The 144,179-nt window shown below is 38.4% G+C and overlaps 1 long non-coding RNA gene and 1 pseudogene across 1 annotated transcript; both read left to right on the top strand.

The window, feature by feature from the left end:
* The first annotated feature begins 40,559 nt into the window (after positions 1–40,559).
* On the top strand, positions 40,560–41,247 carry LOC114508822 (annotated as a pseudogene).
* Positions 41,248–49,501: 8,254 nt separating this feature from the next.
* On the top strand, positions 49,502–101,296 carry LOC118497342. Its single transcript, XR_004899869.1, has 4 exons — positions 49,502–49,677; positions 59,430–59,487; positions 96,580–96,668; positions 101,225–101,296. It is a non-coding gene; the product is annotated as an uncharacterized LOC118497342 (long non-coding RNA).
* The last annotated feature ends 42,883 nt before the right edge of the window (positions 101,297–144,179 follow it).

The following is a 144,179-nucleotide window of genomic DNA, read 5'->3' as shown; positions in this document are numbered from 1 at the left end:
TTTATATTTAGCGATTGTTTGTTCACTGGCTGGTGGTTCCTCTCACTCAGATCAAGGCTGGTCTGACTCTCAGGATGGCTGTCATTTGAAGACATGGTAGAGATGGATGATCTTTTTGGATTCTGCAGATGGTATTAAATACGATTATCCACAAATGTATTACTAGGGCTTCCATTTTAGAAGTAAGCATAGAGTATTATGGAAAACTAAAGGTTTTGTCTAGGGACCCATACAAGACCTGAGGTAGAAACCAATCAGAGAACCCTCTTCGATGTTGTTTTGTCTGCTTGGTGACAGTTTCAGCCCCCCTCCTACCAGCCATAGCTATTTATATTCAGAGACACAGACTCCACAGCTGTACAGAGAGTGCCTCTGAGTGATTCAAAAATCAGAATTTCTTTCCCTTGCTTGGGAAAATTTACAAAATTGTTGAAGGTAATAGTCGAGAAAAGGCAGACTTGTCTAGGGGCAAAGGAGATGTTCTATTGTGCTCTTATAGCTTCCTCTTTTCTCTTTAAAATAATATTACTTCCTCATCTCCCATTCCTGATATCCACATCCGTTTTGTAATGAAGCAATGATTTGGTCCTTATCTTGACCCTGCAGAAAAGATGCTTTCCTCTTGTCTGTCGCCACAAAACTCCATGAGTCTACAGATTGGGGCCATTCTATAAGTCAAGCCACTAACTGTGGCTGGAAGTAAGAAGAGACCTGGAGGCAAAACCAGAAATCACTGCATGTTTGGCTAGACAGTGTCAGGAAGAGCAGTGTGACATGATAGAAAATCACTCATCAAGTATGAAGACAATTAGAATCCAGGTCAGGTGCTCAACTTGTTTGTGATAGCCCCAGATTAATTGGTAGTTATAGCAGGTCAGAAAGAACTGGGGATAAACATGATAATCCTGGGTGTTGCAGAGTGTGGAATATTAAAAGCTGTTACTCAGGATTAATGCAATGTTTACAATGTGCTTTGTCACCAGTGAGCTGGAGCATCGTGAGCAAGTCAGTTCATGTTTCTGGACTTGGTCTTCTCCTCTGTGAGAGAGTGTACTGTTTGAGATGACTACTCGGGTCCCTTTCAGCTGTGGAATTCTGTGATTGCTGCAAGGGCCGATCCCCCTAGGTCTGAGAAACAGTAATGGCTCTGGGTTGGAAAATGATCTAACAGCATTACAACATGAATGAAAATGTGTCTTTTTAAGAGTTTTGCTGAGAAAGGCCCAGTTCCCTGCATAGACAAACAAACCACCCCCAAATGGGATGATAGTGCTAGAAATGAAGAATAATACCATGTCTTTGTATTCTTACCTTTCATGATAAAACAGTAATGTTAAAAATCATAAAAATGTGCATTTGACAAATGGCACATTTAAAACCCAATTTAGCAAAGGGTTTTTACCCTTGTAATTTTAAAACTGTCACTTGAACTAAAAATATAGGTGAGCAAGTTGGTCTTTCATATTTAATGTTTACTTTTTTCCCTTTTTATTTGCAATTCATTCTGGTTGGCTTTGATTAAAGAAATATCAGGAATGGAATGGTGAATGACTAGTCCTTGGCTAATTTATGGAGAAGATGGTGGACATGACTCTTCCTACCAGATCAGAGTTGAAATTTTTTAATACCAGCCATGGTTGCTTTGGTACATTAGCTTTATCTTACTCTTAACTATGAACACAGAATCAAATAAAAATATTTGACTCAAATAGGACAAAGATAACTGGGGGATTGTTTTCTCCCCTAATCTTAATCTCAACATGTTACTTGTTTATTAAAGTACATACATAATAGCTCCAGATTAATTGGTAATTATAACAGGTCAGAAAGCACTGGGGACAAACATGATAACCCTGGCTGTTGCAGAGTGTGGAATATTAAAAGCTGCTACTCAGGATTAATGCAATGTTTACAAAGTGCTTTGTCTCCTTAGGCAAGAACTAACTGGTGATTTTTGGCAAGTTGCTACATTTCTTTGAACGTGAGTGATCTGATCTTAAAATGAAAGAGCTGCAATAGGATGCAAGCATAAGCTTATCTATGTTCTGAAATCTCTAATTGTGTCTTTTATTCTTTTGCAAGGTTTTTCTCACTAAAGGTATTTAAACATTTGTTGGATTCAACAGAGTTAATGACTTGTTCAATGGGGCAGTAGAGCACAGGGGAGAGAACTCAGCTCCAGGTTCTGGGATTGGTCCTGGGCCCCACTGGTGTGGAGACCTTGGGCAAAGCACATTGTAGAACAGCTTCTTTGTGAAATGGGAGTTATAAGCTTCACTCCTAGGATCCTTTTAAGGCTCAAGTGAGATAACAGAACTGAAAGCTCTCAAAAGACTGTGTAAGTGGAAAGTATTAGTATAAAAAGATCCTTTCTAAAGGATATTGATGGGAACATCTTTATGCACACATTCACTTCATTATTAAATGGTTTATTGAATTATTAGCTTCTGTTAGCTTCTGATTCCAGGCTGTTGATCTATCATATGAACATGATAGATGTGTTCACGACAATAACAGACCTGAATAATACTGATGCACTCGGGGCTTACACCCTGAAAGTCACTGTCTTCAGGTTCTGCTGACCAGTATGGTATTACAGGATCTCAGGGCCATCAATGCCCTCACCCCGGGGTGAGTGTGGTCTTTGTGACTTCCTTCGTGGGGGTGATTGAAACTCTGCTTGAACATCCTCAGTGAAGAAGAGGTAATTGAGGGGAGGGGAAGGAAACTTGTAATATTGAGCAATCTGCTCCGTGCAGTTTGTGGTAGGTGCTTTATGGCCCTTAGCTCATTTTTATCACCATCCCTACAAGTTATTTTTTATTATTTCCTTTTCAAAGATGAAAAATTGAGTTTAAATAGATTAATTAAATTAAGAAGCTAAATGGTAGAGTTGTGATAAAACTAAAGATTTTAAGCTGTCCACATGCCATATATAACATTTCTTGAGAAATTTATTATTTCCATTGACAGATTTTTCTCCCTGTCTTTTGATAGCCCTGTTGAAAAATAAACAAACAAAAATAAACCATTCCTTATAGCTTATAGCTCAGAGCTAGCTAAGGGTATGGTCCCTGGACCAGCATCATGGGCCTCACCAGCAGCTTGTTTGCATGTAAACACTGGGCTCTACCCCAGACCTGCTGAATCAGAATCTGCATTTCAGCAAGATCCCCAGTGATCTATGTGCACATTAAAGTTTGCAGATTCCTGTCAAGAGCACACAGAACTGGCTATATTCTTTTTATTTTCCATGATGGCTTTCTAACTACCTCTCCTGACTGCATTAGAAACTTTGTTCCAAACAAAAATATATGTCCAGGACACCCTTAACTCTGCACCTTTCAAACAGGTCTCAGAATCTTGAAAGCCTCTATGAAGTTTCCTTTTTTAATGGGAGAGAGGTGATCCCTTCTCTGACCCCCAAAAACATGTTTCATAAACTGTCCTGCCCTCTGCACTATGAAAAATGCCTGGATATTTGTGATTCTGTGAACTCTATGTCTTCCCTATACAATTACCTATCAATCAGTCAATCAAAAGACAGACAGAGGATTTTAGGGTTCGTGGGTGACGTTTGTAAGCAGGAGAGTGGCGTACAGAAAATGGTGAAATAAGCTGAAATTGGGAGATTTATCTTGTGGTGTTCTGCAGTGTGGTTAAAGAGGGTAAAAAATGAAGGCTCTGAAAGTCATTACAAATTATAGAAAATAAAGCTCTTTGAAAGCTTTTATTGGCTGTCACTTGATACATTGACTCATAGGCTTCATGTGACGTAAATTTATTCCCTTGATAAATGAACCAAATTTAGTCAAAATTAGTCAACTCACTTGAGATTTATTATGAAATAAACACATAGACATATGCAATTTATAGAAAAATTAATTTGAAACACAGTCTTAACTTTATCCAGACTATTATTATGGTCTCCATTATATATTTATAACTGAACATTTGTGCCATTATTAATATGCTGCTCATCAACATCAATCTGTCCTTATAAGTGAAAAGTCTAAATCTCTTAATTTGATTTTTTAGAGGCAGCCATAATTGATCAAGGGAAGCTGTTTCCCCTTTTCTGATGTTTACCATGGAATGAAACCCACTCTTTCTCCCAAAAAGTTACCAAGTCCTTTCGCCAGAAAATTCTGTCCAGCTACCAACAGTAATGGATGATGAGAAGGGCACTGGCTCTCCATCCTGGGACCCATACTTCTGCTATCCAACCTGTAATCTTGCATCTTGTTGCTTCTTTTATCTTCTGCTCACTTCTCTCAGCCAATAGGGGAATTATTCTATAATTTCTTCCTCCGCTTTGCTGTCCAACTGCTGATGATGTCCAACAAAAGATGTCAAAAATCTCAGACCTCACAGGACCAATAAAAAGAGAGTTGTGGAAAGAAACTTCCAAACTACTCAGTTTGGGTAATTGCTTTAAATGCCTCTAAACTAACATATACTAACACTGTGTATGGCCATGTTTCTAGAAACATAAATACCGAAGTCTAGGTGGCAAAAAAAAATTTAGTCAAAATAATATCTGAAGAAAACTATTTGACAACTCTTCTAGGGCTCCTGCTGGAACCTCTGATATGTGTAGTTCATAGTACTGAATAACTCTGTTAATTTACTTTTAATCACCATTTCTCTCTTAAATATGAGTTGCAATTGTTAATCTCATTTTTTGGCCGCCAATGGTAAGCTCTCCCATGTAGTGCTAGAGGTAACCTAAAGTAAACACTAGCATGTGGGAAAGGTTAAGAGAATCTCTCTTACTGTTACTTATCCTGGACAGAGACCCCTTCACTTTCCACCCAGTAAGGGAATAGAGTCAATGGTTAGTGATGCAGATGCCGGTCCACAGTGTCCGTGTCATTATGAATGTAATGAGACATTCACATGGACTACTGAGTCTGGTGGAGGAAAAGGGACAGCATGGCTTTTCTCTCAAGGGGAGCAAAAGCTTTGGCCCTTGCCATGACCGGCCTTTATTGGGTTTTCTTGGCACATTACATTGCGGTCCTCATTTACTATGCACAGGTTTGCTTTAGGTGGTTACCTTTTACAGAAAACAAAGGAGCCAATGCTGCTAATCACATCACAGAAGAGGGATATTTGCAAATGAAAAGGCAAAAATGGTTGAACTGATTATACTCATCCTTGGAAGGTTTAACATGAATTTTAGGAAGTTACTTGGCAGTAAATGTCCTCAATTCAGGGTAAGGAGTTTTTTTTAGCAAGAGCAAGACTCAAAGTAGCCTAGGTACATTGCAGGCCTGATTCCCCATGGGAGAACCTATCCATGGGCATGGGTCCTGTGCATCTCTGAGTGGGAGCTGGGCCCACACCACACAGAATGGTCTCCTACAGGTTAGTAGAGAAAAGATTCCAGGGTAATAAATGTTTGGTAATATTATCAATATAGATAATATTCAATATGGTAATATAATTCAGATAATAACAGATCTGAATTCAAAAGAAATAAGGAACTTTAATAATGTCTCTGGTCTTTGTACAACTTGAAATGAAAACTTCTGATTACTTTCTCATCAATTAAATGAATTAATGGCTTTGGAGAAGTCTTGCCTAAAGGAGGACCGTGCTTCTGCCTCTTTGGTATTTCTTAAATCTTTCTTGTGGTGTGGACAAGGGAAAGGGCAAACATCACTTGCATTTTAAGTTTTTTAATGTGACTTATAATCCATCCATCAACTCCTCATGTGCTAAATGGTTGGCATTTACTGATCTAGCAGGAACAGGAAGGTCTGCTGGAGCAGAAGCAGTGCTCAGAGCAGCCGGATTGGAGAGTAAAGCTCCTGATTAGTAGAACTTTGGCTTCTGACCCACACTTGGGCTGTATTTTGGAGGCCTGAGGTGCAACAGCGATGGAAGAAGGTATTTGAAGTTTTGTTCATATTTATGGCTGGGCAGTATATGCACCGTTCCTGTTGAAAAATAGCCATTATTTTACACACAATTAATTCTCTATTGTCTATTCAAAGATTGTGATTTTTTTGCTTTGGAGCCCCCCAAAATAAGGAGAAAAATTAATCTACATGATCTAGAAGTATGGTACATTGGTCTGATACCTTAGTTGAGAACTAGTCATGTAGTGAGTAGGCAGTTAAAAGAAAAGGGTTATAGCATTGTTTAGGGATTTTTCAAATGACTGTGGGTAGAGATAGATAGGATTCTACCAAAGCCTTAATAGCCACTAGGAGGCGGGGATAGGAAGCCTACAAGTAGGGACCATCAAGCCCCACGAATGACTGGTGACTGGGTCATCAGCTCAGAAATAGGTCAGAAAGGTATTAGATGGAGAAGGATATTGGATATCAACTTTGCTTACTTACTTACTTATCAACCTTGAGTGCCCATGGCAGGTCAGGCCCTGCATCAGGTTAAGAAAATGATGCCAGCTGAGCTGTTACATGGACCATGGGGTCCACCAGTCCTGAAAAACCAGCTCTGCTCTGGCACTTCTTAGCACTGCCACCTTGAGTAGCATATGTCCTCATCTTTAGCATCTTTTTTTTGTCCCCTGTAAATTTAGGATCAATTGTTTTGAAGTTCTTGTTAGGTTATGTTATTTATGTTGCTAAGTACACAAAAAACTTTAATAGATGTTAGCTTTTCCCCCTTCCCCTACTTAGGGACCATGAGGATTGTTGCGAGAAGTCAGGTATGTCTGTGGTCATAAAGGGTTTAAGTTCCAATGGGAGAGGGAAGACATGCCACAACTGACTATCATATGGGACTGAAGAAAATTAAGTGTGTTAAAAAGAGAGATATATGAAAAGATACAGAATAAAAGGCATCATTGCCTTTTCCCAGCAGGCATCATCTGCTGGGAATTGGACAAGGCAGGCTGTTAGGGGAAGACAACATCAACACAGGTCCTGAAGGATTTGAAACCATTTTTTTCTGATCCTGCTGATGAGAAATACCTAGGAATACGCAGTCAGAGTGGCAGAGTGTGTAGAAACCAAGGTTATTAAAAAAAAACAACAGATGTGTAGAGGCTCATGAAGAAATGGGAGGAAACTATGTCAGGGTACCTCTCAAGGGTAGGGCAAAGTCTAATTACCCAAATTGAAACCTGGCCTTTGCAGCAGACCTAAGACTTCTCTTGAACCATGAAGACCTGCTGTAGCAGCAGAGGCATGCCTGAAATAATTAGCTTTATATTTCAGCTCTTGTTTGGGAATTCTTGGTTTGCATCAGTCTTTTCCCAGGAAGCACGAATTATATTTTGAGAGTGGTTAGAAAATTGCCTGGACAGTAGTAGGTCAGGAGAGTGTAGAATCAATACATAATCAGGCTGACTTTTAATTGAATATATTACTGAGGCCATGCTGACATGTAAATTTAAAAACTACTCACTAGAGAAAATCAGTGCTTTCTTTTCTGTGGCTTTCCTCGTTTTAGGAGATGGAGCAAAGATCAGATTTTGTGTTCCTCCCTTAAGCAGATCTCTGTGCTGCTATTTGAATATGAGGCCCATGTTAAACAAACCACTTTTCTACATTTCTCTTTTCTGATTAAGGAAATAAGTGTTTACTTTGGAAAAATTAACCTTAAATTCATGTAGAAACAAAGAACTGAAAGAAGAAGGAGGGCTCTTTTGATGTTATACCAGTCCCTTGGGCACAGGCATGTAATTACCCTCCAGAAGGGAATTTGGACTCAAAAAGCTAATCACTGTCACTCTGTTTTGTGAAATATCAAGGCCAATGAGGTAATAACACATGTATCCCAGATATGCATCTGTCTTCATTTTATTTATATTTTCTGTACTCCTGTGTAGTATTTGGCTAAGTTATTTGTTGAATTTTGAGCAAATCTCAGGAGTGAGGAGGAGCCAAGGAGAGCAGCTTTCAATCAAACTGGAGCCCAGGAAGCAACCGCCCTCTTTGTTGCCCGATTCCAAGGACCAGCATGGGAGCAGTGGAAGGAATCAAAGTGAGAATGCCCTGGGACTTTCCTGAACTATTGTTCTTCCAGGCATCTCATCTTGTATTGTGTTTTGTAGCACTGTGTTTGTAAAAGGAAGGCTCATGCCACCTTAACCTCTGCACAGACACTGTTGCTCATTTGAAGAGAAAGGCTGCATCTGAACAAATTTGTTTCTGCATGGATTTAATTAGACACCTACCAGGTGCCCAATTCTGTGCTTGATGCTGCCAGGCACATGGAAGATTTATGAGACACAGCCTTTGACTTCAGAGGGTGCCAGCATGCTATAGAATGCCTGTAAATAAACTTTAGTGTATGTGAGTCTCCTGCAGAGATTGTCAGACAGGAACCCTGCCTGAAGATCTCTCGATGTAGGAGGAGGTGCTTGAATCTACAGTTTAAGAAGCAGGTGAAACTGGGTCAGGAGGTCCATGACTCAGGCTTTGAAAGATACACAACGTGGTATGTTTAACATCTTCATTAGTCAGAATTCTTTTCAAAGACAAACTGTGCTACTTATTAGAGAAAGATGATTACATTTCTCAACATTTATTTTTTTATTGTATTACAAGAGTGATGCTTATCTCGTGGTATTACTATAAGAATTAAATGAGATAAAAATTAGCATGGTTCCTGAAACATTCTGGAAATTCAGTCAACACATTTTCGTACCTCACTCTTCAACAATTTAGTTGGGAAGATAAAGCTACTTTAGCTTTCAAGTTATTTCTTATTTATAAAAATAATAATGATATTTATAATCTATGCCACACACATGGCTCCTTGTATTGTCTAATTGCATTGCCAGTTGTCTGTCTGTTGTTTAATAGAAGGTTCAGGTGGTTGTGTAATTGGCTCACCAAGTCCAGAAACTCTGAGATTCACTTCAGACCACCAGAAATAATTGCATGAGGTGTAATGACAGGGTCTGGATTTGGGATTGAAGAGTCTTACATCAAAAACAGGAGAGAAACAGTGCCTTTCAATTTCTGAAGATCTTCTGGAAAGATGAAGAATGAACCCTGGGTGAAAAGTGAATATAGGAGAGAACTAAGGTCATAAACTTCACTTTGAGGCATAGTTGGGGATGAGGGCCTATTGAAAAAAAAGATGGTAACACAGCTTAGAAGACCTTTTCCTTGGTAACTTTTAGGCCAGCCTCTGAGAGCTTGTTCTAGATCTAGTCCACAGTTTTGCTGAAATTAGAAGTCTTTGTTGGCTATCAAGAAGGAGCTACTGAACTATAGACTCTGGGACCTACAAAAAGCCATAATGCTCCCCCAAAAAGCTAAGGTCACTAGGAGATACAGATAGAGTTGGCTATGGTGATAGGCCTTGGAGGAGGGAAGTTTGAGCAGAACTATTGAGGGTCATGCTAATAACTGTAGATCATCTCAGGACCAGTAGAAATCCAGGCATAGTCAGGCACTGGTAATGCTATCAGGCCAGAGATGTAAGATGGGAGATCCTGATCTGGAGAGGGTTTGAGGGGACTATGGGTAATTCTCTCTGACCAAGACAAATGCTTTAAATCAGGAGGTCCAGCCAAGCTAAATGCCTTTTGGGTTATTACACTAGCTCTTGATTTGAACGACACAATTTCTCCATACCCCAGCCTTCACAGGGGATGAGGAGTGAGGACTGTCTCCATAGGAATGGGGCTCTCAGTCGAGAGCATTACCCATTTGAATGATACTCTATACAGCCTGACTCAGAACATATCTCACAGAGAATCACAGAATGTTAGAAAGGGAAGAGGACTTGGGAATCATCTAGTTCAATCTCCTTATTTTCCTGATAAAGAAGCAGGCTCAAAGAAATTACATGACTTTCTCAAGGTCACATAGCTGCTCAATAATAGAGCTGCATCTAGAACCCAGTTCTCCCACGCTACTTGCATTACTAGTCATGCTTTCTTGTGATGATCTATACTTGTTTGAAATCCATTTATCTCCCTGGAAGTCTGGATGATGTGTCTGTTCAGGCTGGGCACACCATTGCTCAGCACTTAGAGTACAACAGGCTCCCTTTGCTTTTGCTCTTCACATGCTAACCACGAAGTTAGAGACCGAGCTGCCACTCACTGCTCATGCTGATGACAATTTCATTAACTCTGCGTTCTTGGGCTTTGGCAATCCACTCATCTCATAATTGTGCTAAGCTCATTCTGGTGAAAAGTGCATGCAGATTTTTTAAGCAGTTCATAACGAGGAAATCATTGTTAAAGATTCAACAAAGTTAGTATTACATATTCATGAATACTTAAAAAATATCAGTGCCTGAGATGTCAGAGCAGAAATGAGTGCAGTGGCCCTGGCCAGTGGCCTGCTGCATGTACACACTTACCTCTTTGGGCAGTAGCTTGGTGAGAGCAATCTTTAAAGCTGCCTGGCTCTAAAAGATAAACATCCCTTCACTCAGCAAAGTGTCATCATGAAATATGGGATGGAGGAAGTATCTCTGACCATGAAACTATGGAGAATGTACTACCTGTAACAGACAGGGATTGAAGAGATTTTACTTTGGTTATTTTTAGTCCTTTTCTGTGCTCCCCTAATTCCTGTCTCAAGCTCTACCTTGAGACTGGGGTATAAAGGGACCTGAAACTTTATGAAAATGTTTTCATTCTGCCATCAAGTTAGGGAAGTATGTTTTGGCACCATGGCCAGTGGATAGGGGGATAGATTCAGGATTTCTCTATTTAGAGAAACCAAGGGCAATGCAAATCTTCATGTCAACAGTGCTGTCTTGTATGCCACTTAAGGTTTTGCCATTAGAGCTAATCAAGCTATTTTTCTCTGATTTAGTTTTCTTTGGCTCACAGCAGGAGGGAGGTCCAGATAACATCTCATTTTGAACAGATCAAACAGCTCTGATGTGTATGGTATAATTTTGTCCCAACCCTCTACAATGTTCACCCCTGTTGTAGTGCTGTTAATTGATCTGTCAATAGTCAGTCAGGGCTCCCATTTGGAAAAATATGTGAAATAAAGGCTCTCACTTAAGATGAACACTTTTCTTACTTCCAATTTTCTTTTGGGTTTATTTCCTAGCCTTCAATTTTAAGGAAAAGAATAATAATACCTTGCATTCATATGCTTTTTATAACTCATTCCAAGTGTATTTGTACTTGTCAGAGTCTAAGTAACATAAACTAGGAGGGTTTATTTCTGGCCGACATTACATGGATCGGCTGGGATATCTGATCTCTGTCACCCTCACCCTCAGTCTCCCCCCAGAATGTGTCCACTCCCTGTGGAAGAGGGAAAGAGGAAGTGGTGACATTATGCCTTAGCTTTTAGAGCTTCCACTCAGAGGTGATACACACCCCTTCCACTAACATGTTAGTAGCCAAACAAAGCCACATGACCACATAAAATTTTATTTATTTTTTATTTTTATACTTTTAAATTTACTTATTTTTTATTTTTGACAACATTACAGATATCCCCCATTACTGCCGCTTTGTCCTTCTCTACCCAGTTCCCCATCCCGGGCCTTCTGCACATTGTTGTCTGTAATGTTACATGTATGCATATATGTTCTTTGGCTAATCTCTTCCAGTTCATGAGCTATGCATGTATGCATATATGTTCTTTGGCTAATCTCTTCCAGTTTCCCCCACATCCCTCTCCTCTGAGATCTGTCTGTTTGTTCCATGTGTCCATGCCTCTGGTTTTATTTTGTTTTTCAGTTTGTTTTGTTTATTAGATCTCACATATGAGTGATATAAGGTATTTGTCTTTCCCTGACTGATGGAGTATGTCACTCTTAGGCCTGCACTAAAAGCAAAACTAAAAGTAGTTCCTTCAGGCAGAAGGAAAATGATCCAAATAGATACAAAGAAATGCAGGATGGAAAGAAGGACACCAAAAAATTAAATGTGTGGATAAATACATATGAATATTGATGCACAAAATGCAGAAAGACATAAAATTGTACTGAGGTTCTAATACAGGTATTCTAATATTTCTAAATGTTCTAATATTCTAACATTTATCTCTAGCACCATTATCTAAGCCATGCCCACTGTGCTTGTGCTTCTTATCACTGGCCCTGTGACATCAGGCTTTATCCCCTCAGAAGGGAGTCAGGGGCAAAGAAAGTTACTTTGTGCCCTCAAACCCTGCCTCCTTTATGTGGCATTTTTCCTGGATGCTCTGACTTCAAGCTGTACTCACTCTGTAAAACTTATACCATCCAGCCACGCTGGACATTTGCCTAGATTCCTGGTTCATATGAGTGTTGTACTATTTCTAACTTAACAGTGTGTCCTCTGTTCCATCATGAGCTTTCTCTCAACCTAAGGCTAATTTTCCTTTGTCTGTCTAGCTTTTGCCCCTGACACCAAGTTTTGCTTCTAAGGTTTCAACGAGCTGCTCTTCACATAGCCTATATCCTCTTGGCCTAGGTGTGATTGGTTAATTTAGGGTCCAACATTAAAGCTATTATATAGGAATTCCACTTGATCTTAACATCTCAGGAGATCAGGTACATCCTGGGGGGTGAGGTGATAGGGTGTTCCTGAATCAACTACCCCTGAAGGCTAATAAGGAAAGATAAAGTTAGGGTCAGGATACATTATGGAAAGGGAGTGAGTGTAACTGTGGTACATGGATCTCAAATAACTTAATAAAAAGTTATGGGGAATTAGAACATGCAAAGCCCATGGGAACTTTGGTAAAAATCAGGTCTTCATAAAAAACAGGTATTAAAGTGGATTATAGGTAGAAAGATGGACCTTTATTATTTATTGATGGTTGGTCATTGTTGACAAGTTATATTAACAGTGGCATTCTCAATTATATAATTAGAACTTATATTCACCCTTTAAATTAGGAAAACTTGAGACTCTCATCACTTTATATGTAAGAAACAGAGCGTGACCAGAGAACTGCCATTCTAAAGTTACAAGCTGGAAATCAATGCCTAGCTCAGACCAATATATACCATGTATGCAAAATAAATACCTAATAGATAATCTTGGCCTGGTGAACCTGGAGCTCCTGTTTTTCCAGATCATATCTGATAGGACTTGGTTGTAGTTTACATGTTCTAATGAGACTCTGTTTCTTAGGAGACACCACAAGGAGAGGTAGGGGTCTGGAGAAGCGCATCACAGACTAAGGTACAAACAGGTACTACCTGAAATGCTGACAGCTCTGAGGAACAATTAATGACTCTTGGGAGGCATGGCTAAATACCACTAAACAGGAGAGGACATGGACTTCATAGAACCCTAGAGGTAAAGCCCTGGCTCCAGGGAGTCCCCTTGTTTCAACCCCCAGAGAGGAGGCTGAAGTCTTCCATGAGCCCCTGAGGACCTCATCAGGTATGGCAATGTCTGTTTTCACATCCTTTGGGGAGAAGAGCAAAGGTTTGTGAAGATAAAGCCAGGTGCTTGCTTCCCAGCTTCCTCCTTTTCAAACTCTTCCCACTGAAGTTTCTTGAAGCAAAAGGACAGGGCAAAGACTGTGGTCAGAGCTGAGCCAGCAGAAACAGGAAGGAAGTGACACAGGTGTGGTGAGTGGGAGAGGATGGGGCACTCTTAATTGCCTTCCACATCCAGTCCTGGTCTTAGGCATCAGCTCCCTGCCTGATCCCTATCTCATTATTGCCTCAATTTTGGTGCCTCAGTTGAGGGAGCATAAGTTTTGACAGTGCAGCCCAAATGCTTTGTCTACAAACTCCAGACACTCCCTCCACTACAGAGGATCTTTGTTTTCTTTCTATGCCAAACACTGTGGTTCACCTCCCAAAAGTCTTAGCTGATTATTTCAGCTTGGACCCTGTCACTTTTCACATGTCACTTCTCCTCTCACCCCACCAGCATCCCTGTCCCATATAGGAAGCTACTGCACTAGACAGGAGAGAGAAAATGAGGCCTGAACTAGGAAGATGCATGGAGAGGTAAGAAATACATTTATAGGTTATTCTTCCTCAAGCCACATCCTTGAAGGATATTAAGTGAGTGACTACTTTGACCACATATACTTTTAAAGAGGAAGAAGGTACAATCTTACCATATGCTCATAAGAAGAATAGGCAATATATGTACTGAGTAACCATAATGACTACCAATGCTTTCTTAAATGATCTAATTTTATTTCTGAATACTTATAGTAGCTCTGTTCTGGTCACAGCCAGAAGAGAATTATAGATTTATACTATGTCCTCCAACACAATAGTCCCAATTTTCAGATTTCACAGACAGACAATTCTTTTAATTGGGGAGGAGTTTGCTTTACATAGGTTGCCTTTCTTCTATTTTGTTATCTGTTATCAGCATCATTTTATAAAAGAAAATTTAGGAATTATAAAATTGTAAGAATTCATCAAATGTAGTAGACAGTGTCACATAATCTCAAACTAAAGGTTCATATTTTCTTTCTGTACCTTCCTGATAACTTTTGTGATCTAGTATTTGGGATCTTCTGCATTAAGAGGTTACAATGGCAAAGTATCACATGAACCACATATATAACCATGTACACAAGGAGTTGAAATATTAAATGGACCAATGATACTTAAGAGTTGAGGTAAGGTTTTACTAGTTATGCAAGTAGAAAGCAGATTGTTGGGTTGAGGGATAAAAGTGAATTATTGTCTCACATAACTGGTTTGGAGAAGGCTTGACTAAATGGGCCAAACTAGACTAACTAGACTCTAGAAGGAAAGGAGGGGTGAGCAATAACCTGGGCAAAAGGTTTGGAGCCTAGATTAAAGGCCTAGACCTTGGGAGTTTTCAAAGCTATGTTTGAGAAGATGACTGAAGTTGGAGGGATGCATGGTATATGCCTAAAATTGGAAGTTCTTTGAAGTCAAATATTTAGACACAATCTTTAGAAGCCTTTGGCCCCTTGGAGCTTCTACATCTGTACATGTTAACTTTAGACTGTGGTGTATGCATGGGAGAGCAGAGGGGAAGACATTGAAATAATAATGGTCCTCTAGGGTCCTGAATGTTGTACCTAGGAGACTGACTATTTATGCTGTTGATCAGTAGGAGGCTATAGGAAGAGCTACATGAGAGGGATGCTTTACTTTGAGATAAAGCAGCCTTTGGCTACTAATTCATTGTGAAAGTAAAGGAGAAACAGGAGCTGAAGATTAATCTGTGGTTTCTGTCTTCAAATCAGAGTTGCTGACACTCTTGTACATCAGGAGCATAATGATAAGGGTTCCAAGAGAATCTCATCCAAAGAGAAGAAAAAGGAAATCTATTAGAGTGTCTAGTATTATCCAATTTTGTAGTCCTCTCCCCTCTCCCAAGAAACACTCTAAGCATTAAGGAACTAATGCTAAGCATGAGAGCCTCCACTTTGCAGTTAAAGACCTCCATATTTTGCAGAGAACATCATTATGGCTATTGGAAGTGATGGACAAGGCATTACAGTATGCTTATCAAAATTCAACTCAATAGTGGAGTAGTAATTCCAGGAAATGTGGATTGAGTTAGGCAAACTATTCTTTTGAGAGAATAACTCATATCATTCTCACACATGTTAAGGTTTTATAGGAAGGGCTATCACAGATATGCGCAAATTTATAACCATTGATATTAGAACATGTGGAGAAAATATTTATAAAAACATCTTTACCTTAGAAAACACAATAACAATAATTTATTTAGTGTGGATTTTGTTAACCCTTTGGTCAAACTACCAAGATGGCCCAGAATCTCTAATACAAAGGGGTTCTGAATTCTTGCTCAAGGAACTTGCACATCCAGGTAAAATGGAAGCTTGCAAATACTATTGGAATGAGTAGTTGGAAATCCCAGACTTTGGTCTGATTCTCTTCTCTCTGGGTCTTTGGAGCTGTCGCTTTACTTTACTTCTCTAGATCCCCACTTCCTCAGACATACAAGCAGAGAGTTAGATCAGCTGACTCCTAAGGTCTGTTTTGGCTCTCTGATTGTCTTAGTTTGTAATTTAAAAAATGGAAATATAAAATGGCTCTGGCAAAACTAAATTTCCAGGTTGTTCATATAAACAACAGTGGTTGGACTTCATGCCAATCTGAAAGCCTATCAGAATGGCCTGTGTCTTTTCCATTTGACTACCAGGGTATTGGTTTTTTGGTGTAAATAAAAATTCCTTTTTAAAATTAAGCCTTCCCTTTCTGTCTGATTCATTCACTGATGTTGTAACCCACAGCTTGAACTATAACATTTCCTTTTATTCTGGTGAAATTGTGATGTCACCAAATTTGAACTGATTCATCCAACTGAATTAAACAGAAGGAACGCGATAATTACAAATGAGAATGCTCTTATCTACACACATATGTGTTTAAGCAATCAGCAATGATGGGAAAGGAAATATAGGCAAGGCACATGGTAAAAGTTTGCCAGGCTATGGCCCTACAGAAATGTATTTTTAGATATAGCGTTCTGTTCTGGAGATTGTAGCGAATGCTTTAGTACTCAGGAAAGAGGCAATCAGCATTACCTGCACACTATGGACCACACTGCCAGGTATATCATAATGACTTGGCCTTTGGTCTTTGATCCAAAATTTATTCTTCTAGTTTATAGAAAGGTGGTTATATTTGCTTTACAAATCATAATACTGATAGATAGTTTATCTCCAGAATCTCTGGGATTCTGACCAGAAAATTATATTCTGGTTCATGGATGGTATGTCTATCTTTTGTACAGATTGCTACTGAGAAAATGTATGCTGTTTGGCACCAACTAGAAAATGTTAATAGTATTGCAACATCATGAGAAAGGACCAAGAGTGACATAGGTATTTTTGTCTTTGTTTTTACTATGAACTCTTAATGATAATTCTGAATACCCAATGTCATTCAAACATAAGCAATCTGACATATTGTGAAGGGCTCTTCAATTTTCACTGTAACAAAGAGGGTTGCCCCTTTTGCTGATGGTTTGATATGGCAACTTTTAGAGTTTTAGAGCAGGACAATGATTCAAAGTTAGGATGGTAAAATTACATAGAATATCACTGCTCACATGATATATTGATAGCCCTGTGATGGGGCAGACAGAGATGGTTTTATTATTGGCATGCCAAATCAGTTTCATCCACATCTCAGACTTAAGAAAAAATATATATCTAGTGTTCCCTAGAATTCAGTTATTCCTCTTGACTACACTATTTCTGAAGCTAGTACAACTCTTCCCTCAACTTTGAGATGTGAAACACTGAGTTGATATTTAATATCTCCTCTTCTTTGCTTTTCACCTCTGATCATGTGACAATTCCTAGGACTTTGTCTTTCAAAATGATCTATTTGCACTATACCTTTGGCCAGCAGCTGAGACTTTACACATAGACCATGGCCCTGACCCAGCCAGTCATCTTTCTGCCTCTAGTACTTTCGTCATCTAATCCATTCTGCACATTAGAGACAGATTGATTTTTATGAAAGGGCCACTATACATCATTCTTCTGCTTTAGAATCTTCAATGGTTTCCAATTTTCTACAAAATAAAATTTCAAGCTGTTTGGTCTGGCAATAGAAGATCTTTAAAGTGTCCAATCCCAGCCTTACTCTCTCAATAGTCGCCATATCAAACCTAGGTTCCAACCAGTCTATTAACCAGAAAGTGGATGCATCCCAAACATACACTGTTTGTTTCTTACCCCAGGGACTTTTACAAAAAATTTCTTCTATCTGCAAAAGAAAAGGGGAAATGTTGAAAAATGTAATGAGGTGTCTTGGATGGGATCTTAAAACAGAGAAGGACTTGAGATGAAAAACTAAGGGAATCTGAAATAACAAGAATGAAATGACTCCTCACTGTGTGTTGTTTTGGGGGTGCTATGCTTAATGGCAGGTTCTGAGGCTTCTGGCAATTTTCTGGATCTCTTGTGACTGAATAATCTCAACATTCTCCTCAGCTGGACTACACTTTAGACTGGCATCTTCCAGAGTGTAGGCTCCAACCTCCTTTGACTTAAAGCATATACTTTAAGCATATGTACCTACACATATACGTTTCAGACTTAGGGGAGACACATCCATCCTGTAATATATTTAGGAGGTGTGTATCTTCCTTTGAGATTATGTCAAGGAATTGGCAAATAAGGACCCACGAACCCCTGACTGTTTTGTAAATGGAGTTTTATTGCTCATCACTCATGCTTGTTCAGTTTTGCATTGTCTATGGCTATTCTCATGCTACTGGGGCAAAGTTAGGTAGTTGCAACAGAGATGATAGGACCCTCAAAGCTTAAGATGTTTATTATATGATCCTTTATAAAAAATTGTGCCAGTCCCTGGTTTGTTTCACCAGTTAGTCAAACTGCATCAAAACAATGTTTTGTTTTGTTTTTCCAAGGGAGAAAATTACCTTTACTTTCTTATCCATCAGTACAATCAATAAATATGCAAGCAGCATAGCATGATTAATAGTATGGGTTATAGAACCAGATACTCAGTTTGGCTTTGCAATGTGACTTTACCACTTACTAGCTGGATGACAAGTCAACTTGCTAGTAACTTTTCTGTGCCTCAGTTTCCTCTTCTGTAGAATAGGGGTAAATCATTGGGTCCTTAGGGCATTAGTCAGCAAATGTAAACACTCAGAACATTAGCGCAGAGTTGGCATCAGGTACATCTTAGCCATTATTATTATTATTAATAGCAATACATCATTACCATAGACAGAATCTCTCCTTTTTAAAGGAGGATAAAGAACCAAATTGGTAATTATTGCCTAAGCAACCCTGTGACCTCAACAATGAATGTGCAAAATATTTTGTTACCAGACCTTACATCTTGTTTATTTTGTTTTTAAGGGTAAGTCCTATCCTTTGCTTACATTTTGCTATTGTGTGTTCCATTTTAGCAGGATCTTTCTCAGTTTGTTGATAACCAATACTGGATGCTGTGGTTATGGAAAAACTTACAATAGTCAAACAAATAAATTAGTAATGCTGGAATTTTATGCATAATGGTAGCAGTGGGGAAAATAGAAATAATCTCACTATTTTCCTCCCAAATTACATTTCTGTCCTAAAGTTTACTTTTCCCTAAAGTTCAGTTTGTAACATTCCTAACCACCACCCGTATTCTTTTTGTTCTGCCTATGAACTCTCCCAATGTATAGTAAAGAAGCCCTGAATTCTAGTTCTGTTTCTTCAGACACAAAATAGGAATAAAGCTGCTCTGGCTATCTCATTAAAGTGTTTGTTCTCAACATCAAATATGACTAATATCCAGCCTTTTCCATAGAATATAGGTCCTATGTGACATGCTTCTGGCTACCTCTGTTCAAGTCTGCTCCTCTCCCTCTTGACTGCTTCTTACCATAGTGCCTCCAGGGTGCTATTGGAACATGCAATTGAGTTTCAGTCTCAGGCTTTTGCACTTGCTGTTACTTCTATCTGGAAGTCTGTTCCCCAAGTTTTTTTCCTTTTTTTTCTGTTCTCTGCCTAGCTGTCAATTTTCTCAAAATGACTTCCTTGACCATCCTATTTAAGTTTTCAGTTTATCATTTTGGAAATTTGTATCCTGTCTTGTTTTTCCTCGCAGTGCTCATCCTTACTGATCTTTTTGTTTATGTATTGTTGTCTGCCTTCCCTCTAGAAATTAAGCACCATGAGGATAAGATTTTGTCTATTGTATTCATTGCTGTGTTTTCCTTACTGAGAACTGTGATTGGCACACCACAGGTATTCAATATAAAGTTGTTGGGTAAATGAAAGGACATGAGGGTTTGCATATTAACTTGCTTTAAAAATTACAGAGTTGGAAGTCAGTTTAAGAGATGAAGCTGAATAACTTCTGCTTTTTCTATTTCTTGCTTCTGCCACTGCTAAAATATCTCTTTTATCTTTCCTGGCTAACCTCATTCTTGCTGGACCTCCTTCACTGGCCCCTGGCTTCCTTTCATCAACTTCTTTCACCAGATTTCTATCTAATTTCCAATCTTGTCTGAAATCACATTGCTTCTCTCTTGCTTCCTAATCTCTGATCCCGCTTGGTACTCTGTAATGCTATCATTGAGACTACATCGATGCATCAAGAGGCAATGCTGTTCTGGAGGTATGAGACACAATTAAGTAATGGATAAAAGATTTAAAAAGTCATAGCATCTTGTGAGCTATTATTAATGTAGAAACTATCAAATGAGCTCAAACTGCTTGAATTCTTAGATGGTTTTGTGGAGACGATTTTCTGGCAAATGTTAGAAAATACAATACATAATTTGAAATGGGGCACTCCTTTTGGATAATTCTTCCAAATTAGACAAATATGTCAGGACAAGTTTGGGAGGGAAATCCTGGTGGGAAGAGACCCATAGCTTTTATTTTTCTGATGTTCCTTAATTCCTGGTTCTCTTCATCTTCTCTCATCTGCCTTTGGTTGTTACAGAATTTGGAACAAAGATAGTGTCCATCACCCAGACTTTGGCCTCAAGGACCACATTGATCCTCTAACTTGAATTCTTTGATTTTAAATTAAGACAGACAAAAGGATCCCTTAATGCAAACTCCAGAAAACAAAGAATCTTGACAACAACAATAAAAAAACAAGAAGAAAAGAAACAAATGATTCAAGACAGCTCTAGAGGGCATGTGGATAGACCAGTTGAGGTCTTTTTGGGGATCTTGTAGGAAGAATATATTAAGGTTGATGTCTTTCATCTCAGGGCTACAATTTCTAACATTTAGAGAACAAAAGCTACTCTCTAACTCCCTGAGCAGAGTATCTGAGGAAGAAGGAGCTTGCATTAAGTAGAGACAGAATCAGGACCATGAGATGGGTCTGTGGACTATGAGTAGTTGGTTTTGAGTATAATGAGGGAGCATCCCTCAAATTGTCTCCAATCCTGGCTCTTGAGAAATGTGTGCAAGGCTTATAAGGAGAGAGGCAGGCAGTAATTAGAAGCAAGTTAGTGAGAAGAGGCTGGAAGCACCAAAGATACAGTTCCCTTCTGTCCTGGGGCTTTGTATGAGGGAATAATGCAGTTGCGGGGGCAGTGACAGGGGGGCATGGTGTGATGTGATGGGCATGGAGGTGATGGGATTTACATTTGAGTGCAGTACATGCTGTGAGGGTCCTTAGATAAGACCAACACCGGAAACACTGGGAAATGTCTTTGCTGTAACCTAGGAGTCTTGTAGCTGTGCTGATAGAGACAGAGAAGATCAGACACTATCTGGGAAAGATTTACTGGAACTGGATCCCAGCCCCTACGCCTTAACATTGACCTGATGATAGGGATAGATTTATTGCTTAATTTTTTTTCTGGGGCTAATTTACATTTCCAAGTTTATGTTGGGGAAATAAGCTTTGGACAGAGAAGTGAGTTTACAGACAAGTTCCACTTTCTAGGCATACAGGTTGCATTTTTTACCTTCAGTCTGTCCTCTATTTTGTCCATGTACCCTTTGGCTCTGACAAAGAGGCCACATGTGAGTGTTTTTAAGGACTTGTTACTATTTGTCCAGTATTGTGCTATCTGCTTTCCTTTTACTTTACCATTTCCAGGTTCCAGGAACTAGAAATCATTATGATCCCAATTCTAATTGCTCAAGTTCACATAGATAGTAAGATGCAGATCTAGGATGTGAACTTGTTCTGGTTTGTTTAATTACAAAGCCCAAGCATGTAACCTGTATCTTGTGCAGATTTATTTGGTTGCTACAAATAAGGGCACTTAGTACAGGATTTGGCCCATTGCAGGTGCTCAAAAATATTAAGGGAAATATTTTGATTATGCAAAGAATACTGGCCCCCACACCTAGAGCCTTCAAAGAAGATTTTCACCAGCTGTCTAGAGAACAGCTACAAATGTGGAAGCAAAGAAAATGTTTTAGGTCAAGTGGACATTGATATGGCCTGAATTTATTTCCTAGATTTAAATGTAGGTATTCTCCCAGGTCAGTAAGTCTAGAAACTAGAGGTATTGGCAAAGTGTCAGTGTGGGAAACAAATTTGAATTCAGTCAAGTTAAAAAAAAAGTCTCTATGTAAAATAGCCTTAAGCCATGCAGGATTTCTCTAGGCAGCAATTGTTACATTCCTACCAGCCCACCCATAAATCCTTCAGGACTCCTGGTTTCTCTGTGCTTCCCAACTTTGTCCTTGCTAGTCATATTATTATCTCTCTGACCGCAAGCCTGAGGACATATAGGGAAGGCAAGCATTCTCTCTCCTACTCAAGTAAGTCCTTTGGGAAGGAGACATTTTGCTACCAGCAATCTACTCTTCAATGCCAAAGGTCAAAGTTTATTTAAGACTTAATTATCAGGATCTGAATCCACTTAGCTCTTCTTCCTGAGTAAAACAAATTGTGAAGGTTACAAGGCCATCTCATTTTACCTCAACATCTCAGGGCTGCTCAAAAGTCAATTCAAAGTCAATAATATTATAATGATTATGTATCATTTCAGGTAAGTACTGGAAATGCCAAGGAGAATAATATAAAGTATATGATTATCTAACCACTAGTTTGTACACCTGAAATTAATATGGAATATAAACTGTAATTGAAAAATAAAGTGAAAAAGAAAACTATAAAAAGGGGGTAGAATATGAAAAGGAAACTACTTTTGTAAATAGAACTATCATAAAAAGAACAGAACAAAATGAGCAAGAACTTTATAGATTTGAGTTCAAGATTTTCTTCTGAAATATTTTTGTTCTTTCTAAATGACAGTTGAAAATATGTTAGGCATTTGAAACTGTCATGAGGTACCCTAATACCTTTAGACATTATGAGGGATCTTTATTTCTAACTAACATCTGAAAGATTCTTCTGGAATCTTGTGATAGTGAGACAAAAGCCAGGGATCTCTAGCCTAGTACTGCCCTGCTTCTCTGGTTGTTTGTCAGGAAGGGAAGTGCTGGGAAGATACATGAATGGAGAATGACTGGATCCCTTTCTCCCACCCGAGCTCCGTGAGTGTCATGAGTCAGAGATGCACAGGCACCCGCTTTGTGGGTGAGTTTGATGGTTTGCATGACTGGCCACATCACATTCATGTTCTCCTTTGCAAATCTCTGATAAAAACAAACAAACAAACTTTTCTTAATGTGTCAATAAAGATCTTTGAAAGGAAAAATGTACATATAATGGAAATGAATAAATATGAATGTTATTCACACAGGAAAAGTGTCAAGCCACCAAAGGCAATTCCTTTTTAAACAGCACAGCTTCCCTGAGTTCCTGGCACCTGTGGGGCAGGGCGGGGAAGGAGCGTGGGCAGTCAGGTAGGAGTGGATCCTGTGCCAGTTTCTGTCCTTTTCTAGTCACCTGTTCTACCTGGAGGATTGCTTACAATTCATGAGAAGGGATCATTACATTCTCTTCCCTTGGGCAAGGCGAATAATACCCCAGCCCTTCCAGTTTTAGATTCCCTGGGTACTCTCAGAACAATTATAAGCATAGAAAACATCCAGTGCTCCAGCACTAATAAATTACAAAGTGCTCACTTAATTAATAAGGTAATAGTGCCCTGCCAAATTATAATCATAAAGTGTCAACCATTTACACAATCTACTCTTGAAGAATAGTAAGTGGAACTCAGTGAATGCCGTAGGAGGCCTATCACAGGACTGACACCAGGTGCGCCCAGTTCTGACTGGGGTGACGGAGCACGTGGACTAAGGTTCCAGCACTGGCCTGGGGATCAATGACTCCGCGCCTTTCCAAGGATCACAGTATTTTGGACAATGTCAGGCAAATCATTTAAGGATGTTAAGTCAGGAAGACTGAATATCACCAATTCTGAGATAGTCCTATTAAATGCTGATATATTCTTTTTGGTGTTGCTGGGAAAGACTCATGACATACTATGATACATTAAGCAGAATAGTGACTGACAATTAAGGGGAAATGAAATCTCTCTGAGAAAACTGTTTTTCCTAACAAGTCCTGGAAAGGTAGCATTAGGCAACCCTGTGTAAATCTTGTCTTGTTGTGAAGCCCTCCCACTGGTGCATCATGGATACTAGCAAGTTTAGAACTTTCTCTTTCTGTAAAACATCCAGTGGCTATCTTTCAGTCTGGGGAAAGAGGTTGTGAAGATTGCGGTTTGATTTTAACACTTCTGTGTTGAGACTTAGTAATAATGTTAATAAACCACAAAATGTACTCCAGAGGCTGCTTGCTCTGGAAGGCACCTATCCAAATATTCATGTATTCAGAAGTGTGATTGCATTTTAGATCTCTGCAAATGAAGGACAAGCAAAGTATCATTATTTGTAAAAATACAGTTGTTAAAAGATAACTTTAAGGGGGAGAGACAATAAGTATGTTACATTTCTGATTCCTTGTAGATTACTTCCTTCTCTACATATTTTTTCTTTCTCTTGCTGACACACATTTGCCCTCTAACCCTCAGTCTCTTTCTGTAGTCCCCCTTGTATGTAATATTTAGAAATTTACGAGGGACCTGAAGGAACTCTCAGGGCATGCTGTCATCACAAAGAACTCCCTAGGACCTACTCTATTCATAACCAGACCGCCCATGCATGATCTAGAATGTCAGGTCATAACCCATGCTAAGGATAACATGAGGAAGTTGCTCTCTGCTGGAGTTGAGCTGGAATGCCCTGGATCTTTGACCAGCTTCACGCTTCTACCAGAGTTTCAAGGAAACAGACACCTCATGACGACTGCAAGGAAATCATAGTCTCCTGGTACGTGAGGCTGGATCACTCAGAGCCACTAAAATTCCCTTCCCTTGACCTAAGGTGGAGGTAAGACACAGTGTACTGCTGGAGTAAATTTCAAAATGTTAACAAGGCCAAGCCCCAGGGGAAGCATGTTAGCACAGAAAATGGGACTGGGAATGGTTTCCCCATTGCCTAGAACAGCTCACCTAAGGGTTGGGTTGTGTCCTCTACAGATTTTATGTTGAAGTCACAACCCCACCATATCTATGAATTTGACCCTATTTGGAAATAGGGTCCTCACAGATATAATTAGTAAAGATAAAGTTATTAGAGTAGGCCTTAGTCTAAAATGACTGATGTACATATAAAAAGGGGAAATTTGGACACAGGCACATTCAGGAAAACACCATGTGAAGATAAAGGTGGAGACTGGGGTGATGTTCCTCCAATACAAGCAACACCAAAGATTCCATATGTGTATTTTTCTCTGCTCACCACCAGAAGATGGGGGAGAAGCACGGAACAGGTTCTTCCTCACAGGCCTCAGAAAGAACCCACTCTGCTGGCACCTTGATCTCAGACTTCTAGCTTCCAGAACGGTGAGACAATACATTTCTGTTGTTTTAGCTACCCAGTGTGTGGTACTTGTTACCACAGCCCCAGCAAAGTAATAGAGGTACCGGTGCCAAACCTTCTGTAAAACTGAGATAGCAAAGATACCCTACTCCTGAGTTGTTTTGAGGGATATAGTCAAATACTTAGCATGGTTCATGACACACATTTGAGGCTGAATACATTTTGGCTGTTGTTATTACCTAATTATTATACCTATCATTGTATCTGTCTGAAGATTCTCCCTATTCCCCCTTCTATAATTCTCAGCACAGTAAGAATATTAAGTTCTGATATTGGTTGAAAACTAACTCCCTCAACTGTGCAGAATGATTCATTAGTTTACAAACCCAAGTTTTAATTTCAGAGCTAAGTTAAGGAGATCTGAGCCTGCCATTGTGCCAGTGTCAAAAGGCAGGGATGCCATGCAATGTAATGTACTTCCACTGGGAGATGGCATCAGAGTTGCCTTCTCTAGCTTAATCTTTAAAGCTACTTATGGAAGGTTTTTGTTGAAACAGACAGGGTTTCCACAATTAAATTACCATACATTAAAAAGGTTTCATTATGGCATGATTCTATTATTGAAATAGGCAGCAAATAAGCAGTGTAAGGTCCCTGGCTGCAAAGCCGGTGTTCTTTTTAACAGGTGAGAGAATCTCAACCTTCGTATAGCTCTAAAATAACATGTTCTCAAGAATATGTAAATGGTAAGTTGTGCTCCAAAACTCATTAAAAATAAAAGGTAACCAGTGAGAAGACTAATCTTATGAAAAAATATGGCAGGCTATTGGCTGCTAGGAACTCCAGTCTGTTAAGGGAAGGAGAGAGGCAGAGATGCAGACTCTGGGGAGCTCAAAGCTGTTGGGATGGGGGAGGTTTTGATGCCTTCCTGACTCTAGAATGATGGTTGGTTCAGATCTGTCATCTCTATCAGCCTCTATCAGCCAGTCTTCCTATCTCAGATAAGGCATTTATCTTCCAAAAGACTGCTTGGGTTCCAGTGAAACTCAGTGGTCCCAGACAAATGGAACGCCTTCTCAGGCTCTTGTCATAATTCTCCATGTGCAGCCCTCTTATGGTTGGCAGGAGCTGTTTTTGTGGACTCTGGGTTGCCAATTTGAGGTAGGCACAGAGATACTTAAATAATTACTGACCCAAATTTAGAGTCTGATTTTCTGAGATCAGTGGCCTGGCTTGACCAAATTGATCCTTCTTTAAAGTGTGTTTCTACTTTGAGGTTTTGTCTGCTTCAACTCACTGGAAAAAAGCTTCTAAATTTTTCAAATCTGGTTTTATTTTGCATTTGCTGTTTGAAAAAGTAGCTGTTGGGAATAATAACTAAAATAAAATTATACTAGACAAATGGTTGTTTCCAACCAATGTGCCACAGGAAATAATCAATAGCTCTGCTGTTGGAAAATCAAATATGTTGGTATTAATATTACTACTGTTTTCCTTTTTCCACTAACATTTTAGATTGTACCTCTAAAGCATTTATTGTTCAAGGTTGGCAATCTTATTTCCATTGTGTCTGAGTAATTCAGCATTCATATTTTATAAACTGCTAATTTTTATCTTCTGTATATGTTATATAATTTCATTAGAGTTTGTGTTTGTTGCATATGCATATATTATTTCTTTTCAATAATAGGAGGTCAGTGTGTTTTAATGCATTAATCTGTTTCTGTTTGCATATGTATATTTTTCTCTGCTCACTAATAGGCTGTCACTGTATGTTTGTATATTTATGTATTTTATGGTGATATTTGCTATTAGTTAAAATGCACACATTTTATTTGCTAAACATAATTTATTTTTATGCATTTAATATATAAAAAAGTATTCATGGAACAAACAACCAAGAAGCTTTAGCAAATATCCAACTGAACTACCTATGGCAACACTAGTCTCCATTGTGAGAATTCTCTCCAAAGAGACTTATAGTCATTTCTGCCACAGGCTTACCATTTTACTTAATAATTGTGATATTGTCACATACCATTCTGCCTGCACTTGGCTCAGTATGTATCAGTGATATATTTGAAAAAAGGTTCATAAGCTCAGAGTTTTTTGATTCAGTAGTAAGAGCTTTTCAACTTAAATTGAACATATGTATTATGTTTCAATAAATAAAATCTGGTTACAGATTAAAACCTTCTTGTACTCTCCTACCTCTTCTCAGGCTCCACATCTACCATGTTCATGTGTCCGAGGTAACCACCTCCAACCACTTCCCCACCACTCGGGGCAGAGCTACTATTAGTCTTGATGTGCTGGCCCTCAGCTCTCTGAAGAAGGTTAACGTGCCCTTGGGGAGGACTGAGGCTGCTATGCCCCATGTTTTCTGTTTTTACTAATGATTCTTTTCACTATTTCTAGTTCTTCAGTTGGTTACTCGTATAACCCTGAATGCTGTGCTTCTGTACCACAGTTGACTGGTTTCAGACAGTATCTACTGCCTCTTTCTTGTCAAAGATGAGAATACAACACACTTATACCAACCTGTGTCTTTCCTTTTACTCTTATACATTTGTTACTTATTATTTTTAGATCCTCTACTGGCTACCTTTATGATTTCAAGTAATGACTTAAAACTCTATTTCTTGATATATAAAACATAAGCAATGTCTCTTGACTCCTCATTACATAGGATGATATGTATGTTTCTCCCCCCCAATTTTATCAGCTAAATCACTATTTTTACATTGTATAGTTATAGCATTTCAACTTTGTGAGGCTGTATTTAGGTGTGGGGCTTTTTGTATTTTAAAGCCAGTGAGTTCTTTCAAACTATTGTTTTTTGGAATTGGAAAATTTTATTTTCATTTTTAGAAAATTATTATCTATCTTTCAGCTTCTCCTTCTGGAACTTTGATTAGATGAATATATTGGATATCTTGAAGTGAAGTTTTCATCTTTTTGTAATTTTGTTCTGTGTTTTAGGAGGTTCCCTCACCTTTATCTTCTCTATGTCTTCTACTGAATTTTTTATTCATGATCAAAATTTTCATTTGAATTCCCTTACATATCTGTTATTCATAGACCCCTCTTCTAATTTATGGATGCATTATCGTTTTATATCTCTGCATTTACTAATTATGTATAGAAATTTATTTTTATTACTAAATTATCTCTATTTCATTTGGGATTATTTTTTCAGCTTGTATTCCTTTATCTTTTTCTACAGGTGTCAGAATTCCTGGACTGTTCATATCAATGTCTTCAGTACCAGGTAGCTGGCAAGGGTTTCTGGCATTATGTGGGTCTGTCTCCCCTGAAGGGCTTTTCTCCCAAAGGAATGGCTGCAAACTCATTGTCCATGGTCCAGGTATATTAGCCTTTGTCCTCCCCTCATGGCTTATTTAGGTTCTTCAGAGAGCTGGTCTCCTGCTTCCCTCTGGGGACCTATACCAGTACTGTTAGCATCTCTGCATAGAGTTAAGGAAACAAATGTACTGTACCGATTTGTAGTTGCGCTGATTGATGTTCTTGGCCTTCTCATACTTTGAGAGTCCAAGCCTCTTCAAGATTCTATGATGAAGAGTGGTTTCTTTTCTTTTTTTTTTTTTTAAGTTTTAAAGATTTTATTTATTTATTTTTAGGGAAGGAAGGGAGGGAGGGAGAGAGAGAGAGAGAGAGAGAGAGAGAGAGAGAGAGAGAGAGAGAGAGAGAGAGAGAGAGAGAGGAACATCAATGTGCGGTTGCTGGGGGTTATGGCCTGCAACCCAGGAATGTACCCTGGCTGGGAATCGAACCTGGGACATTTGGTTCCCAGCCCGTGCTCAATCCACTGAGCTACACCAGCCAGGGCTGAAGAGTGGTTTCTATTTCCATTGTAGCCATCTCTTAAGCCACCCTTTGTTCAGGTTAATTTTAATATGATTCTGTTTACTTCTATTTTTCTTTCTTTTTTTAAAAGATTTTATTTATTTATTTTTAGAGAGAAAGGAAGGGAGGGAGAAAGGGAGAGAGAGGAACATCAATGTGTGGTTGCCTCTCATGTGCTCCCTAGTGGAGACCTGGCCAGCAACCCAGGCATGTGCCCTGACTGGGAATCAAATCAGCAACCCTTTGGTTTGCAGGCCAGCACACAGTCCCCTGAGCCACACCAGCCAGGGCTGTTTATTTCCATCTTTCAAAAATTCAGCAATGTACCCTAATGAAGATCAACCTTCTATTCATAATGCTCTTTTGGATCAATTTTATTTTATATAACATTTATATTTTATTATGATTCTTTTTGAAAATGTGGGGGTAAACGTGTGTGCTCAGCCTACCTTCAGAAGTCCCTTGTGAGGCAGATACAATTGATGATTATCTTGGGATGCAGCTCTTGGGAACACCGGCTTTTCTGTAGTTTCTTCCTGCTTCTTTCAGAGGGGAGCAGCATCAAAGCCCAGCCCTACTTATAGGAACATACTTCACATGAAAATTATGCTCTTTTGTTATGGAAAATGTGAATACATACAAAAGTAGAGAGAACAGTATGATGAACCACAACTTGGTCATTACCCAGCTTCAACAAATAATCTCACAAGCAATCTTGTTTCCTCTTCACCTCTATCTACTATAGTCCATGCAGGGAATTACTTTCAAGCAAATCTTCGACATCACATCAGAATAAAAACTAGCAATACAGGAATAGATTTTCAAGCCAGACTTCAGAGGCTACTTTTGCCCTCCCCCCACCTTGTTTCCTGCCTGCTATTAGGTGAGTGACATCATATGGCTGGTGATATCTGGGCTGTGCCCCTGGACCCACAGAGACACAAGCATTGACAGGGAGAGCTGAGGACAGGCTTTTTCCTAATTGTAACTTAGTTTTTAAGTGAAAGGGTAAGAATATTTAGAAATACCAAAAGCAGTTAAGTAGAACATAATAACTTTAAAATAATATAAAAAGCTGCTTCTCATACTCTGGCAGGAGGACTGCTGTTTTCCTCTGGGCTCTAGCACCACACAGGCTTTTTATCTGCTTATTGGAAGCACCAAGGCAATACCTAGTACGAGTGCAGTTATTGATCTTGATGGACTAATAGACATTTCCAAATAGATATTATTTCAGAATTTTAAATTTGTTTTAACCTCAAAGTCATCTTTTTTAAAGGAGCAGAAAGAGCCAGGAGTACTCAAGCCAGTGTTAGTTGAAGGTTCCTAAGGCAAATTGCATTATGGCCCTGATGGAAGCTATTTCTGAAGGTAACTAGCCTTATCCTTTGTTTCTGGCTTAGAAAAATGAATCAACCTAAAAATAAAAAGAAATCTCAATGACCTGTAGTGTCAGATGTTTCTCAGTATTTTCATCTTTTTTAAAGTTTCAATTATCATGTCTATATAAATAATTCCCATCTCTGTCTCTTTTCAGATCAGATTTGTTACTCGAATTGAAAGATTTTTATCTATTGGGTTGGCCAAAAAGTTTGGTTGTTTTCCTCCCCCCTCATAAGATAGTTCTAATAGTGCTTAGTTGCCTTTAACTTAATTTGAAACCATTTTTTTAGAATGTATTTTGACAGCTGTCATATCAGCATGCGTTTAAAAAAGAACTTATCAAAGTTGGTGCAGTTTTGTGTAGCCATTTTTAATTGAAGATGGAAGAAAACACACAACATTTTCTGAATACTATGCATTGTTATTTCAAGAAAAATAAAAATGCAACTGAAACAAAAAAAGATTTGTGCAGTGTATGGAGAAGGTGCTGTGACTGATAGAATGTGTCAAAAGTGTTTTGTGAAGTTTCATGCAGGAGATTTCTCACTGGATGATGCTCTACAGTCAGGTAGACCAGTTGAAGTTGATAATAATCAAATTGAGGTGTTAATTGAGAAAATCAATGTTATACTACACTGGGAGGTAGCCAACATACTCAAAATATCCAAATCATAAAGTTATTGGTGAAAATGAAAAATGTGTCTTTTATTTTACAGAAAAAAACATACAGACTTTTTGGCCAACCTAGAGCTTATTGGAAACACCCATGACAATACCTAGTACACAATAGGGATTCCAATATTGAACTTGATGGACTATTATACAGTTCCAAATAGATATTATATTAGAATTTTCAATTTCTTTAAACCTCAAAGCCACCTTCTCCAGTTTCCACAAGTTGCTACTGGCATGACTCTTGTCATTGGTTGTGCAGGTGCTAAACGTGGTTCCTCCCTGTCCTGCATTTAGGACATCCAATTATCTACCAAGGCCTGTGTTTCCCTCCTTAGTATTTTCTCCCATATACACTTTTCAATTTCCACATTCACTACCTTGATTTAACCCCTCATTAACTCCTTCTTGGACTAGAGCAGTAGCCTCCTGACTGGTCCCCCTGGCTCCAGTCCTTCTTCTTACATTCCATCCTGAGACTGTGTCTGAAAAATCCACTTTGGTTGTCATTCCCCCTCACACTTCTGACCAGAAACCCTCAGCAATTCCTCATTGCCTGTAGAAGGAAGTCCAATGCTGTTGTCTGGCATTGCAGGCTCTCCACACTGCAAAATCAATAAACCTTTTCAGTCTTCAGATTACTTATCTCAGCTTAATCACTTTGTTTATTTGTTTTCTTCTTTATTGTCTGCCACTCCCACTGGAAATAAGCCCGGTAAGGCTTATTTCATCTACTAATGTATCCAACCATCCACAGTGCCTAATACAATGCTTGGGAAAGAGCAGGCACTGAGTAAACGTAATATATTAAATGAATGAGTGTCTTTCTCTGTACTCTGTAATTCTATACTGAACCAATCTTAATTACTATGTCTTCAATTACAAAATGGTATTTACTACTTCCTCATTTTGCCTTTTTCTCTTCTTTCTCTTTGGAATGTTCCCATCCTCCTCATTTCTAGCTTCAAGACCCACCTTAAAGTCTTTATCCTACAAGCTTCCTTCCCTGATTTGCCCTCCAAAAGTCCCAGTACTTCATTTGAACAGCCTCAGAGCATTTATCACATCCTGCTTTTTGCTGTACTTGTTTATACATGTATCTTGGTTTTGTTAAAAATTGTAAACTCCTCAAGATTGGGAAGCATGTCCCGTGTTTTAGAAATATGATTCCTACCTTTTTGTATGTTCCACAATTGTGGTACCCACTAAGGATGTTTGAATCACTCACACTTGCATTCCCTGGTAAATGAGAAGTTGAAATCTATAAATATTTCAACCTTTTCTTCTCCACTTACTCTCCAAATCCCAACTATGTTCTTTATAATGTCAATCATTGACTGGCCATTGAGTTTTCTTCTATTTTCTGTACATTATATATTTATGATGTGGTGAAATTCATCACTGGCATGGGGATTTGCTGACCCAACATGATGTGTTTTTAGGCTTAAACTCCTATAATTGACTCTTGGGTTTCTGTTCACTCATTATTAATCTGGATAGATTCATGCTGCTGAAACTGAGCTCCAGCTCTGAGAAAAACACTGTGTAGAACAGCTTCTGAATTTCATATCCTTAATTTGAAATTGCATTAGACTCTCTAAGTTGTAAAACATGGGAATTCAGGAGCCAGATCCACTACTTTCTAGCATTATAACTTTGACCAAATTCACTTCTCTCAGACTCAGCTTCCTCACCTGTGAAGTGGAGATAATAATGGGGCCTCATTCACAGGTTTGTTGTGAGGATTAAATGGCTTAATACAAATAAATTAATTGTGCCTAGCATGCTGGAAGCAAACAGGCAATAAAAGTTCACTGCTTTTTTTTTTTTTTTTTTTTTTTTATGGAAAGCCATTGGAAAGGAGTTGATTTCAAGAGCTTATGTGTTCCTGGGCAAGGACCTCATACCCCTGAGTTAGATGTGAAGGCCAGGTGGCCTCTCTGATTAGAGCCTCTCTTGCTACAATGGCTTTAGGAAAAGCTTCAGCTCTTAACATGACCTATGATACAGGCTCTATTTATATTCCTGTCCAGCCATGCTGAATTTCTTTTGCTTCCTCTAAAGGGCTATACTTTCTCTCATCTCTGGGTTTTTGTATGAGTTGGTTGTATGAGCAACACCTTTGCAGCTTTACTGTCAGTTCCTCAGTAATATCTCTTTTGATAACTGTTCCCCCATACCTAAAATTAGGTATACTTGTATTTCCTATGCATTGTGATAACCAAAGATGGCATTAAAAATACTTAACAATCAGTGCAGCATCAGTATGACCAGCAAGACCATATAATAGACATGACTCTGGAGTAAGATCTTAAGAGCCCCTACCTTTATTCCTTTAGTTGTTGGAGTGTGAGGCACTCTTGGTTATCTAGGAGAGAGACTGAGGGAACCAGGTGGATGTGGGGAGGCCCTCTGAGGCCCAGCATAGGAATTATATGCCAGGCAGTGTAGAAGTAGTGAACTGTGTTAACAGCTGGGCTCCATGGCGTTTCTTAATAGCTGAAGATCAGTCTTGACTATGGCTCACTATACTTCCACTATCAAAACACTTGCCACACTGATTATAATTGTTTATTGTCTTGTACATATTTCCTGCCAATCTTTGACTTCTAATCAATATATCTCTTTAATAATTGTCTTAGCTTGGCTTTTCCTGAAAGTAGAGCCAGAGTCAAGGGCTTGATGCAGATAGCTTCTTTGGGAGTTGATCTCAGGGAAAAAAAAAGTGAAGGAGTTGGGAGAGAGAGAGGCTAAAGATGAAAAGCCCATTTTAAGGGTACATTTTGTAAGTCACTGCTGTAAGCAGTGGGGGCCTAATTCTGTCCTGGTAGCAAATAGCATTCCTCTCAAAATTGTCTTCTCAATGAGGGAAGGCTGATTTATCCCAGTGCTCACATCCTCCTTGGTTTGAGGGAGCATTTACTCCTCTGCATTTCTGGATTACATGTATATGTGGACAGAGGAGATTTAGCAGCGTTAGTAAAGGTCCTGGGCCAGTCAGCAGAAAGGTACAAGGGCAAGTGTGAGTTTGAGGCATCAGTGGAGTGCGAGTCTGTACATGCATAGAACTGTCCAGTGTAGCCGACGCTGAAATCTGAGGTAGCAAGAAGTTTGATACAGGGCACCAGAGGTACCTGTTATAATGATACACTGGTACTATGAGCCCTAGATTTCTTTTGTGAAATTAATATACGTGTTAATTGTATACATGTATATTAATATATGTATAATATATAATATATAATATATATCTTTCTAAATTCCATGCTTTTCATGTTCTTCCTCAACTCTTTCTCAGTAGCTTCTCTTCTATCAACTCAAAGATTTAACAAATAAATATTGAACATCTAATACATGTGAGATTTTGTTGATGGTTCCTGCCATACAGCAGTGATAAGAGCCAGGTCTTGTCCTTCATAGAGCTCCAAAACTATCAGGTCCTGACCCAGTGCTACATAAATGGCTTCAGAGTATGGCACACCATTTTTAAGAGTTGAAATGGTGGATTAGTAGAGCATTGCATGCAATGATGTTCTGTGAACCCTGATCTTTGTTACCCATTCTACACCTGGGTTTCCTCACATCTTGAATGGAAATTATGTGACCTATCTTTTAGTGATTTAGGACTCTGTTGAGTAGACAGAGGGAGGTAACACCTGTATAAGTTTAATGTAGCACTACCAACACACTATTTTTGAAAATGTAAATAAATAGATGCAATAAAAAACAGCTGAAATATATGATAATGTTGAAAATTTTCCATTTCTCTAATTTTGAGGTTTTGAGGTTAAGATTTATAAAGTGCATGTTAACCTCAAACTACAAAACAGGGAAGTCCAGCTCAGGTTTGTTGTGATGTACACTAATCCCCTAGACCAGGGGTTTCCTTAGGAGAGAAGAAGAGAAAGGGAAGACTGTTTACTGAGCATCTGCTATGTACTAGAGTGGGCTAGGCACTTCACATTAGTGATCTCCAGGCAAAGCCATACATGGAAGCATCTTCTCTTCGGTCCCTACCTTCCCCCTATGATGCCCTTTTACTTTGTCCTTTCTCACCACTCAGTGCTCAATGGATGTAAAACGTCTCACCTCCTTTTTGCCACTGTTATACTGTCTGCATCCCATGTCTTCACAGTCTGCAATGAGTAAGGCTAATGTATTTAAAATACCTTCTCTATTAAGGTATTAATGAAGGATGCAGATATTATTAGAACTTTGCATCTCAATTCAAATAGTAATTCCAAGGCTGAGAATTTGAGGTAATAACATTCAGGGAAAGATAAATTTGGAGGGCAAAGTGAAGATTATGCTACTTCTCACATTACAGCTCATGTATACCCTTCTACAGGCTTACCTTGCTTACATCATAATGTCAAGAAACCTGTGGCATAGCTTGACTCTATGAGAAGGCCAAATTTCCATCATCATTTCCAATTCTTATGTGTCTGATTGCAGTAAGACAATGACCTTTCCATGTGTTTAAATGGGACATTAACAAAAGTAAAAAGTACAGGAGAGAAAAGGTCACCTGAAATCAACAACATTTTACTTATGAGTTCCCTAGGTTTCTAAGTAAGTGGAGAGCCTTTTTTTAAATAAAGATTTTATTTATTTATTTTTAGAGAGGGGAAAGGAGGGAGAAAGAGAGTGAGAGAAGTATCAATGTGTGGTAGCCTCTTACCTGCCCCCTGCTGGGGACCTGGCCTGCAGCCCAGGTGTGTGCCCTAGACTGGGAGTCAGACTGGTGACCTTTTGACTCACAGGCCAGTACTCAATCCACTGAGCCACACCAGCCAGGGCTGTGGAGATAGTCTTAGTAATAGTATCATTTTTTTCTCTGTTTGTAGTATTGGATCTGGATTTCCAGACAACTGAGTCAGTCTTCGGTAAAAGGATAATGAATGGTAATTCTGCATCTCAAATATTTTATTTTTTATTTATTGATTTTTTTGAGAGAGAGAGAAAGAGAAACATCAATTTGTCATTCCACTTATTTGTACATTCATTGTTTGCTTCTTGTATGTATTGTGACTGGAGATCAAACTTGCAACCTCGGTGTATTGGGGCGATGCTCTAACCTACTGAGCTACCCTGCCAGGGCCTGACCTCAAATACTGACAACGCTATCCCTGTCTCAGATGGATTCATTTAGTTTTCAAAAATGACATGTCTTTAAAAAATCCTAAAACTGAATCATCTATCCCCTCTATAATACTATACATTTTCATTATGATTACCATGATTTAATGCCTCTTCCATGTATATAGAGCACAGGTTTTCACCTTTCTTAAAAAACATTGTGAAGACTAGCCCTGGCTGGCGTAGCTCAGTGGATTGAGAGTGGGCTGCGAACCAAAGTGTCGCAGGTTTGATTCCCAGCCAGGGTACATGCCTGGGTTTCAGGCCATAACCCCCAGCAACCACACACTGATGTTTCACTCTCTCTCTCTCTTTCTCCCTCCCTTCCCTCTCTAAAAATAAATAAATAAAATCTTAAAAAAAAAAACATTGTGAAGACTGAGAGACAACCACACACACCTTTCTAATAAGTTATGGTTAAAATAATTTTCTATAGGAAGTGTTCATTTTTACAACCTGAAACTACTTTAAAGTGCAATTGGGTTTGGGTTTCAACAATAGTGTCAAAACAACAGCATTAGCAGAGACTTTTTTGCTTTTGCTTTTCAGGACTCTTCTACTGGCTCAAATTTTAATTTCATGATTAATCTTTCTTTCTAGACAAGAACACTTTTTCTATAGCTGTGTTTTATGATTTTATAATTTAACATATCTGATGAGGAACAAAACTTTAGACAAAACACCAACAGCTCTTAAGAAACCTTTAGACATTCATATTACAAAAGAGGCTCACAATCTAAAAGATATAGAATCTGACACATTACTAGGTACAAAATTGTCATCTCAAAATGTGATCAATCCAAAGTGATAATGGAGGAAATAATCAGTTAGTTGAACTTCCAGTGACTCCGTGGTTTGCACAGCATACTGTTACCTCCAGGGTGGAAGAATCTATCTCCTTGTTGTAGAAATGTATTCAGATGAACTCTGATGAAAACAGGCATTGCATATTTTGTTTCTTCTTTTTCTAACTAGCTTTTGCTTTGGTTGGACTTTGCAGGTGTCAGTAGAGTACAATGACCAGGCAATTATTTTTTTATAACTTCTTATTCTGCCCCACCTTCTATACCTTTGGACACCAAACCAAACTATCAATTCACTTTGATCATGTCTACCCCTTAATTTTAAAATAACAAAATTTAATCTTACTCTTTCACTATTATTTGAGGTGATTTTCTTCTTATGGTAATTAAACTGGATGAGCAACAGAACAGATTTTGAAAATAAAGCAGCATTTTCAAAATGTAGATCAAGATTTGTGATCAAATACGTGTGGCAAACCCTGCATGCCTTGCACCCCTCAGAGTGCGGTCTGTGGACTAATGCCGGTTAGCCGCTTGATTCTTGCCTGTGATGTGATACGGACAAACGCTGAGAGAGGATAGACTTGAGTAGAAATTCCACATCTATTTTGAATGCATTTGTTGTTTTTACTTCAGTTTTTGGTAAATTACTTTTATTATATTTTAGTAAAATAAATGCTCCTCTATGACTTGGGGAAAAACCCCAAACCAACTCTTTACCACATACATTAGAGGAACACCGGTACATGTTTTCATCCTGCCTCAGAGATTCATAAAATATAATATGTAGTAAATTAGGCTCTCAGAAGTCATTCAGTAAAGAGACTCATTTAACTCAGTGTTTCTGAGAAAACAACTGAAATGTAGTACAGTATCTAAAATCTCCCCTATCTCTAATTTTGAGACTTTGAGGCTAAGATTTATAAAGCACAGGTTAATCTCAAACTACAAAATAGGGAAGTCTTGTAGCTTCTTCCTTTTGGGGTACTTCTATTAGTATTTCAAGTAATTGATGTTTGGCAGAACACATTTTGGGTAATGTTGAATTATGATGAGCAATGTCTGTAAAGCACTTTGTCTTTCTAAAAGGCTAGTAATGTATTATCAAAAATGTACTGAAAGGAGAGTCAGTAGGCAAATGCCACACACTGACACGATGCCATAGATATTCAGAAATGTATGTGCCAGCTATTTAACTAGGGCACAAAAACCAGTAGAACCTATTCATACACTTTTAACGTATCTGAAAGTGTTAATCCATGTAAGGATGAACTAATTTTACCTTAGATAAGGAATAAGAAATAAAATAATGGGGGAGGAAGGTTTGGACTATTTATTCATGTCAAAAATAGAAGGACACTGAGCCCAGTTTCCACTCATGACATGTTGGAGCCAGCGATTTTGTTGTGAATTCCGTTATGTTCACTCCCATGTCTTTAACTGTCTAAATCTGGGTGATATTTGGAAGACATCAAAGCAGAGTCTAGAGATTTGGTTTACAAAATCAGGAGGTTGATCACTAACATTCTGAAATAATTCAAAAAAGAAACCCAACTCCTTGCATTCCCAGTGATGCAGGGGATCACACTGTCTCACTGAAGTGACAAATAATCTGAACCAAGTCAAATGGAAACTGCAGAAGGAAAACAGAGAACATAGTTAATTTCTTCAAGTGAGGGATTTAAAAGTAATGGTGCACAGGGATAGCAGTGTATGGAGATATTTCCTGGGGACCAAGGGATACTGGCTCACCCAACAGGGTGGTGTTTTCTTGGGGAATTCTCTGTGGTTATGGGGTTAGTCTTTCAGCATCGGGAACATAATCTTATTAGTGCTTCACAAATGACAAGTGTTAGTATGCTAATTAGTCATATCAAAGCTCACAACAACCGTAAAGATTAAAATCAGGTACTTGGGAGAACAGTGGTGAAGAATACACATTCCAGATACGTGTTTCCTCCTAAGTTCAGTTCTGGTATCTCCACTAACTGTTGTGGAGTGAGCCACTAGTGTGACCTGCATAAGCGACTTAGCTCTCAGTCCTGTTGGGAGGACTGAACAAGACAATAAAGAATGCTGTCTGGCATGCAGTAAGCAACAATGGTTAGTTATTATAATTTATGTTGATAAATGCAACATCCAGTACACTATATATTCAAATTTGCTTAATTAGCTTATCTCATCTTGTAGGCAAGCTACATAGGAAGCCAAAGTATCAACAGCTGCTTAGTGGTAGGGGCACTGGAAGGAGTTACTTCTGTCTGCACACTTTATAGAACTAGCTTATGAGCACATGGTGCATCCGTTTCAGTGCCCTTTGAATCAGATTCATGGATACAGCTGGCTAACAGCTTCTAGTAGGTTATGGGCAAAAGTTGTTTTCCTGAGAGATATTCTGCTTCTTCGTGGTGAGTCTGTATACCTATGTTCTGACCCCCTATTTGCTAGTTTTAGAGTGCAGCCCTAAGAGGACCACCTTATTTCAGCGATCACAAAGGTCATCTTACTGTTGCCCTCACCATATTCTTACCTTCTGTGAGATAGACTTGTATCCAGACTCAAAGTGAATCTAACAGTGAAGACAGAATTCTATCAGCAAACAATTCTAAAGCAAAGTATGTATGATTGAAGGTTTATAGAAACAAAGTCACAATTTCAGAAACGGTTTATGGATTTTATTGAGTACAATTAAATTTATGCAGTTGCCTATTGAATTGAAGCCTTTAGGATTTATCTGGATTATCAAGTGTCTGCTTTATCAAGCTGGTCCAATTGTTAAAGAAATGGATGGAGTGAATTATATATTAAAAACAGGTGAATTCATGGTATATAAATTATACCTCAATAAAGCTGTTTTTAAAAAGAGAGAGAGAAAAAAAGAAATTGATGGAGCTTAAAGAAAATCGTGCCCACCAAACAAGAAATCTCAGAATAATCCTGAAACACTTGCCTCTGGCCACACTGCAGCCAGTGTGTTTAGGCCCTTCTGGGCTTGTGAAATTTGGTAATCTTTTTTGCAGGATCCCTCATAAGTGTGAACCCATGATGACATTAGAGTTGTGCAGAGAATTTTCACCCATGGTTCAGCCGATTAATTACCAGTATTTTTATGATCTTGTTAAATAATGTTGAATGGGTACAACTAAGCTTCCTTTTTTTTTTTTGAATAGGGTGGGTTGAGTTGTGTTTGGACTGCTTTTGCTTATTATTAAAAGTCAATGTCCATCATCACTGCAATTTAGCAGTGAAAAATCATCAGATTTGATCTTGTATGGACAACTGCAGACAAATATTAAGAAGTGTGAAGACTCCTTTTCTTTATTATTTGTGTTTAACATAGCAGATAGTTTTTGTGTTTTGTTCATTTCTCCTGAATTCTAAGGTTAGTGTAATGAAAATAAACTTTTAATTACCAATCTAATGAAGAAAATAGACTCCCATTCAAATATTACATTATACCCTCCCCTGCCCCCCACACGTCTATTGCCTTTTAAAAGTAATCCCTATCAACTCTACATCTACCAGATTATCAGCCAAGAACTCAATCTTTCTCCTGGATGTCATGAAGAGTATCTTGCTGCTGTGCTTCAGGGAAGCAAGCAAGACGCTAAGCTTTGTTGCCCAGATGCAAAGCCCCTGGAAGTGGACAGTGTGGACTTCATGGTGGACGGTGCCCAGCTGGGCTTCCTGGTGTCTGACTGTGACCACAACCTGACAGTGTACATGCACCTGCTGGAGGCCAAGGAGAGCTTTGGTAGCACACACCTGCTGAGCTTGCCAGAATTTCATGTGGGTATCCACCTTCTAGAGGACCCTGTGCTGGTGGAAGGAGGCAGGCTGCCACGGGGCCTGATGAGAAGTCGGTCCTGTGGAAGAGCAAGAACACTATGTGGTTTGCCACAGTAGGTGGTGGCATCGGGCTCCTGTTGCCCATTCAGGAAAAGACTTACCAGGGACTGCTGATGCTACAGAATGCACTGATCACCATACTGCCCCACTGTGCTGGCCTCAGCGTGGACCCATGCACCCTACTAAATGTCATGTGCAACATCCAGGACTGGAAGCTGCTCAACTGCTACCTGTACCTAAGCACCATGGAGCTCGGGGAGTTGACTGAGAAGACTGGCTCCACACCCAATGTCATCCTAGATGACCTGTCAGAGGCGGATGGCACTACTGCCCACTTTCAGACCCCTGCATGGCCATTGCACCTTGTGCCCTGCCCATACCTTTTTTTGTACAAAACTTAAGGGAAAAGATTTGTTTGATTTGAGAAAAAAATCTCCATCATTTCTACTTGGCAATGAACCTCCAGCATCACACTCAAAATCAACTTAGAGCTTTTATTAAGTACATTCTTTATCCAAATCCAAACAAATACCTTGATTTTCCTCTTATCTAAAATGTCCTCCTAAAGAGAAAAAGTACAAGTATGTATGATTGCTTTCAAATCTTAGATGAGGTAAGTTCAGTGTTCAATAACTTCATCAAATGAGGTCTAAATTTTATGGTGCAAATGCCAGGCTTCACAGGTCAGTGAGCTTTTTCAAATGGTACACCGGCTGCCTCTATCAAATTTGTACAAAGGAATTGATTTTGGTGGTTGGAATAAGGCCATTTTAGTCTTGCTGCAAGCTTTTCAGAAATAATGGTGCTATATTAGAAGATAAATTATAAGTAGAGTACTGTTTTTAAGTATTATTCAGAATGTTAACAACTAATACAATGGGCTTTCTATTTCAATCCTAAATAGCAAGTGACAACCTGATTTTTAAAGCTCTCCAGTACCTCTAAGTAGTCATGTGGATTCCAGGGAAAGCGGTGCTGTCTGGCTGACAGAAACATCATGTTTTATTCCTAACCTTTGTTTTCTTCCTTTTGGGTCTTCTGTGCCTGTTATTGACAGGAAGCCAAAGAAGGCAGACAGGGCCATTGATATCTAGCAGGTTTCACCACTGGGAGGTGGGGAGAAATGTGTTTCCAAAATGGAGGCTCTTGGTATGTTTTACTTTCTTTTTTTTTGAGATATTAATTGGCAGAAAGATGGTAGGTACATCTGTAATGCATCTTACTCGACCTCTCATAATGCATCTTTTGCCCTGGTGACCTTTTACCTGTGTATCACCTCTCAGAATGGGAGTTTTCTAATCTTTCAGCTTATCCATTGTTCATGACAATGTCATGAGGACTTTGCACAGCACATATATACACTGTCTTTTAAGAGAGCTTTCCATAGCTATGTGTCTGCAGTGGTTAGGAACTGAATGTGTGGAGTGTGTTACACATATAAAAATACAGAGTTCTGTGGAAGAAGCTTCAGTTCTTTCAAGCAGATTTACTCATTTCTGTACACCTGTTGCCTTTTCAACATTCCTGTTGTTTGTTTGCATGCTTGTCTTCTTGACTGGGGCAGGAATTCCTGCCATCTTTGCTTCCTTCCTTATATATATATCATAGAGTCTGGCACAGAGTAGCTCGTTTTGTTTATTAAACGTTTGCCGCTGCACCACCTCAGGGCTGAGGATTAAGATCTGGCAAAATCTGACAAAATCTCAAATAGAGAATAATCACTAATCGAACTAGGGATTAGAACTAAGTCCATATGATGCTCAGGTTGGAAGAAATTAGGGAATAATGATTAGTTTCTTCTTCTTTTTTAAATTCTCACCTGATGACATTTTTAAATTGCTTTTAAGGAGAGGGGATGGGAGAGAGGAACAGAGAGAGAGAAACATTAATGTGAGAGAGAAATATCTATTAGTTGCCTCCCATATGTGCCCCCTGGGACTGAACCTGCAACCTTTTGCTTATGGGACAATGCTCCAATCAATTGAGCCACACCAGTAAGGGCAATGATTAGTATCTTAGAAAAGTAAAGCAAAAGTTTACTTCAAACCCTAATAAGAAAGAGATGCATGCTTCCACAATGTAAATACCTTCCCACCGCTGATTTTCCATCTGTAAATGAGGAAGTTAGATGGATCTCAAGGATCTTTTGAAGCTTAAAAACTCAGCATCTTTGGCATAAGGTACTAATTTCTTTTATTTTGCCCTGTTCTTTATATTTTGAAGATCTGATGTTCTGTTTGCTTTTCAGCCATAAAACTAACAGTAGACCTTAATTATAACCAGGACCTACAAAGAAAACTTCCAATCATCATTTTGGGTTTTTCATTGCTTGGGTGATAAGATATTTGCAACTGGCATATCAAATTACACATTTTTAATAAATATGACTACATTTTGAAATGTAAATGAAAGAATTAATTTTAATAGAACCATCTTAAATTACCCTCCCTGTCACTATTAAAATGACCTCTCTAAATTTATAGTAGTTTATTTCATCATTAAGTAAAGATTATCTCTTTTTTCTTAGGGCCCATTGTGCCTACTCAAGCTGTTGTTAAAGGTCCCCTATCAAGGACCACGTACCCAGTCTGACTGGTTTCAGTGGAATCTCTACTTCTAGTCTCAGCGGTTCATGTCATCACTTAAGAATAGTGGTAGTTTTCAGAAATTCATAATCCTTGGAACAGAGGTGTTCAAGATCACTCTAGGTAAGACAGTCCCTTATGAAAAAAGGTGGGGACTGACTGTCTTCTCATGCCAGCCATGTGTCTAAGGGCTTCCATTCCTTTGCCTCCTCTCCAATGTCCCACTTCTACTCCTCACACCTCCTCCCTGGAGGGAGTCTGTATTCTTCAGCCTGTTCTTTAGCATAAAAACCTAGAGCTGCAAGGGACCTTCAAAATCATGTGTAAGTGTGACCGATTAGGAAGCCGAGGCCCGGAGAAGTCATTCAAACTTCTTAAAGTCAAACAGCTAGTTAGGTTAGAGTGGGGCCTGAACTCCAGGCCTTTTGACTTTTATGCCAAAGACTTTTCTCTTGTGCCAGGCTTGGAAAGGAACAGTGGCAGTAGAGGCTTTAGAGTCCATATTGCATTTTACAATGGCAAGACTTTGTTTTAAGTTTTTTCTCTCTTGTTTTACAAAGGGGTGTGTGTGTGTGTGTGTGTGTGTGTGTGTGTTTTAACTTCCCCAGTCCTCTCATTTTCTTACATGGAAGACTAATCTGACATCTTGTGAAGAGAACTGATGAACTGTTTCTATAAAATAAACAGTGGAAATCAAGTAGCACAAGTCTTTAGGGACATTTAAGGGTCCTTAGTGCCCCAAGCTTCAATGGCTCAGTAAACATGCCTGCCTTGGCTGCGGAGGGATAGGAAGAGATGGAGAGAAGCTGTGTTCTGGGGACTGGGCACCAGAAAGGCAGTATCTCAGTGAGTGAGTGAGCAATGAGTGAGTGAGTAGTCTTCTTGGCATTGAGATATGTCTATCCTCCAGAAAGTATAAAAACGCAGAATCATCATCTCCAAAGCAGCCAATGAAACTTGTTTTTCTGGCTCCAAGTAAAATGTTAACAAGACACTGCATGTCACATCAACAACCCCAGAAGACGAGCCATGTGTCTCTTATGTTCGACAGGGACCCACAGGGACTGTGGTTTCAGTTCCATGGGGGAGACTTCCAGCCCTGCACAGTAACATCAATGAGTTTACGCCTGCAAGGAGGACACAGCAGTGTAAAGGATACTGGGGGCAATGACCTCACTTCTAAATGTCTAGATGTTGTGGGGCAGGGCTCTGAGCAGGAAGTTTAAAAGACTAAACCATGCATGATAAAGGAGCTGAAGCTTTTCTTGTCTTCGTCTTTTGTTTCCTTTCCTTTTCTCCCTTTCCCAGTTTGTCCTACCTTTTCTACCCTCAAACTCTAACTAACCTACAAACTGCCTGGCTTGCAAAAACATCTCTTGAGAGAACTGTTCAGTTACTGGGATGGGATCGATCCAGTGATCCAGTTGTCAGTTTCAGAGCAGTTACACACGGAGACTGCTGCCTGAATGAGAGCACAAGGGCACGTACCCCTGTCTTCCCCACACCACGGGAACCCCCAGTCCTGCTGCTGTTCCACTCAGAGTGCCTGGTCCTCAGAGCATGGGAGGAATAAAACTGTGAGTCTCTATTTAAGTCACTGAAACCATTTTCTTTTGGCAGAGGGTGTAGTGATCATAAATAAAAAGGTTTTATCTATGACTTTTCAACCTAGATGAAAACGGAGATACCTAATGGTGCTGGAGTAATAAACTTTGTTAAAGCCAACTTTCAAAACTCCCAATCCTTCACAGTAAAGTTGCATTTGCTCACTAAGTCTCTCTGACTCAGGGACCAGGCAGTAATTTTATTCTGCTTATCCTTAAACCTGGAACAGGCAGTTTGCATTGGAGGCTGATGCAAAGCAAGAGGCTAAGCTGATTTATGGTTTTTCAAACTCTCCAGGTGATATAGACTAGGTGGCTTATTTTATTTCAAGGGGCTTCTCTTCATGACAAGTGTGTGCAGAGAGTTAAGAGTTACTCAGAATAGGAAAACACCAAGGTGATGCTTCTGTCAGATGACCTGGAGGCCTGATAGAAAGCGGGTGTGTGGTACTGAGGATAGTAGGGTGAGGATAAGAAACAATAAACTAGACATTTTGTATTCCTCTGTTACTTCTCAGAGAGACTGTAGTACAGTTGACCCTTGAGCAACTGAAGGGTTTGAGGCACTGACTCCTGCAAGCAGTCCAAAATCCACATCTAACTTTTGACTCTCCAAAACTTACCTACTAAGAGCCTATTGTTGACAGGAAGTCTTACCGATAGTATAAGTGGTTGATTAACACATAATTTGTATGTTATGTGTTATATACTGTATTCTTATAATAAAGTAAGCTAGAGAAAAGAAAATGTTATTAAGAAAATCATGAGTAAGAGAAAATACCTTTACAATATTTATTGAAAAAAAAAAGTGGACCTGTGTAGTTCAAACCTGTGTTGTTCAAGAGACAACTATACTAGTTCACTTGTTTTCTGTTACCAGGAGACTGCTTTCCACCACGTCCAGGGTGAGTTAATGCAACAAAAATTGTGTATGCATTCAGGTTTGAGTGAGAATGCCTCACTTACTAGCTGTGTATCTTCGTCAGTCCACTAACTAGTCTACCTGGTTTTCATCTGTAAAATAGGAACAAGAATATCTACCTTAACAGGTTATTATCAGAATTAATGCATATAAAATGTTTAGTATACTGTCTTTGATGCAGTGGCTGTACAGTAAGCTTTTCTTCCTCTTGCCCTACCTGCTTCGTTTTACTCCAGCACATCGTATAGTAAGACCTCTTGCTACTCAAAGGCTTTTGAGCAGCCACTTTTGATATAAGATTCTGTATTGTCTCATGCAGCCTGCATACCCAACTTCTGCTTAATTGCTTCCTCCCACCATTGCTCTTGCTAAGCTCTCTATAACTCAGTTTGAAGTTTAACCCTATTTGCCCCTTGTCAAGGAAACTATGCTTGGGGGGTAAGCTGCTTCTGAAGAATTGTGCAATTTAGGAAAATTAAGTTCCAGGCCAGCCATGTGGCTCTGACAGCTTATACTGCTTGGTACTTAGCAGTAATGGAGAAAATGCCAGTAAAAATGATAAAACGGCACAGCCCTGACCCACCAGGTAATTGTATATTGAATATGTCTTGGCTCAAACCAGGAATGATTTTGCTTAAATGAACTAAGGGTAAAACTGCATGTTGTAAGTCATATAATACAAGGCCAGTACTCTGGGTAATTAAAGATGCAAACTAGAAGCACAAGATGTTTGAAAATGGAAAGTGAATATCATTGGCTTCAAAGGAAAGAGGTGGTGGGGGGAAAGGGCAGGCCATTTTTCTTTGACTACATTCCAGGCATGTATATGGGCGTGAAAAAAGACAGGCAGCCATTCATACCTAGCACTATTTTTTTAATATTAAAAGAAAATAAGATGAGAAATAAAGGTTTTCCAGAGCCAACAACTGCTGTTATCATCCTACAGCCTCACAGAGAGGGGCAAAGAAGGTAAAGAATTTGAAGGAGATAAGTACAAAACCACAGAGTGAATTTGTGCAGGAATGAGGATTAGAGACATTAAGTACTTTAGTCACTTGATCCTGCTAATCTTTGTTCTCTTATGTGAAAAATTCATGGGCTTTAGGAAGAGAATAAATACTGTAGGTTCTTGGATGAAACCAGGACTGACTATCATTGTATAATCCCCACATATTTGCACCCTATCTCTTCAGTCATCAGAAATAGTCAGCTGGAGAAGGCAGGCAGAGAGATTAGCTCTCCATTTCTCAGCACATTGTGTTTTTGTATTGCAGCATCTTAATTACCGAAAAGTAATTCGCTGAATAGTACCCTAGTGGCTTGAGGAAGTTAATGCAGTTTCTAGAAGTGTCTAACCTTCTCCCAGGGAGTAGCTTAAGTACAGAGGAAATCTGGCTCAATAAATACTTAACAACCAGAATGAACTGATAAGGGTTAAACTCTATACAACAAAATTGAACCAATGGCCCATTAAATCCAGTACCTTTTCAATAAATCCCCTTTCACCATAAAGTACTATTTGCCTGGTGATTTTCATGGATTGATGGCCATTCTTCCTCAATCCTTTGAGGTCAGGTCAGTATCAATTTATCCCTTCATTCATTTCATCATCTATCCATCCATCCACTCATTGCCCTTAAGTACCTATTGTACAAGGTTTGTGACAAGTAAGACACAGTCTTTCTTATAAAGAACTCACTGGGAGAGGGAGATGGGTAAGCTAGAAATCCATAACAGACTCTTAGAGAGGTTTATAGAAAGACAACGGGCATCATCTGTTTCAGAAGTTTTCATGGACCAACATTCTTCCATAGGCTGTGTCAGTTGCTCCCCCTATGTGCTCCCACATCACTCTGTGTTTCCCTGTATTCTAGCACTGGTCACATTGTACTGTAGTTGCCTTTTCATCATCTGTCTCCACCCTTGTGATATGATTTTCTTGAGGGCAAGGATTCGGCTTCTGTCATCTTTTCCCCTCAGTGTCTAGACCATCCACGGGCAGTGAGATGACCTCAATAAATACTGGTTGATGAATAAATGGATAAGGATACATTATTTTGGCTGTGAATCCAGCTATACCAGGCACTGTTGACCTACACATGTAACCACATATTGCCTGGCTATTTTCATTTCCCATAGCTGGGAATGACCACAGAATCTCAAGCTATGGGGATAAATAAGTGGGGGGTAAAATAGTGATAAATTAATATTTATTGCTTAGGCAAAATTTAAAATTTATGTGGATGGCACACAACTCCTTTTGGGATGAGAAATTCAGAAATACAAATTCATCATGAATACACAGATGTGTTATATACAGTGGCATCCTAGATTGCTTCCTTTACCTTATAAGCTACTTTAAACTAATCTTTACATTTTGTTTTTCTATGACCTTCATATCTTTAAAATCTGTCCACTTTTTGTCTTGACTGGTATGGCTCAGTGGATTGGGTCTTGTTCCACAAAGCAAAATGTTGCTGGTTTGATTTTGGTCAGGGCTTATGCCTGGGTTGCAGGTTCAGTTCCCAGTTGGGGTGTGATATGTCTCTCCTCTTTCTCTCTCCCTTTTCTTCCCTCTAAAAATAAATAAATAAAATCTTTAAAAAATCCATCCACTTCTCCCCATCTTTCCTGCCACTATCTTGGCATAGGCCACCCTCATTTAGTTTATAGGAACTGTTCCAGTCTTCCTAGATTACAGTCTTGTCTTTTCCTTCCAAAAATCTATTCTCCACATTGAAGCCAGAATGTCTTTCTAAAGTGTGTGTAATTATGTCTTTGTCTTGCTTAAGACTCTTCAGGCTCCCAGTTACATACAGGATGAAGCCTCCATTCTCTAGAGTGCCGTGCAGAGTCCTCCATGTTCACCTCTATATTGTCAGCTCCTGACGCTTCTCTGTTGATTTCTTGGCCTGGGAATGTACCATGCTTTGACTTGCCTCCTGGCCTTTGTTCCTCTTGCTCTTTGGCCAAAGTGTCCTCTTCCAGCCCAGCTTAAGCCCCATGACTTTCCCTCTGTATACGTTAATAAGTTCTATCATGTAAATGTGTCTTGCTCAAAATTCCTTTCTTGAATGTCCACTTCCTCCTCCCTTCTCCCAAAACACACAGGGGCTGCAAGCCATTTCTCTCTCTTTCCACAGCCTCCTGTGTCCTTTTCACACCAAAGCAAACATGCTTCTCTGCTTGCCTATCTATTCTAGATCTTGCTTACTTAACTCTCTAATACTAAGCTTATGGTAAGAAGTACGTGAATGAAAGTAAAATAGAGGCTCCATGAAGGGTCAGTTCAGTTTCAATTTTGCCCACATTGGATCTTTCACAATTGGACTCATTTCGTGTGAACCCATGATGAATTTTTATTGATAGACAAACTGGAAATAGAAGTGCAGAACATTCTAAACATGTTTGGTGAGTTAAGTCCTTATTTCTGATACTCATTAAAATTTTGAAAACTAGGATGACCAACTGCCCTGGTATGCCTATCCTGGGTACTTAAAGTGCCACTTCCTGAAAGAGCCCTCATTCCTGCTTTCATGCCTGAGACTCTTATGTGCTGGGAAACCCTCCTAAGTCCCATGCTAGCAGTGTGCACTGGGACTGTTGTTCATCTTAGAAATCTCATGCCTTGGAGCTCATCTGCCTAGGACTCCTGTCCTACGTGGTTCCACAGCCTTCAGCACCTCCATGGAGTGCAGGCATATGGAAAAATGACAAAAGGTAAGTGTGAGCTGAGGCTCTCTAAGATCAGACCAGCTTTCTGTAAAATGAGGATCTAGAGGACTTAGCAATATCCTTATAGAAGCCCTGTGAAGTGACTGGTGGAGCAGAAATCCAAACCCCTGTGCCAGAGCGTCTGCAGAGCTCCCTCTCCTGGCAGCGGTGAGGAGTGGCATGAGTCCTGAACTGGGAATTAGGAGACCTGGAATCTTAGATTCCTCAAAGCTCGTTGACTTTGGGCCAACTCTTTAACCTCCCAGAATCTCGGTGTCTTCATCTGTAAAAATGATGTAGTTCTTTTACTATATGCATCCCAGGGTTGTTGGAGATTCAAAAGGATAGTGTATATGAGAATAATTTGAAAGCCATCAGTGCTTTGCCAGTGTGACTGCCATTATCCCATAGCAATGTTATGTGAGCACAGGCTGAGTATTTTTTTTTTTCTAAAAGTTATAGTTGGTATAATTCTAGAAGTGTCTGCTCTCAAGCATATAAAGCAGACCTGTGCAGAAACATAACACCCGTCTGCCAGTGCGTGATGCACAGCTGCACACGTTGGAAGCTCTTGGCTGTGATGTAGCACTGGAGGCTGCAAAAAGCAGTGTGTGTCTTCCTGAGATGTAGCTGGGGATCATCGTTTACAGAATTGAACTGTACAAATTACACAATAGTAGTCTGACTACCTGATCATTACTTTTACTGACATTTGCCCAAGTTGGCCTCAGACCATATATAGGATGAGTTGAATTTTTAAAGCTGTATTGAAATTGAACATCCACCTTTATTACTTTATTACTTTGATTTTTTGGGTTTTTTTTTAAGAAACATGATGTTGCCTTGATGTTTTATTTGCTTTCTGCAAAACCACAGGAAAACTACCAATCCTGATGCCTCTCTTCTCTTACAGCATTTTTGAAATATAAAATATTTTCTAAGTAGAACATATTGCACTACCTTTTGCAGAAAATCTATGTCATGCCTCCTCACCACCTCATCCCCCAATGCTTACTCAGTTACACTATGATGTGTCTGCACCAAAGAAAATTACTGACCCTGTGATCTGAACAACAAAATGTCCCCCAAATAAATTGCCTCATCGGTTAGGTTTGATTAAATCATTTATCAGCAAAAAATAAAAATTGCTTTTCTTTGCTTAGCATGTCTGGAGATTCGGGTGTATTTTGGGAGACTATTGTGATCTCAGCATTTGTAGTAGCACTGCACACTATATTACCAGTTTACAACAATATGGAAGTGAGCTCAAGTTAGGAGAAAGGGAGTCTTCTATTTGCATTGCTTGTCACATCTGGATTTGAGTCTGACTATATTGTTGGCTAGCTTAGATCATCTGTAGCCATTTAATTGTACAGTTTATATACATATTTGCTTCAGTGAACAAGATCATATTACTCCTGCATCCCTGACACCTAGGCACTGAGTTCTTTTTCCAACCATGGAGATGGATTTGTGGTGTGTGCTTTCTTTGTCACCTTCCTGAAATACCTGGCTACAATTAAGAATGTGGCCAGACAGTAAATGCCAGAGTTTTTCCCCATGTGAAGCTCATTAATTCCCAGGGCTTTTTTCCCTCTGTTTCCTCTGTTCCATTTTTGTGGAGTAGGTTACTCCAGTGAATGTGAATTAGATGGTTGCACAGTTTGATCTTCTGCAGCTCTGTAAGAGGCATGTGAACTTTTCCTAAGTGGTCACTTTTCCTAAGATTCCTCAGGAAGTTGCATTTGGCATAGGATGATTTGAGCAAATCATTATTCAGCCCTCATTATAGACATAGTGCCAGAAGAATGTGTGCGACAAATATCTTATTTACATAGCCACAAAATTGAACAATAGTTCATTCTGTTGGAAGTTTTTAGAGAGGTTTTGTAGAAGAGATTGATAACATTCAATTATTCTTCTAACATTTATTGAGCAGCTACAGTGTGCTGGCTACGGTGCATATTGTGGAGATGAGATCAAGAGACACAGTTCCTAAAGGAGTTTAACTTCTAAGGAGCTGCCAGACTTGCAAATAAACACAATGACAAATGCTGTAAGGGAGTGTTTAAACTGTAGAGACAGCATGGGTGTAGGAGAATTACAGTTTGCCTGGGGGTGTCAGGGAAGCTTTCCTGGTGGGAATGGAATTTGAATTGAGACTTGAAGGATGATTAGAAGTTAAACAAACAAACAAAAGAGCACTGCAGGAGGGGAAAAATGTACCAAGGACTGCAGGCAAAAGCCTACTGCTGGGATTAAAGTGTGTTTGTGTATGTGTGTGTGGAGGGGGGTGTTGCTGGGAGGCTGCGGGCTGGGTGGACCTATTGAGTCAGGGTCAGGCAGCTCACAAAAGGCCTTGGGTGCCGAGCAAAGGAATTTAGCTTTTATAGTGTTCAAGAGCTTTTTAAAAAATCAAGGCAGAGTTTGTGACAAATGGCAGTGGGGAGAACAGCAATTATACATTTCGAACAGTCTGGCTCCAACCTTCCCTGATTGAATAAAAAAGCTATGTGTACCCCTGAGAATATGTCGAATGTGAGTGGAAAAGAGCTGAGATTATCACTTTGGTAGCTGTGGACTATTCAACATAATTCAGAAGGGGTATACGGGATCAGATTCACATGTCCATACTTCTAACAAGGAAATAGGCTAAGAGATTGAAAGTGACTCCCTCCTGGGTTAAAAATCTAGTGATGTTTAAGGCAGGATTTTATTCAAATTGGCCAAATGCATTAGTGCTGTTTTCAGCTCACTGAAAGGTGGGAGGAAGACTAACGGGCAGGGTAGGGAAGGGTTCACAGCACACCCAGAAGAGAGATGGCTGAGTGCTGGACGGCCGAATAGAATGGAAGCAGAGCAGTTAGGCCAAATTTTCAGGGTTGAGAAGGACCCTCCAAAGACCAGAGAAAATGCTAGATGGCTATCTGGTAGAAGTCCTTAAATTTCTGGTTAAAGATCTGTAGCCTAAGGGGAAAGTTTTGGACAGCTATAACAAAGTTCAGAAGGAAATGATGATAGGGAACTAACATTATGCATCAATAACCCTAACAAGTAATTTATCTATAATCTAATGTGTTGATTTTGCAATGAATAGTCGAGTTGGGGGATTGGGAACCCAGATACATGGTAGCAGAATTCAGTTAAACGCAGTTCCAGCTTGGCCTCCAAATGACGGCATTAGTTATTAGAAATATAAGAAGTTCTAAAAGCGCAGGCTATGAGAATGGTGCTGCTGGGTAGTGGTGCTATAATTCAGTGGTTTCTCTTATTCAGAAACAATCCTTTCTATCAGGGATAGCTTGGAAATAGTGCTGCTTTAAAATACTCAGAGGGCCCTGGCCAGTGTGGCTGAGTTGGTTGTAGCATCATCCCATAACTCAAGGTTTGTGAGTTCGATTCCCTGTAGGGGCACATACCTAGGGTGCACGTTGATCCCCAATCCCTGGTCTGGGCAGGTATGATCCCTAATTCAAGCCCATGCAGAAGGCAACCAATTCATGCTTCTCTTTTGCATCAATGTTTCTGTCTCCCTCTTTCCTTCCTGGTCTCTCTAAAAGTAATGAAAAATTGTCCTTGGTTGAGTATATAAATAAATAAATAATAAAAAATACAAATAAATACACAGAAGGTATGGCCAAGAAAGAGGAAGCATTTATCAGCAGAATCAGCTGACTGGGAATAGCAACTCATTGCCCTGTGGGCTTTATCTTATCCAGGGAAGTCAAACTCATTTTTACTGGGGGGCCACATCAGCCTCTCGGTTGCCTTCAAAGAGCTGAATGTAGTTTTACGACTGTATAAATGTAACTACTCCTCAACTAGGGGCAAGGAACTTGGTGCTGTCACTGGGTAGAAACAAAGTCCTGGGCTGTGTAAAACAAGGTGGAGGGCTGGATTTGGCCCGCAGGCCTTGTGTTTGCCACCTGTGTCTTATACATTTCTTTTCTTTTCTTTCTAGAGAGAACTTTGTTTTTTATTAATTTTTATTTTTTATCCTCACTTGAGGACATGCTTATTGATTTTAGAGAAAGGGGGGGAGAGCAACATTGATGAGAGAGAAAAACTTTGACCAGCTGCCTCTTGTACCTGCCACACCTGGGGAATAAACCCACAACCTAGGCCCTGTGGGCAACCATGTGCCCTGACAGGGATTTGAACCTATACTCCTTTGGTTTATAGACATTGCTCCAACCAAGTGAGCCACACCTGCCAGAGCTCTTATACCTTTCAAATATGGACTTATTATTTCAGAACTGATTCTGTCCCAAGACACATGTGATTTGATTACTATGAACCTATTCTTCATTGCTCTAAAGTATTGGTGAAGCTCAGTTCTCACAGTGGCCTTCAGTTTTTATTCTTGCCTAACATATCAGCTTGACACATTCCAGAAGCTTCTTTCTATTCCTTGATATCCTAGAAGCCTCCAGTGAAGTGAGAACTGGTACATTGGAGATATGATAAATCATGCAATTTATTACATTCCAAAAATACATTTTCTCTCAAAGTTTACTGAGACTTTTTAGTGCTTAGCATATTAAGAATATGGGCCCTAAAGTATATGTGGTGGAGGTTAAACCATGTGTTGCTTTGTTTTGGAATTTGTAATAATCTTTTCCTTGGCCATGCTCCATGCCTTAGACAGCATCTGTAAGGACCAACAACGTTTTTTTTCTCTGAGTTGTGAGATCATGTGGGCATGGCCTAATATTTGGGGAAGCTGTTTGGAGTTCCCTGAATACCAGCTGAAATATAAATGGGACAATCTAAGGAGACATGCCTAGTCTTGCACTTGCCATGCTGTGGTAGCTTAATGGCAAGTTTCTTCATCCCTACAAAAACTAAGCAAACAAACAAGCTAAACCCCACAAAACATAAGGGAACATCATTAATCATTAATGCTGGTAACATGTTAGGATAGAATAATTGCAATTAACAATATTTGAACTGTGTTCTTCCTTCTAAGTTTTGAAAGTGGGCAAATGATCATTTCTTTTGTATCTTTCCTTTTTTAAGAAGTGTTTTTCTGTCTCTTTTTGGAAGGTGGGGGTTTGCTTTGTGAAAAACAATCTGGCTGTTCTGGTTGTAGGTGAGACATGCCTCAATGTGCAGGGATGAGATATTAAAGCAAAAGATAATGCTGGAAACTGCACTTTTAACATTCAATTTCAGTGCTGTCCAGAACAACTATAAAACTGGAGAAAGGTGAGTAATAGATTTGACAGCTATACTCTAAAATGGACCTTATTAGTGAAATTTAAATTATAACCAGGCATTTCCTATCAGCACCCCACACAGTTAACGATAAGCAGTCAATGAGATTTATATACCCTTAGCATTTTTATAATGAGTCTGTTGCTTTGATGACAGTTTACTGTCAAACATTATGCTTAGAAATTTATAGCATTTGATTCAAACGAATAGACAGTTTAGCTTCATTGCAGTCTGTTCTGATTTTCCCTCTCCACGAGGCTCACATTTTCACTTCTCTCTTTTTCCTTTTTTTTCTTCTCTAGACGAAGCTCTTAAACACTCCACTGGAAATGAAGTTTTGAAGTGGGTACACATTGACCAGCAGAAAATGTGTGTTAACTTGAGGGGAAAGGGTTCAGTGAATTCCAAGAACAGGCATAAGGAGTTTAAAAAGAAGTATGTTATAATAAAGTATTAAAAATTTACAGCTGCACCAGGATGATGGCTGCAGAGAGTTGTGAAGTTTAACGGAAAGGGATTGGGTGGGGAGAGGGCCTTTAGGTCTGTGAGAGGGTGGTACAGACACTTTTGTGTGGAGGAGATGACATCTCGTTCTTTCCTGGAAAGAACTGCCCGTTGGTTCCCAGAACTCCCTTGAGGACAAGTGCCCAATAAATGATGCTGACAGATTTATTGCCACTGGAAAGAGCCACCAAGGTGATTCAAAGGGATGCGCTGCCCCCACAGGGTCACTGTGCCACATAGTTCAAGTGGCCACAGCTGTTGGATCTGATGGCTACCTATGTGCAGCAGGGAGTGTGACTCTGGGTAGCAGGTGCTTGATTTTCAGGAAATGGAACTGCTGCTCAAAAACCGTGGTGTTTCAGGCAGACTGGCTTTGAACACAGGTGTTTTCCACAGGTGGTACTATTAGAATAGCATTTGTGCAGCCTTTTAAAAATAGCTCAAATGGGCTGAAAACAGTTTTATTTCTTATATCCTGTGCTCTCTGTCCTCTTTCAGACCCTTTGTACCTACTTCACCTTCCCAAGCATCACATTACTTTAGCTCAGAGAAATGAGCTAGAAATTTGCATCTGTGTATGAGGTCTAGGGTGGCTCATGCCTGCACTCCGCCTGTTCTTCTTGTGACCCCGGTTCCACCTCGCCTCTGAAATCTTGGCCCTAAAATCTGTGCCTGGCCTGCTGAATTCATTATTGAGTGATCATCTTGATTTTGGGGTCTTGCCTCTTCTGAAAGGACCAGTAAACTGTCATTGGCTTCTGCCTCTGGCTCATTATAGACCAGGCTGTTTCTGGTCAGAATTCTCTTGGACTTGGAGCCCAAACTGTGTCAATGACTATTTCACTGGTAATTAACCCCAGGGTGCCAGCAAGAACTTGGGTGGATGTTCAGACACATGCTGTTTAAATAATGATTTTAATTACAATAATAACATCACTGTCTAGTCAGGCCTGATTACACACCAGGCTCTGGATTAGGTATTTTACATATTGATATTTTACTTGTTAGTGCTTACTACAGCTTTGTGAGAAATAGTAGAACTATTAGTGGGAGGTGATATCATTCAGAAAAACAAAGAACTCTGATTTCTCATCCCACTATCCATCCTGTTGTTTTGGTCTCAACCAGTAAACATATCTTTCTTTTTCATGAGGATATTGTTTCATATGACCATTCTTGTCTCCAAGCCTATTGATGACATGTTAAATTTAAATAATGCCTTGTTTAGGAGAGAGAGGGGAAGAAAGCTTTGGAATTCTCCAAGACCTGAGTAGGGTAAGGTAGCACACGAGGTACCAGGGCTGAGCAGATTGTCCTAAGGCACTAGTACACTGGCAGTTTGATGTACTCACAGGAAAAATCCCATGTCCCTTCCATGGCAGTCTCCAGCATGCACTTACCGTAACCATGGGGAAATCAGGCACTGAGGAGCACTGGTTGTCAGGGAGAATTATGAAAGCGAGTGCCACAGTGACAACTTTGGAAGATAGTAAAGGGTCTAAAAAGAGTCCTGGACAGAAGGCAACATTTCTCTAGTGTGCCCCAGAGGTCATGAAGCTGAAGAAACACAGCCCTGGTGACTGTGCAGGGTGCTGAGTGGATGGCTTAGAACTAGAAAATGAGATGCATGTAATCCGCCATTGGCAGCTTAGATGCAGGCGAGACATGTGATTGGGTGGTTGTTGCCCAGACTGGGCTGGAAAATCCTCCCTAGCCAAGACCAGTATTCCTTTAACATAGCGTGTTATGTGCATGGGGCTGTCTGCCAGTCTTTGGGGCTTTTGAAATACACTATTATTGAAGTTGATGACATTTTTTTCATAGAAGATAAAAAATAATGTATTGGTTATCAAATGTCTTTTATAAACATTGTACTTATGTACTTCATATAGCCTCCAAAGTTAAGAAAAATAACAGTTTGTCCTTAGAAACCAAGAGAAGTCATGTGAAAAGGTTCTAAATGAAGATATTAATATTCATATTATAGCTAAACCTTGCTAATTTGCACTAATGACTGGGAAACCTATTGCAAATTACCAAATTAGTGAGTAAGCCAGCAACCAGGATTTCAAAAAAAAAAACCAGACTGCACCAGAATTTCATCAACACAATTGAATTTTAACTACTGAGAGTAATTTGTAGTCTATAATTTGTTTATCTTGCAAATCTGTGTGCATTTTAAAGATAGTGGTGGGCTATTAAAGTAAAAATTGTTTCTTATGTATGGTTGTGGTTAAGAAATGTGTGTAAAACAAACAAACAAAATCTCCTTGGAAAAAAGAAACTGAAGATTTTCCAAAAGGATTTTTATTTTTTAAATATTTTTTCAGTTATAGTAGCAGCTATAACTTTGTTCATTTTCTCCTTTAGTCATCAACCAGAATATGCAAAACTTAAAGAAATATTGCACAAAAGACTCATATGCATGAGTGGAATCTCTGAATTAACCAAGCTCCTTATTTGTGAAAGAGATACTTTTCCAAAGCACAATTATGTGAAAATGGAAATGGATGTGAGTCTCAGTGTATTCTCAGTGACAGCAGCAGACTCAGGTCCTTTGACGGTGGGGGGGCGCTGGTGGTTGACATCTAGGACCAGCTGTGACCTATCCATTAATGTGCCATGTTTTCTCTTCTTATTCTTATAAACATTTACTTTTATACCAAATTTGTAATTTTGTATTCTTTTTCTTAACTGTATAAAATTTTGCCCTCACGAAAACTGAATCCTCCCTGGTAGTTGCAGCCAAAGGTCTAGACTTTCACAGAGGAAAGTGAGTAGAGAAGAGAATGGGCTGAGGGTAGCATCCAAGAACATGGGTATTTGAAGTGGAGGAATTCTTTGGAAAAATGGAGAAGCAATGAGCTCTGGGCTCAGAGAATTCCAGGGATGTGAAGACCTGTTCGCATTCTCCCTCATCCTCCTCCTGCGACCGGGTTCTCTATCTTCTGGGAGGCAAGAGGGTCTCTGCCTTCCTCACCCCTCACAGAAGATCCGAGTGTCAGCCTAACTGGATCTAATGGTCTCTACTGCAGCACATCTCAAATTGTACAGGTTCTGTAATAAATACTCAGAACCACCTATGATTTGGAGCAGGGGGCAGGATATTACTGCCCCCTGCTCCGTCTTTTTTCTCTCCATAGTCTTGTGGCTCTGCTAGTGTTTATTATGCATGATTTCCTTACCTTAGAAAATCAAGTTAGGAAGTACCAATCAGGTGCAATTAATCATCTGTAACTAGATCTGGAATTACTTAAACTTGCCAATTTCGTGAACCCTAAGGACAACGTAGCAGATGTTGGAAAATGCTGGATCTGAAGAATGTAGGCTCAGGTCTGCTGTCCTTCCCATGCAATCTCTTGACTTCAGTAGCATAGATGTAGAGAGCTCTCTCTTTCCTCACTAATCAGAGACCATCAAGCAGGAGACTGACTCAGATTAAATTAGATTGAGAGCTAAGAAGGCTAGAAAAAAATCTACCAGCTATAGCCATGTTTTATCACTTTGTGCTTAAATTATTTATCACATTGCAATAAGAGCCCCAAACAGCTCTGGACAAGAAGGAAAATTGTCCACCCAGGGGTAGAGATTGGGGATGGGGATTTTGCCCTCATATATAGTAGATTTATCTAAAATATCTTGTCTATGTATGATTTAGCCACATACCTTTGGAAACTAAAATGGAACCAGGAAAGAGGCGTAAATAATTACTGCGCTTAGAGATCTTAGGATAGATGAACTATTTGTGTTTACTGCTAGTTTTAACTTTACATACACCTTAAAATTCACAACCCTATAGGGTATTGACAACCCAATTGAGGCTCTATGTTCTTTGAAGAAATAAGGAATATGAATATTTTTCAAGGGAAGTGGTTTGTGTTTAGTACTAAAACCTTTGAAATAAAAAAATAAAGCTTCCCCCCTCATGATCATTTAATCAGAATTATATGAGTTTGTTATTTATTTTAAAGCATCAAGTATTTTGGAGTGTTGAGCTTATTGGCAGTGTCTCATTCTTCCCTCCTCCACTTTTACAGTTTTGATAACTTCCTTGGGCTGTTTCCCTGGAGACCATGATGATAATGGCCCTAACAGGTACACTTACTCTCCATCACTCTTATAAGGATGCAGTTGGCATGAGTGGGTAAAAACTTCTTGTAATGAAATCCCATTCCAATTACTACTGTATAGAACTTAAAGCATCAGCAGAATACACTGGGAGCACTTCAGCATCTTCTTGTTTCTTTTTCCCCATCCAGCTCAGATATTATTACTTCTTAAACTTTTGTCTGTAAGAATCCATCAATGTCCTTTTTCGATCTCTCTAAAACACTCTCCAAATAGGATTCAGAGATAGGTAATTTTCTCTTATCTGAGTTTTTGTGGAATTTAGTTCAAGTTTTATTGTATTTTTAAGAGCCCTCTAGATACCCACAGAGATGGTCAAGTTGAGTTAAAATACACATGCTACAATGCATTCATAATTTTAAAATATTCTTTAGAAAGAATAATCAGAGGAATCATTTCTTTGTTCAGAAGAGGCAGCCCCAACACTTCTTAATATTTCCATTAAGGCTTGAAAAACCAATGCTTTTACCCAACTAATATGGAATTTTTATAGAAGGTGTTGGAAGTGTTTATAATATGTATTAAAAACAGACATGGTGAATTCTCTTATGGAGTTAACAACACAATGTCAATTTTGGGAATCTTTCTGGCTACAACAATGTAATCTTATTAATTCCTTGATTCTGTTAGGATGGGAAAAAGATGGTAACAATCATGTATTCAAGAAGAGATGAAGCTAATGGATGTTTCCTGAAATGTTTGCTGAGACTTAGCAATTGGAGTTAGTTGTTTCATTAATAGTCTATATTTATGTTTGGGAATATTAGAATCTGACACCTCCTCCTTTTGTTTCTTCATTTTTATTCTTTCCATTTCTAGATGTGTTTTTGAAAAGAAAGCAAGAGGGTTTCATTGCAGTTTCTTTCATTGAAAGACTTTATTCATCTTCTGTCTTCAACTTCTCTTTCTAACAACTTTCCTAAAAAACAAGGAATGAAAATTCTTAAATATGAACAGAGGAAAATTCACTTGTAGTTACCATTTTTTATCACATTTGCAAACTGAAAATAATTACCCTAATGAAGACAATCTTTAACTGAGATGATGGAAATTGTTTTCTACATCTTTTTTTTATATTATTCACTTAATTAAGATTAAACCTATTATCTGGCAACATCATGATGCAGGATTCTGGTATATGTGTTATGATTAACTAACATTCATCTAGTTTGCCTATATGAATGCCATCTTCTTATAGGCAAATTTGCCTACATAGAATTGGTTGAAATATTTAGTGCCATTTAAACTCCCCCCATTTATGAGTCAAAACATTGGTTAAACATCTACTATAAAGAAGATATGATGCTATGATTTTCAAGGACACAAAGATGCTTTACACACCAGCCTTCTTTCAAGCAGTTTATGACTAATGTAACTATTAAAGACAATTAATCACATGAAGTAGTAAGGTTGTCAGTTCTGACAGTATAAACTGCCAGAAGATGGTGAGCTCACTGTGGGCTGCTGTGTCAGAGAAGGTTTTCTGGGATGTGCCTGATATGTGAGGTATGAATAAGCTATGGTACCAATGGGGTGGAGATATGTATAGGTGTGCAAGGTATCTAGAAGGGAGAGAAGCATGGGGGAGAGTACTGTAGGTAGAGGGATTGGCACAGCCAAACATTGCAGAGTGTTGGGGTTGAGTGGAAGGGCAGTGGACAGGTCAGTCAACCTGGAGTAATGGGGAGCAAACAGAGGCAGACCAGACAGAGGACAGTACCAAAATGCCTGAGAACATGTCCCTCAAAGTAGAATTTTCAGCTGTGACTTTAGCAAGTCAGGATAAATAAATTCCTGTCCAAATGCCAATTAACCCTGTTGCACCAGTAATTGATTCAAGTTTCAGTATCAAAGACTGGGATGACTAAATGGTCTCTGTTTTGTTCACCATGCTTTAAAAAGAGCAAACGAACACATTTTCTGTTCAAAGTGTGTCTACATATCAGCCAGTGTTAATGGTTCTGAGAGGAGCCCCATCCTGTAGGTGGGAGCTCATGGCCTTATAAAGTTTATATAGGGGCTGCAGAAAATCCTGGTGTATGGTAAACAGCTCTTGCTTCACACACCCAGGGGAAAGGTTTTATTTAATATATATCTCCTCCTGTTATTTACAGGCACCTTTTTTTTTGATGATGAAAATGAATGGACCAACTATGTTATCGTATTTTCATTTCTTACACATGTACATGATCTTCAATCACAGCTCTAGGCTATAATCTATAATTAACCTATGTTCATACTGCCTGTGAAAACCATCAAGGTTTTTTGTTTTCCTGGGTAAACTTTGCATACCACAGAGTTTTCTAAGGCTAAACCCAGGAACATACATTAAAATAGTATATTTTTACAAAATAGATAGTAATTGTTTAAAAAGTGTTCTTAATTTTTTGGTAGAACAACTACATCTAATCTTGCCTTTTACAATGTACTAGCCAGTAACATTATTTAAAGCCATTTGTCTGGTGAATTACTGAACATTTTGTAACAAATCATCTTTTCTAGGAAATAATTAATCATGAAGCATATTGATGACAGGTTTGGATTTTAGAAAATGGTAATTTATAGTATCAGCTCAGTTGTCTCGATGACCTTCAGTAGACTATATTAGTATTTTACTGATTCTTCCCTCTTCTTTGCCTTCCAACATACTGGAGAGTAATTCATATCCTTGCTAACCTTTGCAAATGATTTCCCCAAAGGTTTTCCTTCATCAATAACATGGAAAACTAACCCATTGTCATCATCTTTTAAAAAGTAATTAGCCATGAATAATTGTTCCATCCACATATGTCTCTAACTGAATTGCTTTTCTTTTTTCTTTTCTTTGAAGGTAGATCTATTAATTGGGGCCCAGTTAGAGTGCTGTCACCCTTTTTTCCCTATTTATTACTCTCTGCTTTTCTATGAATACCCTGGATTACACTAGGCTTGTAGAGTTTAATGCTGTACTAACATTTCTCTTGCTTTATTATACATTCTATTCCAAAGCAGAAGAATGGATTTTTCTATCCAGCTTTATTAGATTTGATTTTGGAATATTTACTTAATGGGTAATTTTTATGGCAGCCCCTATGCAACATTTATATGGGAAATGTTGTGCTTTCTTGATTAAAAATATCCCATGGGGTATTTTTTTCCCTGGGATTTTTTTCTTAAAATTACATTTCAGCTGTGTAAAGGTAAAAAAAAAATATATATATATACACTTTTTCACTGGGTAGGAGTTGATCACCCGGTAACAAACTCGAGAGACTCACATCCAGTAATTGGAAGAGGGCCATGACAAAGGATACAGGAAAAATAAACAGACCATGCCTATATAGGTCCTGCTTCTAACACTCAGATGGGATTTTGTCTATGTGCTCTGCTAAGGAGCTCCCCTGGAAAATTATTCAAAAGCTTTGGCTGCTACAGGCGCCAAGAGGTTAGTTATGCCTTTGCTTGCTAGTCTCCATTAGTCACTGATTTGCTTCTGGGCACCATTCAAGGGATTAATTTTTATCTGCAAATCCTTGTAAGGTCGGACCCTGGTTATCTTGGCAATAGTGTTTCTACTCACTCTAAAGGCAACTAAGGTTCACAAGGGAGGCTCCTTATATATGACGAGAAGCTGGTGCTCTGTGCTTAAATGGGTAACCTTAATGTTGTGTGACTAGAATTTGGCAGTAAACAGGTATTTTATGTTCTGCCAAGATTTTACTATCAGATACATTCTCCTGTTAGCTATTTAATGAGACAAGGTCGTTTTCCCCCTCTTGCTATATTGGAGCATTGCTTAGATTTATGTCTGATTCGAAAGCAGCTGTTCCCAGTTGCTTCCTGGTACTTAAAGTCTGAACTATGTCTGGTGTTAACAATTTGAAAAGCCTTTGTAGCTTGGATACTGATCTTATATGGTGCTGGTGGCTTGCTAAATATGCACGTAAGCAAACAAATGAAAATAGTAAACAGTTCATTAGGAGAGTGTTGAAAGGCTGGAATACACTCTGAATTTGAAACCAACTCAGCCATAAAACCACTCTTTTTTTTGGCAAAGGTAATCTCTCTCTGCTTCAATTTCCCGAATTAAAATATAGGGATTATATAGTTTCTAAACCTTGGCTTCCATGGAGAATGATAAAGATTACTCATTGGAAGTGAGGTTACAAATAGAAGTGCTCCAGAATGTGACAGGATATGATACTAATTAAAACCATATATATATTAGAAGAAGGTATTATTCCTTAGTAACCTAAAAATCTCCTCAATAATAAAAATGCAGATAAATTTGGCCTTTTGCTATTTTGGTCACCTGGTTAAATATGGTAGTCTTTTCGTTGTCCTGGAAACTTTTAAGAAATTGAAGCAAAATATGGGTATAACAAATAACACTGGAAAAAGACAGTTTGGCAAACTGTATACATTGTTTGGGACTTTGTAGGCCAATGGCTCTCTCTGATCTTGCTCCCTCCTGAAAAAAATCTCAGGGAAATAATGAAAGAAGAAAGAAAAAATGTAGATGAGGCTGACATGTAGGTTCTGCATCTAAAATATGATTATCTTTCACATAAGCTGGTTCTTAGAAGAGATCACTTCCACCCAGCCTACTGTGCCTGTCTAACACTTGGAACTTCCCTAGATGTATTTGTTAATGTGGTAGGTATTTATTGAGGGTTACTATATGCCAGGCAGGCACTGTGCTGGATCAATAAGATAGGGTTCCTGATTTCATGGATCTTACATGCTTCACAACAAGATAAAAGAAAATAAATCAAAAACAAAGAATGACAAATTACTCTAAGGTTTGGAAGAGGGACATGTGAGGTGTCGAGGTAAATAATAGTGTGGGTGCCTACTTCCACTGGTGGTCCAGGAAGTCCACACTGAGAAGGGGACATTTAAGCTGAGGCTCAAAAACATGGAGAAGCCCTCCATGCAAAAGTTACCAGAAGAGCGCTTCAGACAGATGTACCGGCATATGAACCATCCTGAGATTAGAACAAAGGGAGAAACTGGGGCTAGAGAGGAGAGAGTGAGGAGAGGCCCTGGAAGCCAGTCCTTTTGGAAAGGATTCTGGATTTCATACCAATGGTACTGGGAGCCTTTGAAGAGTGACAAGTCAAGGATTATATGATTTGATTTAGCTTTCGCATCTTGTTGCTGTGTGGAGGATGGACTGAATGTTTTGTCCCCTAAAAAGCTCTTTTTAGTTCTTCACTGCCACAGCCTGGTTCTGGCCACCATCACCTCTCACCGCACTAGCAGCAACAGTGTCTTGACTGGTCTCTTCATATTCATTTAATCCATGCTCCACACTGTAGCTAGAGTCACCTTTGCACAATGTAAACTTGGTTGTGTTCCACTCCAGCTTAGAAACCTGCTGTGGCTTCCCATTGCTGCTGGCATAAAGTTTGCATCCTTCACTTCCTGATGCCTTCACTGGCTTGGCTCCTGCCTGCCTCCCCAGCCTCAGCTGAATTGGCTCTCCTGCCTCTCTGGACTCACTCACACGAGGGCTTCTGCTCATTTCCTGACTGTGTGGGCATGTTTCTCTCTACCTCCATACCTTTGCACATCTTTTTCCTCCCTCCCTAAACATCTATCCCTGAACCTTCACAGCTACCGGTTTGTCTAGCTTGGTGGCTCTCCAACTTCATATGCATCAGAATCAGGTTTTTTTTAATTTCTAAAATGGGAAAATTTTATATATATATATATATATAAAATTATATATATTCTTTAAAAATTATGAGTATTATGTAGGTTAATTCCTGAAAAGTAAGACAAAAACATGTTCCTTAAAGCACATATCTACTTCCTCTATTGCCATCATAAAGTCTAGAGTGAGGATTTTGTAGTCAGACAGTGAGCAGCTGCCAAGCATATGATCTTGGCAACCTCAGAGAAGAAAGATGGTTGCATGTTCTGAGGTGTGACAAGCTGGCCAGGACTCAGAAAGCTCGTTTTACCTCTCACTAGTGCCATCTCTCTGTGTATGATGGAATGGGCACAGTACTCTGGAATGTTTATCATTATGCATTTTTCTATTTCTGATATGCTGTTATTTCAAATAATTCAAATGACTGTAAATAGTGGACTTAGTTTTAACTTAACCAGTGGAGTAGAATATGGAGAGATTGAGACTTCCCCAGAAGGACAAATAACCTGCTTGGACCTCTGAGTGACTGAGGTCAGGTCTAGGTGTCTGGTCTGTCTGTAGTGTGTGAAGCCCAGAACTCCAGGCCAGAATCCAGGGCCTGGACTCTAGGTGGCTCTGCCTGGCTTTGGGTGAGCCTCCTTACCTTGGGAGGGGTTACACACTTGATGGCCAATCTCCGTTTTCATTTCTGCAACTGTGCACATGATCATGTCCCATTTTTGTTTAGATAGCACCTATTTTTCCTCTAAGACTCGTCCAGTTGTTCCAGAAAGCCTTCCAAATAGTCTGGGTACTGAGGCCTCATGTATTTCCCATTGCAACCTGGGCTTCCTTCATTTCAAAACTGATTATTATGGGTTGTAACTGTTGAGAGTCAGGGTCCTCTACATTTCTGTCACCCTCCCTAGAGTATAGGCAACTAGAGAGTGTCAGCACTTTGTGTTCCCATTGCTTAGGGAAGACTAGACATTCAGAATAAGCTTATTGGCTATGTCAAGGTATCCGAGCAGATTTCTGCTGTGATGGAGGGGTAGTGCATCAGGAGGCACCAGGTACCCCACTGGTGCAGGAAGCCACAAAATTAGAAGCTAATAGACAAAGAGGATTTAGGGAAGGAAGAGATCATTGGAAATAAAACATGAACCTAGTTTACAAAATTACTTAGAACCAGTATGTTTAGAACAACTTTATTTATAGATGTCTCAAGGAGGCACATGCTTGATACAAGTGGTAGGCTTCAGCATACTTTCATATTACACTCTGTCCTTCACAGGTCATGACCACACAATCCTAATTGTGCAGTGCATTTTTGTATCCATAGACAGAAAGCCTACTTGTAGAACCATTTTTGACACTTCTTCTTACTATAGGTCACCCTTTCCTTATGCAACATATACTGATTAAATAGGCATTTCAGGCAAGGACAAACGAGAATACTGGTAGAAAGTATCAAACCTGGCAATGCAATTGAAATGTTAACTCCCAGGTATCTACTTAGCAGAGTAAAGCATTCTGTTTAGGCCGGCACAGTGAGGCAGTTATTTGGCATGTTAATTGTTCATATCCCCTTTGAAGAACAGAATCTTCATCTGGCAGGCTGCCCACTGACAACTGAGGAAACAGAACATTTCTACTGGAGGCACAGGATAAGGATCAGACTTTTTTTCCTGCCAACCAGTTTTTAGTCAACTAACCTTGGAGGCTGAGATGTCTCCAGCCCATCAGTGCCTGCAATCCCAGGCAGCCGTTCTATCTTTGGCCAGACCTGTTGGCACTTCAACACATGCATGCAACTCAGCCCAGAATGTGTTCTGCATTAATTTTATATTTGCAGATGAAATTTCATGTGCTCAGAAAATGAACTTGGAGGAAGTCACACCTAAACTTGCCTGGTAGACTCAGCTTTCAATTTTTTTGTAAATCAAACCAAGTCCTATCTCCAAAGAATAATTATATGTAAGACAAGGTATAATTTTTTTAAGGTGGTGAACCTCTAGAACACTGGCCTAAGTCTGTTATATTTTCTTTTCTCTCTGCAGTCCAAGAACCACCCTCATGGCCTAGGTACTCTCCACCTTGTGGGGCACTTGCCCCCTTCTTCAACTGATGAGATGTCATTAAGGGTGTGTGTCATTTCTTAATAATCCCCCAAACACTTAAACACATCGAGGCTAGACCAAAGATATTCAGATAGATATTCTTAGTCAGAAAATGTAGACCACATTTTGAAGCAGAAATTTTCACTTAGAGATATTCTAATGTACAAGAAAGAACAAAACTGTTGAACTCACTTATATACTTAATGAATTATGTGCATTAAGGCAGTATGTATTTCATTTCTTGACTTTGTCCCATTGCTAATATTTTTCTTATTTTTAACTCTTGTTTATTATTAGGTGATATTTTGAAATGTATATCTCAGAGGCCTCTGATCATCACCCTATATGCAATATCTTTTTTAAAAAATATGGTGTATTTTTATTTCCAACTGAAATGTACATGTAAAGTCTTAGAAGACAATGAAATTGAGCAGTTTCATCCAATTTAAAATTGGTTGGAAGATTCTATGTATCTATTCATCTATTATATTCCTATATATAATCTTTAGACACACATATATATATAAAGGATCAAGGACACTGTCAAACTCCATTTTTTCCATGTCATCTTAAGTCACTTCATCATAAGCTAATGATTAATGATAACAAATGATCTCCTAGCTGAAGGTGTCCATCAATTGTGCAGGGCAGACATTTGGAAACTTGTGAATGGAATCTATAGAGTCTAATCTGAAAGAGACAAAGGACACAAAAAGTACAAAAGAAGGATCAGATGGCCATTGCAACATGTTAGAAGTGATAGAAATATCTTGAGTGTGGAAGGAGGATGAAAAGACAAAACTCTCCTCAAATACCTGAGAAGAGTAGTTCTCAATTTCCCGTGGATTAATTGTGAAATTATTTTGTCAATCTTTGCTTCAGTTCTTCATGAGTACCAATTATTGTTAATAACTTACCAAACTTCCTATGTGGCAAAACAGGGATTTACAGATAAAAAATTTATTACAGATCATTTTCAATGACTATAAATGTTAAGCCTAGACAACAACAGTGAAGGAAGCACAGGTCCTGAGATGGATTGAGAAGGACTGATAGTGTTTAAATGTGGTAACAAACACAGGGAAGAGTGAACCTTAAAAGCATAGAGATATCCAGGAATAAAATGAAAGTCAATGGTAATACTGTACAAATTGTTATGTGATAAAAATAACAAACAAGCAGAGAGTGTTTTCATTTTGTTATGTTCTAGAGCATAGCTTTGTGGTAGGGTGAAGCTCAGGAAGTCTGGGAATGTGTGTTACATCCATGTCTACAATATAAGAATACTATATTGACAAGACTGTGTCAAAGTGATTGTGTCAAAATAGCTGTCTCCATCTGCCTGGAAAAAACAATTGCACCAGAATGGCTGTTTCAAATGGTCAGGCCTGCTTGTGAACATCATGGTGAAACCACCTTAGGTCTCATGTCTCCCAGACTACATCGCTGGTTGCTGTCAGCTTCCACGCAGAACTGGCAGGGTGAAAACCCACCTCTGTTGCTTATCTTGGCTGTTCATGGATGGATATGTAAGTAGGAAACCCAAAGTGGACACTAGATATCTATGATTCTTCTTGAAATATAGGATTTTCCTTTATGATTCATTTATTTGCTTTTGTTATAGGTGCTTTTGGTTTTTCTATATATGGAATACTGAACATTTTATAAAAACTATCCTCCTAGTAGTGGAGAGGTACATACAGAATAAAAGATCATCTTATGAGCTTCAAGTTTCCTCCTGGGATTGTGAAAGAGCCTGCCCTTCACCATTCACTTAGCCATCTAAGATGCTTGGATTCGGTAGTCACTAGAACCATTCATGAATATTCTGGTTCTTCCCCTTCCAGGGGCATGGTAGCACTGCACTCCCACATTCTGCCTTTGTGGGTGGGCTTGGCTATGTGACTTTCTTTTGCCAATGAAATGTGAACAGAAATGATATGCGGAGCTTCCCTTTTTTGTTTTGGAATCAAGATTTGAGATGCTTCCTTTTATCACTTGGGTCTCTGACAACACAGGACAGAACTCCCACTGTAACAGTAAGAAATTGGAAAAGTGTAACTCACCCTAACCATTCTTTTGATGTTGTTTCTGTAAGTGTTGACTCTAATATGTGGCCTGTAGATGAAGTGTATAAGAATTCTAGGAACTAACTTCAAAAGATACAGATTCCCACCTTTAGGTACCCCAGCTCTGGGAGATTTTCTGACCTTTGACCGTGGAGCCATGATAATGTAAAGTCAGTGTGACATGAATCCAGGATGACTAAACCAGGATGACGCACACCTGCCTGTCACTTGCCTTATCAGAATGGACTGTGCTCGTCTGCATGTAGAGAACTTTTCAACCTCCTCCCTTGATCTCTTTGTTCTGATTCCCATATCCCTCCTTATAAAAACCTCTGCCTGCACTGAGATGTGGAGATGGTCTTTGAGACAAGAATTCCCCATCTTCCAGATGACAAGCATCTGAATAAACCACTTTCCTTTACATCAGCACCTGCCTCTTGAGTATTGGCTTTCATAGTGGCAGGCTGTCAGACCTGCATTTGGATACCACTATTACCTTACATCAGGCATTAGCATGACTGAGGAGTAAACTTTGTTGTGTTAAGTCACTGAGATTTGTGGGTCTAATGCACCCTACAGGTGTATTGGAAAAGAGCACTCGTTCAGTATACTGGTGCATACATGCTTCTATATTCTTCCCATGAACACTGTAAATTCCAAATTAGATATTGGTTTTATTTTATTATAATAAAGATCTTCAAAACAGAAAGTCAAAAAACTGTAACATCTTCAAATTTTTATTTCTGATAATTTGTTACTGCTTGACTAAACATCATATAAATCTGTTAAGGACTAATTATTTGTTAAAGTTTGAAAGTTATAATTAGAGCAATAACTCAAACTAATAAGTATTGGGGTTGCATTGCAAATGTTTTAAGTGGCAAACTTTGTGAGCAGGTGACAAAGGATAATTAAAAAGAAATCTAGGGCTATTGCACCAGAAAGTAGGATTTGTTATCTTGTTTTGACAAGTGCAGTTTAGCTTTAATTGTATGTGATAACCATCTGTAAGGAGAGAAGAGTGGAAAGGTACTGGGATTCCCCTTGGAAAGATGACCCCAAAACACTTTAAGACTTCACGCTGTTCTAAAGTCTGCTGAAAAATGAGGTGTGACATTGCCAAGTTTCCATGTGAAAATGATTATATTTGTGGATTGTGAAAGAATGAACTTAAATTATTCTATTATATATTCTGGTTGATTGACACACAGATTTGCCTAATCAAGGATGTGTACTGCCAATAATGAAGTGTTTTCTATTTTTCAATTCTTAGAAAACTACTTCATGATTTAAAATTTTTTCCCAGCAAGAGTCCCTCACATGCTCTGTGTTCCTTTGTATTCATCTGTTACAGTTTGGTTGTGATCCAGGGTTTTCTGACTGATAAGATATGTATGGTTTATTTCAAACCAGTGCAAACTCCAGCATTCTCCCAGTCTTCGTGTTTTTTTTTTATGTGCAATATTATGAGGTTTCATAACTTTTGGAAATGTGGTTTTTACTGAATAAAAGAAGCTTAGTTGAACCTTAAAAATGTAAATACCACCTTACAATTAGTTACCATCATATACCAAAAAAATTACCTACTTGCCTTATCTAGCCCAGGATAAAAAGAAAAATGCAAAATAAGAAATTGAAAAATGAATTATCCATTAAACTTGGTATCAAAACCTTCCTAAATGTCTTGAGGTATAGTTGCTTAACATTAGATTTTTTTTGTTGCCTTAAATATATTTTTCATATCTATCTCATATACTTTTCCAAAACAAGTAGACTTAATTATTTACAGTAATGTGAAAGTTTGCATAAGTATTATGTATTAGAAAGAAGGATACTCCCAGAAAGCAATTGTATATGGTTTTCTACCTTTCCTTCTATTCTGTTACTTTAAATTCAGGTGATACAATCTCTCTTTAAACTTATCACAGGATTACTTTGCATTACTCCTATTTGTTCCTTGAAAAGCTTTTGCAGATGAAAGGTTATTTACTATAACCCTTACACTTGCAAAAACTTAATAGGAAAAGTACTTATAGGCAGCACAGTGGTATCTGTCAGAAAGGCAATAATTTGGTTTCAAAGATCTGTCTGATGGTTTTCCTTTTCCTTACACTCTGCCAACTGATAAAAAATTACATATCAAGCAACTCAAATGGACAAAAAGCCAATGCCTACAGGAAATTGTACAGAGGTTCTCAGTCATATTTCTCTATATAGTTGTTTCTAAGAGTGGGGAGTCACACATGACTAGTAGGTGCTAGAACAATATTCCAGCAGTTCTGAAAGGAAGATGTGTGGTTTGAATGGCTCCTCAGGTCATTCTGATACAGCTTTGTGGTGAAGAGCAGGTGTGGGTTTTCTTTCTCCCCCTGAAAATCATTGCCCTGATTTTGATGGAGAAAATATTTCACTAGCGTGTGTTGGGGAGGAAATTAGATAACTTCTAAATTCTCTTTATCTTTTAAAATTATATTTTATTAATTATGCTATTACAGTTGTCCCAATTTTTCCCTTTACTCTCTTCTATCCAATACCCTCCACTCCTTCAGGAAATCCCCTCACAATTGTTCATGTCCATGGATCATATTTATAAGTTCTTTGGCTACTCCATTTCATATAATGTACTTTATATCCCTATGGCTATTTTGTAACTACCCATTTGTACTTCTTAATCCCCTCACCAATTCCCCCAAAACCCCTTCCCATCTGGCAACCATCAGAATGCTCCCTGTAGCCATGATTCTGTCTCTGTTCTTGTTTGCTTAGTTTGTTTTTTAGATTCAATTGTTGATATATATATACTTATTACCATTTTATTCATAGTTTTGATTTTCTTTTTCTTAAATAAGTGCTTTGAACACTTCATATAACAATTATTTGGGCATGATGAACTTCTTTAGTTTTTTTCTTATCTAGGAAGCTCTTTATCTGCCTTTTGATTCTAAATGATAGCTTTGCTGAATAGAGCAATCTTGGCTGTAGCTGCTTTTCATGACTTTTAATTTCTTGCCAATCACTTCTAGCCTGCAAAGTTTCTTTTGAGAAACCAGCTGATAGTCTTATGGAACTCCTGTGGGTAACAAACTGTTTTTCTCTTACTGCTTTTAAGATTCTCCCTTTATTATTAACTTTTGGCATTTTAATGATGATATATCTTGGAGTGGGGCTCTTTGTACCCATTTTATTTGGGATTCTGTGTGCTTCCTGGACTTCCATGTCTATTTCCTTCACCAAATTAGGGACGTTTTCTTTCATTATTTTTCAAATAGGTTTCTAATTTTTTTTCTCTTTCTCTTCTTATTCTGGCACCCCTCTGATGCCAATGTTGGAAAGGTTGAAGTAGTCTTATAGGCTATCCTCATTATTTTGGATTCTTTTTTCTTGTTCTAACTGGTTGATTTTTACTTCCTTATGTTTTAAATCATTGATTTGATTCTTGGCTTCATTCTCTCTACTGTTGTTTCCCTATAAATTGTTCTTTATTTCAATTAGTGTATCCTATATTTTGACTGGATTTTCTTATGTTGAATACCTCACTAAGTTCCCTGAGCATCCTTGTAACCATCCTATAAAGTTTTGAACTTTACATCTGATAGATTGTTTACCTCCATTTTGTTTAGCTCTTCCTGGAGTTTTAATCTGTTCTTTTATTTGGGCCATGTTTCTTTGTCTCTTCATTTTAGGCAGCCTCTCTGTGTTTGTTCTATGTATTAGGCAGAGCTGCTTTGACTCCATGTCTTGGTAGCATGGCCTAATGTAGTATGTGTCCTGTTGGGTCAAGTGGCACAGCCTCCCCTATCACCCAAGCTGGGTACTCTAGGTGTGCCCTTCATGTGGACTGAGTACACCCTCCTTTTGTAGTTGAGCCTTGGTTGCTATTGGAAGGTCAATGGAAGAGATTGACCCAGGCCAGTCAGCTGTAAGGACTGGATGTGATCACAGACTATCAACTTCCACCCTCTGTGGAGGATCAGCTGTGTAGGGACAGGGTGGTGGTGCTCTGACATGGTTTATAGTTATTCACTGGGTTCACAGGCCCTGGGGTTTCCAGGGTGGTGCAGACCATGGTCAGCCCCCACCTGTGTTTTGTCCAGGGCCAACCTGCCTCAGCTATAAAGCAATCTTAGATGGCTGCTACTTGCTTTGGGCTTGGGGGTTCCCAGGTGAAACCAAGCTGTGAATCTAAGCTGGCTGTTGCTTGTGCTGGGCCTGAGGCCACTTAGCAAGAAGTCCGGGGGATGGGGGCTTGGGACTTACTGAACCAAGCTGTTGCTTGTTTTACACGGTTTAGGAAGTTGTGATGCATGAGCAAAGATCAGCTGTTCATATCTTGGGTAGGCCTATCAGTTTGGTGGGATAGAGCTTCACGGGATATCCAGGGCAGGCAAACAGTGTTAGCCAGTTTGATGGTGGAGTCTCAGTTATGGCACCTGCCTGCTGGTTGTGTGGCTGTGTGGGTGGAGGGTTCAAAAAAAGGACAGTGGCCTCTGTCCCCTTTTTGTCTGGGAGAAAGCTGTCCTCCAGCTCTTGCCTTGATGCCAGACACTTCAGTTACTCCCTGTATGCCACTGCTCCTTTCAAACTGCTGCCCTGGTGCTGGAGTTCAGATGGAGTGTGTCTGAGTAAGTCTCTGTGTGTGTTCTTTAAGGGAGACTGTGTGGGACTCCAGAAGTTTCTTCCACCAACTCAATCTCTGCTGGTTTTTGCAGTCAGAAGTTATGGGGACTTCTCTTCTTGGCACTGGAACCCTGAGCTGGAGGGCCTGATGTGGGGCTAGGACTCCTTGGTCCTAAGATATCCCTCCCAAATTTTTTTCCACCACATGTGGATGTAAGACCAGCCCATTCTGCACCTCCATCCCTCCTATCAGTCTGGATGGATGTAGTTCCTTTAATTCTGTGGTTGTCAGACTTCCATTAAACTTGATTTCTGATTGTTCTGAATGATGGTTATTCTATATTGTAGTTGTAATTTTGATGTGGTTGTGTGAGAAGGTCAGCTGTGTTTACCTTTGCCTCAATCTTGACCATTAAATTCTCTTTAAAGTGAAAATTTTAGGTACATTTTGTAAGGTATTGAGTTTCATATAGCATATTCTTTGGATCCATTTTTGTTTGTCGAGGGTGTTCACAAAAATTCTGGATCACCAATAAGATTGTCAGGAAGGGACCCTGTACTCTGTCAATCTTAAAGAAGTAGGCCCCCATTTTTTGTGCTATACAGAGAAGCATAGAGGGAATGGGCATATAAAAGTAATCTCCAAGGGTTCTGACAAGTCTTTGGTAGTTCTTGATGGCACTCTCTCTATTTGGCCTGTGTGGTTTGTGAGTTGCTCAGGTGAGTCCCTTCAAGTTTCTGGGCTTACTAATTAGTGTCAGCAACTAAGCCTGTGTATGAGACTTTTCCAGTTTTCCTGTTGTTGTTTTTTTTAAGGGATCTTTGTTTTTGCATTATTTGTGAGTCCCTTGTCTAATACCTTTTCTTGCTGTCCTCCTCAGCATTCATGGCCCTTAATATTACATGGCCTCTATATATGACCTTGACTTTTTCTGCCTCTGTGCTTCCTAACTTCATGATATGTACACTGCATTCCAGAGCAATATTTCTTGAGAAATATACCTTGAGAATATTTCAAATATTCCTTTGACTCCAAGTCTTGGCCATGCTCCTCCTCTTGTCTGGTTGTGCCTCAAGGTTCCACCAAACCTGTGATAATTGCTACATCCTGAGAGGCTTCCCAATTTGGTGACTAGCACCATCATCTACCATGTTGCCTAAGGCAAAAACATAGGGGATATTTTTGATTCCTTCTTCTTCCTCCTCCTACAATCTACCCAACAGCAAACCTGTCAGTCCTATTACCAGATATATTTCTCATATTCTAAGAATTCACCATCTCCCCAGTGACCACTCTAAGCCACTGCCTGTTCTGGATGCCCAAAGCAAACCCCTAACTGGTCTTCCTATTTCCACATATGACCTATGCAAAACATTCCTCACTCAGCAGCCAGTGTGATCTTTAAAAGTATAAATCAGATCACATCACCACAGCTTAAAACCCTACAGTGGCTTCCAGTGACTCTAGGAATAAGGGTTCTGGTACCTCCTCAACATTACCTCCTACTTTTTCCTTGCTCATTATATTCCTGATTCATAAGACTTCCTCCTTTTCCTTGAACAAATGAAGCATGTTGCATTTGTTGTCCCACCTTGGGTGGTGTCCACTTAGCCCCAAATCTTTGCTTCTTAAAATTCAGGCCTAATCTCAAATATCACTTCCTTAGAGAGGGTATCCTCAATCACCAGGCATAAAATAATCTCCTCCTCTCCCCCTGTCAGGCTATATTCTATTAGTATGTTTTATTCCACTGGCAGTGTTATTATGTATCATTTGTTATTGTCTAGCTTCCCCTAGTCCACTAAAAGGATATTATTGTTTTCCTATTACACCATTCACCGGATCCCCAGTGCCAAGATCAAGTCCAGCCTATAAATATGGTTGTCTAAGAAAGTCTGAAATGCTACTTCCTTCATGAATGCCCATAGTTTTAGCTACTCTTGTGGTACCTACCTTGCATTTACATACTTGTTTCTCCTGTAAGAGTTGCAGCTTTTCAAGGGCCCCTGCTCTATTCAACTTTTATCATCCAGAGTGCTTTTGGTGGGTATATGCTTAGTATATATTTACTGAATTCAATTATTCTATTTTAGTTGTTAAAGGAAATTGTGAGTAACAATTTAAGTTAGTGCTTGTTTAGTACCCAAGAGAAATAGAAAGATAGCCAAGCCTTAAACAGTTACTACCTAATGTGTTTATCTTTAGGTTTTATTCTAAAATATGCTGTATTCAGATTTTCCCTGTTCAAGAGCTCACTCTACAGAATCTGCTAACAGTCGATTGGTTCAAAGGAAAGGAAGCAGAACTGGCAAATCAATGCACAAAGGAAAAAGGCTATGTCCTCAAAGGTTTGTTCAGTACCTACTGTGTCATGGATTCATGAAACTATATATAGGCAAGGGTATGGGTTGGAGGTGTTAGAAAGAAAGCTAGCAGTTTTTAAGCAGAGGGAAAGGAAAAAAAGCAGAAAAAAAAGGATGATGAAAAGGAGATGATGTTCAAAATCAACTCTTGAGTCAGAATAAGGAGGATATAGAAAAAAGTTTCTACATCTCTTCAGTGGTATTGGTTACTGTGCTCTCTGCAGCAGGTAAAGAAAAGACACTCTCAACCCTCTGTAATGTGTAAATTGCCTTTCGTCACTCTCCCCAGGAAAGTAAGACATGTCAGCTTGGAAGTTGTTAGGCTGCCAATCCTATTGTCAGGCAACCAGGACATTTGAATTCAGACATGCTGAAATTTCATTTGGGGGTTTTCTGCCACAAATCCCTAACATATGGAGAGACCTCTGGCTAGAAAATAAGTAAGCTTGACATGTCAAATTTCTTTTCAACTATATTTTAAACAGCTCTTCTCAAAGAATCCCAAAAACAAGTTACAAATTGAGGTATTCAAGAAGGGTGGGGACAGGTGAGAGGGAAGATAGGCAGTTTTTTCAGGAAGTACAACAATTATCCACTTTAATCGCAGAGTCATTCTTTCATTTTTATTCATCTGACAACTGTTAGTGGCAAGGCAAGGTATTACAATACTTTAGAGTTTAGACTTGGAGTCAGAAAGCTTGGTTCAAATCCTGGATGGGTTACCGTTTGTGATGGTTACCTTTATGTGTCACTTGGCTAGGCCAAGTTATTCAATCATACATGAAGTAGTAGGTGTTGTTGTGAAGGTATTTCAGAGATGTAGTTGACACCTGCAGTCAGTTGACTTCACATAAAGGAGATTATCTTTGATAATCTGGGTAGATCTCACCTAATCAGTGAAGGGATTTAAGAGCAAAATTGGTGTTTTCCACAGGAAGAAGAAATTGCAATTCTGGGCTAAGGCATTAGCTCCTGGCCTAAGAGTTTCCAGCCTGCCTCTGGCTTGCCTTCTTACAGCTTTATAGATTTCAGACTTGCTTAGCCAATTGCACAAGCCAATTCATATACATAATAGGGGACCCCCCAAAACAGAATTTATTTATAAAAATGTGTATTTATTCTTACATATTTAAACTTCAGTCACCTTCAAGGTACTCTCAATTTGATTCAATACACCTATCAAAATGTTTTTTCTACTGCTCAAAACAGTTTTTGAACTCATTACTTTTGATGCCTTAGTGCTTCTGCCATTTTTTGTTTCACCTCAGCAAAACATTTCCCTTTGTGGACTTTTTTTATCCAAGGGGAAACAAAGGCACTCTGGGTAAGATTGGGTGAATAGGGAGGGTGGGGCATAGTGATCATGTTGATTGTGGTCAAAAACTGCTGAACTCAGTGCAGTGTGGGCAGGTGCTCTCATAAATCATCCATCTTGAAATGGGCAAACCCATTGAAAGAGTCTTCAAAAAAAATTCACTGGTGCTGAATGCAGCTGATGCTCACAACAATACCACTGATACAAATGGGTTTTTAGAACACTCATCTAGCAGGGGAAGCCTGTACTACAAGAGGCCTGCCCTACAGAAGATAATTCCAGGTTTTTTGTATACACATACATATACACATGTATAAATATATGTATATACATGTATACATATATACACACACACATAATTTTGTCTCTCTGATATCCTCACTGATATACCTAGTAACTGAGTTGATCTTGGGAAAGTACCTTAAACTCTCTGTGCCTCAGTTTCTTCATCTATAAAATAAGGATATCACTAGTGTCAATCTTACAAGTTGTGCTGAGGATTAAGTGAGTTAATAAATGTAAGCTTCTTAGACTGGGGACTGCATATATTGAATGTTCTTAATTATTAAGCACCCATTTTTTTGCTTATGGTAATTGAGGGTGAGCAGTAAGGGAGATGAGATGTTTGATATTGAGAAATATGCCGTTCCTCAGAGGGCATAGAGCATAATCACAAGTAACCCCAGTGCACACTCGTAATTAGGGAAAATTTGGGTTACAATGCTAATAACAGTACTAAATATTGCCTGAGGATAGGCAATATTTATCTACTAGTGTTAAGTATGGCACAATTTCACTTGTTCTTTTTAAAAATTTCTTCCTTTATTCATGTTCTATTTCAGTTAACAAACATTCATTGAGCTCCTATTATATACAGCATAGTTCTAGATGCTAAAGATATAGTGTAAATTGGATCCTATATCTGTAATATATATTCTAGCAAGGACTACAAAAATACATAGGTTAAAAACTTATATAATATAATTCAAGGCATGGATGAGTTATATGAAGAAAGATAAGGCAGGTAAGAATGGTCAGGGTAGGTCTGGTGACACTTAGTGTGAGACCTGAATCAGGAGAAGCAGCAACTTTGCAAATACCTTGGGGAAGATGATTTCAAGTAGAGACATCAGCAACTTGTCAAAGCCCTTAGAATAGAATAAATGATATGAAGACCATTGGGAATGTACCAGAGTGAACAATAGGAAAAAACAGTAAGGAAATGAAGTTGTAAAGGGAAGTGGAGTCCAGATTTTATGAGGTCTATAGGCCATCAGGAGGAATTCTATTTAATTTTAAGTGTGATGGGAATACATTGATGCATTTTGAGTAGGGAATGCAGACGCTTATTGTAGATGCTGGGTGAAATAGGGGCTCTGGTGGTGAGGGGAGTAGAGAAAGGCATGGAATCAGGAGACTGAACAGGAGGCTATTAAAGTAGAATAGATGAGGGATGATGATGGCTGCCATGCAAGTGGTAGAGATGGAGGAGATGAAAAGTGGATGATAATCAAGATGTATTTTATGGATAAAGATGTAAGATAGAGCCTGAAATTAAGATGCAATTGCTGCCTTGACATCTTTGAGTTTCATGGAGCCCCAACATCCTAAGTATGAGTTCCCTGTTGTTGCCAGTTGTGCTCCTTACCCAGAGGCAAAGACTTCCCACCTGGATAGTTCCTGCATCAGTTGGACCAGCTGTAATTCACAATCTAACACGTTTCACTACCTTGCCAGCCTGTGAAATTATTCAAACAAGCCAATCACATCTTCCTACTGGAACCAAGACCTACTGAATACTCTTGCTGTTACAGAGCTTGTCCCCACAGCCCTTGCTTGTTCACTCTGTTCCTGAGTGGAACCCCCTTGTGGCCCTGCATGGCATATGCTGTCATTTTGCCATGGACTATTGAGTATATATGACTAATGAACCACTGCCAGTTTCACCTGTCCAGTGTTGGGTGTCATGTGTTTGGTTATCTCTTACTACTTAAGGCAAGGGATCACTGGCCAAAAAATAACCCTGTCTGCACCTTTTACAAACTCTTGGACCATTGTCTGACCATTATCTCATTTGGGGTAAAGAACTGAGGGAATCTCTTGCCCTGTAGACACCCAAAATACGAACCAAAGTAACTGATATCTGTATAAATAATAAGACAAGATTTTCCAGGACACTCTTGTAACTAAATGCAGGTTTGGCTGCCTGCTGCAATGAAAGCCAAACTGGTGAGGCAGGTGCTAGTGAGAAGGAAAGTGGTTTACTCAAGTGCTGGCCACCTAAGAAGATGAGGAGTGTCATCCCAAATCTCATCTCCCCATCTCAGTGCAGGCAGAGGTTTTTATAAAGAGGGAGAGGGGAATAAAGAACAAAGATTCAAGGGAAGGGGAGTTGAGAGTTCTCTGTTGAGGGAAGTACATGCAAGTCAACACAGTGTGTTCAGGTAACTGGTTGAAGGTCAGCAAATTTCCCAGAGCTGAAAATTCCAAAGGTCAGAGACTGTCTTCCCTGAAGTCAGTCCCTAGAATTCTCAAGCAAAGAGGCCACTTATCTGTAGTCACACATCAGCCAGTGTCAGCATCCGCATAATGTCTAAAGAATGATGGGGTAGGTTACAATTCCCCACTGTTACATCCTTATCCTCTTTGGAGTAGTTCCAGGCATTACAGAGTATGACCAAATCATTAAATTTACTTCTTAAAATAAATAATGCTAAGCTCTTGAAGCAGGCATTCAATGGAATGTTCACTTCCCCTGTAGACAGAGGTATTTGGTTTAATTGAGAGGCCTAACAGGCTTCTCAAAAAATTCATATGTAAGTTACAAACTGGCAAGTGAATCTCCCAATGGTTGTCACTATTGCCACAGGCATTGATTAATCTAAATTCACACATCCTTACACTGATGCCACACAGGTTCCTTAGTTGTTTTTATTGGCCACAGAGGAGAATATCTCTCAAGTTCATGCTTTTGATAACCACCCCATCGAGTGGTCCTCTCTTTCTTGGTCAAGTACCTGTGATGCTTCTGAGGGAGGCACGTCTCTTACTCCCAGAAAATCTCAGTCATTACCAAGGTTTAGGTGGATGACAAGATATGAAAATGTTGTTTGGGATGTAAAGGCTGAAATCAAGATAAATAGTAAGTGCTACCTTGACATCTTTGAGCTTCACAGGGTTCTCCCACTAGTTGCTCTGCCCTTGCCAGATACTCTCTCCACTGTGCTAATCTCCACATCAGTTGCATTAATATTGAATTGAGGTTTGTTTAAAGCATTCCCATAGCTAATGGGGTTGGAATTGCACATTCTAGCAGAAGAGAATGGCAAACCAAGACAGAAAGGTAGAGAAGCCCAGAAAGACATGTGATCTGGCTTAGCTTATTAGATATAGGAGCCAAGGCTGTTAACTTATGTTGGCACCTTCCTTATTGAAGACCTTAAATAGTAAGTCCATGTTGGGAGTCTAAATCTTATTAGGAAGAATTGGAACTTGTTGGGGTTTACCAGCAGTGTTGAGGGATGTGTGTTTAGAAACCTACTCTATCAGCTGTGTAAGCTCCAGCTTGGGAGGGGGTGGAAGTTGTGAGAACAAATATTTAGTATTTGTTGTCTGTGGTCAGAAATGATGAAGGTCGTACCTGGAATGGAATCAGAAACAATGAGAGACATCATAAGAAGATAATAAAAATAAAAACCACTCAAATGGGTCTTGGTGGTTGAAGGAGAGAGAGAGGGGTTACCAATGGTTTAAGGTGTCCATGTCTGGGGAGCCACTAGCAAGCAGGAAGATCCTAGGAGGAGGAGTAGGTCTGAGTAAAAGAGGATGATTTTAATTTCAATGTGTTGAGTTTCAGATGTGGTTAGGACTTTCATATTGAAGTGTTTGGAAATAGGGGCTACCCTTTTAGACAGAGCAGGGTTCCATTTGTCAGCTTAAATAGAGAAGCTGCAGCAGTGGCTGAGGTGACCCTGAAGGAAGCTCTCCTGAGCTCATTTCCTCTCACTTTTCCTTACTCCATTCCAGTAAATCTGGCTCCTGCAGGTCTGGGAGCTCATTCCACATGCTCTCACACCAGGCCTTCCTACTCACTCTTTCCACTGCCTTGATCTCCTCCAGAATCTGCATGGCTCACCACCTCTCTCACTTTATTCAAATCTATGGTGAAATGTTCCCTCATCCAAGAGGCGTTCACTGATCATTTCTTAGAGAATAACACTCCTGCTTCTTCTCTCTGTTATTTCTTGTCCCCTTTTTCTGTTCTACTTTTCTTCAAAGCACCTATAACTATTATATATTTGTATTTTGTGTGTCACTATTCCCTCTAGAATGTAAGTTTTATGAGAAAGAGGACTTTTAGTTAATGCTCAATCCATGTGTTTCATATATAGGTTGCTATGGATTAGATGACAGCAGGGATGTGGAGAGACAGGGAGAGAGGAAGAGAGAGAGAGAGAGAGAGAGAGAGAGAGAGAGAGAGAGAGAGAGAAAGAGAGAGAGAGAGAGAGGGGAAGAGGGATAGAGATAGATCGGAGAGAAGTGGAAAGTGGATTGGTGGATTGGGCACTGGCAAGAAGCACTTTGGTTGCACTTTGTTTATACTCAGTAGTGGACATCTTGTTTATTTGTCACACTTTCACTGCTGGTGGCATGATTTTTCCTTGAGTGACTACCCTGGTTCAGCCCAGTGTGTCAGGTGGCCTTAAGTCTACTCTGAGCTCTATGTGGCATGTGATTCAGGACTGGCTAGTCAAAATATCAAGTTCAAGGTAATGGTGCAGGGATACACATATGACCCACTTTCATCCATAAACAACAGGCTGCATGGCAGCATAGCATAGTGATTATGAGTCTAGACCTCTGGTTCCAAATGCTTCCTCTGTCACTAACTAGATAAATGACTTAGGCAGGTTACCTCCCTCCTCTGTGTCTCAGTGGTAATACAGGATAATTATGCAGATCAAATAAGTTAACATAAGGAAAGCTCTTAGCTCAGTGTCTGGCACAGAATAAGAGTTCTGTAAGTTAGTATCATCTGGTAAGGAAAAGAAGAGTGCTCTTTTCTGTTGAATTCAAAGCTAAGATGCTGTAGTCTTGGGCCTGCTGAGGGCCATCTTGCCACCATATGGAATCTGGGAATAAATCCACATGGAGGAAAACTGAACCAGAAAATGGAAAGCTACTGACTCTTGATGATACTTCTGATTTGCATAAGTAAGTTTGAGTTAGCTTATCAGTCAGTTGTAATGAAAGATTTGTAATCAGTAAACTTCTAGTAATGTTTCTTTTCAGTTTGACATGCATTCTTGCTTTTTTGCTTTAGGTGATTCTGTAACTTTTCCAATTTCTTTCTCTTTTAATATCTCACAAGTCCTGAAAGCATCAATCAAACAAACATGGCTGGTGTGTGTGGTGTATGTGTGTGTAATTGCTTTAGCTTTTTGCTGGACTCTTGTCTGCTCTCCTTCTCTGGTGCATGGGGCAGAAGAGACCTCAGAGTTCCATCTGCCCCATCCTCAGAGTTCAGAGCAAGGTCAGCCCTTCATGTTTTTTCTAGGCTTTGCTCTTATTCTTTTCTATTTTGTTACTTTTCACACAGAAAACACATAGCTCCTTCCACATTATTGTTTGCCTCCTCACTATACCATTAAATATGCTGCTTCAGAATGAGAAAGAAAGGGTGGGAAAGGACAAAACAGGTATGTGCAGCTAAATCCATGGCAGAGGCTTGCCCTCTCTGAGTCCAGGGGATTAGGATCTCCCCTCCCAAGTCTCTCCTCTCTGTGCCTCCCCATCTCAGTCCACTGGTACCCTAGGGGAGAGAGAGCTATCAGAAGCTATATATTTTAGCTTTAATTGTTGACATTTTCTCTTAAAATTATATCCACTCAGTTTCTAATACAAGGGTTGGACCCTGTAGGTGCTCCATGTCTGCTTCTCATATCGACCAGCTCTTCTTCCTGAGATGGGAGGCAAGAAGGAGGAGTTAATGAATATACAGAACCATTGAGAACTGTCCAATAGAGAGTCACCTCAATACAGGAAAGAGGTGAGACTCCTCCAGACTGAAAAGGAGGTTGGGAAATGAGGAAAGGATGTGCCACACTTGGGATGGGAAATAAGGAAGCATTTCAGCCAGGGATCATGAAAGGGTGGGCCAGCAGCAGGACTGCCATTTCTGTAGGTAGTGTTACCCTACACAGGCTGGCCCTTCTGACCACACTAGCCCCTTGTCAGTCTATCTTTCCCTCACTATCCCTGTCTAGTCACTTGGATTTCTTTCTTTCACATTGTGGGCCTTCACAGATGCTTTTCTCTGTGCCCAGCAAATGCCTAAGTCCTAGCTTAGGTGTCATTTCTGCTGGGAGACATCATTCACTTCAGGCCTTGGTTAGCTCCTCCTGCCATTTGAGCCTGTAGCTGTCTAAACTTTCCCATCACACTTCCCATCATACTTGATCTTTGTTATGGATGCAATTGTCTTTCTCCACTGCTAACTTGTGGGCCCCAGAAGGCAAGAATGGTGTTTATTCTGCATTGATTACTGCTATAGCCCAAGGACTTAGCACATTTTCTGGCCATATCAGGCACTCAATAAATGTTTGTGGAATGAATAAACTCGATGTGAATACTAAAGTATTCTTAATTGAAGATCTTTTCTTTTGCAATGGAATTATACTTGCTTAATCTGTTGCCTTCTTTCTACCATGTCACATAATGCTAGGTAAGGGGATCAAGTCCGTGTACATATTTATGCATAGCATGTCTGAGCAAAAGCAATCAGCATAGAGTCACCCAAAGATGATGTTGTCAATGCAGATTCTTGTCTTGTGAAACTGAAAATTGGGATAGTAATCCATTTAACTAAAATGTGATATTTTTCAGTAATATAAAAATATTATTTTCCTCCAAAGGGTTTATTTCAACTCCTCCCCTCCTTTTTGGCTTCATGTCTAATTTTTATTTGCATGGATGGGGACAGCCACTGATTGCTCTATTGGGCCTGAATATATCAGGTGACTTAAAAGCAGCAGGTTCTATAACGCATTACCTATTTCCCAAGCTGTCTAGTCTCAGAAATTCACTTTCTGTAACAGCAGAATGTGTGTTCTCTCTCCCTGACCTCTTGCCTCTGCAGCCTTACTGAGAAGAGGGGAAGGGGCAGAACTGAAAATCTATGTAAGTGGAGGGAAGAGAGGAACAGAGGCATCCTATAAATGGAAGAGGGGATTTTTACTGTGACAAGTTGCACTGCATAAAATGATCTGTGTGTGCATGATAGCTTTCTTTCTAGTCTCCTTCTGACACTTGATAGTTCATATCATTGTAGCTACTCATCTACCTTAGCCAAGAAATTACAAATGAAGCAGAGAGAACACAGTGAGTGACTGAGTGAGAGAGTTTCTGAAATTTGACAATCACAGATAAAGTTAAAACAGTGATGACTGGTGTTTGTATAACAGTTATCAAAGTTGATGTTTAAAGTTTATGGTGCTTTAGTTAATGAGATACTTGGGCAGAGAAATAACATCATTCACGATAACTTCAACTAAAGACTCAAAATACCTTCATTCCTCTTTGTTTTTATCTTGTTTTCTAGGGATAGACTAAGGAAATCTGTTGTTAGTGGCAGTGTCTATGACAACAAACTCATTTCATTTTGTACCTTTATGCATATGCTAAACAACACTGAGAAACTTTTGTTATCTTTTCTACACACATCATTAAGCAACTGGAGTCTGCTACCCACTCCTGAAATGATTTGAATCCATACAAAGTTATCCTGGGATTCAAGGGCAAGACTATGGGTGAAGTCTGGACACAGTTAATGAACCAGACACCCGGGCATTATGACTAAAGAAGAACTGTGTTGTCCTAATGTTCAATAATCAATTAGTCTTTTTCATAAGGTGCAACCCTAGTCTTTGATGGGAGAAGTTAGAGACTCAAGAGGCTATATTCCAAGAGAAGCAATAGAGGGCAAGACAAAATGCACAAATATTTTTTTAGTACTCATCATACGCAGATCACTGGGAGAGAAGCAAAAGCACAGCTTTTTTTCCCTAGCAAATTTGATTAATCAAGATATTGTAGGATTCTAGGCTTTTGTATATGTGTGTATGTGTTCTGAATTAATGGTTTAAAAGATTCTTAATAATTTGGATATTTTCTAGCACTTCCATCCCATTGAACCCATTGGCCTGTATAGATTCTGTCATTTCAGCTCTTATAGCAATGACTTCTGAACTTGAATGGCCATTAGAATTCAGTGGATAGCTTTGCAAAAATACACATTTGCAAATCCAGTCCAGGCCTCCCCTCTTAGATTTCTAGGAGTTTAGCCCAGGTACACATGTTTTATAAAGCCTCTCTGAAAATCCTGATAATTAGTTGGTTTAAAGTATATATTACACTATAATGTAGTGTCTCTTGTGCAGTATTATCAAAAATAGAAATGTATGGGCATACAAATATTCCTTTCCATGTTGGTTAGATAGTTGTGGGTTTGAATAGTGGGTTCAGCACATTTCAACTGCAACATGACTTTAGGCAATTCTCTGATAGTCTCACTGTAAGGTGCTGAGGTGTTAAAAACCAATGCAGTATAATCACATCAGGGAATATGGCACTTAATAAAAGTTAGCTGTTATTATTAATAGAGCTTGAATATTTATGTTCATATTATATATTTGCATTGCATACTATAAATGTTTTTTATTAAATGTCAATGTCTCTAAAATTAGAATATTCAGAATTTTCTACAAATAATTTTTAAAGATTGGCATTATGTAGTTCTCCACCATTTTTTATTTTCCTGGAATTGAAGACAGTGCCTGACATATATCAGCTGCTCAATAAAACAATCAGATTCATCTATTTAAAATCTGCACACCAATATAAATATTCAGTCTATATGGGTGTACATTGGGCAGTGGTGAAAGTTACAGAAAACATCTTAGAGGTTTGTTCACATCTTTCACATGTAGCTTCTGAAGGATAGGTGGAACCCATCCGGCATACCCACTTAGCATGTCTGATTTTGTAAGGTAAAACATTGACTAACAATAATCATTTAGGAAACTAAGGAGGCAAAACGCTATGATATTAGAAAAGTAATGAAGAGACAAACACTTAGGGAGCATTTGCTTCAGTGCAAGGTCACTGTTCATTAATACTCGTACAGATTGCTTATTAACCACCCAGAAAATTCACTTCAAGTTTTCAAGCTACATAATACTCAAAATCATTACCCGAATATAGATTAGGAGATGCAGGTTTGCTGCACAGAGAGCTAAAGCAGTTGTAAACCATAAGCTCCATCGATTTTGAAAGTGGAGATTATCCCATGTATGACTTATCCCACTTTATCCACCCCCGCTCCCAGTACATGATACTTCTCTTTCCAGCCTGGTTTTGAAAGGTTTTTAAAGGGATTCAGCACTCTGGGAAGCAGCATTCTACAGAGGGGCTGGTTGGAGGAGGAAGAAAAATGTCACCCTATGCTGTGGGTACCCACTGGGCAGCCATGGGTCGGCCGGCCTTGCAGGTGTGCTCCTTTGGCATCTTTGAGCCTTGCCCAGCATCTCCTTGCTCATTTTTATCTCCTTGTACATGTCTACAGTTAACTGAATGAATGAATGGAGTCACTCATTCCAGTATGAATTTTCTTTTTTTTTTTTTAGTTTAAGCTGCCTGACTCTCATGATAGGCTCATTATCTAATGGGCAGGATAGCATAGACATTTACTGACTACATTTCAGATGTGCAAAATACAAATAGTAACTATCTTATAACCAAGCTTGCCTTCCCTGGAAGCCACCTTCCTAATGATGGCTGCAGAAACACCAGTTTGCCAGTTACAGATATTCAATATCTCCTGCTATAAAGTAGGGTTATGTTGTGGTAAACACAGTAACAAAGTTTAAATTTCCTGTCGGTTTCTCTCAGCACAGAGGGCCTCTCTTGCTTCTGTTCTTTGCAAGATGATATCTGTGTGCAAGCAGATCCTTAAGTGTCCACATGGGAGCAGGGGAGGACTCTTTATTTACTGTCTTCTGGGATTTTGTTTATATTTTCTGTGATGTCTCATTTGCTTGGATCACTGAGCAAACAAGTGATCTTGGGTGTCTAGTGTTGTGTTGCTGGTCCTGCCTTGGGTGTTGTGCTGACAGCCGCTGCTCCAGTCAGGGGGCAATTACTTCTGGTCACGAGTTTTCCCCACCCTGAGAGCTGTCCAGATGCAGGCCTCTCTTTATCCACAACCGTGCACACCACAATCATGTATCCACCCAGTGGAGCATAAGGGGGCTTCTAGATCTTAGGCCGTGGAGAATCAAGAGAACTACCTCTATCCGTCCAGCTAGATAGCTCCCCTTGCCAGTTCCACTGCTCCTCCCACCCCATTGTGCTCTGGCATCACATCCTATGCAGGGCTTCTTTGGGGGGGCCTGCAGATTTCCAGAGAAGTGAGGAGCAACAGCTGTAAAGGGTGGTTCTGCTGCACCCCTCCACAGAAGTTCACCTTTCATATTGGGGATGGTAAAAATTTAAGATGATCCTGATTTTTTCTTTTTAAAAATTTTTTTAAAAGATTTTATTTATTTATTTTTTAGAGAGGGAAGGGAGGGAGAAAGAGAGAGAGAGAGAGAGAGAGAAACATCAATGTGCAGTTGCTGGGGGCCGTGGCCTGCAACCCAGGATGTGCCCTGGCTGGGAATCAAACCTGCAACACTTTGGTTCGCAGCCCGCTCTCAATCCACTGAGCTACGCCAGCCAGGCAATTTTTTCTTTCTTTTTTCTCATTTTCTACTTTGTCCCTCGTTCTCTTCTTCCCTCTCTCTTAGTCTACTCAGCTCTTTCCTGTGCCTCTTTTTGGGCTTTCCATTCCCTTTCAGCCTGACAAGAGTCACTCCTAAATCCCATCTCCCTGATCCCTCAAAGGTCTTCATGTGCCCCTCCCAGCTGCAGGACTGAGGGAGGGTTTTAGGGAGAGAGTCTGGATAACTGCAATAGTTTTTGAGGACTGCTCTGACAAAGTCCTACTAGCTAGGGTGCTTAACAACAGAAATTATTGTCTCACATTTCTAGAGACCAGAGGTCTGAAATAAAGGTGTTGGTAGGATAGAATTGGCTCTTTCTGAAGGCTGTGGGGAAGAACCTGTTCCAGGCTTCTCTCCTTGGCTTATAGATGGTGGTCTTCTCCCTGTGTCTTTACATTATTTCCCTTTCAATGTGTTGGTGCCTGAATTTCCCCTTCTATAAAGATACTGGTCACATTAGATTAGGGTCCACCCTAATGACCTCATTTTAACTTGATTACCTCTGAAAAGACCTTATGTCCAAATAAGGTCACATTCTGAGGTACTAGGGATTAGGATATCAACATGAATTTGAGGTGTGAGGACATTATTGAGCCCAAAACAATTACCAAGAAGGGAAAATACATTGGGAAACATTTCAAAATATTCCTGTTTCTCCACCACATTACACCTCTGTGCTAGGATGGAGTGGAGAGCCGTAAATGCTCTGTGGATGACTGTATTGTGGTGGTTTTAAATGAAATTGGAAGTTGCTTCTTCTCATTTTTTATACTGTCACTAAGGGGGACACTTAAGGTAATAGCTCTATTGGTAAAGTTTTTGTGTCAGGATAGAAATAGAAGTGGTAGGCCCTGGACTACACAGTGTTTCTGAGCACTTAGAGGGTGAGAAAAAGGGGCCAAGAGATGGAGCCGATGCTGCATTTTTTTCCAGGAATCCCATGACATCCTATAAAACCCTACTCTGTTTTGGTACAAGATGAGATATATTGAAGAGACATTTTGACAGCATTTGCAGGTCCAATTAAACATGGAAGTTGAGGCAGAAGGGGGAGTCCATGATAATTCCTATGGTTTAGATTTGAGTGATTCAAGTGGGGCAGGAGTGATGGTGAAGGAAGAGGAGTTGATAAGTTCACTTTGGGTTCGAAGTGCCTGAGGGACATTCACGAGATGCCCTATAGAATGATCCACAGCTTTGTGCTCTTTACACAGAGTGTTTGGTGCTCAACTACCAATGGAAGCAAATTTTATTATGATCCCCATTTTACAGATGAGGAACTGAAATTCAAAAATGCTAAGTAGCTTACTCAAGGTCAATATCAGATCTATTTTGTCCCAAACCCAAGGATCCAAAATGGTTCCAGTCATTTTCTCACAGATCCAAGAAAAATTCATCCCAGGAACCACTTCCCTTTACTAACAACACACATTCCCTGTTTGATTTGATTTCTTCCAGACCTATTCCCCATACACACCAAACCCTGCAGTGAGCATCCCTTGAGTTAATGCTTGAACTAACATGGAAGCCTAGAATTACTAACTGTTAGTGATATGTTAGAAAATATACTTGCTGTTTGGTCCTATATTAAATATATTCTAAATGGCTATAATATCAGTTCAGAATTCACCAGAATCTTGGAAAAGAACTCTCTGTTTCAAAGGCTTATAATTTGGTCAAGTGCGCTAAATTTTTTTGCTTGTTTTTGTTTTTAACATGACATCAACACTATTTTCAAAAGAGCAGTTTTTTGGATGTATGTATACTCATTTTTATGATAGCTTTTCAAAAATGTTATGCAATATACACTCATTATAGAAATTTAAATTTCTTTCAAAGTTAAAAGCTATTAATATTTTTGCTTGGGATAATCTACATGTTGTATGATAAAATAATATAATGTCAATTTGGATATTTTAAATTATAAGGGTAAAGAGAAATTTAGTGGCTTCTAACTCAAACAGTTTCAAGCCAAGACAAGAAATTTTGCCAGCTATTAGATCCCAATGGGAATTAGTGCTTTAGCTATTTTTTATATGTACAGATTTACTAAGCTGGCAAGATACTGAGATTTAGACAGCACAGTTATCTCCACTCTGCATGCAGAGGAGCTATCTGTAATGAAAGACTGCTACATAGACTCTAAGGGAGTGCTGAAAGTCACTGGGTATTTGTTGATGGAACACAAGCTCATTACCCTCTAAAGATGGGATATAAAATAGGCTCAACAAGCTGACTCTAGCTTTTTGCCAGAGCACTAATTTAGGGGATTGGTACCAGTATCTTGTTGCTTTTGTCTAACAAGAGACCTGAAAGAAAGGACTCAGCATAGACTGTTATAATGTCTTCTACCTGAGGAAGTGGGGCAGTGAAATGCCTCTTCTGTGGACACAGATGTACATGGGTGAATGAAAAGAGCAGAGAAATTAAAAGAGGTGGAATGACATCCTATCTGCATCTTTAAGTGAGCAAAACCACAAATGAAAGTTATTTGCTTCTAAAGCGAGCCACAGTGCAGCATTTTTTTGTCAGTTTTTCTTTATGTCCATGTCTTGGGGTTTTTTTTTCCTCCCTCCATTGTCTCTGGCTGTGGGTCCTTTAGAGCATTTATTTTTTTAATTGTAGGTACTATGATTCAGAGTTAAAGAAGCTGAACTCTGTTTTCAGAAAGACCACTCTAAAAATTCCACCAATTACTATCTCTGTGAACTGGAGCATATTCTTAACTTTTCTGAGTCTGAATATTCTCAACTTGGAAAATTGAAATAATATTTGTATCTACCTCAAAGTGTTATAATATTAAATACAATAATGTTTGGTTCATGACACATAATTAACATAAGTAATTACTATTATCTTTATAGTTAGGGTAAATCTAGTAAAATGCAGCTGATACCTCATTCCAGGCTATTGTGATTCTTTTTGCTTTGCCTTCTACTAGAAAATCATGTGCTGCTTCTGGGTTCTGGATTGCCCAGGAGTCCTTCTTGATAAAAGCATAGAACAGAGTGTTGTGTGCAATAGAGTTGGAGAGAAGACTAGTTGTGGAGCTAGAACAAAGCTATGAGTCTATGTGGGCCCTCTTCCCTTCTCCACAGTAGGTACCACTTTCTTTTTCATCATTCTTCTCTCATACATCTCTTTCAGCATTGCCAATGTCCTCCTCATTCTCTCTTATTTAGTTCTTTTTCTTTATCACTTTTTTCCTAGTTAGGTCTTGAACTACTAAAGGGACAATAAACTCAGCCTAATAGACCCTGTGACATCACCATTCTTTTGCCTAGCTTGACACAGCCTCAAATGGGAAGTATGGATACAGCAATGCAGAAGTGAGCTGTGCAACATCAGTGTCAGGCTCTCGTTCCTTTGTAATTTTTCTCAACCCTCCTCGTTCACCCTCTTAGTGTTGTCATTTTTCCTATTGTTTCTGATGTTTACACATTATTCTCTGTTCTGATCACTGATCCAGTTTTATCTTGCTTAGAGCCTTCATCATCTGTCTCCACCATCTTTCCTTAAGAAAATGAAGTCTTCATTAGCTGGTTTAACACTTAAATTTAAAAAAAAAATTATGGAGAGAGGAAGAGAGAGAGAGATTTATTTGTTGTTTGACTTATTTATGCATTCATTGGTTGTTTCTTGTGTGTGTCCTAATTTGGGTTCAAACCCACAAACTTGGTGTATGGGATGATGCTATAACCAACTGAGCAACCTGGCCAGGGTACTGGTTTAACACTTTTGTTTCTTGTTCTGCATATTTTCATGGCTATACTAATATTGTCGTACTTGATTCTATACTGAGTGTTGTAGAGACACAAATATTGAGTAGTATCTTCAAAAGTTCAGTGAATAAATATTGTGTTCCCACTTTTCCTACCCAGCTTTTCCAAAATGAATCTGGATAACTCTGAGTTTTATAGAGGCCTTAAACCAAAGTTATCATAGTTATCATCCTGGGAAAGGGGTGCTTTTCTCACAACCCTGACTGATACATTCAAAGCAGTATTCACACTGCTCTTTTGTAAAGGTGTTCACATTGTGATTTAAAGAAATGCTGATTAGCATTGCTTTCCTTCTTTCTTGAGGACAGAAACATGTTTTAAAGAGTCATGAAACTCATTCAATATTTGAAACCTTTTTAAGGAAAAGAATCCAAAGTTGTGAATATAAAATTAATATTTATCCAAAGTTAAAGAACAAATTATAACAAGTTATAATTTTTTAAAGTTGGAAATCTCAATCATTATACAGTTTAAAAAATAATATATCTTTTTATTAATTTATCCCTTGGCATATCTCTGTAACATTTTTTCTACATTTTTGCTTGCATGCTCTCTAATTGTGTCTTTATATGACAAAGATTTTGCAGTGTTGTTCTATGTATACAATAGATAAAATTCATTCTTTTCTCTATCACAGCCGAAGAAAATTTGCACATTTTTATTGACAGAACAAGTTCTTTCTTAGTTCATTTGTGCTGCTATAACAAACTACCACTGACTGAGGGCCTATAAACAACAGAAATTTATTTCTTACAGACCTAAAAGCTAGGAGGTCCAAGATCAATATGCCAGCAGATTCAGTTTTTGGTGAGAACCCATTTCCTGGTTCATAAATCGCCATCCTCTCATTGTGTTCTCTCACAGTAGAAAGGGAGAGAGCTCTCTGGGGCTTCTTTCATAAGGGCACTAATCCCATTCATGAAAGCTCCACCCCATGACCTAGTCACCTCCCAAAGATCCCATCTCTTAATACCATCACCTGAGAGTTTAAGTTCCAACATATGAACTTGGGGGGTGAGTGCATAAATATTCAGTCTATAGCAGTTACACTTCCGGTTATTGATAGTGCAATTCTAAAGCACATTAAAATGCATGTAAAATGTGGATTTACTCATAGTCATATTTTCTGCTTGTAGTACTGCTATAGGTTTGTGACCTAAAAATACAAAGATGTTGTAAATCTTGTTTGGTATAATTCCCATCCAAAAGAAAATAAATATAATGTGCTTTATAATGGGATATTTTGCATTAGCTGGAATATTCCTGAGAGGAAAGAAATTCCATTTTGTTCTCCATTGAATGATTTCACATATCTGATGCTTAGAAGAATTTTCTGTAGATAAGCTCTACAGAAATGGGGGATAATACTAATACTGGCCTCATAGAACTGTTGTAAGAATTAAATGAAGTAGTACGTGACATTATTTGACACATATTGGGTGCTCAATAAATGTTAGCTTTCATTCTGTATAGGTACAAAACAGAAGAGAAGTCACACTCCTGGGGGGATGTGAGATAAACATAAAGGAAAAATTGCATCACTCATCTTCATAGACAGAAAATGCTACCAATATCCGGTTGTGAATGTCCTAGCAAGACAAAGTTGTGTAGTATGCCAAATAAGTGGTTGAGCTGTGAGTTAAGTGATAAGATTTAGATAAACGGAGAGAATAATGAAAAGCCTGTATCTATCTGTTGGGGACTGACGTAAAGAGAGAGGCCTGGATTCTGGAAAATGTGTGGCCACTTGTACTGTAATAGTGATTTCCAAACTCTATTTCCTTACGACGCATAAACTGGACCATGAATTTAAGTCACAAAAAGCAACTTTTGGTTATCTTTGTGACGTTCTGTTCCTTTCACCAAAGTAAGTCAGTAGATACAATCTTACAACTTATATGTTTTTATCCCAATTTAAAAAAAAAACAACTAGGGACTGGCTCCCACTGGCTCCCACTGCTCCCACAAATTCTGTGGTGTAATGGAACAAAACAATGCTTATCAAGTGGAATATTCAACAGAAAATCATGTAAACAACTGTGGCAGACACCGTTGTTTGGCTGGAGCAATTTTCCTTCTCAATCCCTTTCTTTTTATGGTTTTCCATTAAAGATAATAAAATATTAAATGTTCACATTATCAGCCCTGGCTGGTTAGCTCAGTTGGTTAGAACATTGCTCCCATACATCAAGGTTGTGGGTTTGATCCCTGGTCAGGGCACATATAAGAAGCAACCTATGAATGCATAAATAAGTGGAATAGCAAATCAATGTTTCTGCCTCTTTTTCGCTCTAAAAATCAATTTTTAAAAATGTTCATGTTATCAAACTCCCTTGACAAAGTCCCATAAGTAGAACTGTAAAGGAGATTTTCTGAGAAAATTTTTGTTTTTCTTTTGGGGATAGGTGGGACTGGAAAAATAGCCCCTTTGTCCCTTCCTGCTGTCTAAAGGGCCTGGAGCCAAAAGCTGTAATCTTGAGACAAAGAAAAGAAGATCAAGAGAACCACAGAGATACTGGCTCTGGTCACAGATCCACCAAAACAATGCCATCAACCACAGGGTTAGAATACACACACACACACACACACACACACACACACAATCTCTCCTATTACCCATGTTAAGTAACAATGAGGGGTAAAGTTTTGAAATAAATAACTTTTTATGCCATTTAAGAGTTTTCACTTATGTACTAACCAATAAGTCAGGGAGTTTGTGTCTTTTATCCAAATTACTATATGTCCTTGGCTAAGTTACTTAAGCTCCATTTTCTCATTTATAAAAGCACCATTATACTAACCTATCTTATAAGGATATCATGAGCTCTAGTAAATAAGTCTAAAGTGCTTTATAAATGCTTAATGATGATAATGATCAGGCAAGCAGAACCATTTTTGTAGGACACAGAAATTACCTCCCCTGAAGGAGGTATCAACAAAACATAGACAGGAAATAGTATCTCTTACAAGAGAGAGTATGCATCTTCCTAAGGAAAGGTGATCATTTAAACCCTGAGTATCTAATTGAAGACTAAATGGAGAAGATTATGGTGTTATAATTGGGTTTATTCAGAATGCAATTGAAGACTCATCTGTTGAAGATGAGACTCATTTTATTCTCTCTTGAAATTGTACAGCACAGGAAATTATGACCAGGGGAACGTTAGCTTATTCATCTCAATAAAACAGCTCACCTTTTAGCCTTGGTCTTCAAATTTTGCTTACATTTTTTTCTGTGATAGAGAAACAAAATTGAGATATAAGTGGCTGAAACAGAACAAATGCATACAAAATCCATAATTTTAGGAAGCATTAAAATTATGTTCTAAATCAGCTTTAAAATGTAGTTATGCCTGCTATGAGCCTGCTTTGTTTTTGATGTAAACTTTTAGGCAAAAGACAGTGGATTATCTAACAAGGATTTTGCCATGGAAATTCTCCAGAAAACTGCCAACACCTTGTTTTCCTTCAATGGTAAGATTTGTATTAATTCATGCAAAAATTTTAAATTCTCTAATTTCCTTTTGCCATTTTTTTCCTTTTTCTTATTGTTAGCAGTTTCATCATTCCTGTTAATATCCTCTTTACTATTTTTAAATCTATACCTGAGTAGAAAAGCAATGATATATGTTTATATAAATCCTCCGAATTGTTCTTTTCATATTACATGCATTTCAATGTCTTTTGGGGCTAGATATTCTCAACTGAGAATAGACATGGGCTTAATGAAGCTGAGTATATGGTTTTAATCCTAGTTAATGAACTAGCTAGATTTTTACAGAGAAAAATTCCACTCATTAGGCAAAAGCTATGCTTTTAATCTGTGAAGGTGCTCTGTTGATTCCCAAGTGTGGGCGAGTGTGCTTCCACTGCAGAGAAGACAACTCACAGTGACAAATTCTACTAAAGAAAGGAAAGGATTAGCGTCTATGACATAATAGTTGATTTAAAAAGAGATTGGAAAGTGAATAAAACTTTAGTACACGCTTTAATAAGTCTTATTAAGCTTCAATTTGGACTTTCTCTTTATTTTTGACCTGCTAGGCAATCTGGCTTTGCCTGGACTAATCAATTCTTTGTGCTCAATGTATCCATACCTCTGAAGAGGAACGTGGCTTGTGATGAGTTTGTGTTTGAAAAGCAATTACCTCCTCTGGTGCGTGCTTTCCCGTCCCACCCATCCTTCTTTCTCTTTGTTCAGGCCTAATTTTAAGGAACTTGCTAGCCCAGTAGTTGGATTCCACTCATTTCAACTGGCTTCTCCCTACTTTTCTCCCTTTTCTTTGGATATAGAGGTCTCTCTTCTTTTAATTGACAATATATGTATGCCTTCTTTCATTGTTATTGACCAACAGCTTTCTGGCCCCTGCTGGTAGATCATCTGAGAATGGATGCAGAGATCTTTCACAGTCTCAGAAGTACCTATAGCAGACATATTTAGTAGGTAAGTATATTATCAGAAATTGTTTTTCCATATGAAGTGGCATATTTACTCACTTCTACTGTTTCAATACCAACAATACAAATTGTTAAAATTTTATATAAAATATTCATTTATTATTTATTTCTTTTTAATAATGCACAGCTAGGTCTTTAGGTATATGAAATAGTTTAGACTGTCCAGAGTATTTCCCTTTTCTTTCCTATAACACATGCACATACTCTCACCTTTTTCTCCTAACATTCATTTTTCCTTTAAGCTAGTTTATTATATGTAAATGAAGTCAGTGTTTAACAACATTTGATATGTTGTTTGTTATATTTTCACTAGAATAATTTGCTTGTTTATGTTTTCTTAAAAATACAGAGTAATAATGCACGGTGGTGTTTCATATTAATAATTCAGTGCTTCATAAAGTAATACTTCTGTAAACTCTTTAAACTCCTTGATTATTCTAACGGATATGATTTTTGTAACACATTATGTATCTTGAGTGGCATATTTAATACTTATCCTTTAAAAAATTATTGGCAAGATTGTAAGTATAAGTATTAAAAGTCTTTCCTCACCTATTAGAAAAAACTAAAAGGATGAGGGAAAAACTGCATCAATTTTTATGAAAAAAAAAAAAAGAAGCAGATAATGTCCTTTTGCAAGAGACTCTCTTAAATGATAGTGAACATGAAAAATTAATTAGATTTCAAGTTGGAAGTATCATGCTCTACTTGATGAAGTTGATAGTGCTGCTATTGCTACCTTAATGTATAAAAGGAAAAATGTCAAAATTAATAAGATAGTCAAGAATAAAAGGAATGGAGTGGTTATCTTTGAGGGTACTGAGTATTAGAAATAATAGCTAATTGGTATAAAGCTAACTTTGGAAAAAGAATCAGGCAACATTATTTTAGACATCTTTGACTGGCATGGTTTCCTTTTTTTCTTTCTTTCTTTTTTAATTTATTGATTTAAGAGAGAGAGAAATATTGGTTTGTTTCACTTATTTATGCATTTCTTGGCTGCTTCTTATATGTGTCTGGCCTGGGGGTGGAACCCACAACCTTGTTGCATTGGGATGACTCTCCTACCAACTGAACTACCTGGTCAGGGGCTGGCATGGTTTCTAAAAACACTGTAGTTTTCAGACACTTAAATGTATTAAAATGGAAATTGGATATCTCTGAACTGCGAAATTAGTATTTGTGTCTGGCTTGTAATTTATAAACAAGTTGTTGAAAGATTTTTATTTCCTGAGAGGAAATGAGCCAGACATTTAGGATTTTCATGCTTTTCATATTTTAATTTTTCCTTTCATAAAATTAAAAAAAATTTGGAGTCAGAAAAGATTTTTCAGGGGCAGATGTGTGAAGAGAAATAAATGAGGGTTTTTATTTTAACCTCCCACATTCCTCTTTTCAGTGATTATTTAAAAACCATTTATCTCCATGTGGTGATAAATATAATCTGGAAAACTGTCATCTTGTAGTTTAATTAAAAATTTTAAGAAAGATATTTGGTGCCTTATCTGGAAGAGGCTCTGAGGCTGCTTCAAAATTTTAGATGACTTTTTTTTTCTATAAATAGTTCAATTCCAGGGTTAGTATCCTAATGATTCAAACAATTTGGACCCATTATTAGCTCAACACACTGATACAGAGTTATCTCTTATTACATGTCACAACCACAGCGGATGGTGCATTGGTGATGTTTCCAGAGTGTGTCCTGGACCTGAGAGCTTAACTAATATGTGTAAAAAGATTTTAGGTCAAAATTAATTTTTAAAATGCTATGAATCAAGGTTTAGAGAACACAGGTTTGTCTAGATCCAACTGATTACTTAGAACCAAAGTGAATATCTGGCTGAGTAGGAAGGATAACAATATTAGAGACCACTATCTTTCTGAATTTAGAGGAACTATTCTCTTGATTAATCTGAGACATTATAAACCAGACTCTCTCTAAAAAACAAACAAGTCTCAAAGATGAAATTTGTGTAGAATATCAATGATGCCATGAAGTGCCATTACCATTAGGTCTTTTAGCTGGTGAAATCCACGTTCTGAAGTTGTCAGTCATGATGGTGGCATCCATGTTTATTCTTACATTATTGCTGGAATCATTGGAATCTGTTACTTACATCTGGGGAATCTGGCCAGATTTTGCTTATTTTTTAGACTGGTTTGATTCTATTTTTAGATTATTGGCTTATTTATTTTTGAATAAAATAATATGTGCTTATATTAATTATACTAAAAGAACAGGATGCCCTATAAAGAGACTCACAATAACATGGCTAAGAGAATACAACCCTCATTTTTCTCTCTGTAACACAGCCAAGGTGTTTCTGTTCCACACACTGTCATACCTGTGGCTTGGCATAGCTGCCATCTACAAAACATGCTGAGTTGACTCTGGTCACCAGGCAGGAATTAGAAAGAAAGAGGTCAAAGATCACACTGATGGAAGTTGAACCTTAGGTCTGCTCTCATTCTATTGAACAGAACTTAGTCACATGGTCACATATAGATACAAGAGAGGTTGGGAAACATGCCCTAGTCATGGGTACAGGTAAAAAGTAAGAAAAGATTTGAGTGGGAAGTTGGGAATCCCACATGTTGTTTGTCAAAATTTCACTAATGGCATAAGAACTTTGGCAAGATTGGAGGCATGATTTTTAAAAAGTTCACATATATGGGAAAATAGAGACAACTGTATTCAACCAATTAAAAAAATAAAAATATAAAATGACAAAAAATTCATATGTCAATTTTAAATAGTACTTGATAGGCAGTCTGATAGGAAAGATAAGGAGATAAGAACCTTCTACATCTTTTAACCTTTCTTTCTTTCCCTCTACCTCATGATTTTTGTTTCAAATTATTTTTCCTTGTCAGCATTGTAGCATTACATTTTGTTCTGCAAACATAATTCTCTGTTAATCATTATGAGTTCTCTATTTAAATGGATGCAATACTCAGCACTAGTTCTTTTACCATGACTTTTCCATTACTGAGTTTGATTTTTAATTTATCACTTGGTTGGCTGGATTTTATTGTCAGGTAGTTTTAAAATTTTTTGTTTACTTAATTTTTTAGCAAAGGGATTATAAATTCTTTATCTCAGAATTCTTTTATATTTGAGAGTACTGCCTGTTGCCTTTGTACTTGAACGACCAGGCTGGGTGTACTACTCTGGGTCACACATATTGCTCCTTAGTACGTGGTAGACACTGTTTTGTTCACATCTGGAATTAAACATTGCCATGAAAAAGTTTAAGGCCAGCCTGATTTCTCCACTGTGGGTAACTTTTTCTGCCTAAATGCCTGATGGATTTTTTTGAAGCTCCTTAACTTAATTTGGGTGTGTCTTGATATTGATGATAATAATATTCAGTTACTATGCCTAAGTCCTATTCTAAATATTTCATGAATATTAATGCATTAAATATATAATATATTACCACAGAGATGAATAGCTGTGACAAAGCCTGCAAAACTTAACATATTTAATATTGGTCCCTTTATAGAAAAATTTGAAGACCCTTGCTCTAAGTGATTAATTTGATCTTTAGTCACATACATTTTCTTTTTTCCTGTTTATAATTTATTTGTTATGGTCATTTTAATTTCATTTTGTTGTTGTTTATCACTATGGCTGGGGCTATGGCTTTACAGATGTGTTCTTTTAATAATGCAGTTTTGACCACTCCTGTTTTTAGTGCTTTTTTTCCTTCCAGATTGCCAGTCTCAGTTCTTACTTCATCTTGCATGTTATGGTCTCTTCTCTTTCCCTGTTTCTCTCTTTCCTGTGACTCTAGTATGTTTGCATTGTTCCCATGTTGTTTCTTTCTACCTAAAGGGCTCTGTCTAGATCTATTTATTCATAATGTCCTTCCCAGAACCAGTTAAACTACTTTCTCTCAGGTACAGTTTGATGCCCAAGTGTTGCTAAATAAAATTCTAACTGGGCTTAGACATTTTTTTTCTGTAAGCATTTATTAAATGTCTATACAAAGGCCAGTTCTGTCAAGAGCAGGGCACTTCAAATCTTGTGGGCTTTCACGTGTTGCCTCCTCAGCACACCTGTTCTGAAGTAATGCTCTCCCTAATCTGCTGAGTTTTTGCTGGGGCATAGTGGCTTCCACTGATCCTACTTTCCATTAGGAAGTTTCTACCAACCCCAGAGGACATTAGTGGGGCTTCTCTAAGTGTTGCCAACTTACCATACTTCAGAATTATTTGGGGATATGAATGAGATTAAGAGTCCATTATTTAATTTCTCTGGTAAGGCAGCACAAACAATGCTTTAGTGATCAAGCAGCCTACTGAAATCTAACCCTGAATTTTCATTATAATTGCAAGCAAATGGCTCTTGACCCATAATTTTGAATTCTCTCTTTGGTTTGTGAACAATTTCCCCTAGAGTACATTGCTTTCTACTTTACAGAGATCTTGGATATAAACATGGATCTAAGAATAACAAAGCAAAACAAAGGACCTCCTTTGAAATGCATATCTCCTGTAGCATTTAAGATATTCACTTACCCTATTTCAACCCTGCAGGTCCTGGAGGAGATGGAGAAATCTCTATCCATCAAAAAATGACAAACACTGAATGAGTTTTACAAGTCGACTATAAGTACTATAATTGCTTACTTTATTTAAAAAAATTGCTGTTAAATAGCAGTTATGAAATACCTATTTTAGAAGTTACAGCCTTAATGTTGACTGCTCTTTCTCTTCCTCTTCCCCATTCCAGGGAGAAGAGATTGTGTACAATAAATTCTATTGTCATCTTTCCCACTTGGAAACTAATGGTTTTACTATTAATGTCAACACTGAACCTGTATTGAAATAATCATGATCAGTAGCTTGCTCATCCCTTAACTCTTTATGGTTGTCTGTTCCCCAGGAGGAGTTGGGAAGATTGGAGGTGTTCCTTTAAACAAAACCAGTTTCCAGTACCTGTTATAGATGAATGTGTAGGTCCTCTACCTAGCTATTTGGTGATGGCAGACATGTGGCACATGGACTATTGTCATCTGCTCCAGTGCACTATTTGACAGTCCAAGTTCACTTCTGCTAACTGCCCAGAGTCAGCCTTGGAGATGTTGTTAGTCCTTCAATATCAGCACATTAGCTGAAACTGATCTGTAATCCTTGATAAGAGTGACTGACTAATTTTAAAAATTAGAATGGATGAGTTAACATTAAAAGCCCCATTCTTTCTTAATTCTGAAAGCATTGTAGGCTGTTGGATTGTCAGGTGCACCTTATTATGAAGGACATTTTGACCACATTGAAGAAACACAGGAGCAACAGTGAATAGTTACCTGTTCATGTGTTCATTCTCTCTGCAAATAGGCTCTGAGTGTCTACAAACTGCCAAGCATGTGATTGCTGCCGGGAAGGCACGATCTCTATCTTTGAAAATTCTCAGTCTAGTGAGGGAGATGGGTGTGCATATGAGAATGTTGTCAGGACACTAAGAAGCTTGTAGAACAGATTAGGAGAGTCTTATGCTGTACTTGGGAGGGTTAGGGGTAAGGAGTCACACAATTCCGAGTTCTCCTGAGCTGGCTCTAAAGCTGGTGCCAGTGTAATGGGGAATGAACATACTATACTATTTATATTAGTCTAACTAACTGTAGAATAAGACTAAAATAAGAATGTAGCAACAAAGCAAGCTTATTTTAAAAAATCTATATAAAGAAACCCATGTTAAGCTCAGTAGATGTTAAACTCAGGTTGTTACTCTAAACTGACTTTTTCCTTTTGAAACTAGAGCTTGCATGTTAGAAGATTTTTTATTAGTATGTTGTACAGCTATCTGCAGTTTCAGTTCCTGTGTGAAATGAAGAAGCAGCCTTACCTCAAGACCTTGGCAGATTCGACCACCCAGTCATAGGAATTCAGCTGATAAGTAACCTGATGGCCAACTCAAGGATGCTGACCATAAAAATCAAGGCCTATGGAAATGTCCTTCACATTCTACAGGTCCAAAGTTCTCCCTCCCTTTTTTTCAGACCTATAAAATTAGTTAGCTTGACCAGAGCTGTTAGGATGATCTTTAGACAAGATTTCCCCATCTTCTCAGGTTGTCAGCCCCTGAATAAACCTCTTTGGCTTTTGTTACAGCAGGCATTAAGACCTGGGTTCATTTTCAGCAGTAGTATTGTTTGACTTGTGATTTGGAGATAACTTTAATATTTATTATTTTCTCTCCTTAATATTAAAATTCATCAAGAATAATACCAAGAGAGTGGCTGAAGATAATTGTCTTTTGGGACTTACTTTGTCTATAAAGCTTCATGAAGAACCCTACAGAGAACCTACTTCATCTTCATACAGCTGCCTTCATCAGTGAGCAAGGCACTGAAGTGCTGACCTCCTTCTCACCCCAATTTTATGTGTTTTTCATGTCTACTTTCCTGTTGTTGCCCAGTGAAAGTAAGTAGGGACTCATCAGATCAGCTCAGGGATTTTTGACCTATTTTTTTACAACAAATGAATAAATTAAAAAATTGACAGTCTAGTACATATATTGACACAGAAATTAATATAAAAATTTCATGAAACAATATCCTATGTATGTGTAATAATTTTATTTTAAGCGTTTATGGTTATGACCAAAATATTTATTTTATAACGTACCATTGAGTATGCAAAATCTGAATAACCCTAGTGTAGATTATTCAGGAAAGTAAATCCTGTGAGGAATATAAATCACAATGTGCCTTTCTAAATCAAATAGAATTAATTTGGGACAGATGACTTTGCCTACCAGGAACTGTTGTGCTTCCCCTGAAAAATGGCCTCACAAGTTTTGTCCTGTTCTTTGTGTTACTACCAAACTCAGTGTCAAACTTAGGTTTCATGGCATGTATTTTGTATATTAATTTCACCTCTAACTTCATTTTCTTTTTCTTTTTTCCCCCCTGGAGTTCCAAAGTTACTTTTTAAAGGTCCTATTGTAGAGGGGAGGGGAGGAGGGAGATAACAGGGGAAAGAGTGGGAAGGATTAAGTCAAGGAACATGTATGAAGGACCCATGGACAAAGCCAATGGGGTGCAAGGAGGACTGAATGTGGGAGGTGGGGGTGGGTAGGGAGGGACAGGGAGAGTAATGGGGGAAAATGGTGACAACTGTAAGGGAACAACAATAAAAAAATAAGGAATGAGGAGTGTACAAAAAATAAGGTCCTATTATATTATTATTGTTTTGTAAGATGCATTTAAAGCTTTTGGATCAAGGTGCAAATAAGTAAACAAAATCAATATAGTTTAGCTGCTTTTAGTGCAGATAAGTGATCACTGGAAGTCCCTGAATTCTGCATTGTGCTTTGAATTGCTTTGACTGAATTATGGGGAACACTCCTTGGTTTTAATGTGTTTGTACCACCATTTCATTGTGACGAGTTCAGGCTCATATACTTGAACTTCCTTAGTTACAGTGTGAATAGAAACTCAGGAAAATAGCATAGAGAGCTTGGAAATCTGCACCTGTCTCTCCAACTAGTGCCGTAGAGAGGTAGCTTCATATTTCAACAAGTTCCTCTGGAACATTGTGTTCCAATTACCTTCTATTGTAATTCACAGGTTGTTATGGTAGAGATTTTGACAAGAACAAAAGTCTCTAGTGAAAATTTGATGCATTCATACATTATTATAAAACCCCAAGCATGCTAATTACTTCAATGATGACATGTCAAGTGTATTCCTGAAAAGGGAATTTGGTGATGCTGTGACTACCCAATGGAAGGGCAGATATTTGTTTACATGCAATTACCTATGGTAATTTTGTCCCATGTGAAAACAGCCTTTACACAGACTCGTGGAATAATTACCGAAGCCAGAGAATGCATGTTAACATTGAAATACTGGCTTATAATAATTCATAGGCAAGAGCAGGCACCAGCCTGTCTGGAAGTCTTTTTGGAGCTTCTGTGTTTCATCCATTTTAGTTGTCAAACATGCCACAGATGTTTTTTCAAATGAACCAGTGCCTAAAATGAAAACATTGTATAGGCTATGCTGGATTTTACATGCACAATTCTTATCATATGTGTGGACATTTGTACTAGTTTTGAATTTTTTAGCCAGACCCCGTAGGTTGTTAAGGATGAGTACTGGCAAACAATTCAACAATAAACACTGCATTCTGATGCCCATTGGTGTTGATTGATTGTTTAAAATAAAACAATACATATAAGTAACTCACAGATTTCTCATTAGATTATTGACATCTGGGCCAAATCACAAAAATGTGATGTGATGCATAATCATGGATCAGAGGAAACCTGATAATTTATCTGTATGTTCTCTTATCTATGCCACTGTATCTACCATTATTATTGTGAGCTTTTCTTGCAAAAAGAGAGAAAATCTGAGCAGCAGTAACAAAGAAATGGGGATTTACTTCTCTGGATTTTCTTTCTGCTCCTCTGTCAAAAGGCTCTTAGTTCTCTGCTTAGATTGGATCTTCTTCATGTCCTCCATTTCTTCTAATGTCTAGAAAGAAGCTACTAGAAAAGAACTTAACAAATATTTATTGACTACCTCCTTTGTGCTGGCCTCTGTGCTTAACCTTGGGAGAGAGCAATGAATAAGCCTGCACTATCATGGCCTTCCTAGAGCTTGTAGTTCACAACAGGATGGCCATTAAATAGGGAATTACAAAGGGTGTTTGTGCTCCAAAGATTTATCATCTAGACTTTATTCTTATCAACCCCAAGACACTGAAATGCTACAGTTTTCTGTTTGTAAGTCAATATTTTCCAGGGGGGTCGATATCTGATAAATGGCATTTCAATTTCATGACTTAAAGAAATGTTTTAAACAGTGCTTGAATAGTCTCCTGAAGAATCTGCAGGGAGCCCCTTCTAATGTATGCCATAAATAAATGCATATTTTCCTTTCAAATTCCTTAGGAACTTTAGTCAGATTGTTTTTTCCAATATCTGAAAAGAAATTGAGGGTTGGTTAATTAGAATTCCACATAAAACTCCCACAGAGACTGTGGGGATGGTGTTGCCTGCTTTTTGTTTCAGCCCAGTGGCTGGTGCTCAAACAAAGTTTCTTCTACAAAGTTTCTCATATGTACTGAATGGCTGATGACCTGACACTTTTTTGTCTATAGAAAAATACACTGTAGGACTAGGAATAGGCATTAATATACCTGAGAATTGTCTTGCTGGACTACTGTGTATAAAGGGAAAAAAGAAGCATACACATTTTTATAAAAGAATCATTTTCATTTTAGCTAAGGATATACAATAAGCTGATGTAATTTTAATGAGTTTTAATCTACCATTGTCCTTTCTTATACTTATATTTTCCAAATCAGCATTCCATTGTCTGTGCATACGACTGGAATGTTTTTCATATATTTTTAGAGAGTTATTTTTCAGAGGAGCTGTTTTGTTTTACAAACACCTCTTTGTCCTCTTTCACCTATGTAGTTACTTCTCAGGCATCTCAAAGCAGCTACAGCTTCAACTACCTCCAGTCTTTAATCAGAAAACTAAGGGTCTCAAGTAACATTTCCTTGGTAGGCTGAGCGTATGCTGCACTTTTATGAACGTACTATATCTGGTATATTAAGAACAGTTTCTGACACATACAGATACTTTAAAAAGATGTAGTGGTACTAACTAGTAATTAGCAGAATTTAAAACTTCTAATCCAATGTTTATATATTTATTTTGTTTCCTGAGTGATGAAAATTTTAAGAAAGCACTGGTACCATAATATAGCATCTTTAATTTTATTATGCTTACTTTTATTCACAGATCTTATGCAGTATGTTTTTTCATATATGTGTATATATGTGTTCATAGGGTCTACATACACCTCTCACATATACACAGATATTTACATATATTTGTATACAGTTCCGTCTCTTTAACTATATTTAGTAAGAGGGATTATTAATAATATAATAAAAAAAAGTTCAATCATGTGATCTCAGATACTCCTAAAATTGAAGAGCTAAGAAAAAATATTCTTGCCTGTCTCCTTTGTTTATTGAAAAAGTGATTAATAGTTTTGATGGTATTAAGTAAGGGGCAAAACATCAACATTTGGTCTGAAGAATGTTTGATTAAGAGGCAGGTGATAATAGAGTTTTATTACAGAAATCAGAACAGTCTAAATCAAGTCTTGTATATATAGATGTTTAAGACAGTGTTCATGATTTAAAGAAACAGTTGTAAAGTAGTGAAAAGGAAATGATGAGGGCAAAGGTAAAACTCTTACATATTGATTGATGCTAGTTTTTTTTTTATATTTTTTACCATGGTTATATGTTTGATCCTTGAACAACTTGGGTTAATGGTGCCTATTCTCACATAGTCAAAAATCTATGTATGAATTTTGAGCCCCCAAACATAGTTGTCCCTCAGTATCTGTGGGGGATTTGTTCCAGGATCCCCCCACAGACCTAAATCTGTAGATGCTCAAGTCCTCTATATAAGAATGGCATAGAGCAATGCCTGCAGTTAACCCTCCACATCTGCACACTCCTGAAAGCAGGTAGAAAAGTTCAGACATTTATTTTAAAAATTTTGTGCATCAGTGGACTCGTTCAGTTCAAATCCATGTTGACAAGATTCACCTGTATTTAAAATGGAGGGTAGAATCTGCAAAGGTAAAGGAGTAGGGAGTACGCCATGATGGACTAGAAATATGAGATAATTCTAAATCTTAATATTGCTGTCTAGTAATTTTGTAAACCTGAACTTCATGGCCTTTTCCTCTGTAATTTAATAATGGTTGAGCCCAAAGACAGTTTTCTTCAGGCCTTTTAAACTCAATGTCTTTGCCCAGGTCCTTCTGTCTATAGTTTCCTTCTTGATGGCCATAGGAGGGCTCTTGAAGGTAGCATGGTGGAGGCAAGTCCATTTGTATTTCCATGTCCCTCTGGGCCCACCAAGATTTGGTATGTCTTTCCTGGTCTTGAGAAGACTTATTTTGTTCTTAAAGCAAACAGACCAAAATCACTTTTCTAAAGCATAGACTGACACTTGAGTCTTCTGAAAGGGACTTTAGATTTCTCAGCTGAAGTTAAATTCTGCCAAGTTAAATGTTACTATACCAAGTGAGATAGCCTACTCGTGTTTCCTTGAACTACTCGTGCTTCCTTTCATAGTGGTGAAAGCTCTCCATTCCTGCAGTTTGGAGTCATGTTTGTCATTGGTCTAGAATAACATGATGTTTGTCCTGGGAGGACTTGTGTAGAGACACTTGGCTGGCCTGTCAAGCAAAGAAGCCTTTAGAAGGTGTGTTTGGGTGGAGAAGAGGTAGTTGGTTATGAATCCATTTGAGAGAGAAAGCTGATTTTTTTGTGAAAGGTATGGTTTTTAGAATCACTATCAGAGACTGTTAGTGGGAGAGACCTGGTTCTTCTTGCTGCTACATGTAAAGGATTACAGATTATGCTAAGCATTATGCTAAGTGAAATAAGCCAGGTGGTGAAAGACAAATACCATATGATCTCACCTTTAACAGGAACCTAATCAACAAAACAAACAAACAAGCAAAATATAACCAAAGACACTGAAATAGAGAATAGGCTGACAGTGGCCAGAGGGGAGAGGGGAGGGAATTTCAGGGGAAAAGGGGAAGGGTTTACAGGAACAAGTATAAAGGACACATGGACAAAAACTAGGGTGGGGGTGGAAATGAGAAGGAGGTGGGGAGGGCTGGAAGTAAAAGACAGAAAACTGTACTAGCCAGGGTACATTCCTGGGTTGCAGGCCAGAACCCCCAGCAACCGCACATTGATGTCTCTCTCTCTCTCTCTCTCTCCCTCCCTCCCTTCCCTCTCTAAAAAAATAAATAAATAAAATCTTAAAAAAAAATGTAAAAAAAAAAAAGAAAACTGTACTTGAACAACAATTAAAATTAATAAATACAAGAAGAGGAAGAAAAAAAAGAATTACAGATTAGCAAATCTATTAGTGCACAAGCAGTTTATTAGTGATCTGTTCCCATGGAAGAGAACGGGCCTAGCTAGTCTGTGCAGCGGGGGTGAAAGGCAAAAGTTCAGGGCAAGGCACGGAGCCAAAACTAAGAACAGCTGAAAACCCTGGTTGGTCTGAGGCCAGGTAGCCAGAGACTGGAGAGCCAAGAGCACCCTGAGCGCCCAGAGAGGGGGTCCTTTGTTCTGAGGACTCGTATAGTTGGTGGGATAGGAGAAAAAACAGTTACATGTTGATTAACGGATAAATGTAGTGCCAGTTTTCCTGGGGGACGTGACTACCCAAATGTAGGTATGTGTGGGGCTCTGGACCCCAAGATGAAGTCTGTCTCCTCTTGCTCCAGATTACATTTGTTCGTCTTGTTGTAAAACAGATACATGATGGGAGGTAGTTAAAGTTGGGGCACTTTCCCAAAGCTATTTATGAGTGCTCTCTGTAAGCACTAGGGACTCCTTCATAAAACTGATAGTGACCAGAGGTAGACAATTAACCAAAGTTGTTTTATGGACTTCTTCTTTGGGCACCATGGACCCTCTCCTGCATTCCAGGCCCTGGGATGAAAACACAGTTTCAAGGCTTTCTTTCCCAGATTGTGGAAACGCTACATAGAATTTTAAGGACTTCCCTCCTTCCTCCCTAACATAGTGTTTCTTGTGATGCTGGAACACCTGGCAATATGACCAGACCAGGCTCAGGACTGCTCAATTAGTGGGTGAGACATGTGTCACTCCTCCTCCCTGCCTTGGTTTACTATTCATTCTACTGAGTGATAAAAGGTGTTTCTTAGCAACCAGGATGCTGAACTCCGGCTGGTAACAGGATTGCAGTCTCAGAGTTCTTCCTACACTGTCTCCTGCCTCAACACCACATGAAACTAAAAATGTTTAGGACAGAACAGGGACTAAAACAATGAAAGAATAAAAAGGCAAAAGCAGTCCAACTTCATTTTATAGGTAAAGCCATCTCTGAGCACACAAATATTTCTCATAAGTTGGTTGTACAATTCAAGTGCCTTTAAAAAAGGTTTTCTTAAGTGCTAAAGGAATGACTTTAAGATAGTTTTAATAAAATTTAAATTGTAGTAGTAAAAATGAAAATATGGTCATTCTTTTGGAGAAGGTCATCGATAGTGCTGAGAAGGCCAGAAAACTTCTGAGGGCCACTATGTACAAGCATACATTCAGCTCTAGTGTCAGCCAGAGTCATTGTCTTTTGTTTATTTCTGGGGAACCAGTATATATAGTGAGGCCTCAACAGGAGGCCTCTGATCAATGGATCAATCATCTCAAACAGCCCTCAGCTGGAGGCAATCTTGGCCAGCAGCATCCACCTGGGCATGAAAGGCACCCACCCTAAAGAGGACTGGGTCCCTCAGGCCTGTGCTATGGCAGGTGGCCTCAGGAATACATGTGGCTCACCCAGGGTTATGGACATTTGAGCATGGAGGCCCCCCTGTACCGGGAATAGAAAAATCACTTTAAAGAGAACAATCCCATTTATATGGGATTTATATTTCCACAGGAATATGGGATATATCACTGGAACTGTGTAGTCATTTGGTCACATTACAAGATAGGGATTGGTTTGACACTTGTGCTGTCCAGGTATTTATTGAGTATGCTACCTGGGTAGTTGAGCCACTCCATGCTGGGTTTTCCCTGGGCACAGGGGAGAATTTGCCACATGGTAATGAAAGTTGCCAACCTCCCACTCCTCTTCCATTAGTATGATCATTTGGTTGCCACCTTTGTTCAGTCTACTGGCCTGAAGGATGTTATAGCACACGAACACTTACTGTATTCATATAGCAGCCTTTAAATAATAGGCAGCAAGCCTGTCTTTACTTAATGCTGAAATGTCTCTGATGAGAAAAGCTGTGCTCCAAATTAGGGTGCCCTTGCCTCAAAAGGAGGCACCTGTGCCATTATCCAGTGTTGTGTGTTCACACCTGATGAGTCTGCTAATGCATCCTCTTTATTTTTTAAAGATTTTGTTTATTTTTTTTTAGAGAGAGGAGACAGGAGAGAGAAAGGGGAGAAACATTGATGTGTGTCAGAGATACATTGATTGGTTGCCTCTCACATGCCCTCAGATGGGGAACTTACCCACAACCCAGGCATGTGCCCTGAATGGGAATCAAACCAGCGACCATTAGGTTTGCAGGTGAGCGCTCAGTCCACTGACCCACACCAGCCAGGGCTATATCATTTTTATTAAATCACATAAAGACACAAGTGAATTCTCTGAGTGATCCAATCATCAGTGTTGGGGACTTAATAAATCAAGGGTTTGGATCACAGGGCTCTTGGTAGAAAAAATTGTTACCTATTTTGGAAATAATTATCCTAATCTGTGTTTTGTTTTGCATATGCCTATATTGTTGTTGTGATATCTGACCTCAGTGTAACCAGGTAGTCAGCAAATGAGCTGTCCTCATGCTAATGAAACCCCTTGCTGACACCTTGGTGCTCATTGCAGAGGAGGGGGGCATATAAGATTATAAGCACCGGTCATGAGGGGTGGAGTTTTGGAGGAAATCATCCACAGGATGTGACCAACTCACCTGCAAACTGGAGGGGGCAGTTGGAGGCTTCCCACTCCTCCCCTGGGCTCTGTAAGTTTAACCACTGTAGGTTCCACACACCATTCTTACAGCCAGAGCCCTTTGCAAGGACACAGGCTTGAGAGAGCAATGTGTGGTAGAGACCACCTGGACTGAATATGTGACTGAACCTAGGTAAGGCCTCTACATAAACTTTAAAAATTTTGGCAGGCAGGTGAGAAGATCTACCAGTCTTGTAGCTACTCCAGACAAACCTTCCATGTAAGTACTCTTGCTTGTTAAACCTACCAATCTAGAGTGGTTCCTTGTTCTAAGGTCTCTCCTTGCCCACCATGTACAGAGTCAGAGTTCACCCAGGAAGCTCCTGAGGTTTGAACCAACAAGCTCCTTGAGGTAAAATTTATTCTCTACTCAATACTGTCCCTCTTTAGAACACTAGCTTTCTCTCTCTATTTTTGTCAAAAAATGGGAATTAAACAATATAAGATCCTTAAGCTCTCCTTCCAATTAATGAGCAAACTTCTCATCAGGACAGGCTGCAGTTCCCAAAAGAGAATGCAGAACAGAAAACTCTTGCTGAATTTATTGTATGTAGATTGGAAAGTAATCACTCGGGATATGCATACTAACAGCCAAGTTTGCATTCGCTCTTTTCTCTCATTTTGTTCTTGATCCTCCCTGAACAGGGGCCCAGGGCCACAAGATTAATTCTTCTGGGGTCAGAAGCAAAGTAAGAATTTGATGCTTGAATAGGATCAAATTCTTAATGAACCTCATCTAACTTATTTCTAAGAAGCACATGCTGTGGGTTCTTGGGGACTTGGTAAAGAACACCAAATTGTCTGAAGAATGCATTTGCTCAGAAAGTACCTCATACAAACCAGAGGACCTTTTATTTCCAGAGAGTGTTACTGGGGGTGGAAGTACAACCTTACAGATGAACCCAGGGGATACCAGGTGTCAGAATTACCAGGAGGCGGAGGCATACTCTGGGTTCCTCAGCTGTACCTTCTATAGCCCACACATTATTTTTATTCTTTGTTGGAATTCTTACTATAAATATTTCTGTATTATACAGTTGTCTCTGTCATTAATGGTTATTCCTCCAAATCAAATTAATACCATAACTAAATAAATATCCTAAGTGCCAAGTTTTGTGTCAAGCCTTTCTGCTTTTAGGGGTATTGAATAACTTACAAGTGTGGGGCAAACTAAATGGTATATAAGCATATAATTTTTATAGCCCCAATCTGTTGAATTTAGTGTAACAGCTCTGATTTTTCCTCAACATGACTTACATTACATTTTTCATGAATTCTTGAGGTAATTAATTCAGGCCTATGTATTAGAAAGCTACACAAAAGGAAAAAGACTAGTATAATGATTATCTACATCTTTTGGCTGGATTAATCAATTGTTAATATTACTCAATTCTTAACCTTTTAATAGATTTGTTCACCTTTACTTATATGCCATATTTTTGGACCATAAGACACACCTAAGTTTTAGAGGAAGAAAATAGGGAAAAAAATTTTGAAGCAAAAAATGTGGTAAAATATTTAATAACATAAATAATATAATATTTCAACAATGTAAATGTATACAGAACTCAACAGCAGCATTAACAACCATTATTCCTCCAAAATTTGGAGGGAAAATTGCATCTTATAGTCCAAAAATATGGTAAATACATATATTTTTTGATGAACTACTTGAAAAGGAATTACAGATATAAAAATTTTACTCATAAATAAGTAGAATGGGTCTCCTAAGAATAAAGATGTTTTATTACTAACCACTGTATCATTATCACACCCAAAGAATTTAATATGAATCACATACTATATTTATTTATTTTTTATTATTTTTTAAAAATTTTTATTTTAATTGTTGTTCAAGTACAGTTTTCTACCTTTTACCCCCATCCCAGCCCACCCTCCCAGCCCTCCCCACATCCCTCCTATTTCCACCCCCACCCCCTTTGTTATTGTCCATGTGTCCTGTATACTTGTTCCTGCAAACTGTTCACCCTTTTCCCCTGAAATTCTCTCCCCTCTCCCCTCTGGTCACTGTCAGCCTGTTCTCTATTTCAGTGTCTTTGGTTATATTTTGCTTGTTTGTTTGTTTTGTTGATTAGGTTCCTGTTAAGGGTGAGATCATATGGTATTTGTCTTAGCTTAATTTGTCTTTCCATATGCGCTTAGTGTAATGCTTTCCAGTGGATCGGAAGAATTAACATCATCAAAATGTCCATACTACCCAAACTAATTTACAGATTCAATGCCATATCTATTAAAGTACCAATGGCATATTTCACAGACATAGAACAAACACTTTAAAAATTTATATGGAACCATAAACGACCCTGAAGAGCTGCTGCAATTTTGGGAAAGAAGAGCAAAATAGGAGGGATCACAATACCTGATACCAAGCTGTATTACAAAGCCAGTATAATCAAAACAGCCTGGTACTGGCATAAAAACAGACAGATGGACCCATGGAATAGAACAGAGAGCCCAGAAATAAACCCAAGTCTCTATGGTCAATTAATGTTTGACAAAGCAGGCAGCAACATAAAATGGAATAAAAATAGCCTCTTTTAACAAATGGTGTTGGGAGATCTGGACAGCTACATGCAAAAAAATAAAGTTTGAGCACTAACTTACACCATACACAAAAATAAATTCAAGGTGGATAAAAGATTTATATATAAGTCATGACACATACTATTATTTAATATATGCTTTCAAATTTCCTCAGTTGCTCTAAAAGTTCTAGGATCCAATCAGTAATTTCAGGGTTTTTTACTTTAGAGAAATTTCCCTCATACTGTGTTTTTACTTTGGTATTTTTCTACTTTAAAGACTATTTTTGAGACTCAGTTTAGATATCTTGCAGAATGTTGTTTATTCTGGGTTTGTCTATTTATGATTACATCAAGTTAGACCTTTGCATTGCAGTATATTGCAAATATGACTGTGGTAAATTAACTCATTGTCCAAAAAAAAAATCTTCTCCCCACTTTTCTAATATTCCTTAGCTAAAGGAGCATATTTTCTACCCAAGTTTTAGAGTTTGGCCATGTGATTTGTTGAGGCCACTGGGATGTCAGCAGATATGTTATGAATAATTGGGCTTGTCCTTGTTTTTCTGCATTAACATGTGAATAACATTTCCTGGATATCAGAAAATTGGGTGATGTACTGATCTAACCTGACTAGAGACCACACCTGGGTTAAGCCTTATAGGCAACTAAGTAGAACCCCAGCCAATCTGCAGACGCATAAGCAAAAACTTCACTTGTCTGCCACTGGGATTTTGTGGTTAAATGTTACACAAAATTGCTAAATGTGACAGCAATCATATCTACTTTTTTACTGTAATAAAAAAACATAGGACATCCATCTCAAATTTTTAAGTGTATAGTACAGTACTGTTAACTGTATTTACATTGTTGTGTAGAAGATATCTCTAGAACATTCTCATCTTGTGTAAGTAAAACTTTACACCCACTGAACAACAACTTTTATTTTCTCCTCCCGTCAGCCCCTGGCAAACACTATTCTACCTTCTGCTTCTATGAGCTTGACTGCTTCAGATACTTCATACAAATGGAATCATGTGGTATTTGTCCTTCGGTGACTGGCCTATTCCACTTGGACTGATTTCCTCCAGGGTCACCCATGTTTTCACATATGACAAGATTTCTCACAAAGGACAATTGTCCATGTGTTGTTGTTGAACTTGTGCTTCTGTGGGGGAAAGAAGGGTCTGAGGCTTCCTGTTCTGCCGTTTGTTCAGGTTACTTCTTCCTGATTACTCTCTATATGACATGATATTAAGCTCCCAGCTAGCGGTGGTTTCAAGTTTAATCATTTGATGCAAATCATAATCAACAGATTTCCTTATCCTGAAGAGATATTTTCTATTTTGTAAATGTTAAGTTATTCAGAGGTTGAGGTTGTGCGAATGTCCTTGCTCAACAACCTTTCATTTGGTGGTGCTAGCGTTTGATGGTCCTCACCTGAATCAATTACTGCACCAGGGCTCTGCTATAGACTGAATGTAGAATATTTTCTAAATTCAAATGTTGAATCCCTAACCCTCAATGTAATGGCATTTAAGGGTGTGGACCTTGGGAAATAATTAGGTAATAATGGTGGGGCTCCCATAATGGGCTTAGAGCCCTTATAAAGAGAGGAAGAGCAGAAGGTTTCTCTAAATGCACATACCAAGGAGGTGAGGACATGAGGAGGTCATACCAGGAATGGGGCCCTCACCAAGGACGCTGCTATGCTGGCATCTTAATTTTGGATTTTTAGACCCTGAGAAATAAGTATTTGTTATTTACCACTCAATCTATTGTATTTGTTATAGCATCCCAAACTAACTAAGACAGGTTATAACTGTTCATCTTGTGACATTTGTAGTTCTTAAGAATGGTAACCAGGCAGCCCAGGCTGATGTGGCTCAGTGAACTGAGCGCCAGTCTTTGAACCAAAGGATTACTGGTTCATTTCCCAGTCAGGGCACATGCCTGGGTTGTGGGCTGGGTCCCCAGTGGGGAGCATGCGAAAGGCAACCGCACATTGATGTTTATCTCTCTCTCTCTCCCTTCCCCTCTATCTAAAAATAAATAAATAAATAATCTTAAAAAAAGAAGAATGGTCATTTGCCCTTCTGGTTCCCCTAATAAAGAGAGATTACCATGGAAAGATGTCTATATTATAATAAATTAAGTCAGTAGATTACTTAGTAATACACATTATGTAAAAGAATTATATGTATTGGGCTGGCAAAAAAGTCCATTTAGTTTTTTCCATAAAATAAAGGACACATTTTTCATTTTCACCAATAACTACCTTATTGATTTGGATATTTTGACTATGTTGGCTATCTCCTACTATTGACTTCTAGTGGGTAGAGGCTAGGAGTGCTGCTAAACACCTTCCAATGCATAAGACAGTCAGACAGCAAAGAATTATTAGGCCAAAATGCCAATAGTACTGAGAAGCTTAGCAAACCATGTTTGACATGTTCAATCAGTCACAGCACCTGTGCTTCACAGCACAGCATACATTGCACAAATCTTTTTTTTTTTTGGTATTTCAGTTGTTTTTACCTTTCTTGAAATAATAAAGTATAATATGCTGAAAATGTTGTGTATTTTCTTTCATCTTCAGTGTTAAAATGGCTGCACAAAATTTACCAATTTTGATGAGTTTTTAAAATGCACACTGATATGATAGCTGTCACAATAGAATCTAACAAAATTGCTTCTAATGAAGTTAAAGACAGCTAAGCACTACTAGAGCCACCATACAGAAAAAAATAACTAATGGAACTTTTTGGCCAACCCAATATTTATAAAGTTATATTACACTAAATTAAGTCATTTATTAATTAGGGCAAGAGTCCCCAACCTTTATGGCATCAGAGACCAATTTTGTGGAAGACAATTTTTCCATGGACTGAGGTAAGTTTTGGGATGATTCAAATTCATTACATTCAAGCTCACCACCTGCTATGTGGCCCAGTTCCTAATAGGCCCAGACAGGTACCAGTCTGAATTAGGGGATTGCTTATAGTCAAAATTCTGCTTAGAAGTACTTTAATTCACCCATAAAGAATAATACACTTGGTTTTATGTATATACAAAGCACCCAGTAATTCTCATACACTTTGAAATTTGAGAACCATTGGGTTAGACTTAAGAAAAAACAAAGAAAAAGCCTACATGTAGGTGTCTTGGAATTTGAACTATTCTGTCTTTAAATTAACTATCAGATTTCTAGACATCAATGGTAGATGAGTGGGTTGAGAATAATGAAGTATTTTTGCCTATCTGTAAGCACTATTCCATTCCCTTCTTTTTATTAAGCCTCTAAACTTGAATTTGGTTAAATGAGATGGTTTACCATAGTGAGAATTAAATAAAGATAGGTCCTAAAATCTGTGCATAAGTTAAACGTGTGAATGATTGTAGGAGACCGTTCTGCGTGGCATGGGCCCAGCTCCCACTCAGAGATGCATAGGACCCATGCCCATGGATAGGTTCTCCCATGAGGAATCAGGCCTGCAATCTACCTAGGCCACTTTGAGTCTTGCTCTTGCTAAAAAATTCCCTCACCCTGAACTGAGGACATTTACTGCAGAGTAACTTCCTAAAATCCATGCTAGACTTTCCAAGGGTGAGTGTAACTGGTTCAACCACTTTTGCCTTTTCATTTGCAAATATTCCTCTTCTTTGATGTGATTAACAGCATTGGCGCCTTTGTTTTCTGTAAAAAATAACCACCTAAAGCGAACCTGTGCATAGTACAGTTTTATTAGTGTTAAGTTCTCATGGAAGAGAACAGCCTTAGCTAAGGTGGGGGTGAAAGGCAAGAGATTGGGTGGCAAGAGCAAGGGTGGCAAGAGCATCAGGTCCTTTGTCCTGAGGGCTTACATAGTTGGTGGGATGGGGTGAGGGAGTTACATATTGATTGGTGGGTAAAGGTGGTGCCAGCTTCTCCCGGGGGCATGTGACTACCCAAACATAGGCATGTGTGGGGGTTCTTTCCCAGGTAGTGGGAACAGAATACAGAATTTCAAGGAATCCCCTCCCAGTTACAGGACACCCAATGATCTTAGTAAGATTGTTATAGAAGCTTACAGTAGCCCAGTCTCAAGGACTCTCCCCTACCCCTGTACTATCACAGTTTTACTTGTGGTCTTAGGACTGCTGGGTTAACAGGTGATACATGTCTCGCTCTTCCTCCCTGCTGTGGTTTACTCTCTATTCTACCTAACAGTGGGAATGACACAATGACATTCAGATAGATGAAAGTCAGGACTCTGTTATTTGTAGCCCCAGAGGAGAAAGGCCCACCACACATTGCCACACAGAGAGTTGTAACAGGGGGCTGGGGACAAGGTAACAGCAAGTTGGCCATGTAGGGAGAGCTGGGTTTCTCAGGCTTCCTGGGGGTTGTCTAATTTGAATATTTCTTGAAGCCTGAGGCACAGATGCTGTTCCTTTTTAAAAATTTTTTAAAATTAAATTTATTGGGGTGACACAGTTAATAAGATTATATAGGTTTTCAGTGTATATTTCTGTGATACATGATCAGTATGTTTCATTATGTGCCCACCACTCAAAGTCAAATTATCTTCTGTCATCATATATTTGGCCCCCTTTACTCTTTACTACCCCCCACCCCGCTCCCTAGACAACCACCATACTGTTGTCTGTGTCTGTGAGTTTGGTACAGCTGGCCCTGGGGAGTTTGGGGTGTTTGCCCAGTTTGTCCAGTGGTCCTGGAGAGTGGTAGACTGCTAAGGGAAGTGATTGGGGTGGGGCTTAGTAAATGGCTAAAAAAAAATGGGAATTTTCAACCATAACTTTAACCCTGAATCAAGACAGCACTTGTGAAGTGTTATGTTAATTATATTACACTGTTAAGACTGTGGAAGTGTTGGAGCCTGAACTGCAGGAACTGTCATTTCTCAATGCTCTTTCTGACTTTGATTTCTATGTATGTGGTGGCATCATGAAGGGATATAAGTATATTCTCCTCTGTTTTTGGATTCCAAACTTTTTCTAACTGCTCCATTTTTAGCTCCATTTAATACCTCATCCTTTCAGTCTACCAAGGTAGAAATCATTTTTTGAGTTGTTTGCTTATCCTGCTTTCTGTAGTTGCTTGCCTCTTTTGCCCTATGGCTGCTACCTTAGCTCAGGCCTGTATTGTCTCATGATTATTTTAATAGCTCTCTATGCTACTTCCTCTTTCTCTAGTCCAGGGGTCAGCAAACTATGACCTCAGGCCAAATCCAGGCGTTTGCCTCCTTTTGAAAATAAAGTTTTGTTGGAACATGACCGCACTCACTTTTTATGTGTTGTCTAGTGCTGATGCTATGTCACAGGGGTTATGTCACAGTAGTTTTAATAGATACTCTCACCTCCAAACCTAAGATATTTACTATATGCCCTTTACAGAAAAAGTTTTCCAGTAGAAGATACTAAGTGTTGATTCAATATTCTGATTACATCCATCTAGGAGGTAAGAGAAGAGAAAGGAATCCACATCTGTTGAGCACTCCACACAAACTAAAGGGCTGAGCACTTTGCATAAGTAAAACCCAGGTCTATAAACCCAGGGGAGTAAGAAATACAACTTTCTTTTTTTTTTCTGAAACTTAATGTAATTTCTATCATGAATTCCCATTTGGTTGTCAGAAACTTCATCTCAGACAATTACTCTTCCCCTTTCTTCCTGCCCTGGGATTTTAATTGCACTCTGGGTAAGAGAGGTGCACAGTGCCCAGACTAGACAGGCTGTGCTGCACCTGGTCCCTGCCATCAACCCCCTGCCTACTCCTTCATGGAGGTCTTGATACAATTGTCTCTTGTCCCATTCTAAAGGCGACTTTGGATATACATCTTTTTGCATCTTCCCTGACAGTCTGGGGTTTGAAGAAAACATGAAATATAATTACCTGGTGCTGGAGTGATAAGACCTCTGAGGATGTCAGAGACCTCTTCTCTTTCCATGTCACAGCAGGTTGATACAGTGTTTCCACTCCTCCTTGGCCACACGGAGTCATGGAAACTCAGTGGGGCTAGGTAAGGCCTTTTTTGCTACAGAAACACTTCTCAACCATTTCTCCACAAAGTGTTGTGGCTGCGTAGGGAGTGAAGCACAGGCCTCATATTGGTCCCAAACCCCAGAAACCTACCCAGTGATTTCTCTCTATTCTTCCCAGAGCTGAGTCTTGGGTGGGTCCCCATAGAAGGAGGGCTCTACTTTCCCAGGATTGCAACATCAAGTCAGTTTGAGCTTCCAGCTAGCTTTCCTTCATTGTTCAACCTGGACATTTTTGTCTCATCAAAAGTTTGGCCCCTGGAGGCAGGAAAAGGAAAGTTTGCTCCTATTCATCATAAACTTTTTAAAATTGATGACATATACTCACAGCCTCTTCCCTTTCCTTCCTGTTCTTTAGACTCTAAAAACTCAAAATCCAAGAATTGATGCCTGTTTACTCTTGTTTTCCTGTCTCATGCCTTCCTTGAGGCAATGGACACTTGGCTGATGAGAGTCTATAGTAATACGGGGAAAAGCCACGGGTTAATATTTCATAATAGTCCCCTACCCCTCACTTCCCTCACCCCCATACACACATGCTATCTTCTTTGGTCCTACAATAGCACAGACAGGTAGAGATTTCTGCTTCTGTTATATAAATGAAGAAATATATCCAGATGAGTTAAACTTTTGAATAAGAATATGAATATAGGTTCTGATGCCCCCACCCTCCGGTGAGGTTTCTTCCCCTCATACAGCTTGCATTTTACACTAAATTGTCACTCTAAAACTTTATTCTACTCCTCTGCCCTATTTAAAGTCTGTATTGTAGATTACTCACCTTCTTGCTCCCTTTGATTATTATGACTTTATAGCTTATAAGACTCTCTATATTAGGAATTTGCAAGTTAAAAGTGTAACTAACAACTGTACACTTTTGTTTGTTCATTTACTTGTGGATCAAATATTCATTGACCCATCAGGTGCAAGGTAGTGTGCAAAAGCACCATGCATGACTCTAGAACATGAATATAGGACATCACACAATCTGGAGTTATATGGTATTATAGGAAGGCATAAAGATATTTAAATGGCCTTCACTTCCATAAGATATGTTGTTAATAGAGTTAAATCAATGTGCAATAAATTTGAACCACGTCGTGGTTCCACAAAAGAACTTTTCATTTGCCCGACAGATCAGAGAAGGTTTCATAGGAGAGGCAATGTCTGAGTTGGATCTTAGGTGATGTGTAGAACTTTAAATGTGCAAATAAGGTATGTAAGAGCCTTCCAGCTCCAGGGAACTGCCTAAGCAGAAACACTAACTAGAAGAAGGACATGATCTAGTCCTGGGCTGGAAAATAGGATGGCATGTCAAACCCTTGAGTGATGGGAGAGATGTAGTAGGATACAGGCCTGTAAATGTAAGTTGGAATCTGAACCTTGAGAATTTGTAATGTCTTGGTAAGGAATGTGAACATTATTCCTCAGTAATTAGAAACCACCAATGACTTCTAATGAGGAGAATGCCATCGTCCAACCTGAAATCAGCATATTTGGTAATTTTAACATGTAATTTGTAGGGGGAGAGAAGGAAATATAAATCTGTGGTTAAAATTCACCATTGTACTTATTTTTATATTTGAGTTCACTGTTCATATTGTTCATGTTATCAATTAACACGGGCAAAAGAAAGTTGACTTGTGGGTGTGAGACTGTGGTGGAGGAGAGATTCTGACTTCTGCCTGTTCAGATGTCCCCTGTAGATGTGTGCTCATTATCCCAGAGGTGTTTGTTCTTCTGTTCCTTTTATAAGTCTTTGTTGTTTTGTCATTGGATAATAATGAATGTGTCAGAGTAAATATGTCTCAACTGCCTGAGAAATGCTCACCTGCAGTAGGATGTCATAACATGTTTTTTGGGGATGATATACACTTTTTTTGTGTGTGAAACCTAAGCTTGTTATCAAGATCTGGCCTTTGACTACATGATATTTTAAAGGTAAAGGATGGAACATATCTTGCTTACTCTTAATTTTCTTTTCCAGGCAAGACCTTTCAAAACCTTTTCTCATATTAGTATACAGATCAGGAAGAATTGGTTTGTTCTGTTTTGTTACCTCTACAAATCTGTTTCATTGTAGAAGTAACAGAGGAAAAAGAGAGAGGAGGTTAAATGAAAATGATCATTTTCCACCTCTAATTTTATTATTTAAAATTAGAAGAAATATTTCCTTATTCTGGACTGTGTAAGTGAGACATTGGTTTATGTATTGACTCACTTGATTCATTACTTGGTTGAATTATCAAAAACATTGGCCATATACCATAGGTAGACTGTTGGACTGGAAGGTAAAGGATAAGGCTCAAACCAAGGGGCATATAATTGAATCTTAAAATCAAAGTTGGACTGTGTATTTCAGCTATCAACAAAAAATTCTCCTCTCACATCTGATCTGTGGAAAGTGAAGTACACCTGGCTGGAGTAGCTCAGTGGATTGAGCACGGGCTGAGAACCAAAGTGTCACAGGTTCGATTCCCAGTCGGGGTACGTGCCTAGGTTGCAGGCCATGACCCCCAACAACTGCACATTGATGTTTCTGTCTCTCTCTCTATCTTCCTCCCTTCCCTCTCTAAAAATAAATAAAATCTTAAAAAAAAAGAAAGTGAAGTACTAGATGCTATGGAAGATACAAAAATATAGTAAACAAGGCATATACTATTGAATGAAAATGTTCAGTAAGTGTTAATCAATCACATAAGTAGAAGCTGAGAGTACAAATACTACAGTATTTAAGAAGCAAGAAGGGAGCTTTCTGTGGACTTGGTGGATCGGGGAATGCCAGTGAAGATTTTTACCAGTGTTGACATCTACCACTTGGCCAGTGTTGACATGGCATCTACCACTTCACTTCCATGTCTTATCAGTCATAAACAATTTCAATCCATTTAATGTACTATATGTAAATTGTGGTACAGATGGTTAAATATAAGAAATATTTTAATGTATTAAGTTATACTCTGATTAGTTATTAAGTAAAGATAATTTCTTATAGTTCCTTTAGAGATGAGAAAATTAGTTATAGGTGAGTATATTTCATTAATTATTTCATGTACCTGAAGACCTCTAGGGAGTGTCATGGCTTCACAACACAGCCCCAGAGTGTTAAATTTTATATTTGATTCCCTGACTTTGCCAAGGATTAGTAAAATTGAATGACTCCCTGTTGACTATGCATCTGAAGTAGCTACTGTGCATTGTTTATTTCCCTAGAGAGCAAGAATTCTATAACATCTTGCTTTTAGTCAAATTATGCCTCTTTTTCCCCAAAGTAGATTTCACATGCAAGTAGATTAGATAGATTATAGTAATTCATAGTTACAGGCCTCTGGGAATAGAGAAATATTCCTATATTGATTTAAAGATTATTTTTAATTATGGAATATTTCAAATATGCAGAAAAGCATAGAAAATGATGTAATAAAGACCATGCATTCTTTACCTAGGTTTAATAGAGATTAACATTTTGCCTTTTTTTCTTTAGATCTCTCTTTCTCCCTTTAAAGTGATACATTAATTATCAAGCCATAGCCAGTGTGGCTGAGGTTGGTTGGAGCATCGTGCTGTGCACCAAAGGGTCATGGGTTCAATTACTGGTCAGGGCATGTACCTGGGTTGTGGGTTTTTTCCTGTTTGGGGTGCACGTGGGAGGCAGCTGACTGATGTTTCTCTCTTCCTCTCTCTCCCTTCATCTCTCTAAAATCATCAGATGTATCATTGGGAGAGAATTTTTTCAAAAATAAAGATTTATCAATACAGTTAACACATCATTTCTTCCTGTCTCCACAAGTAGTTGCTATTCTGAAGTTGGACTATCTTACTTCCATAAATGCTTCCATTTTTCATGTCTATATAGTTTCCAAGAAACAAAACATACTGTTACTCATGTGTTTTATGATTTTTTAAAAATATTTTATTTACTTATTTTTTTAGAGAGGGAAGGGAGGGAGAAAGAGAGAGAGAGAACATCAGTGTGCGGTTGCTGGGGGCCACGGCCTGCAACCCAGGCATGTGCCCTGACTGGGAATCGAACCTGCAATGCTTTGGTTTGTAGCCCACACTCAATCCACTGAGCCATGCCAGCCAGGGCATGTTTTATGATTTTATATAAATGACATCAGAGTGTATTACTGCACCTTGCTTTTTGTGATCAGCAATTATGTTTTTGAGACTTTACCATATTGATGCGTATACATCTAATATACTCACATTAACTGTTGTATAGTATTTCATTGTCTGAGTCAGTCATTCTTTATTCAGACTTTTTCCATTTGCTTCCTATGACTAAGGCTGCTTTTGCACATGTGTATGCTTCTTTGGGGAGAACACCTGCATGTGGAATTGGTATGTCATGACTTAGTGTTGGCTCTACTGCCAGAAGTCAGAAAATTTGTGATGGCTCTAAAACAGAAGTTCCTTTCTTGCTCACGTAACAACCCAGAGCAGGTTTTTATGTCAGTGTGTGGTTCTCAGTGAGGGACTTCAGGGACTGAACCTTTTTCCTACTTCTCCAAAGCTCTTATGGATAACATGCAGCTGAGGGAGGTGGAGAAGGCACATTCACCCTCCTCAGAACTATTGGAATTGGCATAAACCACTTTCACTCTTTATAGAAGGACAACTGACACATTATTTATGCACACTCTGTAGGCACTTATCCTTACTATGGAAGTTACTCATACTAGGGTTTGTCTTTAACTCCTCATCCTGGAAAACATTTCTGTTTAGCTTCCACTCTTTGGCGGGATTATTATGAATGATAAAATTGCCCTAAATTTTCCCCCTCTGGACGAAGGCTATGTCTGTGTAATCACAAGTACATTGTACTATATCTGGAGTAATACCACAGAACAAACAGATTCAAAACAAAACATGAGAGATCAGTCTTGTTTCCTAAGGTAGACCATGATGATTAATGGGGTTTGCTCAGTTGGTTGGATCTAGGACCTGGAGGTGGGGAGGCATGGCTGAGGTCAGTATTGCAGGTTGGCCTCATTCTGTTGCCTGGAGTCTTATTGGTTGTAGCCTTGATTAAATAACTGCCCAAGGCAAATTCACAGATTTGGTCCCAGCCTCAGGTGGTAAGATTTGTCAGACTGATTAACTTGGTGGGAAACTCAGAAAAATTTGCCAAAAGTCAAGATGATGTAGAAAGGAGGGGTTGATGTTGTTAGAAGTAATTTTTCTGTGGTTCTCTGACCTTTCTGCCAAACCTGTGAGCAGAGGCTCTGACTATCTTTGTTCTAGACTACAGGTATCAAACTCACTTTCACTGTTGGCCACATTAGCCTCATGGTTGCCTTCAAAGGGCAGAATGTCATTTTAGGACTGTATAAATATAACTATTCCTTAACTGTTAAGGAGATGAAATTACATTGGCCCTTTGAAGGCAACCTTGAGACTGATGTGGCCTCCTGGTGAAAATGAGTTTGACATCGCTGTTCTAGACTATGTTGACTACAGTTTCCTAACTATCATGAGTATCTCCAGGGAGCAAAGGACAGTTATGCTTATTGTTTATTATAAAAAGAATTAGGTTTCCTAAGCCTAGTGTTCCTCTCCTGTAGCTCAGGTGTTGCATGTGCAGGTATCATTTTGTCCTATTCACGTCTACCTGTGGAGGCCAGGGCTCGGGAAACTGGCACAATAAAATGCTGAGACTGGCTCCTGCTATTGCTGTGAGTAACAAAAACCTTTGTCTCAGGGCCAGGAATCTCATCTCTTCTGTCAGACTCCATGATGCTGTGGAAGACAAAGTTGTTAGTTTGCAAATAGAGTAAAAATGTCAGCATTTTCAAAGTTCTTGTCAATAAGAAAATAAAGATAATATAATTTGGGTGACGTTGGATTAGGCATATAACCACTATGGATCTGTTTTTCTGTGTGTTTTATAAATAAAAAGATTTGTGTTAGACCATGAGTGTCTGAAGAATTGTGGTTCTGTGACTCTACAGGGCAATGACTTAGTCCATTGCCCAGCATAATCCCACTGGAGGAGGCATGTAAGAGACATGTATGCAAGAGGTATATATGGAAGAGGTTTAGTTAGTGATTTAAGGAAAATCTGTGTTTGGTGTGGCCCCTATTTTAGCAGAGAGCAAGTCAAGGCAGCTCTCCCCATCTTGTTTGTTTGGGGAGCATGAAGTTAGTAGGAATCTGTACTTCATTGCTCACCCAAGAAATAGAAAAGATCAGGAAGCTAAGCAAAAGGCACTAACTCAAGAGACTTAACTAGTTGCCCTTGTATTTTTGAATATCAAATGAGTTGTCTTTCTTTTTGCTGAAGATTTGGCACTGGCGAACTTGGTTGCTAACGCTGTGTTCCATGTGGGATTCTGTAAGGCCTGACAGGAAGGTAGCGGGCAGAGACAGTCCCAAGTTGAAAAATGCCCAGGAGAGATGTGAGTTTTGCAGAGTTCTGAGGCATGGCTGTTACTGAAGCGTTTGCTCTTTGCACCTCAAATTATTCTTTAACTCAAATGCTATTGCTCTTATACATGAAAAGAGGTGAGGGGTCAAATGTTGGCAGGGGCTTGATTGACAGTACAGAGGCCCGAGCCTGGAGGGGTAACAGAACACACACTACAGAGAAGAGCCACAACCCAGACAGAAGAAATCCCAGTGCTGTGAGTTTGTTCTCCTAGCTCACTTCCATAATCTTTACATTCAAGCCACAGACCTCAGGGTCTGTGAAAAACATACTCGTTTATTTATTGCTGCTTTTCTGGAACACTGAGCAGCTCTGGGTGTACAAATACCCAGTGGTGTCTCTAAGGCCAGAGGTGGGAAGAAACTCCCACTCTTCCTGGTCCTGCAGTCTTTCAGTCCAGAATATCGCATGCCTGTTTGGTAATGAAAGATTCAACATGATCCTTACCAAGTCTATGATGCTCTTAAATATTTCTGGAATGCTACAGCTACCTTTACACTCAGCATTTTTCCCTGTATGAGGTGAATTTTCTTCTGCACTTAAAGAAAAAGTAAGATTGGTTATCAAGAGAACTTGCTTTTTTTTTCTTATTGGGACAATGATTCGCAAGGGTATCTGATTAAATTAGCCACAAATTTCAAGCCCAAGCAGTATCCTGCTTAATCTTCAATTTCCTTATTCATACAGGAGTGATAGGAACACTTTTCTCCCTTCCTATATATTACCTTGGCACCACAGGAGACACATCCTGGTGCTGACTCTGAAAAGACATGTGTCTCATAAATGGTAGTGAGAAGAGAGCAGGGTTGTATATCCTTGAGGATGTTAGTTACTTATAAAATAAAATATGAGGGGGAAGAGGAATATGTCCTGGGTAGAAGCTAATATTTCATATTTTCACAATCACAGTTTCTCAGAAATATAGCATATCCAAATATTCAATGCATGAAAAGGTAGCATTATGTCTGCTCTTTTTCTGCCCTCCTCATTTCACTGTATTTTTCCTTACCTTGTTTATCTTTGCATTTTAGTCCTGCACTTCACCTTGTCCTCCTCTATTATCCCCTGCTCTCTGAATTTATTAATCAAGTAATCTGTCTTTACCAAGGAGGCAGTGCAGTCACCACAAATCCTGCACCTTCTCAGACTGACTATAAAGTGAACCTCTTTGAAAAGACTAGGAGTGGTGACTGGTTGCATAAAGTAGATTATGCCTGTCTGGAGTACCCTGGAAATTGTTGTATTCCACTTATTACCTGTCTTTGAAATGAAAATAACAAGATTGTTTATCTTTGGAATGTCCCTCTCCAGACTATGGGTTGAAAACTTAATAGTACCATGAATTCAGTTTAAAACAACAAACATTTATTCAAGATACACTCTCTCCAGTACTATACCTTGAAAATATCCCCAATAAAGGTATACATCTCTATTGTTTTTATTACATTAATTTATTGAGGTAAAAAATGTTCCTGAGTGTAGGAGGGGCAGGAAGGCAGGGAAAGGAGGGAGCAAGAGTGAGAGTGAGAGATGGAAGAGACAGAGACAGGAAAGACAGGTGGAGAGAGAGAAAGAGAAAGAGAGAGAAGTATTATTTTTAAATGGGGTTATGATCTAAAAGACTGCCTGAAGATGGGAGCATTTCAGAAATGTGATTTGCTCCTTAGTTTTTGTCTTTCTCAAATATATACTGCCTGAGTGAAGGAGTCATCCATTACTTTGATTATCACGCTTTATATCCTCTAACATTAAGACTTAAAGACAGATAGATTTAAGGCTGCGCACTTATTTCTTTCCTTTCAGAAGCACAAACAAAAGTTAAATCTGTTTCTTACAGCTGTCCCTATATTTATACCAGTGTTTCTCCTCTGGGGACAAATTCCTCACATGCTCAAGGGGTATTTGGGTAATGTCTAGTGACACTTTTGGTTGTCACAGCTGTGTGCAAGGGGCTGTTACTGGTACCTAGTTGGTAGAGAATGGAAATACTAGTAAACATCCTATGATATATAGTGCAGCCCCCACAACAAAGTATGATTCAGTCCTAATATCAGTAGTGCTGAGGTGGAAAAACCTTGATTTACACTAACTAGACCCAGTGGCACATGGTGAAGGCAGGAAGTAATTGGGGAATCATTGCAAACTTGATAATCCCATTCATGTATGTCATTTCTGTCACTTACTCCCACTAAGACTACTAGAAAATAAGTATAATTGTTTTTGCTTTTATTTTTTCTTTAGTTAAAACTGGAATCTGAGACCCAGAGATGTTGTAACATACTTGAAGTCTCTTGACTCAGCAAGTATGATTTAAAGCCATGATTTTCTTATTTCCTCCCCTTGGGAGCAAGGAGACAATTATTCAATTTAAGACTCAGCCTGGAGAGAATGGAGGCTGAACTGGTATGTTTTATCATAGATTTATACAGATGTGTGCTCATATTTATGTCAAATAACCAAATGACTATGAACTTCTAGGATGGTTTTAACCTTCACTACTTGGAAAACTTTTATTTGTATTCTAATATTGTGTTTGGAAAAATATGGACATTCCTCCTTTAAAAAAAACTTAAGGAATTTTATTAATCACATAGACTTTGGACTGTGATGTGTGATATAGTATATAAAGGGGTTGTAGACCAAAGACAGTGTGCCATTGGTCGTGAATTAAGAACCCACAGATGACAGAAGTTCCAGAACTAAAAGTTATTAGAGATAAAATATCTTATCAAAAGAACTGGATTATCCTTTTTCTCTCTCTATCTTGAAGAAGACAATAGATTTTCATTTATGGAATAATTTATACTTACTTCCTTGAATATCCCTAAAATGAGTTAGTTTTTTCTCTTTATGGTCATATTTTTTATAAAAAAAAGAGTGGGGTAAAACAATTTTCATCAAAATCCAGCTTCTTTGGGAAAGTGATAGTACGAAGTCATTCCTTCTCATTGACCTAGAATAGAATACTCAGGAGTAGGGCATGGACATTTATATTTCCTATAAGTTTTGTAGGAGGTTTATTTTAGTAAGCACAGTATTTTGAATGTAGTACTACTTCATAATTACTTCTGTTGATTATGGTGACCTTGGTGGTTGCCCAACCTGGTGTTGGACCAACATGGATTCTGAACTCAGTATACATTTGTTAGACTTTAGGGGTGTTTCTCCAATGTTAAGAGTTGACGCGCTATGAATAATTTTTAAAAGCATCAAGCTATTGTTATAGGAAAATAATACAATTGTTCCATAATAGAGTTTTAAGATTCCATACGTTCAACTTCTCTGAGTTTCAAGTTCTTAATCTGCAAGATGGAGATGACTCGTTTGTTTTATAAGTTTAAGGATAAAATGAGGTAATATATAAAATTACTTAGTAAATTAAAAAATGTAAGGTATTATTGGCATTTCTAATAATGACAGTTTATTATACTTACTGTTTTTGACAAGTTGGTTCTTTGAACTTTGACCTTTAGTTTTAGAGAGTCATTATAAAGCTACATATTTTATAAACAAAATTCATTACTTGATATAGGAATCCTTCAACAACAAGAGACTTCCGACTTTGAGTACCTAGCCCTAATCAGGCCAATAAATATGTGTTGTTTAAGTCACTCATTGTTTAAATGTGCTTTAAAAATATTAGTTGCCAATACTTAGAAATCAAGAGATTCTTATAAGAATTTGGAAGTCTACCATATTTTTCACTCATGCAAAATGAGTACTCATGTATAATGCACTCCTATGTATAGTGCACACCCATGTTTTTGGCCCAAGCTTTTAGAAAAAAATCTTTTGTTTTAAATTTTTAATTCAATTATTTATTCAATTATTTATTTATTTATTTATTTATATTTAGAAACAAAACCAGTTCTCTTATTCCAGGGTATTATTTTATAGATGAATATTGTTATTGCTTTCTAAAGTTATACTTTCAATGCATGAGCACAAATCAAAAACATTTACATAGATATAGAATTAGTACTACCCATGTATAATGCACATCCTTGTTTTTCCCTCAAAAATTTAGACATAAAAATGCACATTATACACAACAAAATACAGTAATTTACATTGAGAAACCAGAACACTTAACCCAGGGCAACTATCAGCTCCAACTGAGTAACCTTGTCTAGGTCTCATAGGCATTCACTCATATTCTACAACAGAGATTCTCAAAGTGTGATCCAGGGCTGACAGAGTTTTCATCACCTGGCAACTTGTCAGAAATGTGAACTTTAGGACCTTACTCTAGACCTACCAAACCAGAAACTCTGGAACTGGGGCCCAGCACATTGTTTCATGAAGTCTTCTCAGTGATTTATATACACTCTGCAGTTTAAGAAAAACTACTCTACAACATACCTGCCAAATGGTCCAGTGACTTCTTTCTGAACTTGCCTAGTGTTACGTAACTCACTTTTGCTTCTAATTGTTGTAGAGTTCTGCCTCCTCTTTTAAAAATATTTTATTTATTTTTAGGGAGAAGTGAAGAGAGGGAGAAAGAGAGGGAGAGAAACACCAATATATGTTTGCCTCTCATCCACCTTGCCTCTCCACCAGGGACCTGACCCGCAACCCAGGCATGTGCCCTAACTGGGGATGGAACTGATGACTCCTTGGTTCACAGGCCAGCAGTCAATCCAATGAACTACACCAGCCAGGGCAAGTTCTTCTTTTTTGAGCCACATTTTATTTTCCTATCATTTTCACCATTGTTGGCTTTCCCTTTTCTTTCTGTTTTTGGACCTAAGACAACTAAGAAAAACAATGTCCTTGTGGTCCTTAGTGTTTTCAGCAAACAGCAGCAGTTTGTGGTGACAGGCCTTCCTGATCTCATGCTGACAGAGCCCTTGTCACTTTTTGAAGCCATCCTTGTCTTAGTCCTGTGGGTTGAGCGCATCCTTAATAAACTCCAATTCCTGTGCTTTCAGAACTCAGCAATTGTAAGCAGCCCCAGAATAAATATAAATCTGGGCTTTATTTTGACATTTCTTCTAACATTGATTAAATAATTTCTGATCCATTTTATTGTTTTGTACTAGAGTGTGAAAATTTCTAGAGATTACTCTCCATTGGTGTTTCCTTCTTGAGGGAAAATTCATAGCATGAACTAACTGCTACAATAAATAAAACAATATTCTTGTGAGATTTGTAAATTAAATTTTCTTTCCAATTTTTGTTTAATACATCCAGTGTCACCTTGTATGCAACTGAGGTAATTTTGTGTATCCTATCAATTTGTTTCTGGTTTGATATCTGTGTTTGTTTATATAGCTTTCAGAAACAGCGAATTCTGTCGCCTATTAATGTTGATGGTTTTGAGTTAGAAGAGTATTCTTGTAAATGAAAGTTTTTGTTAAGTTGTGTTTTGTTGTAGTTGAGTGTTTTCCAAATAAATATTCACTCACTTTATTAAATACTTAAACTGAGTAACAAAATCACAGGCTTCCGGAGAAGTGAGGCTCAAATATATATTTTTATTTATAGCAAATTCCTCTGCTCTTGAACAGGGGGGCAATTGAAAATACATTTAAAAATATCTTCAAGTAATTGACTAAGTATATGTTTCATTGTGAAGGTAAATATCTTGGGCTAAAGCAGCTGCTCAAACAGCTGTAACAAGTATATTGTCTATCAAATAGGAAGTCCTAATTTCTGATCTTGCAGATTGGCTGAAGGATTACCTAGGGCCCTTATTAAAATATTAATTTATTAGCTGTGTGAAGGAGACTGGGGAGATGTATTTTACAAATCTTCCAAGGTGATTTTTAACATGTAGCTGGGTTTGGGACCCACTATGCTAAGTCACACATCATTTCTGTGAAGATCCAGAAGAGAAAATTTCTCATCCATAGGACATAGAAAATGCCATGCTTTTCAAAAGCATGTGCTCTTTTATCTTGTGGCCATTACAAATTTAATAAATGATTATTTTTCACTTTTTGATTTTGACTGCTGAAAACCTTAGAGGTAATTTGGGTGTCTATTACTTTTGTTGAAGAAGTGGTAAAATATGATTTTATATTCCCTCTCTCTCTCTCTCTCTCTCTCTCTCTATATATATATATATATATATACACACACACACCATACTTTTTGGACCATAAGATGCACCTAGATTTTAGAGGAGGAAAATAGGAAAAATTTTTTTGAAGGAAAAATGTGGTAAAATATTTAATAACATAAATAATATAATATTTCACCAATGTAAATGCAAACAGAACTCAACAGCAGCATTAACAACCATTATTCCTCCCAAATATGGGGAGAGGCAGGAAACATGCATCTTATAGTCCAAAAATACAGTGTGTGTGTATGTGTGCGTGTGTGTGTGTATTCTTAGCATCCTTGACACTTTTTTTTACTCTGATGTTTCTTTTCATTTAATTTATACTTTATGGTTTTTAAAATATTTTTTAAAGTCATAATAAATCGCTTTTAGTATAAGGCACAGTATAAATAAATGTAATAACTGTGGCTGAAAGGCTGTCATAGAGGTCATTAATGGAGCTGTTTTAGGGAGAATTACTTTGTAGTCCTGAATTAACTGCTGCTGCACTTAGTACTCTATTGTCCATATGTGGTGCTTCTATGACAGTAAACCAAGTTAGGAGAAAGAACCATGGTCCTATAGTATGTAAAATTATACATTCTATATCCCTCTTCAGTACTTTTATAGTATACATTACTGAAAAGACCTACAATAAAGACATTTAAATATTTTTAACTCACACTTTCTAAACTTTTAAAAAAACTAAACACTCCCTCTCTTCCCCCAGAATATAGGTTAACATTTCCAGCACAGTATTTTATTTGGGAAATGCTGTATTATTGCTATGTTTCCTGATGCTGAATGTTCATATGAATGAAACTAGGAAAGCTACTGTGTTGTTGAACAGAACTGATCAGACATAGCTAATCAGAATAAATTTAGCTAAGTGAGTGAACTTTAGGAAAATTATGCTGGCCAGTTGGCATTTGTGAAGAAACAGACAGTATGGAGAAGAAAAAGATGACTGGATATTTGTATTCTTGAAACTGTAGAAAGAAAAGCACTAAAAGCACATACTTGAAGTACAACCAAGGAAAGCTGAGAGCCTAGCTGATCCTTCTCCAGGTGTTCATGGGACTGTACTAAGTTGTTATGCAAATAAAGTAATTATTTGAAGTGAATCCGTCTTCAGTGGTAGTGGTGGGGAGGATGTGGAGAGGAATCTGAGAAGGTGTTTGGGTGAGTTTCTGTCTCAGAGGATAAAATCACAAAGGGAAGAATTTGTATATATATGAAAGAATTCAAGTTGCTTTGAGGGTTGGGATTTCCTTTGGAAACAGTACTGCAAATAGACTGTTTGCAGACTTGCTGTGCCTCCTGTGACAGCCTTGATCAGAGCATGAGTAATGCACGTTACATATTTCATGTGTCCACACTGCCTCACTTCTCCTACCTTCACAGCTAGGTGGTGGTGGGGGGCAGTGGGGAATAGTTCTATTCTGTTAAAGGAAATGTTTTACGTTATATCCTATTAATTGGTCACTTAGTAGCTCCAACTCACAGTCTATTTAAATCATGGTAAATATTACTCTTATCTTTGAATGAACAAAAATTAAGGACAGGAAGTGAGAAACCAATTTAATGTAATTCAGTTTGGAAATACCTAATCTGTGAAGGTATAACCTAAATTATCCATGGAGATAAATATTGAGTACGGCACCTCAATCATTTATGGTAGACCTAATGAGAGATGAGCATGAACTTAAAAGACTCAATGCAGTCTATGTGTGGGAAGCTGTTCATGGGAGAGCTCTACAATCACTGTGACACAGTGTTATATTCTTGTTAACGAGAGGAAGGCCAGTCAATGCAAATGTTGTGGTCCAAAGGAGGGAGTGGGCTGAAACAGTTTTAGTAATCACTTACAAGACAACTTAAACGTTTCAAGAAGGTCAATTTCATGATTTCTCTTTAATCATTAAGTTGATCACCTAAACCAGTGATTTTCAACCTGTCTCATCTTCTGCAGTACACCAAAAAATATATATATATTTATAACAATATGACAAAAATAGGTGTAATTTTGATTTATTCTCATCAGATGGCTATTGTTTTGGCTGTTGTCATTTTTAATTTGACAATCTAAGGAAAAAAAAGGTCAGCAGCCATGATTAAATAAATAAAAAACATATTTTGTTAGATGAAACAAAATATTTTTATATTTATTTTTTTCTGTATCTCTTTGGGGAGAACATTTAATTTCTAATCTCTTAACAAATTTCAATCTTATATACAAGACAGTTTTATCAACAAAATATGTCATGATATCATTAGGTACTCAGAATTAGTCATATTATAACTTCTCCCTTTTTCCCTTACCTCCCAGACACTGATACATAGCAACCACTTTTCTATTCTCTGTTTCTATGAGTTGAACTTTTTTCTTTAGATTTGATATATAAGTGTATAAGTGACACCATGAGATATTTGTCTTTCCCTCTCTAGCTTATTTCACTTAGCATAATGCCCTCCAGATTCATCCATCCATGTTGTCACAAATGATAGGATTTCTTTCTTTTTTATTGTCAAATAACATTCCATTATACATGTAACATGTAATATTCCATTATATATATTACATATATGATATTACATTATGTATATTACTTATGTAATATTCCATTATGTAGATAGATATATAGAGTTAGATACCAATTTTTTTTATTCATTAATTTATTGAAGAACACTTAAGTTGTTTTTGTACTTTGGTTCTTCTGAATACTGTTTCTTTGAACTTGGGAATACTGATAACTCTTTAAGGTAATGATTTCATTTCCTTTGGATATACATCTTGAAGTAGGGTTTTGGGTCATATGGTAGTTATACTTTTAGTTTCTTGAGGAAACCCCATGCCGTTTTTCATAGTGGTTGTACCAGTTTATCCTCCCTGCCATAGTGTGCAAACACTTCTTTTCTTTATAGTCTTGCTAGCATTTTTTCTCTGTTGTCTTTTTGATACTAGTTTTCCTGTCAGGTGTGAGGAGATATCTCATTGTGGTTGTGATTTGCATTTCCCTCATTATTAGTGGCAGTGAACACCTTTTCATGTATCTGTTGTCCATGTGTGTATTTTCTGAATGCCCAGTCAAGTCCTCTGCCCATAGTTTAATTCATTATTTGTTTTTGTGCTATTGAGTTGTGTGAGTTCCTTGTAGAGTTTGGATATAAACTCATTAAAGGATATGTGGTTTGCTAATGTTTTCTTCCATTCTGTAGGTTGCCATTTTATTTAGTTGATGGCTTTGATTGCTGTGCTAAAGCTTTTTAGTTTGTTGTTGTCTCACTTGTTTATTTTTGCTTATATTGCTTTTGCTTTTGATGTCAAATACAAAAAATCATTCCCAAGACCAACGTCAAGTTGCTTACCCCCTGTGATTTCTTTGAAGAGTTCTACATTTCAGGTCATATGTTAAAGTATTTAATCCATTTTGAGTTGATTTTTGTATAGGATATAAGATCATAGTCCAATTTCATTTTTTTTGTATGTGGCTTGTCAGTTTTACTAACACAATTTATTGAAGATACTGTCTTTTCCCAATTGTATATTCTTAGCTCTTTTGTCAAAAATTAATTGAGCATATATACATGAGTTTATTTCTAGTCTCTCTATTCCATTCCATTGATTTATGTGTCTATGTTTATGCCAGGATCATACTGTTTTGATTGCTATAGCTTTGTAATATAGTTTGAAATCAGGAAGTATGATGCCTCCAGCTTTGTTTTTCCCCCCAATTGCTTTGGCTATTTAGAACCTTTTGTGGTTCTACACAAATTTTAGAACTATTTTTTTATTTCTGTGAAAAATGCCATTGGAATTTTTATAATATTGCATTGGATCTATAGATTGGTTTGGGTAGTATGGGCATTTTAACAATTTTAATTCTTTGAATCCATGAGCATGGAATATTTTTACATCTATATGTGTCCTTTTCAGTTTCTTATATCGATGTCCCAGTTTTTAGTATACAGATCTTTCCCCTTGTTGGTTAATTTATCCCTAAATATTTTATTAATTTTGGTGCTATTATAAATGGTACTGTTTTCTTAATTTATTTTTCTGATAGTTTGTTGTATATAGAAACCCAAATGATTTTTATATATTGATTTAGTAGTCTGTGAGTTTACTGAAATTGTTTATTCTAATGGTTTTTGAAGCAGTATTTAGGGTTTTCTATATATGATGCCATGTGCAGATAGAGATAGTTCTACTTATTTCTTTCTGATTTGGATGTCTTTTATTTATTTATCTTGTCTAATTGATCTGGATAGGAATTCCAGCACTATAATGAATAGAAGTGGTGAGAGTGAACTTCCTTGTCTTGTTCCTGTTCTTAGAACAGGGGAGCTCAGGAGCTTCCTATGTTGCCATCTTCCAATTGTATTCTTCTATATAAAAGAGAAATTTCTCATTAAAATTAATAAAATCTTCTTAGTTACCTTATTAGCATACTTCAAACCATTAGTAAAAACACTTAGTATTTGCCAGTGTCATAATTCTTAGATGCAACTGGAATTATATATAGTTACAGCTTTAAAATGTAAGTAGCAGGAAGAAGAAGATTGAAGAGCTGAGTTTATTGATTATTCAAAGATTTGTTTAGCATGAGAGCTGCGGTTGTGGTGTTGGGTTAACTGTCTTAGCAGTATAATGGTACTTCTGTGTCTGTTACATATTCAGGGAAAGAGCAGGAGTTGTAAAGATAGGGAATATGAGGTAACATGTTATTATGGAGAGAAATATGACCTGGGTCCCTGCAGAACCAATATCTGATAGTAATAGTAAGATATAACACTTAATTGAGTGCCTCAAAAATTTAAACATAGTATGGCTGCTTGCTATATCTTAGCTCATTGAAACTTCATAGTGACCCTTTTCAGTGGTATTATTATCTCTACTTTATAGGAAACCAAGGCCCAGAGGTTAAATAACTTTCTTAAGGCCATACATGGCCTTATATAAGTGATGGGACTATAATTCAGATCCAGAATGTTGTATTGTTTCTAATGCTCTACTCTTATTGACCCTACTTTCTTTTTTTGCAGAAGCCAGAAAAGAAATGGAATAAAATAACTATTGGTCATTCGCAGTCCTCCTCAGGGACTCAGGTTGGCAGGTTATATGTCACTTCCAACTCAGTGAAATTCAATGGGAAGAACAATTATCATAACCTGTGGTGCTTAGTCATGAATCCAGGTGACAGGCTACCTTTCCTTTCCAGTCTCAACTGAGTGGGAAGAACATATAGTCCCATCCAACCACATGGAAAACAAAAAATACAATTCTGCAAGTGTCTGGAAAGACAGGAGGAATGAATAAGGTCAAGCAGTGTAATGGCAGCTGTAGTGCTGCTGGAGTTGTTTCAACCAGTGTAATGTCACTGTCTTCACTGTTATCATTTTCCCTTCCCATGGCTGTTTAGTTGGAGCTGCATGTAACTTTGTTTCCCAACATCTTTGTCTCTTGTCCAGCCTCTAGCTAGCTATGTGCTGATAGGTGAATTCTATGACCTCTCCAGGCCTAGTTTTATCAACCATCAAGTAAATAGTTGAATTAGGAGATCTTTAAGAGACCTGCCAAACGAAAATTTTTATGACTTCATTTAAAGGCAAAATAAATCTTTCTCCTTTGATTATCTTGCACTGACCAGGCAAGTAACATAAGCTGTATATGGCTGAGGAAATGCAGTCGAGTGAAGAATGGAGAGATAAGCAGCTGAGAGATACTGGTGCTGAGCCAGGACAGAGATTAAGAAAAAACTACTGAGGTAGGCCTCAGGCTCCAATCCAAGAGTTTAAAGACAGTTAAGAAATAGTGAGGAAACAATGAAATCTGGGATCCTCTGACTTTATTTTTTTTAATTTATTGCTTATTTAATGAGTATTTAAGATAAACTATTTCATTTATATATGTACATATACATATATGTATATATTCCCTCATATGTATACATATATGTGGAAGCTATTTAATGGTTAACTTCAAAGTTTAAGCAGAGTCCTTTTTGAAGGTGTCAGCAGGTACATGAGAGCTTATGTCTCATGGTTTTGTCAGTATGATCATGATTGTCACAAATGTCTTTGACCTAGTGCAAAGGTGACCAAATTACAGCATAGGATTTTTGAAGACTGAATAACCTCCTATCAGTTGAATTAGAAAAACTAGAGAGCAGTGACATTAATTGTCTTAGACATGTTTCCAAGAATTCAAACCCTTCTTATTGTTCTAACCTGCATTTTAAACTATATACATCCTTCTTGTATGGTTTCCTGAAATAAGCACACTTGTTCACACACTTGTGTATTCAGATTTAGTGAAGTGAGGAAAGGCCAGGAGCAAATGCATGTGCTTAACATGCCACAACCAGGGCAGTGGTCTGTGGCAAAGGTCCCATTACTGGTCATAGAAACTGAGTATGAAACAGCCTGTAGGCCCTGCAAAACAGCTACAGACACAGCAAAGAAAAGGCTCCACTTTTCTGTATTTATCTACTTAGATCTCTACACTGGTCTCCCTCCTTTGTCTCCTTATATAGTAATTACACTAATTATTCACCACTTACAAGGAAAATGGCTGAAAGTAAAGTTTACATGAAGACATCAGAGATGAGAAATGGAGAGAAATTTCTGATGAGATAGCTTGAGAATCTAGGTCCCCATCTGAGCTAACCCTAAAGCTGTAAAAATTACTTCTTTTTCAAAATTGCTCCTTTTTCTGCTTCTCTCCAATTTTACGTATTTGAAAGTCCAAGTAAAACTTAATCTTTTTAGAGGGATTGACTGTAGCCCGACGTCAGGAGGAAGACACATATAAGCTCTGTGATGGCTAGTGTTGTATGTTAACTTAGCTAGACTGTAGCACCAGTTGTTTAATTCAACCTTAATCTAGGAGTTACTGTGAAGGCATTTTGTAGATATGGTTAGCATCTACAATCGGCTGACTTAAAGTAAAGCTACTCTAGGTAATGTGGGTGTGCCTCATGTAATCAGTTGAAAGTCCTTAAGAACAAAAACTGAGGTTTCTTGGAGGAGGTGGGGATTCTGCCTCAGAATGCAACATCCTCTGTGGCCCTAGTTTCTAAAAGCCTTCTGGTCAGCCATACAGGCTTTAGACTTGCTTTTCTCGCTAGTTTGATGTTTCTGGAGAATCCTGGCTGATACAAACTCTTTCAAATTATTTGTATGGTGGTGTGATTGATAGCTAAGCTTAAAATGGGAGTGTTGGCACCATTTGTGAAATAGTACCAACTTTTTTGAAGAGAATCTTAAGTTTTCCGTCATGGTGTAGTTCAAAGGATGACCTTGCTCATTACTACCTGTTCAAACTGGCTGTCAACTGGAGTAAATTAGTGGCATCTATTGATAGAGTATTTGGAGTAATAACAGATGTTTTAGAGCTGAGAGTGCCTGAAACTGATGGCTACCTATTAAATGCAGGGGAATCCTTTCCAGGTTCAGAGAACAGTCTCTCAGTAAATGGTGGGTTATGATTATAACTGATACCAGCATTGTTTTGTTGTGGCTGTTTTTGTCATTATATGTTTTGCCCTGTTGTGCTTAGGAAGAAACTATAAGAGGGGCGCTGCCTGGAGTTACACAGCCTAGGTTAGGTAAACTGTATATTTTTTTGGAAATAAATTCCATAAAACATATCCCAATTATGCTGTTGATTTTTAAATCTTTCATCTGCATCCTCTAGCCAGGCTATATTCTCCCTGGAATAAAGTAACATACGGTTTATGCTTCAGGCACATATATAATGACATGCAAACTACTCCACTTCCTTAGTTTCTTTTCTAACTAGGCACCAAAATTTTTTTCTTAGAAATTATAGGAATTGATCTCAGAGAATACATAAATTGCAAAGAACCTCCATTTCATAAAGCATTTTTACATTATTTCTATTTTTCTCCTTCAAGAAAATGTAAAATTACACATCCTAAAATAAAATTTGTATAGCAGTTTTTTATTTTTTTAAATATTTACCAGTACACAGTGTTTATTTCTATGTTTCATTCTCGAATATTATGTTTTACTGAAGGCTATCAGGGAGTTCCTTTCCATTTTTATAGTAGGCTTCAAATTATAGAGTGGGGAGCGGCTTATGGTCATTCTTTTGCCTGCTGCTTATTTGAACTTTTCCCCTAGGGCAGAAATAATATTGATGATCTGTTGCCATACCATGCAGCATTAGTGAAGAAGGATGAGAGGTGACTTTGGGATATTTGGAATAATCCATTGTCAGTAACAACTGAAAAATATGTACCAGACTCTTTTGCATGGTTACTTATGGAAAATTCACCTAATTCCTGACAATAGTAGATGCTCTAAAGATGTTAGTTGTCTTCTGTAGCCATCAGAGTCTCTAGAGATATAGAATCAATAGGACACATACATGCACACAGATGTAAACAGACTTATTTTAATGAACTGGCTCACATAATTGTGAGAGCTGGCAAGTTTGGGACAGGTCAGCAGGCTAGAAACTCAAGTAAGAGTGGGTATTACAGTTTTGAGGTTGTAGGCTAGGCCTCAGGCTGGAACCTCAAGCTGAATTTCTATGTTACAGTCTTGAAATGGAATTCCTTCTTCACCACAAAAATTCAGTTTTTGCTCAGAATGCCTTCAATGGATTGGATGAGTTTCACTCACATTATTAAATGCAATTTCATTTACCTAAAGTCAATTGATTATGGTGTTAATCACATCTATAAAATATCTTCAGTGTAACATCTAGAATAGTGTTTGACCAAACAACTGATCACCATAGGCTAGCTAAGTTGACACCTCAAATTAATTGTTACACTTTCCTTTTACATGTAAAATGATATAGATCTGTATCAAGTGCCAGGGGTCCCTTTCTACTCAACTCAATTTCTTGAACTCACTGAATCTACTTAATAAACATAGATAGCAAGATGATTTGGGAACAAAATAGGGTGCATTTTTGATTAAGAGAAAGGAGGGTTTGGGTTGGTTGAGAAAATAGGGGCAGGAGAAGGTGAGGTAAGAGCGTTCTAAACATAATGCCATCACCCTCCTGGTTTGGCCTAGTTCTTCATGTCACTCTGACTTTATGGTGGATTAGAGGAAGAGAAGGAAAAGAATGAGCTCCCTCAATGCCCAGTGTTAGAGGACTTCCCTGGCACAACATGGGGAGTGTCGTGGGCTGAGTAAAGGAATGTCTTCTGGATTGTCTGCATGCATCATCTGTGAGATTCCATGAAATACTAGTGTTCTTCTTCGGTATAGCAGTATATACATGGACCAAGGTCCTCTTACAGTCCAGGTGTGGATGGGCACAGTTGTTTCGAAGAAGAGAGTATAATTCATCCTCTAGTTGAAGAAGGAGATTGGGCTTGAATGAAACAAAAGAGTTCATCTTGTGTTGATGGTGAAGTTACTTGACCTTTCAGCTGCATTAAGTATTTAGACATGTGGGAGGATAATAATATCAACCCCCAAACTATTTAATAGGGCAAGTGAGTTAAAAGTGTAATAGGATTTTAAATTTATGTCAATCAGTGAATTCAAAGCACAGCACTATAATTAGAAACTCACAATTATTCATAGAATATCCTTGTGGGCAAAATTAATGCATATTGGAAATTTAGCAGTTCTTTTAATCCCACATATAACCTGGTTCAAATAAGTTGATTTCTCTATTCTGAGCATGATAGGCTACCTACATATAAGGTAAATTTCTTTTAGGGATGAAATGTTCTGCTACTTTAGAAGCTTGGTTCTCATCTGTCTTAAGCAAGGTCAACAAATTAAATCTGACAACTTGGGAATTGTTGGGAGGTTTCCTAGGTGCAACTTATTAAGGGAGAACACAAAAGACTGCTCTCCTAGTAGACCGACTTGGCCAGTGCCTTTATTAGACCTTGCCACTTCCAGCTTTGTATACTTTTGTGAGGCCTGTTCTGGTATTATGAACATAACTTTTTTTTATGTGGAAAGGTTAACTGTTTTAAGTCAGACAAGTGGAACCAAATCCAATAGCTGATTTTTCAAGAAGGATTCTCTTAGGATTTGCATTTGGGTAGGAAATGTGCTTAATTCATTGCCTTTTGAAATACTTCCTTTTTAATGCTTATTTATTTTGAGCAACACAGAACACATGAACTGTAATCCCCTTCTTTTCAATGGAGGTCTTTCCTTTTTTTAGGCCAAAAATTCCAAGAGAGTAATCCCCTAAGATTTCCTGTGTTGGTGTTTACAAAAAAATGACGTAAATGACTTAAATGTTTTCTGGATTATTTGCGTAAGAGGTAATGACTATATGATAATAATGAGGGCAATGAATTTTGGAAGCTGGAAAGTTAGCTCCATAAATTATCTATGGAAGACTGAACACTACAATTTTGCATTATTTGGATGATATTTGTTTAATGTGATTTTTCAGAAAAAGTTGTCAGAAAAGCTTCCTCTGTAAGCAGCAATATGACCTCCAAGAGGCAGTTAAGAGACAAGTAATGGCACTACTCAATATAGTGTAGGTTATATCTTTGGCAGTGATCCAATTTTTTCCCAGTCTTTATTCACTAGGGAGTAAAATTATTGCCTCATAAAACAAGAGAAATGTCCAGTTATTTCTTAAGTAGCACCCTATTAACTTTGCCACTGTCACCAGTTCCTTCTACACATTAAAATCATTTAGCCTTGTGGCAGGGAGGATGTTACATACCCAGATGTAGTGATCCAAGGACAATTATTTGGAAAACATACATTTTCTTGAAAGACCCAATTTTGAAAGAACTAATTCTTAAAATGATGTTCCAATGAATCATGAGATTCATGACAACATTTTTCTTTGAAAATTTTCAGCATAAACCAAAACTAGCAGCCAGGATATTAAAAAATGAGTCTCAATATTCAGGAAAATTTATTATAAGAAAGAGAGTTAGAGTATCAAAAAGCATTACAATGTTTTACCACAACAGCATTAAAGATTCATTTATTTAGAAAATCTGGGTATTTCTATCTGAATATTGCCATTGTGCAGAATATCCCTTTAGGTCATGATGAGAGAGAATCATAATCCCATTTTTACTTGGGAGGCAAATAAAAATGCTGTTCTTGCCTATGCTGTCCAGGTGAGAATCAACTGAACCCACTTGAAGCGATGTGATAGTTGCTACAGGAGGATAGGGAGAGAGTAATTCAGACTTAGCTCCATTCTCCCTTGGTTATACATTGTCAAAAACTGGTCAGGGATTAAGATCAGACTTGATTAAGGGTGCTGTTAGTCTCCATACACATCATCTATTCCCTCTGATTCTTAAATTGAGCTGCTAATAACCAAACATTTGTATCCATTTGCAAATTTCTTTGTATATGTTTCTAATCATTCCTTAGCTGGGATTCTTGTGTTCAGCCCAAGTGGGTCTGGTGTTTGCATAGCCATATCTGAGCTGTTCTTGGCCAAGATGTAACCAGTTGAATTTGGTGAAGCTGTAAGTTATTGTGTCTTAATGAGGTTCCTCCAGGAGTAGACTGAGAGACCAGGACTTTGGTGATTCTAGGAAACATGAATGAGGTGAAAGAAAGAAAAAGAGAAAGAGAGAAAAGCCAATAAAGTTAAACAGTAGATTACCTCTTTGGGCACCTGCATCTCACATATACTGGAGTCCAGGAAACCTAAAGAAACAGTCTCAGAATTGTCCTCTAGAAAGACAGAAGTGGTTCTGTTACAGGGTGCAGCCAAGAGGGGGGATCCCAAATAGGCATTTGAAATGGGGTCCAGAACTCAAGGTGTCCAGGAGATTTTGAGGTGTCTTCACCCCTTCCCCCACAGGTGTGAGTTGGGGGAAGGGGCACACAGAGCAAGAACATGCAGGGCAGCTTTGCAGCTAATTCATGGCAT

Source organism: Phyllostomus discolor, chromosome 11 (assembly GCF_004126475.2).
Source record: "Phyllostomus discolor isolate MPI-MPIP mPhyDis1 chromosome 11, mPhyDis1.pri.v3, whole genome shotgun sequence".
Classification (NCBI taxonomy): Eukaryota; Metazoa; Chordata; class Mammalia; order Chiroptera; family Phyllostomidae; genus Phyllostomus; species Phyllostomus discolor.
This window is presented reverse-complemented; position numbering and strand designations above follow the sequence as displayed.